The 144,179-nt window shown below is 36.7% G+C and overlaps 10 protein-coding genes and 1 pseudogene across 10 annotated transcripts; 9 read left to right on the top strand and 2 right to left on the bottom strand.

The window, feature by feature from the left end:
- Positions 1–533: 533 nt before the first annotated feature.
- LOC114533736 (vacuolar protein sorting-associated protein 28 homolog) lies at positions 534–10,364 on the bottom strand. The gene is given in 11 exon segments (XM_028555330.1): positions 534–648; positions 1,117–1,208; positions 1,434–1,487; positions 1,678–1,779; positions 3,209–3,330; positions 3,463–3,502; positions 3,504–3,528; positions 3,712–3,801; positions 4,101–4,138; positions 4,228–4,250; positions 10,352–10,364. Coding segments are annotated over 11 exon segments (714 nt in total).
- Positions 10,365–16,586: 6,222 nt separating this feature from the next.
- On the top strand, positions 16,587–35,157 carry LOC114533694 (fibulin-2-like). Its single transcript, XM_028555293.1, has 8 exons — positions 16,587–16,696; positions 16,852–17,072; positions 19,604–19,646; positions 20,339–20,461; positions 34,038–34,160; positions 34,397–34,519; positions 34,757–34,879; positions 35,030–35,157. The coding sequence occupies exons 1-8, from the start codon at positions 16,600–16,602 to the stop codon at positions 35,155–35,157; spliced, it is 981 nt and encodes a 326-aa protein (XP_028411094.1). The 5' UTR covers positions 16,587–16,599.
- A 214-nt stretch (positions 35,158–35,371) lies between these two features.
- Positions 35,372–50,551, top strand: LOC114533735 (annotated as a pseudogene).
- A 6,875-nt stretch (positions 50,552–57,426) lies between these two features.
- Positions 57,427–59,024, top strand: LOC114533765. Its single transcript, XM_028555358.1, has 2 exons — positions 57,427–58,213; positions 58,327–59,024. The coding sequence occupies exons 1-2, from the start codon at positions 57,550–57,552 to the stop codon at positions 58,743–58,745; spliced, it is 1,083 nt and encodes a 360-aa protein (XP_028411159.1). The 5' UTR covers positions 57,427–57,549; the 3' UTR covers positions 58,746–59,024.
- A 153-nt stretch (positions 59,025–59,177) lies between these two features.
- Positions 59,178–59,971, bottom strand: LOC114533734. The gene is made up of 2 exons (XM_028555329.1): positions 59,795–59,971; positions 59,178–59,682 (listed from the first exon to the last, which is right to left on the bottom strand). The coding sequence occupies exons 1-2, from the start codon at positions 59,806–59,808 to the stop codon at positions 59,178–59,180; spliced, it is 519 nt and encodes a 172-aa protein (XP_028411130.1). The 5' UTR covers positions 59,809–59,971.
- Positions 59,972–75,689: 15,718 nt separating this feature from the next.
- LOC114533766 (ficolin-2-like) lies at positions 75,690–76,668 on the top strand. The gene is made up of 2 exons (XM_028555359.1): positions 75,690–75,984; positions 76,391–76,668. Exons 1-2 carry the CDS (start codon positions 75,705–75,707, stop codon positions 76,663–76,665), a joined length of 555 nt encoding a protein of 184 aa, XP_028411160.1. The 5' UTR covers positions 75,690–75,704; the 3' UTR covers positions 76,666–76,668.
- Positions 76,669–86,101: 9,433 nt separating this feature from the next.
- On the top strand, positions 86,102–95,900 carry LOC114533732 (microfibril-associated glycoprotein 4-like). The gene is made up of 5 exons (XM_028555327.1): positions 86,102–86,198; positions 86,325–86,545; positions 87,130–87,172; positions 87,676–88,053; positions 95,473–95,900. The coding sequence occupies exons 1-5, from the start codon at positions 86,102–86,104 to the stop codon at positions 95,739–95,741; spliced, it is 1,008 nt and encodes a 335-aa protein (XP_028411128.1). The 3' UTR covers positions 95,742–95,900.
- Positions 95,901–97,868: 1,968 nt separating this feature from the next.
- On the top strand, positions 97,869–102,367 carry LOC114533731. The gene is made up of 6 exons (XM_028555326.1): positions 97,869–97,985; positions 98,121–98,212; positions 99,324–100,372; positions 100,428–100,788; positions 100,887–101,303; positions 101,410–102,367. Exons 1-6 carry the CDS (start codon positions 97,869–97,871, stop codon positions 102,365–102,367), a joined length of 2,994 nt encoding a protein of 997 aa, XP_028411127.1.
- Positions 102,368–102,557: 190 nt separating this feature from the next.
- On the top strand, positions 102,558–102,953 carry LOC114533730. The gene has a single exon (XM_028555325.1). The coding sequence runs from the start codon at positions 102,558–102,560 to the stop codon at positions 102,951–102,953; it is 396 nt and encodes a 131-aa protein (XP_028411126.1).
- Positions 102,954–110,801: 7,848 nt separating this feature from the next.
- On the top strand, positions 110,802–128,112 carry LOC114533729 (fibrillin-1-like). Its single transcript, XM_028555324.1, is given in 12 exon segments — positions 110,802–110,810; positions 115,014–115,056; positions 115,778–115,900; positions 116,484–116,606; positions 116,767–116,889; positions 125,771–125,888; positions 125,996–126,123; positions 126,363–126,435; positions 126,525–126,786; positions 126,853–126,866; positions 127,120–127,469; positions 127,838–128,112. Coding segments are annotated over 12 exon segments (1,641 nt in total).
- Positions 128,113–132,382: 4,270 nt separating this feature from the next.
- Positions 132,383–143,291, top strand: LOC114533728 (microfibril-associated glycoprotein 4-like). The gene is made up of 6 exons (XM_028555323.1): positions 132,383–132,463; positions 136,742–136,919; positions 137,067–137,287; positions 138,413–138,455; positions 138,923–139,300; positions 143,017–143,291. The coding sequence occupies exons 2-6, from the start codon at positions 136,823–136,825 to the stop codon at positions 143,289–143,291; spliced, it is 1,014 nt and encodes a 337-aa protein (XP_028411124.1). The 5' UTR covers positions 132,383–132,463; positions 136,742–136,822.
- The last annotated feature ends 888 nt before the right edge of the window (positions 143,292–144,179 follow it).

The following is a 144,179-nucleotide window of genomic DNA, read 5'->3' as shown; positions in this document are numbered from 1 at the left end:
AGTCATTCAAATTTTAACAATAGTAGGTGATTTCATTAATAGCTCTGGGTTTTGGACACCCTGTATAATATGTAGAATTAAGCACGTACAACGTTGTCGTTGAATATCCTGTATATGGCATCGCCATGAGGGTATAATTTAATTCACGTTCGTCATACTTTCGCTAAAATTCCAATAGATAATAGCCTCATCATTTCAAACTACTTTTCAATTTGATATGCACGCTTTGTCACAAAAGCTATGTTGGACGAGTATTGGATTTTCATATACCTAAGCTAATCGGAATAAAGGAATTACTTGGAAACGAGAAACATTGTGGATCTACTTAGCAGATCCTAAAAGCAGTTCTTTGATGTTTTAACATTTCACATTTTCCGAATGGGTTTAATATGGAACAAGGTTTGAAATTAAAAAAATGCGGAATATAAACTACTTCAGAAGTAACTGATTAAGGTATGTAGATCGAGGGTTTCTGGTATATTACCAACGAAGAACACTTCAAAAAACGTTTACCATATATAATGTGAAATAACTTAATGTAACGATTTGTTGAAAGCATTATAGGCCGTTTCTAAATCAAACAACATTTGTCTTGCTTGATCTTCTGATAGCTCGTCGCTAGGTTTCATTTGACCCATTGTGTCAAGCCTAAATATATTACAAAAGTATTTTTACTAACTATTACTGATATAGTATGTAGTCACTTCCTGGAAGTAGTGGAAATTTGTCAGTATTGTTACGGGTGTACAACAGCGAATGCATACTTAGTTGATGACATTAGTGAAAAAGTGGATTTGGAAAAATGCATGAACACCATGGGCATGGCCAGAATATAGTAAATGAGTGAGGTGACACAGTTTAGGGAACTGCCTCATTTCTCTATTTAAAGAACCCCTTTTTAGCAATACCCTTAGCCTCTCGAACGTGCCACACCAATTGTAAAATTTGAGATTATGTTGTATCTCGTAAAATCATGCGCAGCATAATTTAACATTTGAATTAAAAATACTTCTCCATAAACCCCAGCTCCAGCCCTTATCAGTAAACAACCCTTATAAAATCATTATAAAGTGGGCATGAAGCTATTATATTATTGTGTGACCATAATTAACCCACAAGGATTTCACTTTTACTTTGCCTTCAAAATGCTCAGCAAGCTTACTTAAACTGTTCATAGTATCCATCAAATCCCTTAAGTCTGGGTGGATCTGATGAGGTAAATATTGAATCACGCATGTGAAAAAAAAAATGCATGTTGACCATATATATATACAATACCATACTGAAAACCATAGTTTATGATTTGGTGGTTATAGGAAATATAATTTAAAGAATATAGTGACCAGACACAGTTGTGTACAGCTCCAATAGTGTAAAATATATTGTGTACAAATGTATCAATCCCAATATTGACAGGAATCTTATTTTATGGCCTCGTCTGTTGCTCTTATTTGCAAACGCAGTTTATCCATTATGGTTATAAAAAGCTATAAAAAGAAATAAATAGAAAGTGCCTTAATATATGTGTGCATGGTTAACATTTTAAATAGTATGTTGCAGCATTAATACTGATTATAAAACCAGTAGCAAAATTTTAACTTTCCATAGCAAGCAAACTACGGTAGGACTATATCTAAAGTGGTAGTTTCAGCTATAATATACTGATTGGATTAATACCATAACAATGTCAGCAATACACTTGCTTGTGTTTCCTTTGTCATTCTTTATTGTTATAGGCCGATCTTCTTTGATTCTTTCTAAGGCTGCCGGACAATCCAACTAAAATATATCAAAGATGATGTAGTGGATTTAGGAGGGGAGGAGGAATTAGTGTATTTCACTGCAATTAACAATTCTAGTCATTCTAGTCAACTATACAGGGTGTATCAAAAAAAATGTCCCAAATGTAAAATTTCCGTTTTTCAGGATATTTTGCAGAATTTGGCAATTTTTTGTGTTCCTAGAGATAGTTAAGACTTATCTGGTATACCTAGGCCAAGTTTGGTTTTTCATTAACAAAATTATTTTACCGGGGGGGTGGTTCCTTTCCAGCGATATTGAGAGGGCTTGCGCGCGAAAATGTGAAGCTGAAATTGAGATATTATTTAGCTGTCTAAAAGTAGGAAAGCTTTTTAATAAACTGTCAAAGTTTCAGGAAAAATAATGCAAACTGGGAGCAACGCGCGACCCCTAAAAGTGACAAATATTTCATTGCGCGCAGTGGATTAAATGCATCGTTGATTTTAGCGTGACCGATCTCATGCAAGGCTGGGCAAATGAATAAATTAAAGCGAGAAACTGAACAAGAAGACGAGGCGATTTAATAACAAGGTTTTTATTCTTGATGTTAATCCTCAACATTTCCACCATTTCTTTCTAAGCAAACTGCGGCTCGTCTGAGCATAGTAAACACTGAACGGCGAACCACATTTGTCTCTCCTGCCTCAAATGATGCATTTCGTTCGAAATTCTTTCCTGCAAATCGCCTATACGCTACCACCGGCAATGGTGAGACAAATCTAGGCGAATGGACAGACAAATGGTTCGCTGTTCAGTGTTTAGTATGCTCAGACAAGCCGCAGTTTACTTAGAATGAAATGGTGGACATGCTGAGGATTAACATCACGAATAAATCGCTTTGTTTTTGTGTTCAGTTTCTCGCTTTAATTTATTCATTTGCCCACCTTGTATGAGATCGGTCACGCTAAAATCAACGATGCATTTAATCCACTGCGCGCAATGAAATATTTGTCACCTTTAGGGGTCGCGCGTTGCTCCCAGTATGCATTATTTTTCCTGAAACTTTGACAGTTTATTAAAAAGCTTTCCTACTTTTAGACATCTAAATAATATCTCAATTTCAGCTTCACACTTTTGCGCGCAAGCCCTCGCAATATCAGTGGAAAGGAACCACCCCCCCGGTAACATAATTTTGTTAATGAAAAACCAAACTTGGCCTAGGTATACCAGATAAGTCTTAACTATCTCTAGGAACAGAAAAATTTGCCAAATTCTGCAAAATATCCCGAAAAACGGAATTTTTACATTTGGGACATTTTTTTTGATACACCCTGTATAAGCAATCACAGGGTAACTAACCTTTTATAGTGGTGTTTTAATTAAACAGATGTTGGCGCTAATTTAATTTGTGAATGGATCATTAACAATGATAAATGAGCAACAAATGACAGTACCAATGACACTTAACAAAATTATCTGCTCTAAAAACATCGCATGCGTGATTTAGTTTTGCGAAAACAATTAAATATGGGTTATTGGAATCAATATTATGAAAATTCCATATCTGATCATTTCCCAAATACATCATATCTATATTGTAGTAACCCAAGAATTGGTCAGGGAATATACCATTAATAACCCCACATATGTATATAGAATTAAAGACTATAGATGTGTTAATGTCATTTACTATTTTACTATAGATGTGTTAAGTATCATCACTTTGAACTTGTTTGAATGCTGCTTTGTATTAAACAAGCTAGCAATTTGGAACAAGCAGCAGTGTATCTTAAGAAAAAATTCAAATATGGATCTTGTGAGCACGTAACTGTATATTAAATAATAAAAAATACATTACACATATATTTATGCTATACAGAATTAATTGTTAAATATTATTGTCTGGCTGCATGTTAGCTATATCAATGCAGAAGCTTAAATTTAATATGGTATGCACATTATTGTACATACTCTTTTGGTGTGACTGCATCCTTGATATAAGCTTTCTCTAATGCCTGCAAAGTATTGATAACTGCAAAAAAATCAGCTAAATTGTCATACCTAAAAAAAGTAAATGGAACTTAATCATAACGTTTGGAAAATTAGAGACACTAGCTTGAACAGCTACGTACATATAGTCTCAGGGACGTAGCATATTAGGTTGAAAGGCAGCTATGATGTTGATATGTCATAACATAAAATTGGCAGACATGTAAATATGTTTTGACCATCCATAGCTAAGATTTCAGCATAGCTATATATATACTTCTTACAACAATTTTATATTTTTAGCCATTTTAATAACACTGTTACTAAATAAGGGAAAGCAATTTCTCGAATAAAATATAAGATATTTTTACTTTTCTCGTTCTCGTCCGCTTTTATAAAGCTTTACCTCCTGTAAATATAAAAATGTACCTTTATCAAAGTGCTAAATAGTTTTCAACAAAAAAGGAAAACATTTTTACGAGCATATTTTATTTTTACCTCATAAAGTTCAGGTCTGTTCGCTATAGAAAAACCCCAGAAGATATATTAATTATAAACTGAACATCCCCATTACAAAACTAGGGTTCCATTTCGAATACTTACCTCTTCGAGACTACATATGAAGATCGGTTAGCAGAAACACCTTGAAACATCATTTTTATGATACGTTTTGTTTCGAGTTTTGTTTACGTTTTATATCCTCTGTATTTCTGAGCTTCGGATTACGTAAAAAAGTATCCTCGGCCCACTGACTTATTACTGAATACTGTATAACAGGTCACTGCAGAGAGGTCTCTGGTTCTGGTTACATTAGTTCATTGGAAATTTGGAAAAGTACCCTTGCGATCACTGCGATGGTTGAGGGGATAAAACAGTTCACTGGGAAAAACAAAACTAGGTTCAGCTACAGATGAGGGGGTAAAACACGAATGAGGATAAAAGTGAAATGGGCGCACTTACTAGGGACCGACTAGGGAGATTCAGCGCGAGAACGACAGGACGTGAACGTCAAAGATGACGTGAAAATAACGAATAAATCGCGTGACCATATATATCTCGCCATTTCCCCGGCCTATTTGACATGCACATCCTGTGCTAAATGCTAATCTGCCTAGTAACCATGCCCACTGAGTCTGCGCAATGGCCTGCCCGCAGGCCGCAGACTCTGTAGAGATCACGGGAATTTTTGCAGTATCGATACCAAATTTTATTTATACGAGCGCCGCGAAGCGGCGCGCCCATATAATCATAATTATACGGGCGCGCTGCTTCGCGGCGCTGGTATAATCAAAATTATACTTCACACTCTCCGGTCGTCAACTGTTTTTTTTTTCTACAATGTCAATAACAATAACTTTAACATTAACAACCATTGTAACTTCTACTTTTGTGATAATACAGTGGTCCGATAAGTGACTGACAGAGTAGGCTTATAATAGAAACGATTAAATGTTGACGGACTAGTCCAGTCTGCCATATCTAATATCATATCGATGCTTAGACCAGCCTGTTTTGCAGTTGAGGTAGACGCACTTCGAACAGAATGTCCGCCAAAATTGTCTCCAATGCCCGATTGCCGGATAACCTCTTTTAACCATCGAGAAAGTGTAGCGGTCGTCACAGGTTTATGTGGTTTCTGGAAAGAGAGGAATAAGCGCTGTTGCATGTTGTCGGTCTTGGATTTTCGCCAATCTTTTGTTTTCTCTAAGTATGCGGAAAGGCACGCAACTGGACAACGCAAATTTTCGGCAAATTTAGGATAAACGGATTCTCCAAGTTTGCCAGTATGCGAACGCTTTCGCCAAACTGTGTGTTGGAACTTTACACCTTCTGGGAAATAACGCATGTATCTTATGTCTAAAGATGTCATAATGGAACCCCGTTCCGGACAGGTCAATGCCATCAGTATACAAAATTTTTGTGACAGTTGCTTTACAGATAACGTGGAATTCTCTCCCAAGTTACCCAGGTAATTTGTAAATGTCTTAACGTTCCAGGTATGCTGATACCGAGGTTGAGGGTGCCGGGATATCGAGACTCCCTTCATTAACCGAACAACCAACGGGTGTTGACCAATTGGCTTATTATCAACGGGAACATGTGCTGACGAAATAGCCGATCGAAGTACATTAATAGTTCTGTACTGCTTCCCTTCCGAAAACTGTTCTGCCAAAAACGTTAAGACCTCAGAGACTGGACAATGTACGGGATCACTTTCCCGTCCTTCACACCAGCTACGCCATTGAGACCAGGAACAGTTGTATGTCTTGGTGGATGAGGTCTTAACGTTGTTGCAGAGCAGATCAATAGCCGTTGATGAAATGCCCGCTGTTTCGAACTGTCTCCTGATACTCTCCACACGGCTAGTTTTAGAGCTGGGAACAGGAGATGAATTGTTTCCGGATTGGACATGTTTTTCAGAGGATTTGGGTCGGTCCCCAGATATATTGGATAGTCTATCACAAGATCTACCAACAAGGGCCACCAAGGTTGTGCCGACGATAGAGGGGCGATCAGTACTAACGTTGCTTTCTCTTTCCTGGTTTTGTGAAGGACCGCTGGAATTAAGTTGAATGGTGGGAATGCGTACGCTATCAAATCCGCCCATGCAATCCATCGTGAACGCGTCTGTATGATTCGCATACGGATCCGGCCGCCAACTGACGTATCGGCTGAGTTGATGGGTCATTCGAGATGCAAAGAGATCTACTTGACAGTCTTTGATTAGGTGTTTGATCATCCTCGGATCGATTTTCCAGTCGTTTATGTCCCTGATCGTTCGTGACTCCTCGTCTGCGACAACATTGTTCTTCCCCGGAACATGTTGAGCTAGTAAAAATAGATGTTTTGTCTCGCACCATTTCCATATCTCCAATGTTAGATTCAGCAATTGAAGGGAGTGAGTCCCCCCCTTGTTGTTTAAATAAGCGACCGCTGTCGAGTTGTCTATCTTTAGGCAAATTACCTTGTTGTACTGATCTTTCATGAACGATTTTAGGGCGAAGAAGGCGGCTCGAAGGTCCAGAATGTTTATGTGCTCCTGAGACTCGAGGTTGCTCCATAATCCGCCTGTCCGCATTTCTCCCCAGGCTGCTCCCCAGCCTAGCTTGGAGGCATCTGACGAGATTGTCAGATCGGCTGTTGGGGGCAGTATGGGACTTCCCCCTAACGATGGTAGATTGGCTATCCACCAATCTCGCTCCTGCCCGGTTCAGGGACTCTATTTGTAAAAGTTGGAGATGACGATAGTGTAGAGGTGCCGACCAAATCGCCGGACGAGTGAATTCTGGTAGTCCTATGGCCCGAGCTAATTGCCTGATGGTCGGTTGTGGGGGTCTTCAAAAGATCCCGACACTCTCGTATAATAATTTCCGATTTTTCTTTTGGTAAGATAAACTCCATCGTCAATGAATCTATGAGCATCCCCAGAAAGAGGATCCTCTGAGTAGGAATTAGAGTTGATTTTTGATGATTGATTAAAAAACCTGGCGACTCTAGGAGAGTTACTGTCATACGTGCGTGTTGATTTAGCGTTCCAATTGATGGCACTAGCATGAGTATATCGTCTAGAAAGATAATCATTCGAACACCTTGGCCTCGCAGCCAAGCTATCACCGGTTTCATGAGTTTTGTAAACACCCTTGGCGCTACATTTTGGCCGAAGGGCATTGTAACGAATTGGTAAGAGATTCCTTGCCAGAGGAAGAGGAGAAATCTCTGTGAGTCTGGGTGCATCGGAACGGTTAGATATGCATCCGTTAGATCGATAGTTATCATAAAGTCTCCCTTGTTCATTAGGGTTTTTAATGTCATAAGATTTTCCATTTTGAAATGCTCTGTCTGTATAAATTTGTTGAGAGGACTTAGGTCTAAAACTGGGCGTTGTCCGCCACCTTTCTTGGCAACTAAAAACATTGTGATAAAACGCTTGTTTGTTGAAATTGACACGCTTGATCGCGACTTTGTGTAATAAAGTGTTGATTTCCTCGTCCACTAATTTGGAGTTTTGCAACGACGGTCGAGGAAGAGTTTTTTTGAAAAGGGCGACTTAGAAAATGAATCTGATAACCCCGAACAATAGCTAAAATGGTGGGGTCTTGCGTTATATTTAACCAGTTTTTCTCGAAGTGAGGAAGACGACCTCTTAACGGGGGCCGTTGTTTTGCTTGCCTCGAAAGGGCGGTGGCTGAAATTCAAATCTGTTCTTCGTTTGATTTGAATAACGATTTGAAGTAAAAGGGGTTGGATGAAATTTTTCGTTTTTTGTCTGGTACTTTTTGAATTGAGGTTTGGTCCAAGAGGAAGACTGAGGACGCTGCTGATGGAGATTTTTTTGTAGGTTGCGAACAATTTCTGCGCTATCCGCTGCAATTTTTGTGATGTCACTTCCGAATAGTTGCTTTCCTGCGTTAGGAAAGGCGGCTTCTGCCAGCGAAATTTTGGCCGGGTTTATTGCATAAAGAATTTTAGATCTGCGCAACACCGAAAGAGAATTAGTTGCATTCCCGAGCAAACAGATAGCCCGTTCAACAAGACTTAGTATTTCGGCTTGTGATAAGCTTTGTTTACTTTCGAGCATATCGTGGAGTGCTGTTAATGGAGCCACCACGTTCAAAACATGCCGCTGAACTTTTATTAGTTCTTTATCACGGTTCTAAACCGACTTCTTATAATTTTGTGGGATTTGATCTGCGATGGCTTTATCAAGCTTCGGAGTGGTAAACGCATCTATATCGGGGAGAGATGTTTCTTCCAAAATAGTAAAAATTTGGGACGAGGACAGGCTACGTCTAAAATTCGTCTCTAAGAACTCTTTAAATGTTGCCGACGGCTCCCAACTAGGTGCTTGGGCAACAGGGTCAAATAGTAGATGCTTCGCATTATCCTGATTCCGTTGATCTTCATTATCGGGAAGGTCCTTCCAACCATCGGTATCGTCCATGCTGGCTTCAGCTGGGCCAGAGTTGTCATTAATATGATTTTGGGTGAGCGATTTGCTCGTTAAGTTGCCAACTTTGTGGCTAGCATTGGGGTCCAGGTTTGCTGGACTATCTATGTCTAGATCTTGTGGAATCACAATGGAAAGTTGATCCGAAACATCCGTTGGCGGTTCAAGGCATGTGTCATTCTGATCGACTGCCATATTTGTATGTTCATTGACCGGCTGTGCCTGTGTGGATTCGAGGCATGTCATACGTTGATTAAGATGTTCTTAGACGCCGACATCTTTCCTAGAAGATTTTCTAGTATCGGGGAGTTCTTTTCTCCGTGATTTGCTTGTGAGTTCGAACGATGCCACTTCGCCTTCGCAGATCTTTCTGATCGCTTTCCGATCTTGAACGTTTTTTGCTAGCACTCATCCTATTTCCTACTCCACTCTCCCACTCCATCCTGCGGCGTTTATTCGAGTAATTACGGTAAGACAAATTCTGCGAGTCACATCCCGTGTTATTGTATTTTTCAAGATTATCAAGACGAGAAAACAAGATTGCAACCGCAACGTTGTTACTGCCATACGAGTTAACTTGATGATAGTAACCTAACAACAGACAGAACAGACATCATTCACAGCACTATTTTATATTAGTATACATCCGACTATTGTCTAATACAAATCCTACATTCTGATTGGCTACTCATTGTCTATTCGTGATGGTGAACGTTTGGGAGAAATTCGCTCGCTCGACCGTATAAAATTGAATTTCATTGCATTTTTATTTCAAATACAACTATTCGCCATTGGGTTGCCTACTGTTATGCGATGACTACAGCTGACAATAGCCATCCCCATGCAATGAATTACGATATAGCTATGAAACCCAGGCTTGATCAAAAGATAAATTTGTTAAAAATTTACTATGTAGCTATCGTGTTGTGTGTATAATAGCTATACACTGACAGTACTTGTAATCAATCTTCGTACCCAGGTCTTTTCGTGTATACATTTTGTTAATTTGTATTAACAACTCAGGTAATATATTATCACAACTAATAGATAATGACTTACTTTTCGGGAGGAATAAACAATCACCAGCATTCACAGTGACAAATGACCAAGGTACGTCTTTAACTTTGGGATATTTGATTAAATCAACAGAATCAACTTGAAGCAATGAATATCCTCCAACCTCGTACTCAGGCTCCCACGCTTTGTATATCTTTTTCTCATATTTATATTCGATCATTTTCCATTCTTTAGTGCCATTATAAAGACAATTGATTGCGTTAAATGCGTCCTAAAACAGGGGAAAGACATTTTAAAACTAAATTTTCTGAAATTTCTTGGAATAAAGTTTATAACGAACCTCTAAAGAAGCCTTAAATTGTACTTTTACCATTGTTAACTCATCACTACAACCCCAATGATTGTGGCGGTATATTATTAAGTAGCACGCGCCACAATTATTGAGCAACACAATTGGTTAACTGCTACTAGTGAATGGCTAATTGAGAGAAAGAGGGAATTTAAAGGGACAAGCCGATGAAAAAATAACGATGGTTTTTCCCGTGTCTTAAAACGAACTTGAAAAAACATTCTTTCTTACTTTTCATTTTCGTTTAGCCATTTACAGTTTTAGTGCAGGTAATAAGTATTCACACATGATTATACTGTGTGACTTACCAGTCAATGACATGTTAAATGACTTTCAGACTAATCAACATGATGAACTGGCTTATCAGTCATAACTGTGGCTAGTCAATAACATGTTAAGTGGTTTTGAGACCCTAATTATATTTGACATGATGAACTAGCTTAATTATCATCACAGTGGCAAGACTAGATTGCATCTTCTCTGATTGTATCTTCTCTGTACTGTAAATCATGATTGATATAAACAAGGATTACCTTATGTAAGAGAATCTTGCTTCCTCCACCACTCATCCATAAATCAATCTCAACAATACGATCAGAAAATGTTCCACATGTTAAACATGGCTGCACAAGGATGTCAGACCACATTGGTGTTGGTAATTCTGACACAATATAACTGTTTACATCATGATAAGTATCCACAAAGTGGGCTGGATCGAAAGAAGAACAATAATTGACTATTGAATATAACTTTATTTTATGGTACATAATCATGATATTAATTTTCTTTAAGTCTAATATTGTAGCTCGATCAAATCAGAATATCAACATTTGCATCACATATTTTCAATCTTGTGTATAATTTATTTTTTGTGTAAGAAAAGGATATTCTGGGCTTAATTTTCACAATTATAAGTCTAAGTGGAATAAAGTTAGTCACAGTAAACCATGTTACATAATTCCCTACAGTAAGTATGTTGAATCACTTTTCTAAAAAAACTTTAGGAGTCAATTCAATAAAAAAATTAGCATGGTTTCAATGCCATCAATAGCTAAACGGAAGTGGTTGATGTTATATGTACAATATTTCTATGTGCATGTTTTCGGTCTGGACTATTTCTTATTTGTGAAAACTATTTCTTGTCTAATGTTAAAACTTCAATCTTGTATTAACAAGGCTTTGGTGTTTAATAGGAGGATAACCATATTATAAAGCACGAATTTTAATCTGCCTTGCAATACATTCCAAAGATTCCAAAGTTGAAACATACATGTACCTCAAGATTTAAGGCCATGAAGTTAGCTTATCAATTCAAATTTCATAACTGTGAGTATTTCTTTGTAAAACCTTGAAATTTCTTTCATATTTTAGTGCAGAATAACATGTTTGATCATCACCTACCTATGGTATCCCTTCCTAATCCCTTAGCACCAATTGGTACTCCTCCAGATTTTTCACCCTTATTTTCCAATCTAACTTCCAAATCTCCATAATTCTGTTTTAAATATTCATCAGTCCACGACGTGAATGCCTCAGAGTGTTTCGCAGCTCCTCTAAAAACCACAGGCTTGGAGATTTTAACATAGTCAGTCCAAAACTCGAGAGGTGAAGGTACATCAAAGCGTTCATCAATACTTTCTGGTGATCGATGTGATCCAAGCGGCTTTAAATGACCTTTTGGAAAAGTTTTATCAGCAATATTTATTTGTAAACAAAGTATCTTGAATGTTATAAGGTTGCTTAGTATCTTGTATAATATCATTATCGCTTTTTCTTTGCTTTCTTTGCTTTCATATCAAAGACGATACAGATTATAATATCCTTTTATTGTTTTTAAATTTATTTTTAAAATTGTTTGCATAGCCGCTAAATCACATCTACTAGAAGTAGAATATAGAAACTGAGCTGAGTTTGACCTGGATAGTTAGGCTGCGTTCAAACTGGGTGCCGGTAACTTTTTCTGAAAATGACGCTTCCAAATAAAACGGGCACCGATGCTGCATCAAGAACGAGCACTGCCTCAAATGGTGCTACTTAACAAGGACACTGTGTTCAGCACGTTTAATGAACCAGTTTTGCCCACTGCGTCTGAACGCAGTCATAGTTACTAACATGGGACTGTCAGTTTCTACATAGCTCCAATTAATAAGCAGAGTGACGTTCCTCGTTCTGAAATGAAATCGCCTTTATTATTTTTTAGCCACCTAATTCATCTGCAGTGGAATTTTAACACGAAGCATGCATGGGAAACGTTGTCACAAAATTGTTTGCACCCGTTGTTCCCGAAAAACGATTTTAAAAAATTACTATATAAATTATTATATGCATAATAATTACACCAGCCATGTCGATTATTTTTTGATCGATTTTCAATTGAAGATCGTTAATTCTTATTGAAGAGAAATTAATGTAGCGAACTGCCGAATTCGATAAAACTTCACTTGACAGTTTGCGCAAAATGTTTGAATAAAATTGCAAATCATATATAAAGAAGCCAAACACAATAGTTATAAAAGACGGCGTATAATCTTTACATGATCTTAATGATACCATGGTCTTAATCAGTTTGACCATAGGCAGCCCAGACATGTTTTCGTTCTCGTGGCGCTCGCGCGTGTACACGAGTCTACTTGGTCTATTATTATGAAAAGATTAGCAAGTTTTTTTACTAAAATATACTACAACGTTTGCTACGGCCTGAATATCTTGCAAATTACAAATAAGAATAATATAAAAATTACATCGGTTTAAACGCCAGTAATTTGACTACATTCTTCCGAAGTTTTAACTTCAAACGTTAATTTTAAGGATGATAAAAAAGCAAATGTGTTTTCGATATTTTGACAAAATTTTGTCAAGATTATGCTAGTGGCACCTACACTGTGGTGTCGTCATCATTTAGATTTGCAAACAGAAAACTGTTTGGCTCTTGCGTGCGAAATTTCCTGCTGAAAAAACGACAACCAATCAGTTTCTTGTTTGCAAATCTAAATGATGACGACACCACAGTGTAGGTGCCACTAGCATAATCTTGACAAAATTTTGTCAAAATATCGATACACATTTGCTTCTTTAGCATCCTTAAAATCAACGCTTGAAGTTAAAACGTCGGGAGAATGTAGTCAAATTACCGGCGTTTAAACTGATGTAATTTTTATATCATTTTTATTTGTAATTTGCAAGATATTCAGGCCGTAGCAAACGTTGTAGTATATTTCAGTAAAAAAAGCTTGCCAATCTTTTCATAATAATGGACCAAGTAGACTCGTGTACACGCGCGAGCGGCACGAGAACGAAAACATGTCTGGGCTGCCTATGGTTTAACCGTCGAAATGTCATTAAGGTTGTCGTAAATAAGTCAATCATGCAGTGACAATTCCTTTTTTTTCAATGGCGAGTATATTGTAATAAAGTTTGTCAGATATTCCCAATGATTGTGTAGCGAAACTGCTGTTATCCAAATCTCATTATTGAACGCAATCTTTCCGAACAAAATTTCCTGAGGCCACGTGCATGTTTTTCTAAGGCCACACGCCCCCCCTTTTTTTCTTGGTGATTATAACTGACAAACCGCTTCCTTTATAATTGCCTCCCTTACGACGGTTTTTGTTGTAAATTGCGTACATTTACTTCGTAATACGAATTCTTAATAAAAGACAACTTCAAATGGGCCGTTAACATTAGCATTTGTTTCCATACCGGAGGAATCGCAGGCTCGGAGAACGAGATTGCACAATTCATACAATGGAAGACAGGCCCTGGGTACGAAGGTTGAAAAATTGGCCGTAGATAAAGTGCCAAAAAAGAGGCGTTAATATTCAATAATTTATGCAACCTCCACTTAAATAATTTATTTGTTGTTGAGTGCTACTAACATGCATATTAGTATTTTACTACTGTTCGTGGCCATGCAGTTTCTACGCAAATTAAACCAACTGTTGAAATAAAGTCCTGAAATAATTTCCAATATATCTTATTCAGAGTTGTGGTAAGTCATTTTAAACATAAAATTTTGTTTCTATAATGACTTTTTTTCGTAAAATGCGGTCAAATGTTAAGTTGTTTTAGCAGTTTGTAGGTTATAGATGCCCTTTGATAACAGAAACTTAGTAATTCTGAGACTGAAATGAAATTGGTCGGCTGTTTGAAATTGTTGCCAGGGATTACCGTGCAATTAATACTCACACGAAATTCAGGCTATTTTATATCGACGAAGTATTCAATATTTTTCTTAGTTTTAGATTATTTCAAGCAGTTTAGAAATTTAATGTGTGAAATAAGAGCACTAAGTTGCCTAGCGCCATTAGAGAAAAATAAATAAACTGAATGAATTAAAGCAAACTACCTGCTTACGCAAATGAATGTCAGTCACGAGTTTGGCTCATTCGTGTTGCGCAATTAATCTCCATCTCGGCTAAACTGGCATTTGAAAAATTTCTGCTATTGCAGTATCGTTATAATATATGTTTAATTATTCTCCCCACGCGGCAAAAATCTCTGGCTCTCCTGCATGGTCTTATCCGCATTGCCTCAATTCCTGATCCTTGCAGGAGACGGTCACTCTGCATGTTGCTGACTTTGTAGGGGTTGACAGTAACTGTTGCCTCCTTCCCGAGTTTCCTGAACATAAATATGTGTTGTTTTAAAAATATGTGTTAATAAAATTAATATCGTTCTGTTTGATAAAAATAGACGAGCGAGGAGAATTATTTCGTGTAACCAAAATTATCCAATGAAATTGCGCATGATTCACTGTGTTTAGATGCTCAGAGAATAAATTTTATATAGAGCTTCAGGAAAGGTTTGCATGCATGCTTGACTGTCAATATCTACGATCATTGCATTACATGATGTTATGTTGCTGTCAAAAGCTAAAAATTCATAAATCCTATTGAATGCATGCCTGCCTTACAGTTTTCACGCAGTTGTAATGATTCAAATAACTAACTCAATAACTAACAATTTATATTGTTCGAAGACATGCATAGAAAAGAATAAAGATAGCGTCGAAAATCCACTTTTTGTGCTTTAGCTCGCAATGTATATTTGCATTGCTTTTTTGTCTAGTTATTATCGCAAAAATACAATATTAAGACACTTCAAACTCGTCTTCACACTATTATGCGGAAACTGTCGTACCACGTGCACAATCATGGAGTGACAGATTTTTAACCTGAAAAACTTTCATCACAACACATATACAATGGAAAACATGTCCTGAGAACGAAGTTTAAAGAATTGGCAGATGGAGCGTTTTTAATTTAATTTAATTTTCGGAGCTACGACTGTCCATAAACTGCCAAATAAGAGACGTTAATATTTAACATGCAGCTTGCTGTTGAGTGCTACTAACATGCAAATTAGTATTTTACTACTATTCGTCCATACAGTTTCTACGGAAACCAGCTGTTTCAAGTGTGTCTGCGTCTGTTCAATTAAGTTTAGATTGCAGTTGGGGTAAGAATATGTTCAATACATGAAGATTCTGGTCCTATTTTAACAATATCGCCGTTTAACAAGATGATGTGGTCGAGTATGGGCGCTTTGACTCGTCGTAGTTTGCACAGGATCGAAGATTTAATATAATTATATAAGCGCGAATTCCAAAGGCAAAGTGTAAGACAAAGCGAATGTATCATACCGTTTATTTACATTTTTGAACAATTAAACTTCTATACATTTTAAAGTACGATGTGTTTCTGAATTTCGCAACCCAACATTTAGGTTAGCAAGGGATCTAAATGCGAATATGAACTGTATTGTTTATGTTCAGAAGTTCTATATTGAAGACTGGCACGCCAGAACAGGCGTCTTGTTACTAGAAATACATGCATGCAGGGTTGCCCTCGCCAATCGCCATTTCAAACGACGCAAATTTTTTCCTGAGCTAGCCAGACCTCAATATAATAGCGGATGTTTCACATTGTTGTTTCTCATTACCTGCTGCATGCGTTGCATGCAGTTATAGTCATTTAGGAAATAGAAAACATTTTCCGTGTTTCTATACAGTTATATAGAAACATAATGCAGCAGGCAAACAGGTGATTTCTGTTCACCTTTACGACTGTCTTTGTTTTCGAAAAATTTGCACGAGTTATTTCATAATATTATACTAAAGGCTCGGTCCATGCAAGCGAAAAAAGAACTCGACCATGCAGTATCCCCCTGTACGGACCGAACAAGCTCAGTCAATAACATATATATACTATAATACTATAAGTATATATTATATATTCGATGAACTTTAGTAAACTTATAGATTCACATGCACGAGTAAGCAATTAGCTATCCACAGCTTATCCCACAAACGCATAACGTTAACCTTAACGCAAAACCGTCAACGATACCTCAAACTCCTCCCAGTCCAACAATTTTTCAATCTAAAAGCGTCCGCTTTCTATACTTACCAATGTAAGTTGATTACGTCGTTATAGCAACTTAATTGTATTTTCAAATTTTTATGAAACACATTTCTATTCCTCTTTTTCTTGGTCATAACTCGTATATGAAAAATATTCTCCAGAATTACCGAGTCAGAGAAGAGACGATTTAAACGATGTTTGTAGCGGCCAGCTTGAGCTTTCTGTTGCTTGCTATTGGAAACATTTCAGCAAACCAATGTTCCCCGACGAATTACGACACAATCATAAGAGGTGAGTATTGTCGAAAAAAAATGAGAGAAAAATATTGTCGTGAAACACCATTTAAATGTTTCATCTGGTGAAATCATGCAGCACGAATAAAACACACAATTTTAGTTGAAATTTGAACATTAATTTGACATTCAAGGATTTTGTTAAATTTTTAGGAGGTCCATCATTGCCTGCGGATGAAATAATATCAAGACACAATGTTACATCTTCAGTTGTTATGTTAGGATGTCACACTCACTGCAAAGACGAAGACAAATGTGTTGGATTCAACTACAGAACAACAAAAAATGTCGAAAATTGTCAACTTACCAACGTTACTAGAAAGAAAGAAGAAGCGAAAACGGGAGATTGGATATTGATGCAAGATGTTGAAGCGGTAAGGCTTCCAAGACTTTTTGCTAACATTTACATACACATTCATATATTTATTCGGGATTCGGACATTATTATTCAACTACAAAATCTGCTCTGATTGCTTTATCATCTGCATAGTGAATTGCTGTTAGGTTTGTTTCATCATCTGCAGAGTTTCGATGTGTTGCCCTTGTTGCATTTCTCTATATGCTCTCTTCTCTTCCTGTTTTGCCTCTTTTGCTCTTTCTCCATCTCTTTTGCTCTTTCTCCATCTCCTTTGTCGTAGCCATTCCAACATGTCACCTGATCTCCTTCTCTTCTGTAACTGTCCAACATTTTCACTTGTCCCTGCATTTTCGCAATTCCCTCCATTGCTCTTTCTCTCATCGCTCTTTCTCCCCTTTCTTGTTCAATCTGAATTTTTACTTCATTTTCACTCACTGTCCGGTTCAATTGTCTCGAGATGAGAACATTTTTTGTCGGCAGCGCAGCTATCTCTCCTCAATAATTGACACCGCCTTATCTAAGCTTCCGACGTTTCCTGCTTAGACACCCTTAGAGACCCTGCCTCTACCACCTGTAGCATTAATTCTACCGCCTTAGTTCTAACACATCATCCCTTCAATTTTGCTGTTAGGGATGTCAACTTAGGAATTTTGATATCTTGCAGAATGATCCCGAGAGATCTTCCATTTTCACCGATAATCCCTTAGTCTGTTTTTGGCAAAACAAAAATATCCGGGACACATTGGTTCACAGATCTTTACAGCAAAACTGTTCAGAACCTAATGGCACATTCCCTTATGGCATTATCGAATGTAAAACATGCTCAGTTACCGATTCTGGCACTGTTATTTCGGCTCTCAATTCACAGTTTTTCATCAGGCACCATTTCACATGCCTTTCTATGAACCTCATTTATTGCATCTCATCAGTGCATCTCATGCAACAAATGTGGTTTACTATATATCGGTGAAACTGGAAGATCTCTAAGAGTAAGGTTTGGTAAACACAGTAGGTCCGTCAACAACCACGATTACACCAAGCCTGTTGCCAGACACTTTACCTCTGGTAAACATTGTGTCACGGAAATGAGAATTAGAGCCCTCTGTCCCATTTCCGGTACTATAACGATAGCCGTAAACGACAAGAAATGCGACTCATCCAGTCTTTGCACTATCCATCACTCCAGCATAAACGAGACTCTCCTTCATTTAAGCTCATTCACCCAGAGTAATATGACTTCCATTGTTAATGAAGTAATATGACTTCCAATATGTTTTCGTTGCTGATCAGGCTTCCTTCATTGGGAGCTATTCTTAGCCCACAATCAGTCGTCTCTTTGGCAATGTAATGTATTCCAATTTGTTTTGATTTTTTGTTTTCTATTGTCCGGTTTTTATCACGTGTTTTGCCTCCATACAAAACATGTACTCTCTATATATTTTCATACGAGCTCTCCTGACAAAGGCTCTCAGGTCGAAACGTCGAAAAGTGTTTTCTCTATTTTAGGCAGTTGTTATACCACATTTGATGCTATATGTTTTGGCTACCTTTTCCTTGAGCATTCCGTTTTTTCTCCCATTTTGCTTTCTAAATGACTAACACTGAATCTACAAAGATCTATATAAAAAGCTTTGGCAATACTTGCTATATTATTACATATTTTTAAAATAAATTTACATAAATTGACCTTAGTGGAAGCGACGGTACCTTTATTCGAGAAAAAAACATAAAAAACCCTCGACGTCTTAGACACGACGTGAAATGTTGTGCGGTTTTAGCAGTATTTTTGTTCTGCGAACAAGGCTAGGATTGCTGGCATCAAGCATCCCTAGTACAAGCCGATGTACGAATTTCAGAAATCGGTATATTTGTAAACAAAGTATATTGACCGGTCAATTTCGTTCACCTAATTAAATCATTCAAATTCAAATTCTGTGGGTCTTTACGTCTTTGACGATCAGAGAATTTCAGAGTAGCAACGACGTCAAAGAGAACAGAAGTGCATGATTTACTAGTTTTCCTCACTTTACTGAGTATTTTATGTACAATTAATGCATGGTTAAAAAGGAGTAGTTAAACAATTTTGTTAACAATATTTGATGTCAGACCCTCGACGGTCGCCTATGGGAAAGATCCTGCCGATTTACATTCAGTTAATCACAGTAACTGCGCCAGATCGGGGACCCGCAACGTGCAACTTTCAATTGCGCGAGAGAAAAATTGTTCTTATTAAAATGTTAGAAAATATTTTCTCTATGTCTGCAATCTTTGGATCACTCTGCATGTATATAAGTGCCAAAATACAACCTTTTCCTCTCTTAAGAAATATACTGTATCTCATTGTTTCTTTTGCCTATACGTACAAAATTCGACATTGAAGAAATAAAGAAATTAAAAATTATAAAGAATAAAGAAAAAAAAAGAGTCGAAATTTTCATGATACTGTTGTATTAGTGTACATAATGTAGTGATATATTGATTAATGTATACAAATTAAAATCAACATCTAATTAACTTCAGTATTGTTGTTTTAATAATTTTGTATAGGCAAAGAATAGAGTTGAGAAAGAAAAGCTTACCAGGAAATCAGGTGATTTGCTTTAGAATTATCACAAATAACGTAACTATAGATTTCGGAACATTCAGAATATCATTCCGTACAAAACTACGAGAATTTTAATAATAACTAAATTAATTGATTAACTATTATGCAATGAGAAATATTTTAAATTATCCGTGAATATGCGCCACATTAATGCAATACATACCAATGAACCTCAGGATCTCTTTCGACAAATTTTGATTGGGGTGGGGACCTTAACCTTAACCCTTATCCAAAACGAAACATTCGCTAGCAAAGTAGAAATGTTGATCCAGCCCGAAGGTGCTGCTTGAAAAATTTGTGAGATCAGTAGTCTGTTTTTTAAAAAAATATGAAAAACAAAATGTTTTCATGCTTGAGAGATGATATTTGTGAAATTTACATTGCCTTAATTTCGAGTGGGATTCATAAAAACTCAAATTAAAGTCAGATATCGGTTAGACACCAGGAATCGAACCTACGCCTTGCGTCGCCGGTGCAATGATTCTGCATGAGCGACATGCAGAGATAACTCACAAGAACGAGCGTAGTTGGTGTGGATTTAGCAAGGTAATTCCCGGAAGTATAGGTGACAATAAATCACTGAATTAAGACTTTGTGCCACTTTACTTAATGAAGGCGTCCTAATTTTGAGTGGAAATAATACACACGTAGGTTCCTGACAACATCGTTTATTTCAGACGTTGACGAGTGTTCCCTGGGAACTCACAAATGTCACTCAAACGCCACCTGCAATAACACTATTGGCTCCTACGAATGTCACTGTCGCAGAGGATTTGCTGGAAATGGGAAAACATGTTCAGGCAAGATTAATTATTTTACATTACAAGTATTAACATGTCATACTTGTATAAGCTAAATATTTTATAGGCGTTATTATAGTTTTTTCTTTAGGCGCACAAGTTTCCAGAGGCACTTTTCAGTTAAAAAAACGGCAGCTAAAATTAAATCAAGCTAAAATGAATATATGCCTGGATCGTTTAATTGTTTTAGTTTGTTTTTCCTAAACGATTTGAAGTTTAGAATGTAGACATACAATGATTTGCGTTTTACACCACTGGGAATATTAAAACGTATTTTTCAGGTTTCCGCTGCGCTGACTTGTATGAAACGGGAAACAACCAAAGTGGAATTTATGAAATTAATCCTGATGGAAAGGGAAGTTTCAAAGTATTTTGTGATATGACAACATCAGGTGGAGGATGGACCGTATTTCAACGTCGTCTTGATGGAAGTGTTGACTTCTACCGAGGATGGCAAGATTACAAACAAGGTTTTGGTAACTTGAGCGGAGAATATTGGCTTGGTCTTGACAAGATACAAAGTATGACAAAAATTTCACAAAATGAACTTCGTATCGACATGGAAGATACATCTGGAAACACCAGTTACGCTCATTATGATTCATTTAATGTTAGCAGCGAAAATACAAAGTACAAGTTGAATGTTAGAGGTTATAATGGTAAGTATTTTACATTAAACTAAGTCATATTTGAATAAAATTAAAGGGGAGTCCAGCTCTCTTTACAATCAACTTTGCAGTGAACTATAAACCAGCATAATTATTATATTTTTCCATCTAGAAAAATTATCAATGAGTCAACGATATATATTTTCAGCGGATTCATGTATTAATGCGATTCAGCCAGGATGCAGCGAACAGACAAATTTAACGTTTTATTTGTAAACTATATCCGAGTTCGAAGTCGAGAAATATCGAACTTTTTTTATCATGCTTATTGCGCAATCAAAAACAGGCTACCGTGTCGCACCGTGGCTTAATTACGTGGCAAAAACTTGCCCTGTGATTGGTTTGCTACACTGCACCGTGCCCGAACGTTACTATATTTAGGAACAATTGCGCAATAATCTGCACGCTGATCGTCTCAACTAGTTGCTGTGATCGCTATAGCTTCCGAACATACTCGGCACAATTTCGGCAAGCTTTTGGCGAATTTTATAGTTCAGTGTTAACTGGATAATCATACTATGAAACAAGGAATAATAATTTGGAATTTGTTCCCACTTTTAGCAAGAATTGGTAATTATTAGACCACAATAACGAAAGATATTACTCAAATTATTTGCTTTAGACATATATTTGCTTAATTTTGGAGTGATTCAAAGAATTAATATGTACTTCTAAATAGTGTGTGAATATTAGATTGCATTTCTTCCAAAAAGATGAAACTGAAAAATTCTAGATGGGAAAATCTGAGCGTGGCCCGAGCCACGTTCGATACCGTCTAGATGCGCGCCTGGTAAACGCGGCAGAATGCGGTGGTAAAATGTAAAAGAATAGCTGCATGAAGAATAAAATAAAATTCAAACGTGTATATACAAGAGAAATAAGAGAATACTATGAAACTCGAGGTGATCTGCATGCAGTCCATATAATGGAGCACAAGGCTCCATATTATAATTCCCAACCTAATATTCTCAGTGTCTTAATATTCTTAGTTATATTGATACGCTTGATAATATTACAGCAACTCTTTACCATAGCATTTTCTGAAGGAGTGTTTCAGCCACGTCGTCGTCGGATAGATTTAATCAAATGAAAAATCTGTATTATCTTTTAACTTTGACTAACAATACAATTATATCCTGCGACTATGAGTAACCATCATGAAGCCTACGCATTTTCCAAACAGCATAACATTCTACTTGGATATCATAAAGATTACTGTTGAGTATCTGGGATAGAACAGTGAACATGCATAACATTTTCAAAATCACAACTTTAAATCACAAATTCACATGTGACCGTCAAATTTGAGCGACGACGTGAGTCACCTTACGTAGCATAATTATGTGTATTTAGATTTATTTGTAATTTCATTTGTAATTTAATTCACTTTAATTTATATATTTTTACATTAGGTACAGCAGGAGACTCGTTATCATTTCATAACGGTATGGCTTTCACCACCAAAGATTCTGACAATGATCATGATGGACACAACTGTGCAGTTCTATACAAAGGAGCCTGGTGGTATCGCAGTTGCCATGACTCCAATTTGAATGGTTTGTATCATTATGGCGCACACACATCGTACGCTGATGGAGTCAACTGGAAACATTGGAAAGGACAAAAATATTCTCTGAAATCAACATCGATGAAAATACGACCACGTGAATTTGGAAAGAGGAAATAAAGTTGTTTTATACATTCTCTATTTATTATTATTATTAGAAGTGTTACATATTGTAGCTGTGAAGCTGAATTACGTGCAAAATTAGATAAAAATATATAATATAACACACATAAAATAATTGAAATAGGAAAATATTTGCACCATGTAGTTAATTAGTTTAAAGAGAGCCTATTCATAATTTGCTCCATTAAAAACTCTAACCGATGACGGAATAAAAGTCTATTTGTTTTTGTTTTGTAGTCAGTGAAAGGGCGAATTTGTCTCAGACCATACTTTGTTTCCTGCTTGAGAGGCAAAAGATTCGTGAACTTGTGGTCGCGAGTGTTTACTAGCTATATGTCATTAAAAAGTTTTTTACATGCTTCTTCACGTTTTCAAGTTTTGCAAAACCGCTGATCTTCATAACTTAAATTAGGGTATATAACCAAAATCACACGTTTTTTCACTCGTTCAATAGCATTTGAGAGATAGCATTGTAATCCGTAGTAGTACATATGGCATGCAGTGGTGCAAACTCACCTGAGCGCAGTACAAACGTCGGTTGTACTTTCTTTCGTTTAGGCAGGTAGGTAGTTAGGTAGTTCGGTTGATAGGTAGGTAGGTAGGAGGAAGTAGGTAGGTAGGTAGGTAGGTAGGTAGTTCGGTTGGTAGGTAGGTAGGTAGGTAGGTATGTAGTTAGGTAGGTAGGTAGGTAGATAGGTAGTTAGGTAGGTAGGTAGGTTCGTAGGTAGTAGGTAGGTAGGTAGTTAGGTAGTTATGTAGTTAGGTAGGTAGGCAGGTAGTAGGTAGGTAGGTAGGTAGGTATTTAGGTAGGTATTTAGGTAGGTAGTTAGGTAGGCAAGTAGGTAGGTAGGTAGGTAGGTTGATAGTTAGGTAGGTAGGTAGGTATTTAGGTAGGTAGTTAGGTAGGCAGGTAGGTAGGTTGGTATGTAGGTAGGTAGGTGGGTAGGTAGGTAGGTAGGTAGGTAGGTAGGTAGGTAGGTAGGTAGGTAGGTAGGTAGGTAGTTAGGTAGTTAGGTAGGTAGGTAGGTAGGTAGGTAGATAGGTAGGTAGGTAGGTAGGTAGGTAGCTAGGTAGCTAGGTAGGTAGGTAAGTAGTTAGTTAGGTAGGTAGGTAGGTAGTTAGGTAGGTAGCTAGGTAGGCAGGTAAGTATTTAGGTAGGTAGGGAGTAGGTAGATAGGTAGTTAGGTAGTTAGGTAGGTATTTAGGTAGGTAGGTATATAGGTAGGTAGGTAGGTAGGTAGGTAGTTACGTATAGGTAGTTAAATAGTTAGATAATCCGTTTATTAAAATCATCTTGCAGCCATAGGGCTGAATTGCATGACTATGTATACAAAAATATCTTAACAGCTATTTACGAGATTATTAAACATTATAGGTTTTTCAATAACAATTAGTACACACCTTTAAAATATGAACTACTTATAAATTTATTAGACTAGATATTATAAATGTATCTCTAAATCAATTAGTACGGTATTTTGGAATGTTAAAAAGATTGTCGTTCCTAAGATTATATTTCGATGTCACCTTAAGAGGCAGTATAATTTAAGAAGTTTATGATCCATATCATTGAAATTAAGTTAAAAAGTTTATTGCATAGATCACCCCTTCGAACGTGTAAATTCTTTAGTCCCAGCATGACTAGGGCATCTTCATAGGATAGTTGACGATAAATGATACCTAGCGCTATCTGTTGTTTCCTTTCAATTTCTATTCATCTGACAAGTATTGTGGTAGACTGTAGTGGAGAACCTGACAGGAGGAAAGCTTTACCCTCTGTGATCTTCTTCTCAGAAAGTCTGTGATCCAATTCAAAGTTGATGGTTTAAGAACTATTTCTAAATGTTTGCATACAGATCATTATGGTCACTAAGATCAAACGCTTTTCGATATTCTGTAACCAATGATCGCACACATCCGCCCTCTTTGTCTACTGTTTCCGACCAAAGCAATAAAAGGCAATGTGGTACGTATTGGAGCCAGGTATAAAACCAAATTGGTTACAGTCTCGGCGATTCATTATTCTCGGTTGTAAATCGTGTTTAATAATGGCATTTTCAGCAATTTTACAGAGTGTTAAGGTAGGGGATATAGACCTAAGATCTTTATTAACAAAGATCACTAGCTTACCTTTCGGTATAGGGCAGTTATTTTCCTATTTCCAAGAAACAGGCACTTAATTTTCTTTAAAGGACGTATTTTTTTTATTATTGTTGATACATGCATTGCAAGATAACTGCAAACTTCCGCAGAATCCAATTGGGCAGACAATCGGGAACACTAGATTTTTCAGGTTTAACACGGTGGTTTAACACGGTTTAAATATGGGAAAATTTCCTCCTCCAACAAACAAATTGGGCTATCATTTTCGGTCATAATAGCGATGCAATCCGGCGGCAGGTGACAGTCATGCATAGGTTTTAAAAAACAGTCGTTTATCAAATTGCTAAGTGAATCGAGATCTTGTGTGTCCTGTTCCAAGTTTGCAAAGATGTTACTCGTCGACTTTTGTTGGTGACCACAGAGACGTTTCACTTCTTTCCACCAATATTTGGAATTATTACGTTTAATTTCTTTCACTTTAGCTTCATAATATAACTTTCGGAATTTTTTCCTGCATTGATTTACTTTATTCCGTAGCTATTTATACTACGTGTGATTGTTTTGTGTGAAAGCCTTCTGCCTTTTTTTTAATCAAACATTTTAGGTTGCTGTTTATTCAGGGTTGATCATTCTTGTTAACCTTTACATACTTCAGTTGCACTATAAAGGGTACAATCGGTAATTTATAACGTTGGTGAAGTTACTCAGGTTCACAAGACTGATTTGAATTAACCACTAAATCCCAAGGAACTTTACATAGAAATCTTCCAAGACGGTGAATGCTGCTGGGTCTCCTGTCACGCACATAAATTGTTTCCTTTGGTTGGTTACCATGGATTCTCTCATTGGAAAGGGCGATAATAGTAAGATGATCCGACAAACCCAGTGCAGGGGCACTTAACGGCTGATCACAAAAATACCAGAGAATACCACAGTACCACAGAATACTACAGAATAGCACAGTACCACAGAATGCCACAGTACCACAGAATACTACCGAATAGCACAGTACCACAGAATACCACAGTACCACAGAATACTACAGAATAGCACAGTAGCACAGAATGCCACAATACCACGGAATACTACAGAATAGCACAGTACCACAGAATGCCACAGAATGCCACAGTATCACAGAATACCACAGCAACACAGAATGCAACAGCACAACAGTACTTTTTTCTGAAAATGACGCTTCCAAATAAAACCGGGCACGATGTTCAAGAACGAGCACTGCCTCGTTTTAACGCAGTCTTAGTTACTAACATTATACTTTCAGTTTCAACACAGCTCCGATTAATAAGCAGAGTGACGTTCCTTGTTCTAAAATGAAATCGCCTTTATTATTTTTTATCCACGTAATTCATCTGCAGTGTAATTTTAACACGAAGCATGCATGGGAAACGTTGTCACAAAATTGCTTGCCGGCACCTTGTTCCCGAAAAACAATAAAAAAATTACTATATCAATTATTATACGCATCATAATTACACTAGCGATGTCGATTATTTTTATATCGATTTTCAATTGATCATCGTTAATTGTTATTGAAAAGAAATTAATGCATGTAGCGAACTCCCGAATTCTATAAAACTTCACAAGACACTTTGCGCAAAATGTTTGGATAGAGTTGCAAATGATTTAAAGAAGCCAAACACAATAGTTATAAAAGTTAGCGTACGGTGTAGCTATAATCTGTATATAATTTTAATAATATCTTGATTCTGAATCAGTTTGACAGTCGAAATGTCATTAGGGGTGTCGTAAATAGTTCAATCATGTATGCAGTGACAATTCCTTTTTGAAAGGGCGAGTATATTGTAATGACGTTGGTTATATATTCTTGATTGTGTAGCGAAACTGCTGTTATCATTTTTATTATCGTAAATCTCATTGAACGCAATCTTTGTGAACAAAATTTTCTGAGATCACGTGCATGTTTTTTTAAGGCCACATGCCCCCTCCACTCCCGGCCTTTTTTCTCATGGTATTTACAACTGACAAACCGCCTCCTATATAATTGATTCCCTCATAACCATTCTTGTTGTAGATTGCATACATTGACTTTGTAATAACAATTCTTAATAAAAGAAAACATTAAATGGGCGGTTATATGGGCCGTTAACATTAGCATTTGTTTCCTCACTGGAGGAATTGCGGGCTCGGGGAACGAGATTGCACAATACATACAATGGAAGACAGACCCTGGGTACGAAGGTTGAAAAATTGGCCGCAGATAAACTGCCAAAAAAGAGGCGTTAATATTTAATAATTTATGCAACCTCCACTTAATTTATTTGCTGTTGAGTGCTACTAACATGCAAATTAGTATTTTATTACTGTTCGTCCATGCAGTTTCTACTCAAAGCAGCTGTTTCAAATAAAGTCCTGAAATAATTTCCAAGATATCTTAATCAGAGTTGTGGTAAGTCATTTTAAACATAAAATATATTTTTAATGACTTTTTTTCGTGAAATGCAGTCGAATGTCGAGTTATTTTAGGAGTTTGTCGGTTATAGATGCCCTTTGATAACAGAAACTTAGTAATTCTGAGACTGAAATGAAATTAGTCGGCTGTTTAAGATTGTTACCAGCGATAACCGTGCATTAAAGACTCACACGAAATGCAGGCTATTTTATGTAGACGAAGTATTCAATATTTTTCTTAGTTTTAGATTATTTCAAGCAGTTTAATGTGTGATATAAGTTGGCTAGCGCCATTAGAAAAAAATAAACAAACTGTATCAATTAAAGCAAACTACCTGCTTACACAAATGAGTTTGCCTTATTCGTGTGGCACAATTAATCTCCATCTTAGCTAAACTGACATTTGAAAAATATCTTCCATTGATATCGGTTTGATAATTATATGTTTATAAGTATCCTCCCCACGAGGCCAAAATCTCTGGCTCCCCTGCAGGGTCTTATGTTCGCATTGCCTCAATTCCTGATTCTTGCAGGCGACGGTCACGCTATGGATGTTGGTGACTTTGTAGAGGTTGACAGTAACTGTTGTAAACATGCGTGTTAATGAAATTAATATCGGTCTGTTTGATAAAAATAAACGAGCGAGGAGAACTATTTCTTGTAACCAAAATTATCCAACGAAATTGCGCATGATTCACTGTGTTTAGATGCTCAGAGAATATAGAGCTTCAGGAAAGGTTTGCATGCATGCTTGTTGTCAATATCTACGAGAATTGCATTACCTAACGTTATGTTGCTGTCAAAGGCTAAAAATTCATAAATCCTTTTGAATGCATGCCGACCTGCCTACAGTTTTCACGCAGTTGTAATGATTCAAATAACTAACTCAATAACTAACAATTTATTTTGTTCGAAGACATAGAAAAGATTAAAGATAGCGTCGAGGATCCACTTTTTGTGTTTTTTTCTCGCAATGCATATTTCAATGGTTCTTTACACTGTCTAGTTATTATTGCAAAAATACAATATTAAGACACTTCAAACTCGTCTCCACACTATGCAGAAACTGTCGTACCACGTGCACAAAAAGTGAACCACATCGAGTGAATGATTTTTAACCTGAAAATTTTCATCACAACACATATACAATGGAAGACAGATCCTGAGAACTAAGTTTACAGAATTGGCAGATGGAGCGTTTTTAATTTAATTTAATTTTCGGAGCTACGACTGTGCCTAACCTGCCAAATAAATAAGAGACGTTAATATTTAACATGCAACTTGCACTTAAATAATTTATTGCTGTTGAGTGCTACTAACATGCAAATTAGTATTTTATTACTGTTCGTCCATGCAGTTTCTACGCAAACCAGCTGTTAAAATAAAGTCCTGAAATAATCTCCAATATACCTAGCACTATAAGAGAAAAACAAACAAACTATGAATTAAAGTCGCACATTTAATATCCATCTTTGCTAAACTGACATTTAAAAATTATCTGCTATTGCAATATCGTTATAATATATGTTTAAATATTCTCCACACCAGACAAAAGTCTCTCGCTCTCCTGCATGGTCTTATCCGCATAGCCTCAATTCCTGATTCTTGCAGTTAATATCGTTCTGTTTGATAAAAAAGTTATCCAAACGAAATTGCGGATGATTCACTGTGTTTAGATGCTCGGCCAATAGAGCTTCAGGAAAGGTTTGCATGCATGCTTGTCCGTCAATATCTGCGAAAATTGCCGACCTTACATAAAAACAAACAACTTCCGAAGAGTTGGACTTGTTTTAGCGCCGAGCCAAACACGCAGAAGCAAACACAGTCGTCAAGGTGAAATGAAATCACCATTTACCTGCTGCATGCGTTGCATGCGGTTATAATCATTAGACTTACTAGTTAATACTTCAGTATAGCTAAACCTTTAAAACAGCAAAAATAATTTAAATTCCCAATCACTAAACGTCGAATATTGTTTTTCGATTATTGAATTAATCATGCAGAAAATAACTCTTTTGAAGTTAAAACGATGATAAAAATCCTTAAAATAGTCAGTTAGGTCTTCGCAAAACGACATAGCAAGTTCATAAAAAGCCGAAATAAACAAAGTACACACCTACAATATCAAGGATTATATAGTACGAGTTGTTCACCGCTTAACTTTTGCGCACAGCTAGACAATAGGGACACACGAATACTGAAGAGAGAAAAGAAAGCTAAATCTATAGAGCGATACACCTGACAATGCTAATTTAAGCTGACAACACACATCAACATGGATTTCCAACTAGCTATTCGCTGTTCAAGTTACCATGCAGTCAAGCTATCGCACTATGTTACTCAGATCATGCAGATAAGTTATTATTAAGAAATAGGATAATATTTAAATATACTTTGTTAGGTTTAAATTGCTATAGTTCACTAAAGGTTTAAAAATGCTGTTCTCATATTTTGTTCGTTCTCACCGGCGACGTAACAGCATGTATATTGCTACATTAGAAGTCGAGTTCAAGACAGCAAAATAACCCTTTAATAATTAATAATAAAGTAATCATTTCGTTTTATTTAATTTTTTTTGCTACTGTTAACGAAAAACCGTCAACTCTTCCGAGTCCAACAATTTTTCAAACTAAAAGCATCCGCTTCCCTTCTTACCAATGTAAGTGGATTACGTCGCTATAGCAACTTAATTGTATTTTCACATTTTTAAAACACAGCCAACATCATAATTATCTCACGATCATTTTCTATTCCTCTTTTTCTTGGTCATAATTTCGAAAAATATCTTCCAGAATTACCGAGTCAGACAAGAGACGATTTAAACGATGTTTGTAGCGGCCAGCTTGAGCTTGCTGTTGCTTGCTATAATTGGAGACATTTCAGCAAACCAATGTTCCCCGACGAATTACGACATAATCATAAAAGGTGAGTATTGTCGAAAAAAGTAAGGGAAAAAATATTGTCATGAAACACCATTTAAATGTTTCATGTGGTGAAATCATGCAGCCCGAATAAAACACATAATTTTAGTTGAAATTTGGACATTAATTTGACATTAAAGGATTTTGTTAAAAATTTTAGGAGGTCCCTCATTGCCTGCGGATGAAATAATATCAAGACACAATGTTACATCTTCAGTTGTCATGTTAGGATGTCACACTCACTGCAAAGACGAAGACAAATGTGTTGGATTCAACTACAGAGCAACAAAAAATGTTGAAAATTGCCAACTGACAAACGTTACTAGAAAGAAAGAAGAAACGAAAACGGGAGATTGGATATTAATGCAAAATGTTGAAGCGGTAAGGCTTGCAAGACTTTTTGCTTGCATTTACATACACATTGATATATTTATTTAGGATTCGGACATTATTATTAAACTTCAAAATCTGCTCTGATTGCTTCATCTGCATAGTGAATTGCTGTTGCATTTGTTGCATTTCTGTTTGTTTCATCATCTGCAGAGCTTCCATGTGTTGGCCTTGTTGCATTTCTCTAGATGCTTTCTTCCCTTCCTGTTTTGCCTCTCTTTCTTCTTTCTCCACCTCTATCCTTCGTCGTAGCCATTCCAACATGTGACATGATCTCCTTCTCTTTTGTAATTGTCCAGCATTTTCACTTGTCCCTGCATTTTCGCAATTCCCTCCATTGCTCTTTCTCTCATATCTAAAGGCTGTCCCCTTTTCTGTTCAATCTTATTTTTCACTTCATTTTCACTCTTTCCGGTCCAAATGTCTTGAGATGAGATCATTCTTGGCAGGGCGCGGCTATTCCTCCTCACTTATTGACACTGCCTTATCTAAGGCTTCCGACATTTCCCGCTTAGACACCCTTAGAGACCCTGTCTCTACCACCCCTAGCAATAATTCTACCCTCTTAGTTCTAACACACCATCCCTTCAATTTTGCTGTTAGAGATGTCATATTTAGGAATTTTCATATCTTGCAGAATGATCCTGAGAGATCTTTCATTTTCACCGATACCCTCCTAGTCTGTTTTTGGCGGAACAAAAATATCCGGGACACATTGGTTCACAGCTCTCTACAGCAAAACTGTTCAGAGCCCAATTAATGGCACATTCCTTTGTGGCATTATCCAATGTAAAACATGCTAATTTACGATTCTGGCACTGTTATTTCGGCTCCCAATTCACAGTTTTTAATCAGGCACCATTTCAAATGCCTCTCCTCCAACCTCATATTTATTGCATCTCATGCAACAAATGTGGTTTACTATATATCTGGGAAACTGGAAGATCTCTAAGAATAAAGTTCGGTGAAAACAGTAGGTCCGTCAACAACCAAGATAACAACAAGCCTTTTGCCAAACACTTTACCTCTGGTAATAATTATGTCATAGTTGTTGTTAATCACAATGTTCTGCGGTTTTAGCAGTATTTTTGTTTGCGAACAAGGCTAGGATTGCTCGCATCAAGCATCCCTAGTACAAGTCGATGTACGAATTTCAGAAATCCGTGTAATTATTTGTAAGCAAGGTCTATTAGCCGGTCAATTTCGTTCACCTAATTAAATCATTCATTCATTTATACGGCCCGAAATTCTCTGGGTCTTTATGTCTTTGACGATCAGAGAATTTCAGAGTTTGCGACTCTGAACGTCAAAGATAGCAAAAGTGATTTACTAGTTTTTCTCACTTTACTGAGTATTTTATGTGCAATTAATGCATGGTTTATAAAAAGAAGTAGTTAATTGAACAATTTTGTGAACAATATTTGATGTCAGACCCTCGACACTCACCTAGCTATGGGAAAGATCCTGCCGATTTACATCCAGTTAATCACAGTAACTGGACCAGATCGGAGACCTTCTTTCATTGAATAAAATATGAAACTGTAGAATGAATTATCAACGCGCAACTTCAATCGTGATTGTGCGAGAAAAATTTTAGAAAATATTTTTTCTATACCTGCAATCTTTGGATCACACTGCATGTAAACGTGCCAAAATACTACCCTTTCCTCTATTAAGAAATATACGCGGTATCTCATGTCTCTTTTGTCAATCCGGACAAAAGTAAACATTGAAGAATAAAGAAATTTATAGAATGAAAATAATAGAAATACTAGAAAAAATGGCAGAAATACGACATGATTCTTATCTTTTTTTGGAAGATAAGTTACTCATATATAGTCAGTGTTATGGTAAATTTTTTTAATTATTAAATACCATGAAATATAACATCAGACGTCTCATAAAACTTCCGAAGTTTCCGTTTCGACTGGTTTTTGCACGGGAATATTTAGATTTTCTTTTTTTTGCCATTATGAAAACGGAATTTATAAATGAAATTATAATGTCGTTTATCACATAACACATTCAGATTTATAGTTAAATACATTTGAGATTATTAAAGTTGTGTTTACCACAAAAGAATTACTTTTTAAAACTGTGTCCGATGAAATATTATCAAGTGTAAAATCTTTCAACTTCATTATACAAGGTGAATTCGGTCGAAAATTTGGTCTTGTTATTTGTTAAACCGTGAAAAGTCCTGACTTCATTCGAGTTTCTAATTGAGTAAAAATACATATATTCCATATTTATGAAAATAAAAATTTGTACATTTTATCAAAATTTTGCTAAATGACAATTATTCATTGACGTTTGTAAATACAAATTTTTGTCTCGACCAGTCAAGAGCTTAGTAGTTCACACTGGCGCATGCGCATAACGTAGAAGACCGTTGATAGCGTGAGGTCCATTGCATAATGGCGGACGACTTTGATTTCGCATTTGCACATCGTGGGTGTAAATATCCGAGCAGAATTAGTACCCTCGCACGGTGCTCTGCACAGGCTCGGGGATAAATTTAGAGTCGTAATTTTCATGATGCTGTTGCATGTAGAGGTGTAATTATTGTAGTGATATATTGATTAATGAATAAAAATTAATATCAACATCTAATTAACTTCATTATTGTTGTAATTAATTTGTTATAGGCAAAGAATAGAGTTGAAAATAAAAAACTTACCAGGAAATCAGGTAATTTGCTTTAGAATTACCACAAATAACGTAATTATAAATGTTGGAACATTCGGAATATCATTCGGAACAAAACTACGGGAATTTAAACAATAACTAAATAAATTTATTAACTATTATGCAATGAGAAATGTTTTAAATCTTCTGTCAATATGCGCCACATTAATGCAATACGTACCAATGAACCTTAGGAACTTTTTGAACGAATAATTGGGTGGGGACTAGGGTTAGGACCTTTAGCAAAAACGAAACACTCGTTAGCAATGTAGAAGTGTTGATCGAGCCCGAAGGAGCTGCTTGAAAAATTTGTGAGATCAGTAGTCTGTTTTTAAAAAAATATGAATATTTTCATTCTTGAGAGAAGATATTAGTGAAATTTACGTTGCCTTAATTTCGAGTGGGATTCATAAAAACTCAAATTAAAGTCAGATATCGGTTAGACATGCAGCAGGAATCGAACCCACGCCTTGCGATGCGGGTGCAATGATTCTACAGAGATGGCAACTCACAAGAACGGGCGTAGTTGGTGTGGATTTGGCATAGTAATTCCTGCGAGTAGGTGAGAATAAATCACTAAATTAAGACTTTGTGCACTTTACTCAATGAAGGAGAATTCTCCTGGGTCCTAATCTTGAGCGGAAATGATAAACACATCTATAGGTTCCTGACAAGATCGTTTATTTCAGACGATGACGAGTGTTCCCTGGGAACTCACAAATGTCACTCAAATGCAACCTGCAATAACACTATTGGCTCCTACGAATGTCATTGTCGGAGAGGATTTTTAGGAAATGGGAAAACATGCTCAGGTAAGATTATCTTAATCGACTTTTTTATACAGCTAGGGGCTCGAAACAAGTAGACAAACTCATCGAAATAACACTTCTAGCTCAAGGGAACTGGTACGACCTTGTTCTCTTTTATGAAGTCAAGTGTACCAGCATTTTGACAAATAAATTTCTTATTAATGCAATGCATGAAGATATATTAAACAAAGTAAGTGCATGGTCTTCGCCTAGACTCCTGACAAGATCGTTTATTTCAGATGTTGACGAGTGTTCTCTGGGAACTCAAAAATGTCACTCAAACGCAACCTGCAATAACACTATTGGCTCCTACGAATGTCGCTGTCGCGGAGGATTTGCTGGAAATGGGAAAACATGTTCAGGTAAGATAATTTTAATCGACTTTTTTATATAGCAAGTAGACAAACTCATTGATAAAAGCACTTCTAGCTGTAAGGGATCTGGTACGACATTGTTCTCTCTTATGAAGTCGAGTGTACCAGAATTCTTTTGACGGATAATTTCTTAAATGCAATGCAATTCATGAAGATATATCAAACAATGTAAGTGGTCTTCAACTAAGCTTACGTTGATTTTTAATATTAATACGTTGATTTAAGACGTTGACGAGTGTTTCCTTGGAACTCACAAATGTCACTCAAATGCAACCTGCAATAACACTATTGGCTCCTACGAATGTCACTGTCGCAGAGGATTTGCTGGAAATGGGAAAACATGCATAGGCAAGATTAATTATTTCACATTATATTAATTTTACTAACATGTTATACTTGTATCAGCCATACATTTTATAGGCGTCAGATCCATTTTTAACGCAATAATTTCTATCATATTATAATTATAGTTTATGAACTCTTTATCGTTCATTTCAGACGATGACGAGTGTTTCCTTGGAACTCACAAATGTCACTCAAACGCTACCTGCAATAACACTATTGGCTCCTATGAATGTCACTGTTGCAGAGGATTTTTAGGAAATGGGAAAACATGTTCAGGTTAGATTATTCTAATCGATTTTTTTATATAGCAAGGGGCTCGAACAAAGTAGACAGACTCGTTGATATAAGCACTTCCAGCTCTAAGGGATCTGACACGACCTTGTTCTGTCTTATGAAGTCGAGTTTACCAGCATTCTTTTGACAAATAAATTTCTTATTGATGCAATGCAATGCATGAAGATAAATTATATCAAACAATGTAAGTGGTCTTTGACTATGCTCCTGACAAGATCATTTATTTCAGATGTTGACGAGTGTTCCCTGGGAACTCACAAATGTCACTCAAATGCAACCTGCAATAACACTATTGGCTCCTACGAATGTCATTGTCGCAGAGGATTTATAGGAAATGGGAAAACATGTTCAGGTAAGATTAATTTAATCGACTTTTTTATATAGCAAGAGGTTCGAACAAAGTAGACCGATTCATTGATATAAGCACTTCTAGCTGTAAGGAATCTGGTACGACATTGTTCTCTCTTATTAAGTCGAGTTTACCAGCATTCTTTTGTGAGATAATTTTTTAATAATGCAAATGAATGCAATGCATGAAGATAGATTAAACAATGTAAGTGGTTTTCCTGCAACCTGCAATAACACTATTGGCTCCTACGAATGTCACTGTCGCAGAGGATTTTTAGGAAATGGGAAACATGTTCAGGCAAGATTATTTTAATCCACTTTTTATATAGCAAGAAGTTCGAACCAAGTTTGACAAACTCATCGAAATAAGCACTTCTAGCTGCATGTAAGGAATCTGGTACGACATTGTTGTATGAAGTCGGGTGTACCAGCATTCTTTTGACACATAAATTTCTTATTGATGCAATGTAATGCATGAAGATATATTAAACAATGTAAGTGTATGGTCTTCGACTAGGCTCCTGACAAGATCGTTTATTTCAGATGTTGACGAGTGTTCCCTGGGAAGTCAGAATTGTCACTCAAATGCAACCTGCAATAACACTATTGGCTCATACGAATGTCATTGTCGCAGAGGATTTTTAGGAAATGGGAAAATATGTTCAGGCAAGAATATTTTAATCGACTTTTTAATTACTTTTAACGTACGATGTGCTTCTGAATTTCGCGATCGACCAACATTTAGGTTGGCAAGGCATCTAAATGAGTATGAACTGTATTGTTTATGTTCAGAAGACTGGCACGTGCGCGGCACGCCGGAGTTAACGTCAGAACAGGCGTTAAATTTTATTATTTAACATCAAGGCTAACTAAAGCATACTAAAATATACAGAAAACTAAGTTCCTTCGCTTTATTTACTTAGTTGTGCCACATGTATAAGGATTCAGACTTTTACGTGCGTGTACGTGCGTTTGAAAACCGCGTAAGTGGAAAACTGTAAGGCATATAGCATTGTGTTTAAAAAACGAAAGAGAATTTTCGCTGTTGAAATACTATTTGAAACATTCGCACAAGAAAAAATGCAAGAGCTTATTACCCGTTTATAATTGCTTTTATTGGACTACTAAATTGTGATAAAAAACCATATTTTTCAGGTTACGGCTGCGCTGGTTTGTATGAAAAGGGAAATAACCAAAGTGGAGTTTATGAAATTAATCCAGAGGGAAAGGGAAGTTTCAAAGTGTTTTGTGATATGACAACATCAGGTGGAGGATGGACTGTATTTCAACGTCGTCTTGATGGAAGTGTTGACTTCTACCGAGAATGGCAAGATTACAAACAAGGTTTTGGTAACTTGAGCGGAGAATATTGGCTTGGTCTTGACAAAATACACAGGATGACAAATATTTTAGAAAATGAACTTCGTATCGACATGGAAGATACATCTGGAAACACAAGTTACGCTCATTATGATTCATTTAATGTCAGCAGTGAAAATACAAAGTACAAGTTGGATGTTGGAGGTTATAATGGTAAGCATTTTAGCTACATTAAACTGAGTCGTATTACAATTAAATTATAGGAGATTGCAGCTCTCTTTACAGTCAACTTTGCAGTGAACTTTAAATCCAGTATATTAAATATTGCATCTAGGAAAATTATCAATGAGTCATCGATATATATATACATATGGCGCAAGAAAATGTTCCCCCTCTTAGACTTATCGTAATTAAAAAACTAATACAGATATCTTATTCAAATAAAGTTTGTTGAACGCTGTGATGTCTAACTTAAATTTTGATATATGTCTTGAACAATTCTGTAAAATACTAGACGAGATCGAGCCGTTTAAAATAAAGGTGCATTTTTTGACGAAACGAATAACATGACTAAATATCGCGACGCAACTAAGTTATTTTCAACTTCCACGATAGGCGTTCTTTAAAGCGTTTTTTATGTTGTCTTTGCATGTTTAAAGATTCTTAGATTAAAGTATTCGAAGAATAAGTGTATTTGATGTTAAAATAATACTGTTCATTGTTCGAACAAGGAGTTGCAATGCACAAGGGAACGAAAACAAAGGAGCTTGCCCGCTTTGTTATAAACATGCCTCGTTTAACGATACAGCAACGAGTTTTGATTTGTTTGGAATATGCGAGGACTAACAATGCAAGAGAAGTTTTACGTCGATGGCAAAATCATTGGAATAATATTCCATCTCCGAGCATAAAAACAGTGAGGATTTGCCAAACAAAGCTATCAATATTTGTTCTTACTGTTGCGTGCTGTTTTCATTCTATTTTAGAACATTTTTTGCTTCTTCCAGAAACGCTACCTTGAGTTTAAACGCCAATATCTTGGCTAATATTGTATAGAAATTTACAAGGCTTACATTAAAATTTAAGTTAAACACCACTCCACTCAATAGACGTTACTTGAAAATGATATCTTTTTTAGTTTTTAAATTAAATTAAGTCAAAGAGGAGGAACATTTTTTTGCGCCACCCGGTATATATATTTATATATATTAATATATATATACTGGGACTCAGGAATGATTTGCAAACACGCCGTCTTTTATAATGTGAACATCAAGATTTTCACTGGCGATATAGTTTGCGCTTTTGAGGAAGAAAATGCGGGAGCGGTGCGTTGTGTATGGCTGTAGCAACTGGGCGAGTTTTTCTGAAAATATTTTACGTTATTGGAAGATAGAAGTAAAATTACAATAGATTATATCATGTTTGACAAGAACTCGGTTCCTTAGTCCCAGGCCCCCGAGCACGAAATTTGGGCAAATCGTAATGTCTAGACATAAATATTTTCGAAACTATTTAACTATATCAAAAAGGGTTGGAGAACTTATATACTAATTTTTCAAGCTCTATTCAAATCCGTAAAGATCCCACAAGTGATATATATGCACTTTAAGTAAAGTATCCAAGAAGAAAGAGTGCTTGATATCAAAATTTAATAGAGCAATTAAAATAAAGCAATTAAATATTACAAAATTTCGTAATATTTCATTGATGATAAACTTGATTACCTATTTTAGGATAAAAAATACAATGGTTTTATATGTACAAGATGTTGAATTGTATATATTACAGATACGAATTCTACGTTATAAATCGGTCAATGTTAAGAAAAATATTTACAATGCTAAATAATACCGTATGATATAGATTGAATACAACTATCAGTATAATACAATTATGAAATAGATGAAAACCTAGCGCAATTATTTAGGGAAATTGCTCTAGGAAGGAGTGTTTATGTCCCTCGGTGCCTGACTTAACAGAATGATATAGCTTGTTTGTTCTCAAATTATACTGACGATTCATTTGTTATGGAATTAATGCGTGGCACGGATGGTTTATGTCTTTCTCTATTCTTCTGAATTCACGAGACGTCATTGCTTTCCTTCTTTCTTCCAAGGAAGGCAAAGTGTCACAAGGAAGCCCAATTATTTGCAGACTCCTTCTTTGAATACGTTCTAATTAGTTCCCTAAATAACCCGGAAGACCGCCCCATATCGGGACACCGTATTCCAGCAACGGTCTAATCTTTGTAAGATTACACGTTAAACCGTTGGTAGGCAAGTTAGCTCGCCTACATTCTCTCAGATATAATAAAGCCTTTTGCTTGCTATCTTTGTGACTTCCTCTACGTGGCGAATCCATTTTAAATCACTTTGATGCCATACTCCGAGTAATTTAAATGAAGTAACTGTAGCGAACTACATGACGTAGCACATAATGTTTATATTTATGTTCGTGGGCGCTAGGCCTACGTTTTGGATACGTTTTGGGGGTGTTCTTAAAGTTCGGACAAGTCTTGTGTAGTGTAAAAGAAATATACTTATAATTTACAGTTTTGTGTTATTCGCGTACCGTCACAATTGGGGACTCGCCCGGGAAATGAACTTGATTACAGGGACAACCAAGAAAATTCGTTATATATCGTTCAATAGAAGTTTTTAATCGGATGCCAGATACGAGGTCAACGACATCCAAAATGGCGAAGGAATGGGAAACACTTAGGGAAGAAATTATGAAACTAAAGGAGCAAATCGAACAGTCGAAGGAAAAGGAATTAATGGAAGAAGTAGCTCGGCTGAGAGAACACATTGAACACACGAAAGAACATGAACTACGCGCCGAAATCTAGAGTTTGAGAGAAAGAATTGAGATGTCAAAAGAGGGCGAATTGTTAGCAGAAGTTGCGTCGTTGAAAGAACAATTAGCAGGATTAAAAGAACAAGAAATAGCTGTAGAAATTGAAAAGTTAAAAACTCGTGCCGGACAGTCAGACGATGTTGAAATACAGAGGGAAATCAGTGAACTAAAGCAAATGTTAGAGTGCTCGAAAGCCGAACAACACGTGATCGTGACTCCGAAAGAGAATATGAAGATTCCGACTGCTCGCCTCACCCTCCCAACGCTCCCCCCTTTTTCTGGAGAGAGCAACGAGAATATTATTGAGTGGTTACAACGATTCGAAACTACTATGTCGATTTCGAAGATCGAGCCTGGGGATAAAATTGACATGCTAAAAGTCTACCTTACCGGGTATGCCCGCATTGTGTTGGAACGTTATATGGCAACTGATGAGATAAAGGAACTTACAAGTACGAATGAATATGTTGAAATTTTCATCAAGGTAAGAGATCGCTTAAAGAATGAATTTCAAAGATATGATCCAGTGAGATATTATATGCAGCAATTAAGATCGTTACGGCAAGAAGACGGAGAGAATGTAAAAGAATACTCTCGCCGCATGCAGTCGGTCATTGTCAATCTTGAGAGGTATGGTTACACGGTAAGTCAAATGGACGAACTCACAACTTTTGAACAAGGCCTCAAAGCTGATAATCAGCGTCATTTGCGCAGCTTAGTAAGGCAAATATCTACCTTGAAAGAAGCAGTTGCAGCGGCTGAAGCGTTTGAAGATGCAGAAAAACAATTCTTTGAAAAAACATCCCCACCCCAAAACACTACCCAAACCATGGGTGCTACTAATTCCATCAACCTCGTAAAAAACAAACGTTTTCAGTCTGATTTTCAGAGAATGAGTTAAAAACGCGATCTTCCTTTCCAGCGCATTTTTCCAGCTGGAAAAACCCAAAGCATGTTTCCCCCTTCAGCGGGCTCCGGGGGAAATACCTTCCGATGCCATTCATGCAATGGATCTGGTCATTTAGTTCGAGAATGTCCATCCCCATATACAAGCCCACAATCCACAACACAAAGTTTTACTCGTTACGAATGCAAAGGGTTTGGTCATTATGCTCGAAATTGCCCGTCCCGTCAAAAGCGCTTCAACTTGCCCTCAACTTTTCCCACCAATCATCAAGCAAACATTCGTCAAGCTCAGTCAGCTGCAATCCAGAATACTCGAATTTTTTTTACTCAGAGCCCACCAGCACCCTACGTTAATCAGATCCCTAGTAATCTATTACCTATACACCCCCTTGCCCCACCCAACCCACCCAAGGACTCCAACCACCTGTCATTTGCTATAAACGGGAAATTGGATTTAACTGCTATTAATGTTGCTATTGCTGGAGAGAAGACCAATATGATACTTGACTCTGGGTCATCTGTCTCCCTCATTGACTATGAATTTTACCTTTCCCTCAACAACCGTAACGTGATCCTAGAGGAAACACCCCACCCTACTATCACCCTTCGTACAGCAAACGGAGGAGCCATCGAAGTCACTAATGAAGTGCTTGTACCCATGATCTTAGCACCCAATTGTAACACAAATATTCGCTTTCAAGTTGCCAAGAAACTTTCCACGCGCCAACTAGTTGGTGTAGGAACCATGACTCGCATGGGAGCAGTTCTCAACTTTTCACGCCGAACTGTCTTTTTTGAAACTCTCAGTATAGAACTACCTTGGTGTAAACCCACTCCTCAATCTGTTGATTCCATCTACTGTTTGCGAATTACAAAAGAGCTTTCCATGCCCCCTAGATCAGCCGCTTTTATTGATGTTGAACATGACCTCCCACCCGGAGCATTTAATTCACACACCGAAGCATATGTAACAAAGTCAACTTCCAGTGACCTTCCCAAAGATTTCCACCTTACCCCAGGCATAGCAAAAATTGATGATTTTCACAACCATTCTGCTCTTGTCATAATTGTAAACACCTCCGACAAAACCCTTCAACTATCTCCTAATACTGCTGTCGCACAACTCGAAATCCTGAATGGTGAGAATGCAAGCGTTGTAGCTTTTCATGCTATAACGCAAACAAAACCCGATGAAGATCACACAACCTTGTGCTTAGATCAGTGTGAAGACTCATCGGACTCTATCTATTTCAACGATACACACGTAGTCGAAAATATGGCAGTTCCACATGAAAAAACACCTGCCTCTGCAAAGACTGTAAACCCCCCATCTAACCTGAAACAACTTTTGCTCGAGCTCGAAATTGATACCAATCCCAACCTTACCAACCTTCAAAAAGTTGAGCTAAAAAATCTTGTCAGTGAATATGCTGACATTTTCCAACCACCAACCCAAGGCCTTACGCAAACTGATTGCGTGCACCATCACATTGACACAGGAAATGCTCAGCCCAGCAATTCACCTCCGTACCGAGTCAGCCCAAAGGAGAGACAACTTATCAGTGAACAAATCGTTAGCATGTTGTGTGATAATATCATCCGTCCTTCACAGAGTCCATGGGCTTCGCCAGTTATCCTCGTTGCAAAAAAAGACGGAACTAAACGTTTCTGCGTGGACTACCGGCGCCTCAATAACGTAACCAAACGTGACGTTTACCCTCTCCCACGTATTGACGACGCCCTTGACGCTTTAGGTGGTGCAAGGTTCCTGTCTGTCTTCGACTTGCGATCTGGCTACTGGCAAATACCAATGGCCAAAGAAGACCGCGAAAAACCGCCTTTATCACACACGAGGGATTGTATGAATTTAATGTGATGCCCTTCGGCCTTTCAAACGCACCTGCAACGTTTCAGCGGTTCATCGATGCGGTTTTCGCGGGATTGAAGTGGCGAATCTGCCTGCCGTACCTTGACGACAACATCATCCACTCACCGTTCTGGCACCGCCATCTTACCGACCTACGCCTGGTGTTTGATCGACTACGAAAGGACAGACTAACTCTCCAGCCAAAGAAGTGTAAGCTTGCATGCCAGACGGTCGTTTTTGTGGGCCACGTTGTCACTGCTCAAGGGGATATTAAACCCGATCCAGCTAAGGTTAAAGCTGTTCTTGAATTCCCCATTCCTACTTCACTGAAAGCACTCCGTTCATTCCTCGGATTAACCTCGTACTATCGACGATTTATTCAGGGATATGCAAAAATCTCATATCCTCTCCGTCAGGCTTTACAGAAGGAACACAAGTTTGAATGGACGAAAACGATGAACCACAGCTTTGACAAGCTCAAACACCGGATAACTAGCGACCCTGTGGTAGTTTGTCCTAACTTCGACTTATCTTTCTTCCTGCAAACTGACGCATCGCTACAAGGACTTTGAGCAGTGTTAGCCCAGAAGAACAACAACGGCGTGGAACACGTTATTGCCTATCTCAGTCGCTCTCTTTCACCTGCAGAACAGAAATGGCACATTCGGGAACTAGAGGCGCTGGCTATTGTCTGGGCCTGCGAACAGTTACGCCCATATTTGTACGGCCGAAAGTTTACAATCCAAACGGACCACGATAGTCTACGGTGGTTCTTAAATGTGAAACATACCAGCGGTCGTTTGGCACGATGGGCTTTGAAATTGGGCGAGTATACGACTTCACAATCGAGCACCGCCGAGAAAAACTGAACGACAACGCCGACGCTTTGTCGCGCTCGCCAGCTGGTGCAACCAACACTCCCACATCTGCTACAGACGTTGTTCCGCCTAATACTGAACCACAAACCGAGCCCCTCCTTCAAGCAACTACCCAGCCATTATGCATGAATATACCAACGACTTTCCCTTCACCGCAGATTATAGGCGAAGCCCAGCTCACGGACTATAAGTTACAGCCACTTATTCGGTACCTAAGCGGCGAAGCACTCCCCACCTCAAATCCAGCACGCGCCGCCGTTCAGCGCATAGCCCGCCATTATACTATCGAAGATGGCTTACTTTATCACCACGACGACATAGGTAAAAGCCAACCAATTCGGCAACTTGTTATCCCTAGTTCCTTAAAAAAGAGGATTCTCTACGCATTTCATAATTCACCGCTAGCCGCCCATCTCGGACGTACTAAAACTTATGATCGTATTCGACAGCGTTTCTTTTGGGAAGGCATGTATGCTGACGTTAAGAAATGGATAAAAACATGCCTCGATTGCCGCAAAGCTAAAACGACTTTACAGCGTCACTCTGGCTACCTCCACCCTCAACTTTACGAGCAACCATTCGACACCGTAGGCATTGACCTTCTAGGTCCGTTCTCTTTAAGCAAACGCGGTAATCTTTATGTTCTAACGGTCATCGATGGCTTTACCCACTGGCCCGAATTCATTGCAATTCCAGACGCCACAGCAAAAACTATTGCCCGCGTTTTTTTTTAACAAATCATCTGTCGTCATGGCTGCCCGAAACGATTGTTGTCCGACAGAGGACCGCAATTCCTCTCCAACCTGATCAAGGAAGTATACATACATACATACATACATACACTTTATTTAAACACGGAAGGAAAACCATCAGTACATTTGATATTTAAATATTTACAGTCTAATTTATATATAAATAAAGAGAGTATCGTGGGAGTACTGTTCTACCTGGTTGCCGTGTGGGAGTCGGTTGAACTAGAATATAGAGATTCCAGTCTACTTTTAAAAGAGGTTAGAGATGGCGATAATCTAGAGGATTCAGGCAAGCTGTTCCAAAGAAATGCTCCGCTATAAGAGAAGGAGCGCTTTAAGTAATCAGTGTTAGGTTTAGGAATAAACAACTTGCCATAGGGATTCCTAAGACTGCCCCCTTCTAGAGACGAACATCTCTTGTAGGTATTGAGGTGTTTGACCATTAAGAATTTTGTACATGAGTATGGCCTTCTGTTTTTGACGGTTGAGTGATAAATTATTCCACTTTAGCTTATGAAGAAGGACATTGGATGATACATCATATGAAGAACATGTTATGACGCGTGCTGCTCTATTTTGTAGTCTCTGAACTCGATCACTTAAAGTAACTCCGAGTCCATCCCATACTGGGGCGCAGTAGGAAAAATAAGGTTCAATAAAACCTTGGTAGATCTTAATTGCGGTTTCCTGATTCATTAGCCCTCTAGTACGTTTGAGTGCACTAATTGCAGACGAAACTTTTTTAGTAATCACGTCAACATGGTTAGTCCATGTAAGATGTTCATCCACGGTCAAACCTAAAGTTTTGGCGGACTCAACTTGTTCGATTGGTTCATTATCCACAGTTACAACAAAAGTCATGATCATCAAAGGTTGCTAACCGTTGTCGAGAACCGATGACCATGAATTCTGTTTTAGCAATATTTAAACTTAACTTATTTGCTATTAACCACCGTTTTAGGTTTAAGAGATCAAAATTCATGAGGTTTTCGAGCTCAAAAAGATTATTACTCTTGAAACTTATATTGGTGTCATCAGCGAACATTCTAGGAAAACCCTCGTTCAAGCAATTCGGTAGGTCATTGATATACACCAAGAACAAGAGAGGCCCTATGATAGAGCCTTGGGGAACCCCCTTAGATATGGAAGAGCTAGACGAGTATTTGCCGTTGACGAAGCACTTTTGCTTTCGATCAGTTAAATAAGATCGAAACCACGCTAGCGCGAGATCGTCAACACCATAGACTCTAAGTTTTTCCAATAGAATTGCATGATCAATAGTATCGAAGGCTTTCTTTAGATCGATAAAAACTACGCCATTAAGAAGACCCCTGTCTATATTGACACACCACTCATTCGTTGTTTCTAGCAAGGAGGTTAGAGTGCTATGTGATGGTCTAAAACCAGATTGATAAGTATTAATTAAATTATTAGCTGATAAATAACTTTAGAATTGATCATGTACGAGTCTACCAAAGACCTTAGCAATTATAGAGATAATTGAAATCGGTCGAAATTATAGAGATAATTGAAATCGGTCAAACTCGCGTGGCGAGTCTGTCGTTCCAGCCAGACAGAGTACAGGGAGCTCCGTTCAAAAGCTATAATCAAATTTGATAATGAGTAATAATTCCTCAGCAAAAGTTAGCTGTTTGCATGGCGTAGCACTCAATAAGAAAGGCAAGTTAACCTGGACAAGATCGTACGAAGATTTGCAGATATTTGTAGAAGAAGTACTTAATTTAACCGACGGAGATTGGGGTTGTCCGGGAGGAACTACAAAGCAATTTAAATCCGAAGATATTGACTTGCGGTGGTATCCCGATTCACTAACAGTCACCGTAAATGGAAAAAAGAGAGATGAAGTCACGGATAAAATGAAATCAGCTGCCCTAGTTGCATCCGAAAGGCTACTAAATCTAAACAAATCGAACCAAGGTCGCCACGAGGACGAAGGTTATGTTGCTTCGACCCTGAATACTAATGAATCGGAAATTAGCAACGAGTCATACGACCCTAACCTCCCACTTGTTGACGAAGCATTTAAAGATGTTTTTAACTATTTGGAGAATAAAATCAATGATTTGAACACTACATTAAACAGGAAAGTTAATGATCTGAAACAAGAGGTGCTTGGAACAAAAGTTGATGACAAACACATGTTAATAAACGAGCTAAGACGAGAAAATCAAGAGTTAAAGGACGAGAACCAAACTCTTCGGAACAAGATTGAAAATTTAACACTTATAGCTTCGGATATGAACACAAAAATCAAGGACCTTGACAATGAAAGGCTTAGCCTAATTACATCAATAAGACTTCTTCAAGCAGCTCCCTATACCGATACTAATATTGAGCAACAACCGTCTCAAGCACAGAACAAAATAAAACTAAATTCGACGCGAAAACAAGGACAAGGCCGTAGAACCGAGACCGGGAGAGCAAACATTCAACTCAGTAATCGCTATGAGGCTCTTAATATTGACGACGATGAGCAACCAGGCATTAATTCAAATGGTAAATCGGATATAACTGATAGGAATCAGGCAGGCATCAACACTCAACCTCAAACACAAGCAACAAACACAAAGTCAATAAAAAGTCCAATCATTATCCTTGGAGACTCTATGGTAAAGATGCTGCAGCCAGCCAAACTCTCGCGTTCTGCTGGGAAAAAAATCCAAGTTAAAACCTTCCCAGGGGCCAAAATAGCGGACATGGAGCATTACGTACAACCAACGCTACGTACAAAGCCCAATACGATTATCTTACATGTTGGTACAAACGACATACAGAACAAGAAACCAGAGGAGCTAGCAGCCGAAGCGAAGGCGTTATGTCAAGGTATAGTAAAACGGAATCCTACTTGCGAAATAGCTATCTCAGAAATTGTAAAACGACAAGATCCGATGTTAAACACTAAGATTCATGAAACTAATAAATTGTTATCGAATCTTTGCGAAGAATCAAATTGGTACTTTATTGATCACAGCAATATAAACACTAGACATCTTAATGGATCAGGTTTACACCTAAATAGGCAAGGTACAGCCTTACTGGCAAAAAACTATATCAATTTTTTTAAAACTTGACTATTTCACAACAAAAGGAATTATACAGCAGATTATATTTCTTTAACTAATCGTAATACTATAGTTAATAATACGCGCCCTGAGCTTAATCACTACACCAAAAATGATTCCAAATGCAACTATCAACATAATTTAAGGAGGGAAGTGATCGAGAATAGTAAAACTGAAGTCCACAACTGCGAACCAAATTCGAATGCTAATAAGCTTAAACCATTTAAATTAAAAGGATTTACTATTGCCCTTCTGAATATCAGAAGTCTAGTGAAAAACCTAGACCAACTTCGTCTTTATCTTTTAAACCAACAATTTGATGTCATTTGTATTAACGAAACTCGGCTTGATGCTACGGTTCCGAATCATGAAGTCGGAAAATGGGTACGAAATTGTACGTAAAGACAGGAACCGAAATGGGGGGGGAGTTGCTATTTACTTAAGAACTCATATAAATTATAGCATAAGAAAAGAGCTGATGTCTAACGAACTTGAAACGATCACAATTGAGATCTCTAAACCTAAATCGAAACCCTTTTTGATAAATTGTTGGTATAGACCACCTGACTCTATGATAGAAATCTTTAATATATATGAAGACCTCGTTAAGAAAATGGACAATGAAAACAAAGAAGTAATATTAATTGGAGATTTCAACTGTGACTGGTCTCAAATTGTAAACAACAATGCCAGTTCCCAGACAAAGAAACTTGCCGAACTCACAAAAACTCTACAATTTGAACAATTAATTAACGAACCTACACGAGTAACTGAGACATCTAAAACACAAATTGACCTAGCTTTTACAAACAAACCAGAAATAATCATGAATACTGGTGTAGACCACATAGGGATTAGCGACCATAGTCTCATATTTATTCAAAGAAAAATCTCAATACAACGAAAAGCGCCAAAAATAATTAAAACAAGGCAATTTAAAAACTACAACGTTGACGAATTCAAACAAGAATTAGCAATTCATTTGCAAACAATCTCAGTAACGAATAACCCGGATGAAATGTGGGAATGGAAAGATATATATGTTACAGTAGCTGACAGGCATGCACCACCGATCACTAGGAAAGTAAGAAGTGAACATGCCCCATGGATTACCAGGGAGATTAAAAACTTGATGCATCGTAGGGACTTTTTGAAAAGAAAATCAGTGAAAACTGGATCAAAACAAATCCATGATGCTTTTAGAAAAGCACGAAATGAGCTTAACATTTTGATAAAGAGAACTAAAACCAACTATTTTACAAACACCCTAAACAACTGCGAAAACCAACCAAAACAGATGTGGAAAACAATCAATAAACTTACTAATAAAAATACAAAAACGACCATTATTTCTGAAGTTAAGCACGAAAACCAAAGTTTTACAGATGCTCCATCCATATCAAACACCTTCAATACTTATTTCAACGAAATTGGAACCAACTTAGCTAATAATCTGGAACAAGCTTCAAAATTGCCTGAGTCATACCTCTCCAACTGTAACTCGCAATTCCAGATAAAAAATGTTACTGTAATAGACGTTCACAAAATCCTATCATCTATCGATGTTTCTAAATCATCAGGATATGATAGAATATCTAACAAACTTTTAAAAGACTCAGCTGATATAATAGCACATTCACTCACACTAATATTCAACACGTCTATAAATACAGGCATATTTCCAAATGATTTTAAAACGGCAATAATCACACCAATACATAAATCGGGATGCAAGACCGATTGCAGTAACTACAGACCAATTTCAATTTTATCTAACGTTGCAAAAATATTCGAAAAACTTATCACTCAACAGCTGGAAACTTATCTAGAAAAGAATGATATACTAGTACAACAACAATCTGGTTTTAGAAAATCACACTGCACTCAGACCTCTCTCCTTAATATAACAAATCAATGGTTTGTCAACATGGATAAGGGAAGTTTGAACGGTGTTATCTTCCTTGACCTAAAAAAGGCATTTGACTGTGTTGACCATAGTATTTTGCTAAGGAAACTCTTCCACTATGGAATAAGAGAAAAATCATTTAAATGGTTCCAGTCTTTTTAACAATGTCTTCAATATATATAATTATATATATATATAATATATATATATATATAAATATATATAATTATAATATATATATATATAATAAATATATATATATATATATATATTATATATATAAATATATATATATATATATATATATATATATATATATATATATATATCTGAAACAAGGGAACGTTGGTATTATACGCCGAGGAATGTAAAATATCTCCATTTTGAGAATTTGCGAAAAAAATTCAAAAACCCCCCAAAATCTCAGGAACATTCAGTAACGTACAGTCCAGGCCTTGTTTGAAATAAACGACGGCAGAAACTGGCGGTAAAATGTAAAAGACTAGCTGCATGAAGGAATAAAATAATAAATTCAAAGTGTATGTACAAGAGAATAGTATGAAATCCGAGGTTATCTGCAGTTCTCAGTGTCTTAATATACTTTGTTACATTTGTTACGATTGATAATATTACAGCAACTCTTTACCATAGCATTTTCTGAAGGAGTGTTTCAGCCGCGTCGTCGTCGTGTTGCCGTCCTACATGCTTAAGATCCCTGCTATTTACCAGACAAATTTAATCAAAATCCGTATTATTTTTTAACTTCGATTCGGCAACATTATATCGCACGACTATCAGTAGCCATCATTTTCTCTTTTTCTGAACAACATAACATTCTACTTGGATTTCATAAAGATTACTGCTGAGTATCCGGGATAGAACAGTGAACATGAAATTTTCGAAATCATAACTTCAAATCACAAATTCACATGCAAGTCACTGTCAAATGAATATAAAAAAAAAATAAAAAAAAATGTGGGCGTCTGAGCGACGACGTGAGGCAACTGACGTAGCATAATTATGTGTATTTACATTTATTTGTAATTTGATTTGTAATTTGATTTAATTTAATTTATATATTTTTGCATTAAGGTACAGCAGGAGACTCGTTATCATATGAAAACGGTATGGCTTTCACCACCAAAGATTCTGACAATGATGTTAGTGGAATCAACTGTGCAGTTCTATACAAAGGAGCCTGGTGGTATCGTGATTGTCATAAATCCCATTTGAATGGTTTCTATCATTATAAAAACCCACTATCGGACGCTGATGGAGTCAGCTGGAATGGTTGGAAAGGTCCTTATTATTCTCTGAAATCAACATCGATGAAGATACGACCACGTGAATTTGGAAAGAAGAAATAAAGTTGTTTTTTACATTCTCAATTTATTATTACTATTAAAAGTGTTACATATTGCAGCTGTGAAGCTGAATTGCGTGCAAAATTAGATAAAAATATATAAACTACAATATATAAAAATAATTGAAATAGGAAAAGATTTACACCATGTAGCTAATTAGTTTAAAGAAAGCCTATTCATAATTTGCTGCATTAAAAACTCTAACCGACAACGAATTAAAATATTTGAAAGAAATTTTTTGCTTTGTAGTCAGGGAAAGGGCGAATTTGCCTCAGACCATACTTTGTTTCTTGCTTGAGAGGCAAAAGATACCTAAACTTGTGATTACGAGTGTGTATTATTTGATGAAAAAGTTTCTTATATGCTTCTTCACGTCTACATCTAAGTTTTGCAATACCGCTGTATTAGTTTTGCAATAGTTTAGCTGGTTTACCGCTGTATTAGTTTTGCAATAGTTTTACTAGTTTTGCAATAGTTTAGCTACCTACCTAGGTAGGTAGGTTGGTAGGTAGGTAGGTAGGTAGGTAGGTAGGTAGGTAGGTAGGTAGGTGGGTAGGTAGGTAGGTAGGTAGGCAGGTAGGTAGGTAAGTAGGTAGGTAGGTAGGTAGGTAGGTAGGTAGGTAGGTAGGTAGGTAGGTAGGTAGGTAGGTAGGTAGGTAGGTAGGTAGGTAGGCAGGTAGGTAGGTAAGTAGGTAGGTGGGTAGGTAGGTAGATGGGTATGTAGGTAGGTAGGTAGCTGGGTAGGTAGGTAGGTAGGTAGGTAGGTAGGTAGGTAAGTAGGTAGGTAAAGGCATTTTCATAGGATAGTTGAGGATAAATGATACCACAGTTAATGGAGTGAAATGGTTAGGCTAGCTGGCAAACTTCAAAGGTGGCGGCAAATGATGTCGGGGATCAAAAGAAGAAAAGTCACGTGGTGACTTAACGGCACGCGCCGGATGATTATATTATATTTACATATGGCTGTGATTTTAATTTTCGGTGAAAAAATCAAATTTCATATTGTTTTGCCTGGCCAAAGCAAATATTTCGACAAGGTGTTTAGTGCAAAGATTTCGTAAGGCAAAAAGTTTCTTTTAAAAGCGGAATGATCGAGAAGAAAGCTATAACAGAAGGATTTTACGATAGTTTACTTACTGAATCGAGAAGAGAGGAAAGTTCCGCAGTTCAACTCGACGAAAACACAGTATGTGGCTTTGTTAAAGCTATTAAGACACGTATCATTGACGAGGATTTTTATGGTACTGAAACAAATAAAGCGTTGTCTGCAGTATCGTCAACTACAGCCTTATTTAATGCTGTTCTGCCGATAATTTACGAAAGGTTTGCGAGAAAAAAAACCCAGAACAAGATGCTGGAGTTGTTTTACGGCCTTATCCCTCGATCGTGCGAGCTTCTGAAGTGCAATGATTACAGAATAGCTAACTTAATCATGATACAGCTGCCTGATTTTCTTATTGGCTTTTTCAACAGCACCAAATTAACACAAAATCAGACTCAAGGTGACTCAAGGTATCCTAGAAGCCGACGAGCTTTCTTTTAAGAGCGAGATAGGCAATGCAAAGGATATACTAAGTCCTTGTGGGAAAATATTATTATGGCATCTGGTATTGACGTTTCATCGCCAACTCAAAAGTTATGCTTAGAAAATGTCGTGAAACTTTATATAAGAGTAAGATTGTTTTCGTACGTGTCGTTCGTGACATTGTCACCATGCAAATACAAATTAAAAGAGAAACAAACTAAGACAAAGGCATTGCGAAAACAATGAAAAAAGTCGATGGGAAGCAGGGGCGCCGGAATATCGATAATAACGGGGGCAGATATTCATATATTCGTGTTCGCAGATCGTAAAAACAATTGATTTCAAGAGGAGTTAATAATGCAGAACACGAATATATGAATATCTGCCCCCGTTATTATCGATATTCCGGCGCCCCTGATGGGAAGTAAACATGTGTATAAATTGTTTCATTAAATAGTCTTGTGGATTGATGTTGTAATTGTAAAATGTGAATATTAAATTCTAAAATAGTGCAACAAAATCTAATACAAGGTGTTGGCTAATTATATCAGTTGTATAACACATCTAACAGTGTAAAATCTCTATATAATAGCACTTATGCAGGTTTTCCCTTACGTCATTGTCTTTACTGCAAACCTCACATTGGTGTAAAGAGACTATATTGCATCAAAGTGAGGTTGGGAAAATATGTGGTGGTTGTGTTGGTTGACCCCAAAATTATTTTAAAATTTCTATGTATATTGCTATTGTTGCAGCAAGGTGAAGCTGTCAAAATTCCCACTGCATGCAGAACTAAGATCATCAGGCTGATCATATAGGCTTTTTTATACAATTAATAACCAGATCAGTTACAAAGTTTTTAATTGAAAAACCTAATTATAGCATAGGCATCCCAGGAATACAATTTGTATTTTTATATTCAATTCAAAACTCTCGCAAGCGCACGCGAGTCGCATTGCTATGACGTAATGCATAAACAATTGTCAATTACTATATATATATACCTAAGGTAGGAAATTCTAGCTCACTATTTCAAACCAACACATCTTAAGACGTCCCAAAATATCAAAACCCCGTTTACAAAAGCCGTAAAAACTATACAAATATAAACACGGATAACTCTACTCAACTCTAGGTGATACTCCTTCAGATACTCATAAATATGAAAATATTTACGGTGTTTTGCCGTAATCTATCGTGTCTCTATGCGGGATGCGATCGACTTGAAATTCGTCATAGGTTTCAAATACAATGCCAGCTTCTCATTGGCTATTGAAATTTTCAAATATTTTCGCGGGCTTGATAGCTAATGAGAAGCTGGCATTGTATTTGAAACCTATGACGAATTTCAAGTCGATCGCATTCTGCATAGAGACACGATAAATTACGGCAAAACACCGTAAATATTTTCATATTTATGAGTATCTGAAGGAGTATTTGGGGGAAAAAAGTCACCTAGAGTTGAGTAGAGTTATCCGTATAGTTTTTACGGCTTTTGTAAACGAGGTTTTGATATTTTCGGACGTCTTAAGATGTGTTGGTTTGAAATAGTGAGCTAGACTTTCCTACCTTAGGTATATATATATAGTAATTGACAATTGTTTATGCATTACGTCATAGCAATGCGACTCGCGTGCGCTTGCGAGAGTTTTGAATTGAATATAAAAATACAAATTGTATTCCTGGGATGCCTATGATTATAGGGACCTTTAAAAAATCACGTTTAACCTGACATGGCCGGAATTTGCCCAAACTTTTTTGTCACATGCACAAAACCCACTAATAGGGAGGGATACTAGTCATCCTGAATGTTTACAAATTCTCTTTTCTTATTTTCCCAGCAATGTGTTCATTTCCTATACTAAAGCTTAATATGTCATTATTTGCCAGGAGTATTGAGTAAGAGGGAGCATTGGTATGTTTATGGTTAATTCATATACATAAACTTGATTGCTTCGACATGGGACAAAACAGAAATCTTAAGACCATTGTAGGTTTGCATGGACAAAAACATCTTCCCCATTTTAACTGCGGAGTACTCACCATGCCGTGTCAATGTGCTTGTCCTCCAATCTTCAAGGTATTTAAGGAAAACCTCTGTAAGCCATGCCGGTAAAACGCTCATCATCACAAGATGTGTATGGCTTTATATAGTCATTCCTCTTCCTCCTGCATGAAAATTGAGGAGTGCAAAGTTCTGAAAAGCGAGTTTGTTATACAGGAACTGCGAAACGGTGATCCGAAACGACACCAGCATGCATTGTCGCCCATCCTGGGTTTAGCAGTGTGTGTTTGGACAGATGGTCGCCACGTTTAACAGAACCAAAATTGCGCTCAAAAATCTAGCTGAAGATTATCTAGTCCAGTCGGGTTCTAGCCAATTTGGCTGATCTATGACTTTTTTAGACTCTTTATTTTATTGTAAATGAAAATATTGGCCCAAATGTATATTTCGAAATGATCAAGAAATTTATAAATTTGCATATTCTATCGAAATACCCGGCATACAGAAGTTTTATATGGTTGGTTTTTGGAAACCTTTGAGATAGAAGATTCCCCTTACCAGCTTGTGCATATGAACGTATAAAACGTAGAAAATATAAGAGTAGAAAGTCTAATGAGACGCAAGTCACGGCTGTCACGCAACAATGTAAACACAATGAGGACAATTCTTTCTGAGTTTTCTACCACAGGGTCGCGTTCAATTCAGCAATTTGTTACGCAAATTACTTAGAGTACAATACGAATGAATATGAATTGTTGGCGTACATTGCTAAGAGAAGCATCGATTAGCAGTTTTTCTCTCGTTTCCATATTTTCGATTGCGTAATGTATACTTAAGCTCGCTTGGTTGCTGTGGCTCGTCTTGCACACATGCACATATTTGCAAACAATGCCGTCTTTTTAGCTTCTGGCCTTTCGTCACCAGAAAAAGGTGTAAAATGTAGCGAGATTCCTTTTCCCGCATTGGATACATTAGAGCAACCACCTACAATACATATATTCGGCATATTTTTTAATGAGTGCCTTTTTTGCGCTGTCGCCCTCTGTGAATAATACACGCTATAATGTTTTTCTAATGATTGAAATAGACCGGTTCCTATTGTGACATCACAACATCGATTTCGCACCAATTCCATTTGCGCGGTTTTCAGTTTTCCTACATCGCAAAATACCATGTTTCAACGGGAATAACTTCTAAACTAAAATAGCTATTGCAATTCGGTTTTCGAATATCGTATATACTGCCAATAAGGAACTAAATATCTAAAATCTATTTTTTTGTTATTAGCACTTTCACATTTTCCTTGTTGATGCCTGCCTTCGGTTTGTACTGAGTAATTTCTATAGTCCCTAAGAGCACGTTCACTTGAGAGAATAAGGGTACCACTGTCTTGCAGCTCACGGTATGCACTTGCGGATTTAACATGTAGTGAAAGAGCAAATAGAATGATTTGGGGATGATATCTTCTTCCCATCTTGCTTGATTGAAAAAGTTTTATCTGTTGATGCCAGAAAAACTTCATGGATGTCTTTCTCGGTGGACTCACTTATGCCAAAACCATTCTTTTCAATTTTTTCTAGCTCCAAGTTCTGAAGTCTTCCTTCCAACTCTTTACACTCAAGCCTGGTAGCTTTCAGAGTAGCCCGTAAATTTTCAGGTCCACTGGCTGCAAGTGGTGCTTTGTATTTTGCAGGAAGGTTTGATGACGTTCATTTTCTTCTGTTAGCTTTACAAAAGCACGGGCACATGGTTTGCACTGATCTTCATCATTCAAGGCAATTAGATTACAATCCGCAGAACCTTAAAGTGAGAATCATCACTTGCCAGCTTTGGGATTGAATGACGAAGAACACTCAGACCTCAAAGAACACTGTGATGTAGGATCGGCAACAATAGCTTGCACATCCTCATCATCTTGGGGCAATCCATTGCATAATGAGGACTTTAGGATAATTTGTAGTTGTTCTGAAATACTGACGTATTGAACAGTTTCCACACATTCTTTATAGACACCATGGTGTTTGGAGAGAGGCCAATTGTATGTCAGTACCGCGATGCTAAAACTTTGGTCCACCCTAAAGGAGTATTTTGGTAGACAATGTATATCATCAAAATATTGAAATTTTACATTTCCTACACTCGTTATCACCACCCTCCTAGGGTGAAATTTCTCTTCCTTCGCTTGGTTGACAATGCTTTCGAAAGCTATGGCGGGTAATTCACTTAGGAAGCTTGTGCAAGTTAACGGGGCTTCTTCCATCCTTACTAGCGGTCTCCGTTCTTTCTTTCTCTTTTCGTGGCTTCTCGTGGGAATATTCTCAGTAGGAACCAAATACCACATACCAAATCTTTTCTTTTTGGAGTTAAATAGATTTTAAAAAGATTAGCATAATTTATAATATTACTGTGGGTATTTCAAAAAATTGTCTATCTATCAATTTATTTGCGGCGCATTTAAATTACCCTTTCTATCATCGAAAGGTTCGGTAAAGGATTTGTTCGTTTAAGGATTTTTATCAACATGACCATGTAATCTATCAGCTATGATAATTTATTGAGATTCATAACAAATTATGTAAGCGCGAATATAAATAAGCTACTGAATACTTACACATATTAATACACTCGGGTTTAAAGTGAAGCTCGCAGAGGTGAATGTTGTTGTTCTTTATTTGCTATTATAGGTTCACAAGGCATCTAAATGAGTATGAACACTGTTTATGTTCAGAAGCATCCAGCTTTATATTGAAGACTGACACGTGCAAAGCACGCCCGAGTTAACGCCAGAATAGGCGTCTTGTTTCGGTGTAAATCGGGTCTCATTAAAACACTTATAGAATGCATTTACAAAACGGAATTCGTTCCCACAACATCTGTTTTGATGCGTCAGCATTCTTACAATAACAGGATGTAATTCCTGTTGCATGTGGGAAACCACCCGTCATCACGCCACAAAGTTCAAAGAACACACCTCCACTGACAAAAACTCACACGTCTACAAACATTCACAAAACCCTATCTGCAATACACCCGCTCTTAATTCACTATCCTGGACATTCCTAACACCTCCTTCTCTCTCAAACTTAAAGAGACTCTGTACATACGCAAACCACAAACCAGACCTTAACAAACAGGTTCAGCATTTTCATGTCAGATAATGTCACAATACATAAAACACCCTAGTCACTAGGCCTTTTATAAGTTCCTTATACACGCGACGACGCGAAAACTTAGAGGCTTAGAAAAAAATATGTTTTGGATTTTGGCTTAAGAGGGATCTTTCTTGCCGACTTTCTGTATTGAGGTTAGTTGACGATCTACGACGTGGTTAGCTGATTTTGCTCGACGTTGCTACTGAAATATTTTGCCTGAAATAAGCTACGGGAAGTTAATCCCCGAGCCGGTGCGGAGCACCCACTGAGCTATATAATAGCGACCTTAAGATTAGACGACGGATAATAGACGACGGTTGTTACGGACTGGATCTAGCCTTACCGTCGTCGTCTGAGGGCGGGAAATTTAAGATTAAAAAATAAACAGACGACGGGGAATTCACAAAAATCGAAATGACAACTTTCAAAAAGACCAGAAAATTTTTAGTTGAAAGCTATTTTGATAACATTATCGACGACGAAGAGTTTGTGTTGTTGTATGATAGTAATTTTTCCAAAAATCCAGCGTTTCCTTACCAAGAATACGGCAGATTTTGTCTGGAAAAGTTGGAAAACACTGAATGCGAAGCTGAGCTGCGATTCAGAAAAAATGATATACCTGAGCTTGCTGAAGCTCTTGGTATACCTGAATATTTTAAATGTCCTCAAGGAACGAAGGCAGATGGTCTTGAAGGATTATGTGCTGTTCTGAAACGCTTTGCCTATCCTTGCAGATACTCGGACATGATACCACTGTTTGGCAGGGCAGTTCCTGAACTGAGCATGATCACAAATGTAGTTGTAGACTACATTTATGATCACCACGGCCACCGAGTTTCTCACTGGAATGAAATGCTTTTCAGCCCTGATAATCTAAAAGATTATGCTAGTTCTATTTTTTTAAAAGGAGCTGCACTCAATAACTGTGTTGGGTTTATTGATGGAACTGTCCGAGCAATTTGTCGGCCAGGGAAACTGCAAAGAGCTGTCTACAATGGTCACAAACGTGTCCATGCTATTAAATTTCAATCTGTTGCTCTGCCAAATGGAATGATTGGTCATTTGTATGGACCTATGGGTGAGTAGGTTTTGAGCAGTTTTTTTGTTTATTTTTAAAGATCAATTTAGCATGGTTTATTCTTGGGTTAACTATGTATATACATGATGGTGCATTATTTCTAATTTGTTCAGAGGGAAGAAGGCACGACTCTTTTATGCTTGCACAATCTGGTCTACTAAACCAACTTCAAACATTTTGCTTTACTGAAGAAGGCCAACCTCTATGTCTATATGGAGACCCAGCTTACCCATTAAGGGTACACCTGCAGGCTCCATTCAGAAATGCTGTTTTAACTCAGCCGATGAAAGAATTCAACAAATCTATGAGCAAAGTTCGCATAGCAGTTGAATGGCTTTTTGGAGACATCGTGAACTATTTTAAATTCATGGATTTTAAAAAGAATTTAAAAATTGGCCTGAGCTGTGTTGGGAAAATGTATATTGTTTGTGCAATACTACGCAATGCATTAACTTGCCTCTATGGAAATCAAACCTCAGAGTATTTTGGTCTAAGCCCTCCCACTCTACAAGAGTATTTTGGGAACTATTGACTAAAGACATTGTAGATAAAACATTTATTGCACACTCTGTAAAGTACAGTACAATATTAAAACCATATAACCTTAAACGTTTAGTTATCTCAAGACTTCATAGAATAACAAAACAATGTTCACTGTTTTTTTTAAATACTATGTAAAAACTAACAGTTTTTAGAAACTATATTTCAATATAGTCCAAGCTAAAATGGAATATGAACACTTTATATATATAATAGTTTGTCATAGCTTACTTTCTATGGCTCAGCTGTGTTAACAAAGTCAGAATAAGATCATTTTGTTGCTTTTGTTGTTGTTGTTGGATTTGTTGTTGATTCATCATCATTTGCATGAGTTCATCATGTTTCTTGCTATCAGCTTCCAGCCTCCGTTTCTGCAAATCTAACTCTTCTTTTTTCCACTCATTCATTACAGCAGATTTTTCCCTCAAATAATTAACTGCATCACTGCCTTTGATCGCCTTTTTACTGGTTTATTGGCTTTATTATCAACGAGTTTTCGTTTTTGAGTTTCACCCAACGTCTCCATGGCCATTAATCGAATCGATTCAGCATCTTCTCGATCTTTATTTTCTTTTTGCAATTTTTGCTCAGTAACATCCTGCTGATTTTGATCTGCTGCATCTTCAACTTCTACGATATCCTCAAGGGCCTTATCGATTTCACTAACGTCATCAATTTCGATGCCACTGGCCGATTCTTCGTCCTTCGTTTTCTTTCGAAATTCTCTTGCAAGTAAGTTGTATCTTTCTCTCACAGACCTTTGGTTGACTCGGAACGATACGTGCTGAACGCTGTTGAGATTTTGTGCAATCTCATTCCATTTAGTGCCCCTCTGTACTGTCCTTCGCCTTGTGCCTGTAAAGGGATCTACGACCAGGATTTCCCTGCACAACAGCTCGTCATGGTCTCGCGACCAAACCATTTGCCTCCTTAAAAGATACAAGGAAAAATCGAAATTTACACATTGATTCGACGAAAAACTCACACAGGAAAATCATATTTCTCCATCAAATCGAGAAAGACAAAAATTAATAAACTTACGGCTTTGGATCCATGAAAAGTAAGAGGCGTTTTCTAGTGAACGGCAAAACAGCAAAAATGGCGTCGTCGTCGTGATGTGGACGGAGCAATTTCTTTCAAAACATTTACTGCGCATGCTCAATAGTTCAATTCATTTCCGGTTACCGTCATCTCCACTAACCGTCGTCTAATCTTAAGGTCGCTAATAATTCCTGGAGGACCGGCTCGTCATTTTTCGGTAACTTCTCCGCCATCTTTTTGTCCGCAAAAACATGGCGGACTTCCCCCTTCTGCGCAACCGCAGAAGCTCTGCTGACGCCACATGGTTCCTTTTGGCCATGGTAGTTACCACTGACCGGGCTCAATTATGAGCCCGCTACAAGGGTGTTCTCCCCCCTGGATTTAGTAAACAACAGGTTCTCCCCCCTGGCCTTTATAAAAAAAATTTCCCGTGAAAACTTGTTTTGTTTTTTTGAAATATAAAGTCATGAAACATCATTAATTGCATTTTTTTAAAATATAAAGCGTTTTTTTAAGATGAATACAAGTCGTAGACGCTGTTATTGCCAACGCAAGAACAAATATATATTAAAACGTCAAAAAATTGTGGACAAAATTGAAGATTTTAATTCTGACACGAACTGACAGGTGTTTTTTTTAATATTTTCATTATTTCTACATTCCTATAACAAATGCTTGAACTTTTTGGCACTATTGTCGGACATTTCGGGGACAATTGGATATTTATGGACATCAATTAGACTTTTTTGAACCCTGCATGGACAGCAGAATTACTGAAAGTATGCAATTAATAATGTTTTCTTGAATAGTCTTGAATGTCTTCAGAACAATATATCTAGGTATAATCCAAAGAAACATTGCATAATACACTTTTCAGTAAGGTCATCAGCTTAATTGTACCTCAATGGGCTATAAAATTTTCAATATTATCTAATTGCACCCCTGGACCCCTGGTCTTATTAATGAATAATATTCATCCCTCCATAGACTTAATTACTCCTGATTAGCCCATTGAATTTAGCCCTCTTGAAGTTTGATACCATAAACAGAAAATTATAAAAGTGGCTGCAGATTGAAGATACACTGCTCACACAATGCATGTTTATATTATTTCTTTTATAAATTAACAATGGTTTAAAAATAACAGCCAAAAACAAAATCAGATAACATGGTAATTAAGGATAACAATGCAGATTCATAAAAATGTGTATAATATGCTTAATACATTTCAGTTCAATGTTCCAACAAATTGCATGACAATTAATTAATAAGCCATCTCTAGCTTGCTTTATTTCATTAATTAATAAGCCATCTCTAGCTTGCTTTATTTCATAGCATCTTCATCCTGAAAAATATAAATGGAGATCTGATCAAGATTTATTCACAAGGTGCAAGAAGTTAAAAAATCAATTAATTATAAGCCATGATAATTGATTTGAATTTGACAAGGCAAACAAGATAATATATTAACTAGGTTTTAACAGTCACCATCATCAGAGGTTGAAATTTACACTGTTTGCAGCAAAAATCTTATTACTTTGTATCAGCACCCACTCCACACTTTTGTCAGTCAGATCATGTAATTATTGCTTAAATCTAATAGACTCACTGGGGGGAAGGTTTACCTATTTACATTATTGTTTGCTATCATGAAAACAAAATAGACCAAACTCAAAGATTGACATTGCCGGGAATTTAATTCCTTCCCCACACAAGACAAGAATATGATAAAGTTTGAGTATATAACATTGCACATGTACAAAAAGGTCTAAAATAGTATATTTGCTGTTTGTACTAAAAGTTTTGATGGATTTATATGGCTCAGAACCTTTGGTAATCAGTTTATATTCGAGTCCAAAGGAAAAAACTGAAATTGTTATAAAAACGGCTTACCTGGATGCCATAAAATAACAGCCGAATGACAAAAATCATTCCCCCGATAAGTGAATTAGGCCATTCAAAACGTCAGACATATAGAGCACAAAGCTACGTCTCCTTTCCATTTGTTGAACAGGAAAAAAGAGGATTTATATGAAATACAAAAAATATACACGGAAAGCCGAAAATATTTTCATAAAAACCAGGAGGGAGATGGACACAGTTTTTCACCTTGTATCGCGGTATGTCAGTGGTAACTACCATGAGCAAAAGGAACCATGTGGCGTCGTGGCGTCAGCAAAGCTCAAAATCCGCCATGTTTTTGCGGACACTTTTTGGTGGCGAGCCGGTCCTCCAGGAATTATTATATAGCTCAGTGGGAGCACCGTGCGAGGGTACTAATTCCACACCCGGGACCCGGGAGAACATAGCGGAATCCAAAGTTGCCCAAATGTCATGGACGTTCAATGGCACTGAGCTATATAATAATTCCTGGAGGACCGGTTCTTGACCAGAAAGTGAAGCAAAAAACATGGCGGATTTCGGCGTTTGCTGACGCCACTTGGTTCCTTTTGCTCATGGTAGTTACCACTGACATACCGCGATACAAAGTGAGAAATTGAGTCCGTCTCCCTCCTGGATTTTATGAAAATATTTTCAGCTTTCCGTATATATTTTTTGTTTTTCATATAAAATGGATAAAAGTATTTCTCTTTTTCCCTGTTCAACAAATGGAAAGGACACGTAGCTTCGTGCTCTGCGTCTGACGTTGTGAATGGCTTTATTCACTTATCGGTAGAGTGAATTTTCTCATTTTGCTCTTATTTTATAACATTCAGGTAAGCCGTTTTTCAACTTTTTTTACTATAAACAATTTCGTTTTTGGCCTTTCGAGTTGGACTATAGTATAAACTGATTACCAAAGCCTCTGAGACAATAAATCCATCAAAACGTGTGGTACAAACAGTCAATGCAATGTTATATACCCAAATTTTATCATTTTTTCTTAACTTGTGTGGGGAAAAAATTATATTCCTGGCAGTGTCAATCTTTTGAGTTTGGTCTATGTTGTTTTCATGATAGCAAACATCAATGCTAATAGGTAAACCATTCCCCAGTGAGTCTACTATAGTCACTCTTCTATTGATCCCACCCAGCATCAATTAACATGACCTGATGGTGCTAATACAAAATAATAAGATGCTGTAAACAGTGTAAAATTCCAACCTCTGATAGTGAGCCCTGTTAAAGCCTAGTTAATATATTATCTTGTTTACCTTGTCAAATCCAAAGTGAAATGATCAATTATCACAGCTTTTAATTTATTTTTTAGCTTCTTGCACCTTGGGAATAAATCTTGATCATATCTCCATTTTTATTTTTCAGGATGAAGTTCATGCATTTTATGACTGTGCATTGTTATTCTTCATTTCCATGTTATCTGATTTTGTTGTTGGCTGGTGTTTTTATACCATTTGTGATATTTATTAATTAATGAAATAAATATAAACATGCATTGACTGAGCAGTGTCTTCAATCTGCAGCAACTTTTGTAATTTTCTGTTTATGGTATCAACCTCCAAAGGGGTTATATTCATTAGGCTAATCAGTGCAGCCTATGGAGGAATAAATGTTATTCTTTAATATGACCAGGGGTCCAGGGATGCAATTTGAGAATGCTGAAAACAGGTTTATTAAGGTACAAGTTGATGACTTGAATGAAAAGTATATTATGCAAATATGATTCTTGGTTGAAACTGTATTCCTGCACTTAGTATTCGTCAGCTGCCCAGCATTTTGCCTGAGCGATGGCCTCTGTTTCTTTGGATTGTGGCTAGATATAAAGTCTTGAAGACAGCATCACATACTGAATACTGATTACATACTTCCTGCGCAATTCATCAGTTCAGGGTTTAGAAAAGTCAAATTGTTGCCCATAAATTCCTAGTTGTCTTCAAAATATGCGAGGATAGTGCCAAAACATTCAAACATTTGTAAACTTTCATATTGAAATGTATAAATAACAAAAATATTATTACGAAAATAAAATAATAAACCTGTCAGTTCGTGTCAGTATTAAAATCTTTAGTTTGTCCACATTTTTCGATATTTTAATATATATTTGTTCCCGCACTAGAAAAAACAGCGTGTATGACTTGTATTCATCTTAAAATAAAACTTTATTGTATGTCAGTGCGAAAAATATCAAAAAAACAACCAAAAAACATTTCAAAACAAAAAAGATTCACTGCAAAAAAAATATAAAAGCCAGGGGGGAGAATTGTTATTTACAAAAACCAGGGGGGAGAATACTGCTGTAGCGGGCTCATAATTGAGCCTGGTCAGTGGTAACTACCATGGCCAAAAGGAACCAAGTGGCGTCAGCAGAGCTTCTGCGGTTGCGCAGAAGGGCGAAGTCCGCCATGTTTTTTGCTTCACTTTTTGAGAAAAAAACATTAGGAGCCGGTCCTCCAGGAATTATTATATAGCTCAGTGTTCAATGGTCATGGTACTTGTGCGCGAAATGCGAACGAGTGTAGACTGGTAATCAGCAACTTCCTGATTGGCTAAGACGAAACGTTTGTATTTCAGTGAAAAACGTCAGCAATTTAACTGTCATTTTGCAAACTATTTTTTAAAAAGATTTTCGAAAACAAAATATGAAATGTGGAATCAAATAACAGATAAAACACTGGAAAGAGTTTAAAATATTATCAGAACTGGAGGAATTAGCGGTGAAAAGGGACAACTCGATTATAATCCTTGAAATGGTAGGAGTCTATTTTGTTTATTTCGAGGTTTATTTCGTGTTTGCTGTACGAATACATTTTATGACCTTGGTACAGTATGTCGTTTTGCTCGGTTTTGCGAAGACGTGACCGACTATTTAAGGCTTTACATCATCCTTTTAACTTCCAAAAGAGACCTTAAAAGTGTAATTCGGAGTTTTAATATAACAAATATCACTTTAAATGTTTATATATAGTCGACTGCAATCACTGCATGAATTTAATAATCGAAAAACAACATTCGACGTTCACTGCTTGGTTATTTATATTATTTGGGCTGTTTTGATGTTTTGAAGGTTTAGCTATAGTGAAGTATTAACTCTCACTTAAACTGTGAAAGTCTATAACTTTATGCAACGGAAAGCAGCAGGAAAACGGGTGATTTCACTTCAGCTTTACGACTGTGTTTGTTTCCTAAATATTTGAAACATCAGCTATCGGCTTTACATTTAGGACATTTCATAATAATGAAGGTTAGGTCTGGCTAGCTCAGGAAATATTTTGCTTCGTTTGAAATAGCGAGGGGTTGCTGCATGCATGTATTTCTAGTTATGCTACCAGGACTTGTAACCAAATTATCCGACGATTTGCGCATGATTCACTATGTTTAGATGCTCAGAGAATAGAGCTTCAGGAAACGTTTGCATGCATGTTTGTCCTTAAAATCTACGAAAATGCATTACATAAAAACAAACAACTTTCGAAGAATGTAAAACCATATTGAAATTCAAAATATGCATTAATAAAACAAGTCTCTCAAAAGATTAGTGTAAATTTTTATATCCACTGTATCTGCATGAGTTTATGCCTCGGCGCGATGTTGTATGAAATTTTTGCTCATAAAACTTTTAACTGCAGTTTCTACGAAGAACAAACCCCCTAAACCTCGACTTCACGCCACTAAAACTAAAGTATGAGAGCCCAACATATAACATTTAAGAAAGCCATCAAAACAATTTAAAGTTTAAAAGTAAATATATTGGTAACGTTTCGCCTTTAACCTAAGACATCTTCAGACAAGTGATATAAAATTACATGAGATTTGAATATATATAATCTATTTAAATGTGTAAATTAATGACGGATATAGGAAGGTATAAGAATGATAATACATGACAAAACCGCACAGACGAAGGGACATAAACACAATACAAAAACTATGAAAACAAGTTACAGAAGATTAAGTGGGATTGAACTGCCCTGGATGTTAAGTGAGGGTTTGAGTTTAGAGATGAGGAGGCTTTCATGAATCATGCATGAGTTCATGTTTGTCAGAACATGAAGAAAGAATTTTAAAATCATCAAAGTCGGCAGAGTGCCCTGCAGTGGTTGTGTGGGAGAAGATGCTGGACAAAACTGGACTAGATGACGGTTTTCCAGTTATAGGGGAAATTCCCAAGTGTTCCGATACTCTGGTAAAAATCTCATGTAATTTTATATCACTTGTCTGAAGATGTCTTAGGTTAAACGCGAAACGTTAAAAATATATTTACTTTTAAACTTTAAATTGTTTTGATGGCTTTCTTAAATGTTATATGTTGGGATCTCATATTTATAATAAGAACAATAGAAGAATATTGGGAGGTTTAGACGTGATCTACGTTCTGTTTACAGCGGCAAAACGTCGTTTATTTCGTCTTATGTAGAACGTCTGCATTTCAGGACCCAGTGAGCGATACCTCGAATTTAGGCTCTATAGAATTGTCCGTAAACGTAAAAACAATGTTTTCAACGTCTTATATCTCTCATTAAATTAGTACAGTTGATAATATAAAACAGCGATTTACATAACAATAATCAAGAGTAGTATTCCAACCCCGTCGTCGTCGTGTTGCCCTCCTTGATCAGAGTGAACTCGAGTTGAACACCAAATCTGCAAACAAACTCGTTGACCAGAGATTCTGCGAATGGCATAAGCCTCAGGCCACTTCCTGAAATAACCCATAGCGACTAACAGGTATCGACCCCCTTATCAAAGAGAACGAATGGCTTGTCACATCAATTGAAATCCTTCCTATATGGTTACCGACTAGATATCTCCCCAGACGTGCTTTTTGTCGCCGACTTCGTCCTTTTTTTGATGCACAAAGAGCACAACGCGCACACCACATTTTCACATCCGATTGACAATACGGCCAATAGAATTTTTTTTTACCTACCGTAATTATTCGAATAAACGCCGCGGCGTTTATTAAATTTTTAGCAAATAAGATGCGGCGTTTATTCGAGGGCGGCGTTTATTCAAGGGAGGCGTTTATTGCAAACTCGTAACAACTCTGAATTTATTGTGTAATTTAAACGCCAATTCAACCAATACAATCAGTCCCCAAAAAAACTACGTATAAAAGTTATGTGTCTTTTCTATTTATATCATTATATATGAAAATTGAACCGTGGTTATAAATAAATACTTCGAATAAACGCCGCAATGACGAAAAGGTTGCGGCGTTTATTTGAGGGCGGCGTTTAATGATATTTTTGCTTGTATCTGCGGCGTTAATTCGAGGGCGGCGTTTATTCGAGGGAGGCGTTTATTCGAGTAATTACGGTATTCCAGTGTGTTCGCCACCCCGAAGTGTCACGCCACAGGATAATTATGCAGTTGCGTTAGAATCTCTTCGCGCAGACACTTAGTTACAATAGTACAATTAGTTGCAATCTTACTTCTTCACCGTCTGTGGGCTCCCATTTCCTACACAGAACGTCCAGCTTCACATTCAGTCTGTCCCACTGCGCCCAATCAATTTTGGTGACTTCGCTACGACTTGACTCCGCTGACTGTGAATCTGGTAATGATTTTTATGAGCTTGTTAACAATATAGATCACGATCTTCAAAATGTCCGTAAATGGATGTTACAAAATAAGCTCCAAATTTATCCAAGAAAACACAAAACATATGTTTATCGGATCATCTGTTAACATTACGAATGAAATTGTTCAGACCCCAATTTTAATCTATTTAACATCGCTTGTTTCCCAATTGAATCCAACGAACTCAAAGTTAACACTCTCTCCACTCTAGAAATATGTTTTCCACTAAACTTCAATTATGATTGTTAGCTTTGGAACTTTGTGTAGGAGAAACTACGCTTCCTAGGCGGCTATAGCAAGTGAGAGTGACGTTTAGGAATACGGACGTAAGCCTCGTAATAAAATTTATCTCCTTTTACAAGCCCCATTAAACTTAAAGAATCTCCTACAAAAATATATTTCAGATCAGAAAGTCTTAAAGTGCTGGGATTTCTAAAGAAATAAGAATAGTCAAAATCTTTTCTTTAAATCTATACACTTAAACACGGAAATGACAAATCAATGACAATGGACGACACTAATTGGTTCTGCAATTCTTATAGAATTTTCACAATTATGAAGAGCTTGTATTATTAGCAGTGGGAACAACGACCACGGCAGAGAATTGTAAAGAGAATTTTTCCATAAGCTTTTCTGTACTTCATATGTTTTATTCCATAAATGAAAGCATTCACAATTGAGTTTATTCCATAAAACTCGAAGTTAAGAACCACGAACCAAATCTGTCGGCATGAATCATTGCAATAATTGTATACCACGGACCCAATAACTGTGGGTAAAAAACAACAGATCGCCAACACTGTAATAACAATAAGGAATGTTTTCATTTCTGTAAACGCCTGAAATAGACGAATTATAACCCTTGTCCTGCTTGGCTGTTCATCGTCGTTGCTGCAGCCTGCGACCATTGATTCATCGAAGATTCGTTTGCGTTGTTTCCGAGACACACGTAAAATTTGGAAGTTAAGAAAGAATATTAAAGCCAGGTAAATATAGAGAAATGGAACTGCCGTAGAAAAATAAATGTCATCAGATATGTAACAAATGCTTCTGATTCTATGGTCGTACCTCCCAAGGTGAAGATGACAAATAGCGTAAAGACAACAAGCAACCAGCCAGATTCCTGAGATCGCTAAAAAAACTCGTCGCTGTGTCACAATCATAGGATATTTCAGGGGTTTTTGGATGAATAAATTAAAATCGAGAGTTATTAACAGAATTGTAGCAACTGAAGCAAACATCAACGACCAAATTATAGAACGACTTAACTTACAAAACAAGTCCTGATCACTTTCAATGTTTAATATAGTCTGAATAAACTCGATGATCCATAGTGGATAAAATGTTAAACACACGAGAAGATCCGCTAATGCCAAGTTTGCTATCAAGTAAGATGTCGCTGTCTTTTCTTTACACAACAAAACTGTGTATATTATAACTGTGACATTTCCCAATACTCCAATAATCATCGCAATAAATTTAAAAGCAACTGAAAAGATAAGAACACTGCTGGGAACTGGGGCGAAAGTTGTTCCATTAGTCATTTTGAGACGTTGTATACCAGTTGATAACGAACTATTCTGCAATTGCGATACGTTTGCGTCGGTTTTGAATACACACCTGTGTGCTGATAAATCAATAGGTTATAAAGACGAGGCAGTTTTATTAAACAGAGCAAAAAAGAGTAAAAGTCATTATCTTGAATGATTAATTTAACGACGTGCATATCGTGCATATATTATATAAATTCACTCTAAGATGGAATTATAGTTTGATCCGTCGGGCAAACCCAGTGAAAAACCTCAAAGAGGACAATTGTGATAGTTTGTGGTATAGTTCGTCCGTATATTCGGTGATTAAACATGATTCAAATTCATCAGCGAAAATTAAATGGTTTTGCGAAGACCGTCTGAATATAGACGTACGATTAGACGTGCTTTGCAATTTCCGCTTATATTTAAAATGCATTGCGTGTTAGTTACAACGCGATTAATTTTATGTTTTGACATCGTAATAAAGAAACATGCATAAAACATAATGTAGTCTTTTTCAGAGCCATTATTGCATGAGACGTTGTACATCTTCGCCTTTGGAAACAAGTGACGGCAAATAGAACGAGTTTTGCAAGACAGCTAGAAAATTAGCTTATGAATAAAAGTTCTAGTCATGATTACCGAAAAAACATGCGCTTTTTTCAACGCGAATGGTATTGAATCGTAATAAAACCAAATTTATGGAAATCCAGGCACTCCAAACTCAAACTTTTTACATGTAGGATCATGTTCGATTGGTTCTCATCCTTATATTGCAGTAATTACGTCTGGCAAACCCTCCGCCTAATTTTTTAGGCACATCACGGCTGCCTGAGCAGAAATGCTAGGGCCACTTCGACCGCGCGGGCAAATCGAATGGAGTGGAAAAAGCCTTTGTGTTGAGCATGCACATGGGACTGCAATACAGATTAGTTTTTTTATTTCCTATTTCCCCCCTTATCCATACCAATTTTACACGACATCATTAAGTGATGCAATTTTATTAACACAACGTCAGCAACGATCACAGCGAAGAATTGTAGAAAGAGTTTTCCGTATAAGCTTTTCTGTATTAATTTTAATAGGTCTCACTCCGTAAATGAAAGCATTCACAAGCGATCCTGGGGCCGGTTGTATGAAAGCAGGATAGCGCTATCCACCGGATAGTGATTTTTTCAATTGCTTTAACTAAAATCGCCCGTTGTCGGGTATAACTTTGATTAAAACTTACTTAAATCACTAATTTGAGGATCCTCTTTAACAATTGTTGGTTATAAAGCTGAAATTTTATTGCTATTCAAGCATTTTTAGAAGGGTAGAAAAAATCACTCTCCGGTGGATAGCGCTATCCGGCTTTTATACAACCGGCCCCTGAGTTTCCGTGTAATTATGAGAAACATGAAAGGATAACGCTTAAAGAAGTTTATCATCTTATTATCTATTGTTTGAATTGCACTCAACGCGACCAAAAATGCGAAGTATGCACAGTCCATAGCAATAACCATTAAACACTGTCAATTATTGATAATAATTATACAGGGTGAGTAAAAAAGAACTGAAATTCAAATTAGCCGCAAAGTTCCCTAAAATATCTCATGCATGGGTATACGAAGCATGTCATATTATTTAACCTAAAAGTTTGTTCCCTTTGGGAGTTAAAATGCATTCTAAGCTGCGTAAATAAAAAAGAACAGTTTTATCAAATCGTTTTTGTTAATTGTACACAGTGGGAATTGTCATATTCCAGCCATAAGTTCGCGCTAATTTGAATTTCAAACGTGTCAGTTTTTTTACTCACCCTGTATATTACACTAGCTGACAATATATACAATGCTGTCAAGGATTTCAACTCTTATAAACTTGCTTAAGGTATTGGTTTCTTAGATGAAATACATGAAAATTCTGGATAACAGTATGAAACAATACAGCAAACGAGAATATGAACAGGTTTCAAATTGGAAAATATGACAATTAATTTTGACCGGCAACGTACGGGACAACGCAAATATTCAATGGTACAAACGGCAGCATCGAAGCCCCATGCATGGCCATGCAGTGAAATGTAGACAGCCGACATAGTTGTATCATCGCACGATAGTCTCTATGAACTTATAGTATTATCGGAATATAGTTTAATTAACACTAAAGTACATTGGATAATTATTTACCTTATCGCACAGTACATTTCTCAATTCGTCGAGCACGAGTATATTACCAAAAACAACAGTGATTGCAAAATTTCTCGACAGCATGTTTTTATATTCTCATAAATATAGTTTTAGTTGCTTGAATTCTCTTACAAAGAACTGTCTTTGGCTGCTAAACAATGTCTCTGATCATCTGATCGCCTTCGGTCATGATAAGTCAACTGAAACCCGCCTCTACATGCAACATTACACGGTGTCACTGAGTAAAAAACATTGATGCCTTTCATATTCAAATTTGCCGGATAACTGCCGTTATTTGATAAAAGCTGCCTAAATTGAATCATTAAATAATATAAAACATAAATCTTGCTCCCTTTGGGAGTTATTTCTAATCGTGCAAGAGAAAACAAAACTGTAGAAATTTGCATGTAACTCAACGACTCCAGCATATTACGGTAGCAGCCAGACATGATCCAGAAAGTGTTTCCTGAAATGCACAGGCGAACGACTCTTTGTGCTGAAAGAAACGACAGTGCATGGCGTAGCCAGCCCGACAATTTAGGGGCTGTTTATAATATGAGCCCGGTTACTCGAGATTCAACGAAGCGTGAGATGATTTTGAGGTATTGAAATGAGCAGATCCTGGCAGTCGTTTAATCACCACAACAATAACATGTGCTTGTTTGGTGTCTTAAAGACTTATTTCAATACCTCAAAGTCCTTTAGGCCTAAAAATGACAAACAAATAAAAATACATTTTTTATTTGCAAAATTTAAGCATTTTTAAATTGTTTTCAAGTCAAAAAATGACAGACAAATTTAGTAAATTCAGACAAGTTATTTTGTATCTAGTTTTTTTTCAAGACACTGGTGTAATTTTTGTGTTTCAAGCGATGGTTTTAATGTATGCATTATATTTTTTGCAAGAGAGTTGCCAGCCTTAGGATAATTATATACATAAGATAGCATACACCCGCATTGACCGGGCTGCCTATGATAAAGGTCGTCAATATTCAATATGCAGCTTGCTCTTAAATAATTAATTTGCTGTTGTTAACATGTATATTAGCTACTGTTCATCCGGTTTTTACGGAAACAAGCTGTTTCAAATAAAGTCCTGAAATAATTTCCAATCTATGTTGATCACAGTTGTGGTAAGTCATTTTAAACATTAAAATATATTTCCATTGACGAAAGTTTCGTGAGTTGTAGGTTATAGATGCCCTAGTGATAACAAGAACTTCATTAAATTTCCCTAAGTTAACAAAGAACGTAATTAAACGTCAAAACGGGCTGGCATGCTATTCAGTAAATATATCAACACATATATGTATCAGCTTTCTCGACATGCAATTCAAGGGAAATGGCCCGCAATTTTTTGGGAAAAGTAAATTTTTCAGAGTGCATCATTGAAATGAAATTGGTCGGCCGTTTAAAGCCGGTTTTCCACTAGCGATATTTTTCGCGCGAAGCGACATTTTACTTTTGTCTCAGAGCTCTCAACTGCAACTATCTTGAACAAATTGCTCAAAAACAAACGAATAAAGTCACTTCGCACGAAAAATATCGCTAGTGGAAAACCGGCTTAAGATTGTTATCAGCGTTTGCCGCGAAGTTACGAAACCGAGCATATTTTAGATGACGCATTCAATACATTTCTTATAGCTTAAGATTATTCACCGTTTAGAAGTTAAGAGTGTAAAACCTAAATGTACTTTTATCTAATAAAGTCGTTCGCATGCGAGCAATATTTACTCCAGTTGCCTAGGCAACCGCCGTGAGAAAAATAAACAAACTCTGAATAAATTATTAAAGCACACTACCAGCACAGAGCATAAAGAGGTTTGACTGCCGTTAATTTTGCGTTCCCCTGGCTTAGCCAGTGCGATTAAGAGAGGCCTTCTCTCCCCGGGAAATCATGCATATGGCGGCGGCTTGAACACATGCATGTATGGAATATAAACAGCCGAGGCAGAACTATCTGGAGAAATCGTATTTTTGACAAAAATGTTGCTCAATTTTTTCTCAATACCAGATTTTGTTAGTTCTTATCCTTTAGAAGAGTATAGAAGAGTATAGAAGTGGGAGCGATCTGTTTATTTATATAGCGATTGCTATTTATAATGTTCGGGGGGATAGGGCCTCTCTTTAGCGCACTGGCTAACAACATGGCCGCTAGGAACGCATAATTAATGCAAGGTCAAACCTCTGTATGCTCTGTGCTACCAGCCTACGCAAATAAATGTCAGTCACGTATTTGGGGTCGGTGCGTACCTATATAGCTTTGCTATTGGTTGATCTAAAAGAACGAATCATAAACACTGTTCACTATTGTTACGTACAAAAAGCTAAGCACAAAACTCGTTCATATTAGGTTGATACGAGCAATACTTACGGCGAGTTTGCCTCAATCGTGTGGCACAATTAATCATTTATCTCTGCTAAACTGACGTTCGAATAATAACTGATAATGCTGCGTCGTTTAAATATGTTGGTGTATTCTCCCAACGAGGCAAAAATCTCAACTTTAGCGGATAAGTGTTGAATTTTAATCAATTTACAATGCAAGTTAAATACTGCTTCACGCAATTTAAGCGAATATATTTTCTATATTTATGTTTTATTCCTAGGCAAGAAAATTCAGAACTACAAATCCATGCATATCTACATTCAATAATCTAGGCTTATTTTTTTATTTTCATTACAGGAAAATTTCTTCATATTGCAACAACTGAAAGTTGAAGAACCATGCAATTAAAACATTTCTTATCCCTATATGTACCATGTATATCACTTGCAGTCTTAAATGCCATATCAAGTGAAACCAGTGTAAACATTTGCTACAATTCCACTCTTGAAGGTAAAGTAAAATATAATATATATCAACATATTGTCAGAATCCTGGAAAGTCACGTCATTTAAACAAACAGACCTCTCTATACAGTTAAAGCTTCTGAGTGATAGAAATTAACAATGAAAATTAATTCATGACATTCTTGTCAATATGGGACAGATCAATTCTTTGCACACATCATCCTCGTATCTGATGTGTGGACAAAATCAAATGAGGGGAATATCAGAAAATATATCACAATGTCACAACCCTCTGCACTGCACGAGAATATATGTCAGTAAAATCGAGAATTTCCAAAATTGAACTTTGTTGACAATCCCTCCGTTTAAGCTGAACTCAATTTATTAGCATGACACGCGGCTCTGATTATTGTCCTTTTTACAGAACATTTTTGAATATAAGATATGAAAGTGATTGCTGTGTTAAGTTTAGCGCCTAAACGATCGTTAACTGATATTTTTCAAATGACCCCCTTCTCTTAACTCCAAAATTCTAATTTGCAAGGCTTTCCCATCAAATTATTTTTGGCCAAACCTAAGACTGAATATCTTAAAAAAAGTCTTAAGAAGAGAGAAAGTGGCAAAACTGCGGTATGGCCTCTCAAATGAGGCAAGAAATAAGCAACCTTATTTTCCACATCTTTTTGACACCCGGCAAATTAGTGTCTAGTAACATTAATACCTATTCTTTAGCAGTTGAATAACCTACCTACTTACCATAGGTTGGTTACCAAAGGTAAGTTACTATAGGTAGGTTAACATACCTACCATACTAACCATACCTACTATACCTACCATACCTACCCTACCTACCATACCTACCATACCTACCATACCTACCATACCTACCATACTTACCATACCCACCATACCTACCATACCTACCATACCTGCCATACCTACCATACCTACTATACCTACCATACCTACCATACTTACCATACTTACCATACCTACCATAGTGTTTCAACTCCACTATCTTTAGGTGTGCGGCAATTTCGCTAAAATAATTACAAACCTGCTAAATAAAACGTGCGATGTTCAGCCGAATGTTAGAAAGCAATAAGCTATTTCTGATGTATTTAGAAAAGCAGAAATATTAGCTTTGCCGTATGTGTTTCACATTCGCCGTATAAAATTTATTGCTTGAACGACTGCATACACCAAATTATTTTACGCTTTAGAATTCCGACTGAATGTAACAGCTGTTAAGACTAAAGCTGTTTCTGAATGGATAGATTGCGTACTGGAGTGTGCAACTGAGATATGTTGTAGATCTATCAACTTCAAGAAGAAATTGACTTCAAAAAATGATTCAAATTGTGAAATGTTACACAACGTGGTTTACAATACATCTGAGAGATTACTGGAGAAGAACTCCTCTTATGATTATGTTTATCTTCTTAACCCACAAAAGGTATGATTCAGTGGTATAAAATTATATCTCTGTTGTAATCGTCACTTATTTGAGATTTTCACTGTAAAACATTTAAACATAAACCTGACTGCTCAAGCAAGGTTCAATTTTCTGGGTTGTTATGATCCTGCATTGCAAACAACAAGGAATTAACATTCTTCATTGCAGGGCTACAATGAAAGTTGTTTTAAAAACACGTCCGATGAAAATGAAAGAGGTATGTGTTGATGATAGAAAGACTTAAAACACTGCAAAACCTCGATTAAGTAACTGGAAAATAAAACATATCTCCCAACGAGCAGAGGTGGATATTAAGCCTTTGGTCACTTTGATGCCTACAAATGCGCTTCATTCCTTTAATTAAACTTATTCTGAACAATTTAGTCAAAGACTGCGCTGATATCTATCACAAAGGAATAAATCAGAGTGGAATTTACAAAATTGATCCAGACGGAAAGGAAAGTTTCAAAGCGTTTTGTGATATGACAACATCAGGTGGAGGATGGACTGTATTTCAACGTCGTCTTGATGGAAGTGTTGACTTCTACCGAAGATGGCAAGATTACAAAAAAGGTTTTGGTAACTTGAGCGGAGAATATTGGCTTGGTCTTGACAAAATACACAGGATGACAAATATTTCACAAAATGAACTTCGTATCGACATGGAAGATACATCTGGAAACACCAGTTACGCTCATTATGATTCATTTAAAGTCAGCGGCGAAAATGAGAAGTACAAGTTGAATGTTGGAGGTTATCATGGTAAGCATTTTACATTAAACTGAGTCATATTTCAATAAAATTATAAGATAGTCCAGCTCTCTATACAATCAACTTTGCAGTGAACTATTAATACACTATTAAATCCAGCATATTAAATATTGTATAAATTATAGGAATATTATCAATGAGTGATCCATAAATATACTTGAAACGAGGCAGTTTTTGTATTAACTCGAGAAATGTAAAATATCTCCATTTTGAGAATTTGCTAAACTTTTAACAAAACAAAATCTCAGGACATTCGATTACGTGCATTAATTATTGCATTCCTATTCGTTCTATTACCATTATTTGCAAAACCCCACTGTAAAACACTATATATAGGTGATGTGGGTATCCTGGTTAAGTATAATAATAATTAATTGATTTTTTTGCATTAATTAAGGTACAGCAGGAGACTCGTTGAAATTACACGATGGTATGGCTTTCACCACCAAAGATGCTGACAATGATAATGGCAACAGAAATTGTGCGGAGAAATTCAAAGGAGCCTGGTGGTATCGTGATTGTCATGATTCTAATTTGAATGGTTTGTATCATTATGGCAATTACAAATCGCACGCTGATGGAGTCAACTGGGAGCATTGGAAAGGCAATTATTATTCTCTGAAATCAACTTCGATGAAGATACGACCACGTGAATTTGGAAAGAAGAAATAAAGATGTTGAACAATAAAAAGACATAAGGTTTACTTTACATAACGTGTAGTGCACTAATACGTGTCTTGTTGGTTTTTCAAAATATTTAGAATAGAGATTTTTTTCCTACCATTAGCCTAATATGCAGTCAATAGAATTTACACAGTTTGGAGACTAAATAAAAGTACAATTCAAGTCATTAAATATGTTATTGTCCAGGTTTATGCAAAAAAATATTCCTTTCTCGTCACGTATCTATTGTATTTTAGCAAAGCTTACCAATGGCATTCGTCTTGCAAAGCTCATCAACCCGGATTTGAAAAATATGTTAATTATCGTTTAAACTGCCTATATCACTCGTGGAATCTTTATGCATTTGAAAAGAATGTAAAAAGTTAGTTAATATATTAAAAAAGGTTTTTGATTTAGTGCAATAATTTTGAAGATACTAGCCTTTAAACTACCTGAAATTCCTGAGTCCCAGGCTCCTGTAAAGAATGGGCAGTTTCAAATTGAATAGCCTTGTTTAAACCCAGGAGGTTGGGACTCAGGAACCGCAGGTAGTTTAGAGGCTTGTATCTTCGAAATTATTGCACTAAATCAAAAAAGTTTTTAATGTGTAACTAACTTTTTACGTTCTTTTCAATTGCATAAAGATCCCACGAGTGATATAGGCACTTTAATGATGAAGAAGAGAGCAAATGCATGATTAAATTTGCGTGCCTGATATTTCTACAACTGAGGAGCCTTGTCCCAGAGTTAGTCAGCGAAACCTGTTAAAATCTTTAAAATCTAAACCTAGATTAGTTTAACCAGTGTTAGCCGGCAATATAGCAAGTTGAAACACTTGGTGAGGTGGGTTAAATTTAGCCCATGGGTTAGCACGCTAATCCGTTTTGAACAACGCAATAAATTATAACCCCACGGGATAAAATTTATCTCTAGCTTAAGCCATTTTAGCCTGCCTTTGAACAACCAGCTCGGCTGTGATGGTCAAAAGAGGTTTAAAAGAGGTTTTGGTCATAAAACCATTCCCAGCACATAACTGAGAGTTGAAAGGTGTATAAATTAGCATCCTGTGCATTTTTGTTAAAATATTTGTGATTTATTATTTTACCATTGCTTCGGGAAGAAATGAGCAGAATCCGTGATATTTGTATTCTCCAGCTCACAGTCATATAAAAGTAGGAAATGACATTTAAACCTTTATTTATTTTACGCTGACACATAAATTGGAAAGGGATGGCTGATCGAGAAAGCAGAAAATATGCAAATCTATTACAAACAGAATTTAGAGAACCTAAAGGAAAATGAGCCAAAAAAGTGGTGGTCGGAGTGTAAGAGATGGTGTGGAGTGTCTAAATCACCAACGGATGATTGTGTCGAAACTGCTTCCCTCCACTTTCGGATATTTCCCTTCAAAGGCAACAAAACAAAACCTAGCAAATAAAATTAACTATGCCTTTATCGAACCCCAAGAAACTTATACACCCCTGTTCCAATATAAAAGACTTGATGCCATAAATGTCCACTAACCTGTAATCTCCCTTCATGCTGTAGAAAAACAACTTAGTACAGTAAATATCAAAAGCATGTGCGCCTGATAATATACCAAATTGGATTCTTAAGGAATTCGCACATATTTTAGCTGAACAAGTATGTATGTTTATCAACTCGTCACTTACTGAGAAAAGCCTTCCGAGGTATGGAAAAGTGAAAATGTTACAGCTATACCTAAAAACCAAACTTTGGAAGACATTAACAAAGACCTAAGAACTATATCATTGACACCCCACCGTTAGCAAAATTTCCGAGAAGTATGTGGTCAGCGAACATGTAAAGCCCGCTATTCTCAATCGGATTAGACAACACCTGTACCGTTGTATCCCTGATTCCTCTACCACTCACGCTCTTATAAATCTTGTTCACAGCTGGACTAAAGCCACCGTCGACAATTAAGCTAAAGTACGAGTTCTTTTCCTAGATTTCAGGAAAGCCTTTGACTTAAGAGACCATAATATCTTAATATCTAAACTATCAAATTATGGAATCAATCCCCATATCGTGAACTGGATCTGCGAATTTTTGAGCAATAGATAACAAAGGGTTAATGTAGCCAACGATTGTTTCTCGGAAGGGAAATTGGTAGCAGTAGATGTTCCTTAAGGGACCAAACTGGGTCCCTTGTTATTTATGGTTATGATCGCGGACTGCAAGATTAAGTCATCAAACGAAGTGTCAAATATGTAAACGACACTACTAGTTATGAGATTATTCAAAAGAGCTCACCAAGTTCAGCCAGTTGTTAGTAGATGAAGTAGAAGATTAGTCACAAAGTAACAAATTCGAACTGAATGTGAAAAAATGCAAAGAAATAACTATTTTCTTTTCAAAACCACTACCCCTTTTGAGGACTTGCATATAAAAACAAACCCCATTGAATTAGTCACTTCTCTCAAGCTCATAGGAGTAACATTACAACAAGACTTGAAATAGAATACCTATATCGAAAACACTATTAAGAAAGCGTCCGAGAGATTTACTTTTTATCACATTTGAAGCGTGCAAAAGTGTCTTCGAATGACCCAGCCGATCAGGTTTTATACACCTTATTCAGTTGAGGAAAGACAACAAATATGCAATACTCTCTTTGAGAAAGTGATAAGAAATGAATTATTAAATACATATGAGAGGTTTAGACGTGATCTACATTCTGTTTACAACGGCAAAACATCGTTTATTACGTCCTATGTAGAACGTCTGCATTTCAGGACTCAGTGAGCGCTACCTCGAATTTAGGCTCTATAGAATTGTCCGTAAACGTAAAAACAATGTTTTCAACGTCTTATATCTCATTAAATTGGTATACAAATATATATTAAATTTATTATAATATTATTATAATATATAATCGCAAATTGCATTATTAATTTTACTGCTAATAGTGCATGTTTCAGTTGAGAAAAGCTTGATTAATATCTGATACGGCGTTTTTTTGCATAATTTAGACACATCCAGAAATATGCTACCAATTTTGAACATTGATAATTTGATATCTCCGTAAATTTTAAAGTAAAATACAACTGTAATACATCAAAATCTAAGTTAGTTTTCCCTCTATCTAGTGAAAATTATTTCAGTTTAATAGCTTAGCTAGTTTAGAAGTTATTATGAATCAAGCCGGAGTACTTGTTTCTGGGACACCCGGTACGTCCAAACGACTAGTCTCGCACTGTTCATCACCCCAAATATTTGATTGGTCGCCAGCATACTTCCATGAACTAACTCCAGATTTCCTCGTAGACTTTGGACATGCTGCGTAGAACTCTTGCGTTCATCTTCTTCAGTAGACCCATAAAAGATATCAACCGGCACACGAAACTCATGCCTAACATCCTGCAGGGGTAAATCCAGTTGCCTTGTGCACAGCTGTCTTATACGCCATAAGAAGTAGAGGTACATACTTGTCCCAATCGCGTTGATGCTCTTCCACAAACATGAAAAAATACAATATTCACATGTACCAAATAATGCTCTTCTTCTTCCATTCTCTGTCCATATTTTTCGTGTCAAAAATAAAAGTGCAAGCTTGTTTTTGTTCAAAAATATGAGAGTTGGACCGTTACTACGGCAACGGTCTAATACTGGGGGATTCCAGACCGGCAAAGAACTAATCAGCGCACGCCATTTTAGTCACGAGACTACGTGACATATAATAAATATTTTATTACTGTTCGTCGAAGCAGTTTCTACGCAAACCTGCTGTTTCAAATAAAGCTAGTCCTGAAATAATTTCCAATATATCTTAATGAGAGTTGTGGTAAGTCATTTTAAACATTAAAATTCATTTCTAATGACTTTGTTTCATGAAATGCGGCCAAACTTTCGGTTATTTTAGGAGTTTGTAGGTTATAGATGCTCTTTGATGACAGAAACTTAATTAAATTTCCCTCAATTATCAAAGAACGTAGTTAAACTTAGAAAAGAGTAATTCTTAAATTGTTACCAGCGATTACCGTTCAATCACGACCCACACGAAATGCGGCGCTATTTTATACAGATGAAGTAGGCTATTCAATATTTTACTTAGCTTCAGATTATTTAAAGCAGTTTAGAAATTTATTGTGTAAAATAAGAGCCCTAAGTTGCCTAGAGCCATTAGAGAAAAATAAATAAACTCTGTGAATTAAAGCAAAGCTTACACAAATTAGTTTGCCTCATTCGTGTCACACAATTAATCTCCATCTTGGCTAAACTGGCATTTGAAAAATATCTTCTATTGCAGTATCGTTATAATAATTATATGGTTTGAATATTCTCCTCACAAGGCAAAAAGCTCTGGCTCTCCTGCATGGTCTTATCCGCATTGCCTCAATTCCTGCTTCTTTTGCAGGAGACGGTCACTCTGCATGTTGGTGACTTTGTAGGAGTTGACAGTAGGGGTTGCCTCCCTCCTTTTCTGAGCATAAATATGTGCTGTTTTAAACAAAATAATTGATGTGTTTAATAAAATTAATATCGTTCTGTTTGATAAAAAATAAACGAGCGAGGAGAACTATTTCTTGTAACCAAAATTATCCAATGAAATTGCGCATGATTCACTGTGTTTAGATGCTCAGAGATTAGAGCTTCAGGAAAAGTTTGCATGCATGCTTGCCTATCAATATCTACGATCATTGCATTACATAATGTTGTGTTGCTGTCACAGGCTAAAAATTCATAAATCCTATTAAATGCATGGCTTTCTACAGTTTTCACGCAGTTGTAATGATGAAAATAACTATCTCAAAAACTAACAATTTATTTTGTTCGCAGACATTATTAAAGATAACGTCGAAAATCCACTTTTGGTGTTTTTGCACGCAGTGCATAATTGAATGGCTCTTTACACTGTCTATTGACCATGAAACCTAATTATAATATCTCTTTCATTTTAATCAATCCTCACGTTCAGCAATGGTTTTAAAGTTTACATCCATTGGACTTGTTTAACGCTGATTTAAATTTTTCTTTCTCAACATTTAACACTTATTTACTGCGAAGGGAGGAAACATTATGTTTAGTGTACCCGAGACCTGTCGATATTTCACTTATATACCACTTGTCAAAGAAAAACCAAACTACAAGGTAAACAACGAAATATCTATTCATAAAATACATAATTTCAAATGGATAAAAATGGTTATTTCCCATGAGATAACACGTTATCTCACTCTGCAGGGGGTCGCGCTGGCGACATGAAATTTTCGTCGCTCTCGCGTGATTCGCTCTCGACCAATGAAACGCTACGAAAACAAAACTTTGACAAGTGGTATAATTATAATAATACCTGTTCTGCACAGCTGCCTCAGACACACTTGTAATATTCAATTATGCAGACATTCACGTTTACGTTATCGGACAATGATGTCAAGTGAAAAAGGCTATCGCGTAAATTAATTCTCAAGTCGAAGTTAAAATTAAAACGACAAGCACTGATTATTCTTGTAAAACTGTTCTGAAAGTAATATAGGTATATATTTATTTTATAGGAGGCAATCTTGAAGACTTGCAACGTAACTTTTTCGTTTTATTTACTTACTTTTGCGTTGTTTTAACTAACTCAAACCGAACCAGTTAGTATCGCAAAAATGCCAGATTAAGACACTTCAAACTCGTTTTAACACTATTACGCAGAAACTGCCGTACCACGTAAACAATCATCGAGTGACTGATTTTTAACCTGAAAAATTGTCATCACAACACATATACAATGTAAGACAGGTCCTGAGAACGAAGTTTGAAGCATTGGCAGATGGAGCGTTTTTAATTTAATTTAATTTTCGGAGCTACGACTGCCCATAATCTGCCAAATAAGAGACTTTAATATTTAATATGCAGCTTGCACTTAATTTATTGCTGATGAGTGTTACTAACATGCAAATTAGTATTTTATTACTGTTCGTCCATGCAGTTTCTACGGAAACCAGCTGTTTCAAATAAAGTCCTGAAATAATTTCCAGTCTATCTTAATCAGAGTTGTGGTAAGTCGTTTTATTATTAAAATTTATTTCCACTGAGATTGTTTCGTAAAAGGCAGCCAAAATTTTGAGCTTGTAGGTTATAGATGCATGCACGCCATCCAGAACGTAATTAAGTTTCCTTGAATCAACTAAAACGTAGTTAAACTAGCTAATAAACGTAGTTAAACATTATATATACGACCCAAACGAAATAGATGTTACTTTACTGGATGAAGCATTGAATATTTTGCTTAGTTTTAGACAAACCGTTTAGAAATTTAGTGTATGAAGTTGCCTGGCGCCAGGCATTAGAGAAAATAAGCAAATTAAAGCAATAATCAATTAAGCAAACTCTACCTGCTTACACAAATTAATGTCAGTCACGAGTTTGGCTCAATCATGTCGCACAATTAGTCTCCATCTTGGCTAAACCGACATTCGAAAAATGTCTGCTATTTCACTTTCGTTAATATATTGTTTAAGTTTATTCTCCCCAGGAAACTAAAATCTCAGTTTCTCATGCATGGACTCATCCACATGCATTTTCTCGATTCATGCTGCGTAGGGGTTGGCAGTCACGGTTGGCTCCCTCCCGAGTTTCGTGAACATAAATATGTGTTGTTTTAAACATATGTGTTAATAAAATTAATATCGTTCTGTTTGATAAAAATAAACGAGCGAGGAGAACTATTTCTTTTAACCAAAATTATCCCACGAAATTGCGGATGATTCACTGTGTTTAGATGCTGAGAGAATAGAGCTTCAAGAAAGGTTTGCGTTCATGTTTGTCTGCCAATATCCACGAAAATGTATTATATAAAAAAAATACCTCCGAAGACTATAAAGCCTTCTTGAAATTCAAGATATGCATTAATAAAACAAGCCTGTCAAAAGATGAGTGTAAATTTTTATGCGCACTGTGTCTGCATGATGTGTGTATGTAATTATATTAATTATGTCCGATATTTATGAGTTTATTCCTCGGCGCGACGTTGTATGAAATTTCTGCTCATAACACTTTTAACTGCAGTTTCTACGAAGAACAAACCCCCTAAACCTCGACTTAACGCCACTAAAACTAAAGTAAATTGTGAAACTCGAATGCAATCATGTATAATTATATGAAAAAAATGCAAATCAGTGGAACATAAAATTTCAAAATTTAAATTTTGGTGATGATCATGCATCAAATAAAACGAGTATTAATTTCATCAAATCCCACAATATGTGTGTAACGACGTACTTTTGTTAAATAATAACATTAACACACATCTTTAGCTTGATTTCTATCATTTTAAAATAGTATGATAAAATATCGTAATAAAAGAACATATTTTTACTACACTTTATCGGACTGCGTGGATATTTGTTTAAATCTCGACCAAAAGATTGCATCTGATCTGGAATATTTGTTTTTGCCCTATCGAAAAATGCTGTTTGGAGTTTATTTTGAAAATGACTTGTTTTAAACATCGGCCCTTATTGGACTTATCGGCGCTGATGTAAATTCTTCTTACCCAACATTACCTGTATTGCCACAGAGCGACGTAGTTATAATTATATGTTCAAGTATGCAGACTTAACGTTTACGTTATCGGATAAACAGTCCGGGGAAAAGTTGCCAGTTATATTAAAGCGGAAAGCAATATTTAACATGCAGCAGGCACTGTGACAATATATAAAAGTCGGAGTAGAAAATAGTGAGATAACTTATATGACTATTTCGTTATATTTAATTACTTTTTGCGCTAACTTGTTATTATCGCAAAAATGCGGCAAGATTAACCCCAGTATTCTAACAGCTAGCTCACACTCAACACTTCCGATTGCGATTCTAGTAAAATGCATTCAAGTGGAACTGAAGTGTGAGTGAGAGTTGAGTATGAGTGTGAATGTCCACTCAACGAGGCGGCATTCAACGTTGAAAATATTAGGCCATTTGTATTAAAAGAGCTCACTCAAGTTTGACTTGATGGATTTAAGCTTTCATGCATGTTGAATAGTTGGAATGTGAGTGTAGCCACAGTTAACAGAATATTCATGGTTTGGAGACTAAATAAAAGTACAATACAACTCATTAACTATGTCATTGTCCAGGTTTATGCAAAAAATGGTTCCTTGCTCGTCACGTGCCAAATTTACCAATGGCATTCGTCTTTCTAAGCGCTCAACCTTGACTTGAGAAATTTGTTAATTATAAAATTGCTATTGGTTTATCTGTGCAAAATACAATAGACATGTGATGAGAAAGGAACAATTTTTTGCATAAATGTACCTCAACATAGTTAGTGAGTTGTATTGTAGTTTTATGTGGTCTCCAAACCATGTATATTCTATTATCTGTGGTGTAGCATTGTGCTATGTGAGTGGGAGTGGACACTTATTAGTGGGAGTGGCGAGTTGCCCTCATTGAGGATGAGCATCCACTCACTATGAGAGTAAGTGATCTCTTTGAATACAGGCGTAAGTTATGCTTTTTCTAATTGGGAGATATATCGTCTACCTTAAGCCATCTTATCAGTAACGTCATACGAACGCATTGAGAAGCCTAACTAGAGTTTAGATAGTTCCCATACCTTCCTTCATTAATTACTATTCAAAGACACCACTCACACTCAAGTGAAGCTGAGATTTTTAGTGAAGTGTGAGTGACAGGAATACGTCCCTTGAGCTACACTCAATTATGCTCAGTTGTTCTCTGTGATTCAAATAATGATTCAAATATAGCAGGAATGAGATTACATCAAACAGTTGCGCTGTTTATTTGCGCCGGAATGATATAAAAGCAAAAGCTGCAGCTTTATCGTCTTGTTTCGATGATGAACGAACACCACTTAACTTACTCTCTCTTCTCCATAGCCAGTTGCTTATTGGTGCGGAACTTTTTTAACTGTTTTGAATCCTTGTTTGTCACACCTGAGTGGAAATTACGTAATTTGGTCGGACAAAGCTTCCCTCGTTTCATTTTTCTCTTGCATGGTTTTGTTTCACTTTCTAAAAGATCTATTAATGTTATAATTCCAATAATATGTAGTATGCAGCTTGCAAGTAAAGTAATTTGTTTGTTACTGAACGGGTGAACAAATGCATGCATACTAGTTTACATCCCTTGGACTTAAACATGCAGCATGTACAATACCATTAAAAGTCAGAGTTGAAAACAGTAAAATAATTTATATAACTATTTAGTTTTATTTAATACTTTATTTCTATATTTTAATTAACTCAAAACCTTCAAGAATACTTCAAACCCTTCGCTGTCTAACAGTACATATTTAAAATTAAAGGCGTCCGCTTCCTACTTATATGATTGTAATTCGATTGCGTCGCTATAGCAACTTAATTGAATTTTTAAATTCTTATGAAACACAGCCTCAAGATCCTTTTGTATTCGTCTCTTTCTCTGGTAAATATATCGTCCTATACAATTGAGTCGAAAAAAGACAGTTTGAACGATGTTTGTTGCGGCAATCTTGAGCTTGCTGTTGCTTGCTATTGGATACATTTCTGCAAACCAGTGTTCTCAGAAGAGGTACGATGCAATCATAAAAGGTGAGTCGTCTTTTGTCGCGAAATTTTGTTTAATACTTCATATATGATAAAAACATTCTGTTATCCAAACGTTAGACATTTTTCATTCGAAAATCAGTGTTGTTCGAATTTTGTTAAAATTCTTAGGTGGTCCATCTTTACCTGATGACGAGATAATATCAAGACACAATATCACGTCTTTGTTTGTCATGTTCGAGTGTCACAATCACTGCAATGACAAACTCGAATGTGTTGCATTCAACTACAGAACAACAAAAAATGTTGAAAATTGTCAACTGACAAACGTTACTAGAAAGAAAGAAGAAACGAAAACGGGAGATTGGATATTGATGCAAGATGTTGAAGCGGTAAGATTGACAAATTCTTGGCATAATTTGAGTTTCGTAATCATGCAATAAATAATTATGTAATTCCATGAAACATGACAAAGTCACTTATTTTTATCGCTTAACGATGCTGCAAAATACAATCAAATTTCAAATATTATAATTGATAGTTTCTTCATATCGTTGATTAACACAATATAAATTATAGAAACATACTAAAGGGCGTGTATAAGCCCAGGGGTATAGAAGGCAACAAGAGATTGGGGTGGTGGGCGACCGCTTCCTGGGTCACTTTTGGTTAAAAAAAGGAGGCTAGAGATATGTATAGGGATGGTTTGATTGGCAAAGCTGCATATATCTGCGATCTTGGGATCACTTTGTATACGTTATAAAAATACAACCTCTTTCTCTCTTACGGTACCTCATGTTTCTTTTGTCTATACCGCCAAAAATGGACGTTGAAGATTTATAGAAATTAGAAATATTTAGACGTAATTTGAACAGTACTTAGGTGAAAGTGTAATTTTAATTATTAATGAAATAATATATTGATTGAAATCGAAATCAATATTTTTCTAATTTTACTATTGTTTAATTTTGTACAGATAAAGAATGAGCTTGAAAAAGCAAAGGCTAAGAGGAAATCAGGTAATATGCTTTAGAATTATCACAAAAATAACATAGATATAAATTACTGGTGATTTCATATACTAAACTTACAATAAATTTAATATTCAAATTTTTAAACTACTATGGAATGAGAAGGTTTTAACTCGTCTGCCACTATGCGCCACATTAATGCAATACGTACGAATGAACCTCAGGGTCTCTTCTATTAATTCTTTTCCGGGGATTTAGCTACAGATTAATTAATTTTTGTCATAACGCAAAAAAAAATTCTATAAGAGCATAAGACAATTAGTACAATTGCTAGTTTGACTCCACTAGGGGGGGGGGGGTGGCCGGGGGATGGTTAACAGAAGGCTGGCTGGGCTAGGGAATGGTTCGCTTCATGTGGTGCCCTCCACCCCAATCGAAATTAGTTCCCATGGGGAAAACTGCAAGGGTTTATTAACCCGTTTGCAATAAATTATAATTCCTTTTATTGGACCACTAACTTGTAATATAAATTAAACCATGATATTTTTCAGGTCTCCACTGCGCTGATTTGTATGGAAAGGGAAATAAAAAAAGTGGAATTTATGAAATTAATCCGGATGGAAAGGGAAGTTTCAAAGTATTTTGTGATATGATAACATCAGGTGGAGGATGGACTGCATTTCAACGTCGTTTTGATGGAAGTGTTGATTTCTACCGAGGATGGCAAGATTACAAACAAGGTTTTGGTAACTTGAGCGGAGAATATTGGCTTGGTCTTGACAAAATACACAGGATGACAAATATTTTAGAAAATGAACTTCGTATCGACATGGAAGATACATCTGGAAACACCAGATACGCTCATTATGATTCATTTAAACTCAGCAGCGAAAATGAGAAGTACAAGTTGAATGTTGGAGGTTATCATGGTAAGCATTTTACATTAAGCTGAGTCTTATTTCAATGAAATTATAGGAGAGTCCAGCTCTCTTTACAATTAACTTTGCAGTGTTTATATATATCACTTATTAACCGAATTTGAGGTCGGTACTAGGAAAATATCAGACCGAGGTGTTGACAGTACGGACCGAGCGATAGCGACGTCCGTACATAAGAGTCCGAGGTCTGATATTGTCGAGAATTGACATGGACTTTGCACTAATAGTAATTGTTAAATAATATACCAACGCACTAGAACGCACTTGATTGGTTGACACTTAAACTAATAGTTCAAATTACACTTGCATGCATCTTCAATTAATAACATCTGTATATAACTAATTCTTCTCTACTCAGAGACACACACACAATTACATAAATGAGAAAATAACCAAAATCGCGTTGTTGCATTGATCGTCCAATTTGTATCCCGCTAATTCGAACCTCCGCTTAAGTTCTCTGCAATCATCGTAGACACAACGCAGCAAACGAAGAACATTCAGTAATTCAGGTATTAAGACGATCGAGACATTGGTGCCTTGACCAGGATGGACGAATTGCAACGCGCCAAGGTAACAAGACGGGCTCAACGCTCACAAGCTACTAAATTATGGAACAAAGCGCTATCGCTCATGGAGGAGGATATGAACGAAGTGAAGACTCAAAAACTACAGGCTGTATTGGAAACGTACGACGCAAAAATCGAACAGTATACTGTAAAATTGATGAAGAGAAAAACCTAGAGGCAGAAATCGCAGAAGCTGACGACTATTTAAATGAGCTAATGGAAAAAAGGTACCGCATACAATTTCATATTAAGTCTAGTCAAAGTAAAGTCCAAAATAACGCATCTCCTAGCCACAACCACGAATCCCCCGTTCAAAGTACACCGCAATTAGGAAATTCGAACAGTCATAGATTACCGAAGTTAACGCTACCGATATATTTACGGGAAACCCGCTAAAATGGCAAACATTCTGGGACACATATAAAACCGCGATACACAACAATATTAGTTTGGGTGATATCCAGAAATTCACATATCTCAAAGCTCAATTGTCCGGCGAAGCTGCCAGTTCAATCGAAGGCCTCCCTCTATCGGAGTCGAATTACGCGCAGTCTATCCAAATTTTAGAAGAGAGATTTGGCCAACCGCACAAGATAGTTAACGCACACATGCAAGCGTTACTAGATCTTCCCACCCCATCTGATTCTGTGACCCATCTGCGTAAATTTTACGATAGCATGGAAAACCATATTCGCGGTCTCGAAGCATTAGACAAGAAACCGGATACATACGGTGACCTATTGACACCTATTATTTTGGCTAAATTACCAACAACAATAAAACACAACTTAATTCGCGAAAATGGGACAACCAAATGGGACATCGAACAATTGCGCAGAGCTATTTTAAAGGAAATCCAAATATTAGAGGCTGGGGAAGAGACAGAAATTTTCGAGCATACCAAACGACCTGTCAACACTCCTCCGTCTACGTCATCGTTACTTACGAATACCTTTCCAATTAAAGAACGGGATTTCAAAAACCCCAAAGCCGGCAATCATGCAAAGCCACGATTATGCGTTTTTTGCTCTGGTCATCACCGTCCTCACGAGTGCAATGTGATTCGAGATCCCGCAACACGTAAGAAAATTGTCCACCAGTCAAATTTGTGTTTTAACTGTTTAAACAATCACCGAGTATCCAAATGTAACTCAAAAAACTGCTGTAGGGGGTGTCATCAAAAACACCACACAAGTCTTTGTCAAGAAATAGATAATAAACATCCAAAACGTCAAGAGCAAAACGGAGATACGGAACAATCAAAACCGGAAGAGCGACAACCGCAAAATCAAAACACGCCAAATGTGAACACGCAAGTTCAAAACACAAATGCCACCCTTGCTAACATCGAAATTCCTGACCAAGCCAATAAAACCAAACCCGTAACTGGGTTCCACACCACTTTGTCCAACAATAATTACTACGGGAAACAAACACTTCTAAAAACAGTTATAAACTCAGTAGAATCGTCTTCAAGCTCAGCGACAGCCCACATTCTCTTCGACGAAGGGGCCCAGCGCTCATTTATTACGCAAGAATTAGCCGACAAACTAGACCTCGAGCTCGCACCTGAACACAGTGAAACACTTAATCTTTCCGTTTTCGGTGGGTCCACCACTTCCGTAAAACAAGTTGATGTCGCTACGATATACCTCCGCTCAGACAATGGTGACAAAATTCCCGTTCAAGTAATAATTATTCCGACGATCGCCGCACCTCAGAAAGTCTTCTCACTACGGATATACGAAATCTCCCTTATCTCAGTGGTTTAAAGCTAGCCCACCCAATAAATTCCGACGAGCAGTTTCAGATTTCCCTACTTATTGGTGCAGATCACTACTGGGACATCGTGGAAAATAAAATTATCAGAGGACCGGGTCCAACCGCAGCAAAATCTAAAATTGGCTATTTGCTTTCTGGTCCAATTGCGAACACGACACCAACATCATCGTATCTTAATGCAAGTATCTTGAAAGTGATTGTATCAACCGAGCCCGACAACAAAGCGTTAGAACGATTCTGGAACTTAGAATCAATCGGTATTCTTCCCAACGAAACTCAAACGAATGATAGTAACTTTGTTAAAGAGTACCAGGATTCCTCCATACGCCTCGAAAATGATCAGTATTGTGCTAAATTACCCTGGAAAGAAAACCCACGAATGAAGCAGTAGCACGAGGTAGAACACGTTCGACAGTGCGAAGACTATCCCAGGATCCCCAGATGTTAAACACCTACGACGAAATAATCAACGAACAATTACAGCGAGGCTTCATTGAAAAGGTTGTTGACCCTCAAATCGTTAACGGTCCTTGCCATTACATCCCTCACCACGCTGTACTAAAGGATTCCTCCACTACTCCGCTCCGTATTGTGTACGACTGTAGCTGCCGCACCAACGTTGATCAACCAAGCCTAAATTCCTGCCTTTCTACTGGCCCAGATATTCTCAACGACCTAACTGCCATCCTCGTCCGTTTCCGCTGTTATCAGTACGGTATAACCGCAGACATAGAGAAAGCGTTTTTGAATATCTCCCTGGATAAGAAAGATAGAGATGCAACCCGATTCTTCTGGCTATCCGACCCAACCAACCCCGAAAGTAAATTTGATGTCTACCGTTTCAAATCTATCCTATTTGGAGCATCATGTTCCCCATTTATCCTTAATGCCACTATCAAGAAACATCTTGGCCGTTTCAACGATCCAACCGCCAGGTCCATGGAGTCAGACATATACGTTGACAACTTAGCTTCCGGAACAGATCATGAAGATGAAGCCCTGTGTTACTTCAAACAAGCTAGATCTATTATGTCTCCAGCCAAATTTAATCTACGATCGTGGAATTCCAACAGTTCTAAACTCTCCGCGCTAGCAACCACCGAACATCTTCAAGATGCCGACCCCGAAACCAAAGTTCTCGGTTTGCGGTGGAATGCCAAAGATGATGTATTAAAACTCCAAGAAAAGGGGCTAACTACTACGACAACTATAGAAAAAGTAACAAAGAGAGACGTACTACGACAATCGTCCAAAATATATGACCCACTTGGCATTTTTTCGCCTGTCTCAATCCGTGCCAAAATCTTTATCCAAGAACTCTGGGAACATGGCTACGACTGGGATGAACCATTACCAGACGAAATGCAAAATAAATGGATTGGACTTTCCAAAGACCTAGAAAGCGCAACCCGCATTCAGATTCAACGCAAATACTTCCCCTTGTTGCCCGTATGGCCTTCAAACGTAACCTTGCACATCTTTGTTGACGCCAGTTTCAAAGCGTATGGTACAGTTGCATATCTCGCCTCTGGTCCTCACAGCACAATGGTCATGTCTAAGACTCGAGTGGCCCCCTTAAAAAAACTAACTCTACCACAACTAGAATTAATGGCAGCTGCAATGGGAGCAAGATTAGCTTCATATCTACGCAATAACCTTAACGTATCACGAATTGTCTATTGGTCAGACAGTCAAATAGTCCTCCACTGGCTTTCCTCCACGAAAGAACTCAAACGATTTGTCCAGAACCGCATCGATGAAATTCACCAAACCACAAACGACGCCAGTTGGCATTACTGCCCAAGTACGGACAACCCAGCCGATTCTCTTGACACGCGCATTCGAACCGAAACTCTTCTCGCTTCACACGCGTGGCATCATGGTCCTTCTTGGCTATTAAAACAGGATAGCTGGCCACAATGGGATCCAAAGACAGTCATCTCACAATCTTCTGTCCACGACGATCCAGAAACTACCCATGTTACCCCACCACACAGCGATAAACCACAACCATCTCCACCTTCACCTTCAAACAGCACTATCGGACAAGTCATCGCCCATACCCAATTCAGTGATCTTCAACGACTTATAAGAACTACAGCATGGGTGATTAGATTTACGAATGTCCTTCGAAAACGCTCCACGTACAGAAGTCAGACCCTCAACGCAGATGAAATCAATCATGCCAAAAATGTTTGGATACGCGAAATTCAAAGCAAAGCATACAGCAGTGAACTCGCCAATCTACAACAGACCAACGTCCCTCGCGTACCCCTAGTCCGTCAACTTCGCCTATTTATCCTTGAGGACAACATCATTCGCTGCGGAGGCAGAATCCATAATGCGCCTGTAGAACATTCTGCCAAATTCCCAATCCTTTTCCCTGCAAATGACCATCTCACCACCTTAGTTGTCAATGATGCACACAAGACAGCGTTACACTCTGGATTAAACCACACTTTGACTCATGTCCGCCAACGTTACTGGATTCCAAAGGCCCGCCAGTTCATCAAAAAGTTACTTCGCCGCTGTGTAACCTGTCGAAAGGTTAATGGACAACCGTATAGAGCTCCTACTCCACCTCCCCTTCCAGCCTTTAGATTGGTCGATTCACACCCATTTACTGTCACAGGAGTAGATTTCACCTGGCGCCATTTACGTCAAAACCCCACAAGGTCAAGAGAAAGTATTACATATGCCTATTTACCTGTGCAAACACACGCGCTGTCCATCTCGAAGTGGTAACCGACCTTACCGTTCAAACCTTTATGACAGCGTTCCGACGATTTGCAAGCCGCAAATCTTTACCCCAAATCATAGTGTCAGACAATGCATCGACATACCAATCCGCTGCTGACGAATTAACACAACTTTTCAATTCGCCAGAATTAGAGACCCGACTAAGTTTACGTGGCATTGTTTGGAAATTTATACCAAAACGAGCACCGTGGTACGGCGGATTCTGGGAAAGATTGATTGGATGACAAAAACTCTCTCTGAAGAAGGTCCTTGGTAGAGCAAACATCACCCTCGAGGAACTACAAACGATATCAACCGAGATTGAAGCAGTCCTCAACGACCGCCCTTTAACATACACCTCTTCCGAACTCAGCGACGAGGATCCACTCACCCCATCCCACCTACTATACGGCCGACGAATCACCACCCTACCCCACTTGCTTTACGACGATGATCCCAACGACCCGTCCTACCACCCTGAACCAACCCGTATCGAAATTCAAGCAAAAAGGAGGAGTGATTTGCTACAACACTTTTGGAAACGCTGGCGTGAAGAATACTTAACCTCTTTACGCGAATTCCACAAAGTCTCTGGAAAAAACGAAATAGAAATAAAAGTCGGTGATGTAGTTCAAGTCCACGATGACACCAAACGCGTGAACTGGAAGCTTGCCATTGTGGAAAGTCTCATTGTAGGAAAAGACGGTTTGGTCCGTGCAGCCAACATCAAAACAAGCACTGGTTATACAAATCGTCCTATCACCAAACTATACCCACTAGAAGTGACCTCAACCACCGATACCACCATGTCAAAGGTTCCTGAAACCCAACCTCAAAATACCCTGGACCCCGATACCCAGGACCCCGCAACCGAAAATCAAGGAGTGAACAGACACATCAGAGCAAAAGCACAACTCGCAAGAGAGAAAATGAAAAAATGGGCATCTGTACTTTCGCGCGCCCCGGAGGATGTCGAGAATTGACATGGCCTTTGCACTAATAGTAATTGTTAAATAATATAGCAACGCACTAGAACGCACTTGATTGGTTGACACTTAAACTAATAGTTCAAATTACACTTGCATGCATCTTCAATTAATAACATCTGTATATAACTAATTCTTCTCTACTCAGAGACACACACACAATTACATAAATGAGAAAATAACCAAAATCGCGTTGTTGCATTGATCGTCCAATTTGTATCCCGCTAATTCGAACCTCCGCTTAAGTTCTCTGCAATCGTCGTAGACACAACGCAGCAAACGAAGAACATTCAGTAATTCAGGTATTAAGACGATCGAGACAGATATTTTTCCAGTACGGACCGAACGTATTCGGTTTATAAGGGATTTTTTATATGGCATACAGTATTTAGTTTATTTATTTTATTTATACAACGCTCTACAGCATTCTCGCCGGCTCTTTCGCCAGCCAGTCGCCAAGCAAGCACTGAAGTGGCTCCAAAAACTTTGCTTTTTACTCGTTAAATAAAAATGATACAGTAATATAAACAAAAATCAAAGATGAATAAATATAATTAATATTCACATGTACCAAATAATGCTCTTCTTCGTCCATTCTCTGTCCATATTTTTCGTGTCAAAAATAAAAGTGCGAGCTTGTTTTGGTTCAAAAATATGAGAGTTGGACAGTTATTACGGCAACGGTCTAATACTGGAGGATTCCAGACCGGCAAAGAACCAATCAGCGCACGTCATTTACGAGACCACGTGCCATATATATATATAATATTATATATGAAAGACTGAAGGAATGAAATATTATTTAAACGAGTACATACAAGAGAATACTGTGAAATTCGAGGTACATCTGCTGTCCAAACGACAAAATTTGTATTATTTTTAAATTTGATTAACAATATTATATCCTACCACTATCAGTAACCATCATCAAGCCTTAATTCGCTTTTTCCAAACATCATAACATTCTACTTGGATTTCATCAAGATTGCTGTTGAGTATCCGTACAGCATCCTTTAGAATGACGAGATGAAAAGTGAACAGGACATTTGCGAAATCACAACTTCAAATCAGAAATTCACATTGAGTGTATTGCATTTGACGTGTAAATAGCAAAGCGCTTTAAAATACCATGCAGTTTACCCCGATATCCGTTTCGTGTTCCTCCCCGAATATTCGATTATTCGTTCCGTTCTGTCGATCAGTTTTACATCCGTATCGGCATTTTAACGTAATCGGTTCTGGCGTAGCGTAATTATGTGTGTGTATATATATATTTGTAATTTGATTTGTAATTTAATTTCATTTAATCTAAATTGATATACTTTTACATTAAGGTACAGCAGGAGACTCGTTGAAAGTTCATAACGGTATGGCTTTCACCACCAAAGACAATGATGATGCGGGATACAACTGTGCGGTGACATACAAAGGAGCCTGGTGGTATAGTAGTTGCCATCAATCCAATTTGAATGGTTTGTATCATTATGGCGCACACACATCGTTCGCTGATGGAATCAACTGGTACCATTGGAAAGGATATCATTATTCTCTGAAATCAACATCGATGAAGATGCGACCACGTGAATTTGGAAAGAAGAAATAAAGTTATTTTATACACCGTCTGTTTATTATTATTATTAAAAATGTTACACATTGCAGCTGTGAAGCTGAATTGCGTGCAAAATATATAAAAATATATAAATTATAAGCTGATAAAAATATATAAACTACAATATTAAAAAGAATTGAAGCAGTAAAATATTCACACTCCGTAGCTAATTAGTTTAAGGCAAGGTGATTTACAATTTTCTGCATTAAAAACTCTAACCAAAGACGGAATTAAAGTATGTGAAAAATCTCTTCGTTTTTGCTTCGTAGTCGGTGAAAGGGCGAATTTGGCTCAGATAGTAATTTTATTTCTGCGTAGGAGGAAAAAGATTCGTCAACTTGTGATCAAGAGTGTTTACTATATTTCATTAGAAAGTTTCTTACATGCTTCTTCACGTCCACAACAAAGTTTTGCAATACCGCTGATCTTCATAAACTAAATTAGGGTAAATAACCGAAACCACACGTTTTTTCACTCGTTCAATAGCATTTGAAAGATAGCATTGTAATCCGCAGTGGTACACATGGCAACCCGGAAAAGAGACTCATTACAACATTTTGCAGCAACTTAACCTGAGCAAACATTGTAAACCAACGTCAACGCAAAAGATTATTATTCCGGCACTACAACACACGCATGATGGGTATATAGCCCAGATTTACCACCAAAAGGCAAACCGATAAAAGGTAATTTATCCTCTTTATACCTGCGAAAGAATTGTAGTATGGATAGTTAAAGATTTTATTATCAGACTGATTTTATTATCCATTATTGTAGTTTTTGTGGGTAGCCGCTGCGCATGCGCGGCATTTTCATGTGTACGTCAGTATATACAGTTCGTAAATGTGCAAGTTGTACTGAGAGTTGCCAACCTTATGTACTAAACATATACATAATACATCACACTGTACCGCACAAAGTGGAGCCTGCGATAATATGTCAGCAGTTGAATGGAGGAAGTTAATACTTCATGTCGTTTTGCATAGAATGTATTCAATATTTAACTAAACGCAAACCAAATAGCGGGCTACTTGTGCTTATATCATTTCGTGCTTGCTGTTTCAAGGATGTAGTTTTTACATATGCATATGAGCTTGATAAGTCGTTTTTAAAGGCTTTTAAACCCTCGCTTTAACTAAAAAAAGGGATTTGCAGAACGTAAACTTGTGTTCATTTCAATGTAAAATTTGAAAGTAAACTAAAATTTGAGAAGCCTCTGCCATATAAAATATCTAATGCGCGTATTTATAGATTAATTATACAAAGCAATTAGTAAAATATTATGGCAGATATGAATTGAAAATAAATATTTTTGTGAACAAGCAGTTGGTGATCAAAGAGAAATGTTATTTACAACAAACTAGACAAATAAACAATATCAGGAGACTTGTTTTATAGCCATGCCGATGTAAAATTAAATATTTCGAGTTGAGTCTTGAATTTGAGCAAAATCTGAACGAGAACGTGAGTAGTTATTTGGTTATTTACTACATAATCTTGAAGACACGAGCCTGGAGAACCTCTGAAGTCAAGCGAATAAAGTCATTGGAGTTTAATCTTATATAAATACCTGGTTAATTGTGGATTTTGGACGAATATTGTTGCTGCATTAAACATTGCTATAGTATAAATATGAGCGCTGATCTATCCAGGAAGAAGAGGTTAAGAGGTGCTCATCAAGCTTCTGCTACACGACTTCAAAGGACTGTGAGTGAAGCACTTTTGACACAAATAATATGGAAGAAATTGTGCCTAAACTGAATCAACCTAAAACTAGCATGAAAGAAAAACTTGAAACATTAAAGGTCCTTGATTAGGAAATTCTTGAACTAGTTGATGAAGAGAATATTGAAGAAGAAATTGAACAATTTGATATTTCTAGAGAAGGACTGCAATTGGCTTTAGAAAATGTAGAAAGAGCACTCAATAATACCTCTAGCATGTTTAGTTCATCTGCACTATCTGATGTGACAGAAAATGTAACAAGTAACACCCCACCAATGGCCAGTGAAGCCCCAGCATCACCTCAAGGTGGTGCCAGTAATACAAGCATGTTACTATCACAGAATCAAATTTCAAGTCAGCCTGGTACATGCATCAAGTGAAAATGAAATCTCTAATATGGGTCAGTCTTCTACATCAATTGTGAATCCATCCCAACCAGTAGAACCTCCTACCATACCACCTGCATCACCCAGGGGGCATACAGCAGCCCAACCAATCAATCATGTAGCACAAGTAAAGTTGCCAAAGTTAATCCTAAAAAGGTTTTCTGGTAATCCCAGCCAATGGAAGTAATTCTAGGATACCTTTCAAGCCTCTATCCACAATAATCCCTCCTTAGTACCAATTGATAAGTTCAATTATTTTAAGCCTTTCATGGACGGAGCTGCGGCTGAGTCTATTGCAGGGTTATCTCTAAGTAATGCAAATTATGAAGAAGCAATTGTTATTTTGAAAGCAAGGTTTGGGAATAAACAGCAAATTATAAATCGGCATATGGATATTCTGTTAAATCTCCCATCAGTTACATCTGAAAATAACCTTAAGGGTTTGCGCCAACTTCATGACACAGTGCAATCGCATATCAGAAGCTTGAAATCGATGGGAGTAGAACATGAATTGTATGAGAACCTTCTTTCTTCAATGTTAATGTCGAAGCTACCAACAAATTTGCAGCTGGTTGTTAGCAGAGTGGTTAAAGAAAACGAATGGAATTTGGACAAACTACTAAAAACCTTCCAGCAAGAACTAGAAGACAGAGAGAGAATTAAAGCACCCTCAACCATATCCTAAGGAAGACGGGGAGATGTTTTGTGTGCCTACGAAAGCATCATATCAGCCCAAATTGTTAGTCAACAACGCGTTGCTACTTGTGCAAGGGGCGACTCATATCAACATATGTAAGGGTAAGAAGTCACCTCAACCTCCTAAAGAACCTCCCGAGGAACACGAGCAAAGCATTCAAAACAAGAAAAGGGAAAACCCAAGTTTTGACAACCGATCCAGATTCAACTTTCTGTCACACAACGTCATCAAACTGTGATCTTTTTCAAACTGCTAGGGCGAATATATATAATCCTGAGGGTCCCAAGATCAATGCTAGACTAATTTTGGATGGTGGGAGTCAGTGTTCATATATCAACTGACAGGATCTCTCAGTCTACAGTCAAGGGGTGAAAGTTCAATAAATATAAAACCATTGGGCTCCAACGCGACTAATGCTCAAGTTATTGATGTGGTTAACCTTGGTATAGAAACTGCCTATGGAGCGAACATTGAAGTATCAGCGTTCACTCTGCCGTTAATTTGTCAGCCATTAAGGAACCAGTTCGTGTTGAATGCTAGCAAGACCTACCCGCATCTGGCCAACCTCTACCTAGCTGATTAGTCGTCAGGTCACCACGATGCGAAAGTGGATATCTTGATCGGTTCCGATAATTACTGGAAGATTGTGACAGGAAAAACCCGACAGGGAATTAGCGGTCAAACTGCCATTCAGACAAAGCTCGGTTGGGTTCTTTCTAGGCCTGTTGGAAATGAATCATGGAAATCAAGTTAATCAACCCACACCAGCAATCTTGCTACAATCCATACCCTCAAATGTGCCTCTGAAGAAGTTGAATGTAAGAATGATGTCCTTGCGCAAGAGCTGAAGAGATTTTGGGACTTAGAAACTGTTGGTATTCAATCACAGTGTGTGTACGAAGAATTTCTAGAAAGTATTCTGTATGTGGAGAATCATTATGAGGTAAAGTTGCCATGGAAACACGATCATGCTGAACTGCCTGATAACTATGATCTTAGCAAGAAACGTCTATTAGGGTTGCTGAAGCGATTGCGTAATGAGCCTGAAGTCCTTAAGGAGTATTACAATGTGATAAGAGATCAGCTTAACAAGGAAATTGTGGAGTCCGCACCAAAACCAAACGAAGAAATCAAGAGTATGCACTATTTACCTCATCATGCCGTCATCCGTCAAGACAAAACAACAACAAAATTGAGAGTAGTGTATGACGCCTTGGCGAAGTCAAGAGGACCTTCACTTAACGACTGCCTGTATAGTGGTCCCTCGCTGACTCAGAACATCGTTGACATAATGATGCGTTTTCGTGCATACAAGGTGGCCTTAACTGGAGATATTGAGAAGGCTTTCCTCATGATCCATGTAGCAGAGTCTGATCGGGATGCATTGAGGTTCCTGTGGGTCGATGATGTACACAGCCCAAACCCTAAGATTATCTTATTTCGATTTACCAGAGTAGTGTTTGGTGTGTCATCAAGTCCCTTTCTATTAAATGCCACAGTAAAACACCACATTGAGCAATACCGAGAAGACGATCCGAGTTTTGTGGAAACGTTCCTGAATTCAATTTATGTGGATGACCTTATTTCCGGTGGTGAAAGTGTGGACAGCACATTCAAACTCTATGAAGATTCAAGAAACCCATTGGCAAAGGCCAACTTCAATTTGCGAAAGATAACCACGAATTCTAAGGAACTCCAAGAGCGGATATGTCAAGCCAACCAACTGTTGACAAAGAATGATGCATCGAGTGAAAGTATCATGACTAGAGCTGAGCCCAAGCACTTGGTTCAGGAGGAGCAGTCATCTTATGCCGGAAGTACATTGGGTCCTCGCCTTCCAATCAGTGATGATAAACAGAAAATTATTAAAAGGAACCTTATGGGATTCTTACGAGGACAATTTTATTATTGATCTCAAGGACGTTGCAGAGTTGGCGAACGACGTTCAACCTACGAAGAGAAATGTGATCAGTGTTTCTTCCAAGATTTACGATCCTATTGGATTTATATCCCCATTAGCAATAAATTTCAAGCTGTTGTTTCAAGAACTCTGTATGGCCAAGGGCGACTGGGATCATCCACTTCAAGGAACCCTAAAATGCAACTGGCAGAAATTAGTTGAAAACCTGAGAGAAGTCCAACCTGTTGTCATTCCAAGATATTATGTGTCTGATGTGCAGGGGCAGGTCGTATCCTACGAACTTCATGGGTTCTGCGATGCATCTATCAAAGCGTACGCTGCCGTAGAATCATCACACCAAAAACATCTAATGTCCGGTTTGTGATATCGAAGGCAAAAGTGGCACCCTTAACTAAACAAACGATTCCAAGGTTGGAGTTACTCTCAGCGCTCGTGCTTGCCAGATTAACGAATGTTACTCAGAGGGCCCTGGAGTTTGTGATTGAAATTTCGAAGGTTCAGTGCTGGACGGATTCTAAAGTCGAATTGTATTGGATTACGCAGCAGGAAGAGGAATGGACACAATACGTACAGAGTCGAGTTGAAGATATCAGAGGGCTGTTTCCTGCAAAGCACTGGAGTCACTGTCCAGGTGTAGAAAATCCCGCAGACATTCCATCACGTGGTATCCTGCCTACACAGCTAGCATCGTCTACATTGTGGTGGTCTGGCCCAAAGTGGTTGTCTACCATAGACAACCCTGGAAAGGAGAACTGTGATAGCGATGTTGTACCTGAAGAGTGTCGAGCAGAGATGAAGGTCAAGGACCAGAGAGCATTGAGTCGAAGGTATAAGCAATGTTACTAGCTGTAGAGATTACAGCACCCTGGGTCGTTTGCTACGAGTTACAGCTGTCGTCTTGAAGTTCATCAAGCTGCTTAAATCGAAAGTTAGACAGAAAGATCTTTCAACAAACTCAGAAGTCACGCGAGTCGACATCGAATTGGCTCAAGTTCTATGGATCAAGGAACTACAGGTCAAACTGAAAATGAACGAGAAATTCAAGGAGTGGAATCGAGATCTCGGCCTGTTTACGGATGAAAGCGGAGTCGTCCGATGTAAGGGAATATTATCTAACTATAACTTGCCATATTCAGCAAAGTATCAAATCCCGGTAGATACAGCTCACTACCTTACCACGTTAATCATACGGGATTGTCATGCTCGAGTAATGCATAGGGGAGTAAAGGCGACGTTAACAGAACTTCGTTCGAAATTCTGGTTAGTGCGTGGAAGGAGCTTTGTACGAAAACTCCTTTTTAATTGTGTTACTTGCAATAAGCAAGATGGTAAAGCATACCTGACACTTAACCCTCCACCATTGCCCGAGTTTAGAGTAAAGGAAGCACCACCATTTACGTACGTCGGTTTAGACTACGTCGGTCCCTTATATGTGAAATCTATGAACCATTTAGACGAGAAGGCATGGATTTGTCTGATTACCTGCTGTGTCTCTAGAGCGGTACATCTTGAAGTTGTTCCTAACATGACATCGCAAGACTTCCTCAAGAGTTTTAGAAGATTTACGTCACGACGCTCAACCCTTTTGCTTGTCATTTCGGACAACGCAAAAACCTTCAAGGCTGCCTCCAAAGAGTTAATGTCACTCATGCGTGATCCTCAAGTTAAGAAATATTTCTTGCAACAACGAATGCATTGGTTATTTAATCTGGAAAAGGCCTTGTGGTGGGGAGGTTTCTTCGAGCGGCTTGTGTGGTCATTGAAGCAATGTTTGAAGAGAACCATCGGACGGGCAAGATTATCTTTAAAACGAATTAGTTACGGCTGTCACGGAGGCAGAATCGATCCTGAACAGTCGACCGTTATCATATGTATCCTCGGAAGATGCTGACGAACCCTTAACCCCAGCCCACCTTCTGATCGGAAGACGAATCCTAAGTTGGCATCAAGAAAATCCGGAGGATGAAGATTTTCAAGTCGACGTATCAACGGTTGATCTCAACAAAAGAGTACGTTATCTCAATGACGTTATTGAACACTTCTGGCGAAATGGAGAAACTTATATTTGGTAGAACTGAGAAATGCGCATGCGGGTAAGAGTCCTTAGTCCGAAGGTAGTAGAGAGGTCTCCTGTGAAGGTTGGAGACATAGTGCTAGTTCATGACGAGAACCATCCGCGGAGTTTCTGGAGAATCGGTAGAATAAAGGAGCTTGTCAACAGCGCAGAAGGTGATAGAAAATCGAGAGGTGCTGCAGTACGAGTCATGAGCAAGAAAGGCAGTGTGACTACATTAAGGCGCCCATTACAACTGCTGTATCCTATGGAAATAAACTGCAAACTTGCAAGGGACGTAATACAATCGGGGCAAGAGGACCGTGCTCAGGAGCCAACGGAGACTGCAAGACCAAGAAGAAAGGCAGCTATGGCAGGTGAACTGTTAACAAGACAGTGGATTGAGGACTTGAACAAGAGTTAGCGTAGTTATAGTGTAATGCATGCATAGTATTATATAAGTAAGAACATGGCATGTTTGGAACTTCTCGAAGTAGGTGTTGGCCATATTAGATACATGCCCAACAGGGGGAGTGTGAGATATACTTATGTTGTTTTGCGTTATTATTAATTAGGGTTAGCTGTGGCGTAAGTTAATTTATGCCACGTGGGAAAAACGTTGTCTGTTCGTTGTAGTCGAGATGTAAAAATTATAGAAAGATGTTCAGATTCTGGTTTCAATAAAATATAACTATTACAAAGAGAGGAGAGATACAATCAATCGAAATTTATAGAACAACACATGGAAAAGGTCCAGAATGTTTTCGGATTGTAACATCCGCAGCCAGCCACATTTTTACTACACTGGGACATTTTCTGGGTCTGGTGATAGATCCACCTGAAAATTCATTGATTGTGCTCTTCCCTGAACTTTAACTCGAGTCCTTGAAGCATGATTGTCTTGCTCAATCCACAGGTTTTAATTAGAGTATAAATCTGAATACTGTAATTTTATAACAGGGTGCGAAGGTCAGCCAGATGTATTTTATGAATAAAATCTTTATCTGAGTATTATCGCTCATCCAAATTTAATAATTATCCAGCAATCACTGTAAACATGCAAAATTATACACAGTATCTCCAACTTGACAAACTTACCATATGGTCACTGTTGCTCTCTTGAAATTTCAATTGATCACACAGGTATCAAAAGGTAACAAGATTCTCTTCAATGGATGTGCTTGGAGAAAAAATACCCAAAATTTTGCGGGGGTAGAAATTTCAGTCTTTAACGCCTGAGGTTGCAACATAAACGCCGGTCTTATCGGCTAGTCTTGAATGTTTCATTAACAATACACGCACAAAAAATGTCGAATTGCTCCAGGATATATCTTCCAGTGGTAGTTTTTCAAAAGATTTTATTGCTAGTCTTTTAAAAGACAATTGTTGGATGGTTTTATAAAGCTCCACTCCTGATCTGCTCCTGATGCATCCGCCATTTTAATTTAGTTCATATGATACTTCATGTTGTGCAAATGAAATGGATTAAAACCAAAACACAAAATGTAGATAAAGCTCCCACATGCGTAGAAGCGACTGTAATCTAGCTTGTAATAAGTAATAAGTTTGCAAATAAGTCGATAATTTATGTTCATTAATATGCCATGAAATAACACTTGGAAAATTAATTAGCACAAATGTATTTTTCTTTAAAGAATGATAGCTCCGATTGGCATCGTTGAAGAAGGATGGTATTTTGTGGTGCACACATTTATTTCGATCAGCCGGATAAAAGAAAAAAGTACATTGATGTATTTTATTGAAAGTCACTATATAGCAATGATTATGCCCTAGAGTCGCCCTTCGTGAACAGGCAGATTTTTTTTTAAATTGCTAAAAAAAAACCCGGGTATGTTGTGGTACGTACACACCACTGGTATTTTGTAATGTTTTTAGTATTCACCTTAAATTTAACCAATAAGTTTTTAAATTCAACAGTATTAGAACACAACATAACTCGCCAAATTCTGGTCATACTTATTGCATTTTGTGTGCTGGTATTCTGTGGTACATTAGAGAATATTTCAAAAACACGTTCCATTAAAAAAATAATGAACTTTATTAATTCTACTTTCAGAACCAACTGGTAAGAAGACAGAATGTAAAACAGATACCAATAAATATTAATAAGCATGTCATACGTGTCTATAGAAGATATAGAACATTTAAATTTGTGTGGTATTCTGTGGCACATATACCTGTAATATGTAAATATGTAATATAACGTGTATAGGTCTGGAATATCTTCATTCTTGTTTGACAATGACTTTGAAGAAGGTTTAAATTACTTGCTAAGTTCTTTTTCTCTTATAGTTTATACCTTGAAGTCACAAGATGTTATTCTTCGGAGTATGTTTTCTTGTATCTCTATATTCTATTGCATAAAATTGAGGATGAATTGCAATAATAATGTAAATAACTCCAGTGTATACATCAGATCTCATAAACCAATACGAAGTATAGAAGTGGAACAACCAAAAGGTAATATGAAAGTGTTTTTCAAGTATGCGTTCATTGGAAACAGTCCAGTGGTGCCTTTAGGGTGTAAATAACTTTATTCAGAAGAAAGTGAAATTTTTTAATAAGAAACATCGCTTCTCTGCAGAGATTCATTACTAGCTACGCGTCCACAAAATACCACAAATACAAATAATTATAAATAGCACAAATACAAACACAAGAAAAATTTTTTAATTCTGTGCGGACTATTTCTTCAAATATCATGTATATTGATGAGCTCATTAGTTTCCAGCAGTCAGCACCATGAAGTGGTCAGCATCATAAAGTGGTCAGCACCATGAAGTGGTCAAAAAAAGTCAGTCAGCACCAGGCAGTGGTCAGCATCATGCAGACAGCACCATGCAGTGGTCAGCATCATGCAGATAGCACCATGCAGTGGTCAGCACCAGGCAGTGGTCAGTATCATGCAGACAGCACCATGCAGTGGTCAGCATCATGCAGACAGCACCATGCAGTGGTCAGCACCAGGCAGTGGTCAGCATCATGCAGACAGCACCATGCAGTGGTCAGCATCATGCAGACAGCACCATGCAGTGGTCAGCACCAGACAGTGGTCAGCATCATGCAGACAGCACCAGGCAGTGGTCAGTATCATGCAGACAGCACCATGCAGTGGTCAGCATCATGTAGACAGCACCGTGCAGTGGTCAGCACCAGGCAGTGGTCAGTATCATGCAGACAGCACCATGGAGTGGTCAGCATCATGCAGACAGCACCATGCAGTGGTCAGCACCAGGCAGTGGTCAGCATCATGCAGACAGCACCATGCAGTGGTCAGCATCATGCAGACAGCACCATGCAGTGGTCAGCACCAGGCAGTGGTCAGCATCATGCAGACAGCACCAGGCAGTGGTCAGCATCATGCAGACAGCACCATGCGGTGATCAGCACCATGAAGTGGTCAGCATCATGCAGACAGCACCATGCAGTTGTCAGCACCATGCAGTGGTCAGTATCATGCACACAGCACCATGCAGTTGTCAGCACCTTGCAGTTGTCAGCACCTTGCAGTGGTCAGCACCATGAAGTGGTCAGCATCATGAAGTGGTCAGCACCAGGCAGTCAGTATCATGCAGTCAGCACCAGGCAGTCAGCACCAGGCAGTGGTCAACAACAGGCATTGGTCAGCAACAGGTAGTCAGCACCAGTCAGTGCTCAACACTATAATTGTCTGACCACCATTGTGGCCCCGGACGCCTGCACCGACGATTTTTCCCGCACTAATCGGGCATAAGCGCGAAAGATATAGTTGAAAATATCGGCGATATTAAATAATATTTTATGTCGCATAAAAATAGTTTCAAAGGGGTGCTTGAAAATGTTCTAAGAGAATGAAGGCATATTTGAAAATGCAACTTTGTTTTGTTCTCAATAACTGTGTTATATAAGTCTTCTTTAAATCAGTGAATCAAATGTACGCAGTTTTTAAGATGAATCAAATGTACGCAGTGGCTTAAGATCGATATCTGCTCATAGAATCCAATTTTGTCGGACAAATTCACTTCCGAATGCAATTCTATTCTACATTGATATTAAATTAATCGCACGCAATCAAATGTGCAATTCAATAGCTCAGGGGAGAGAGCGAGGCAAAGTCCTGGCCTGGCTGATCAGTCGTGTCAAAGGCCGATCCCTGCATGACAACAAAGAATCTTGAATCCATCGCGGGGTGAACATATCATATATTCGTCTTCCCCGATGAACGGATTCCTTTTGTATATATTATAGCTACGTTATTAACGTCAGCACGATTATTACTACGACAACAGTCTGTCGACAACAAATGAAAGCACATTCTTGGCTTACCTCCAGTGGCTGTGGGACTTATTATTATAGTTTATCCTTAAGCGCGTACCCCATGTCCCATGTTTCACTAAGACCCCTGCCTTCCCGAAGGTCGTGGCTTCAATTCGCAGCCAGGTCAAGTAAAGTTTTCTCTTACTTGCTTGGTATGCTTTGAACGTGACTAAGAGTAGTATTTATACACCCAACAAATCTCGTTCTTCTATAGGGTTAGGGTTATGGTATCAAGAACAACCATGATTCATGATGCGATGTGTTCATGTAGAAGTAAAACTTAAAAAGATTGAAAACGCCAACACTTCCATGGTCAGTCAACAAGACCTCAGACCACGTCATGCTAAATTTCTGTTTGAACGACGCGGCTTAACGCTCAGTAGCCGTCTTGTTGTATATATGACTGATAAAATGCAAATTTGTCAAAAAAGTGATAGCTCAGTTTTGTTTTTAGATTTGAATTTTGGTGATGATCATGACAGCAAACGAGTATTATTTTCATCAATATATATATATATATATATATATATATATATATATATATAATATATAATATATATATATATATAATAAAACATATTACATTGAGAAAAAAACTTTTTTGCTATAAAGGAACAGTGATATTTATGAGCAGCTGCCAGTGTAAGAAATTTAAATATTTGTTGACGCTGATATGTATTTTAGTTTTAAACAGGTGGAATGAAGTAAATTTTTTTAACTTATTGCTGTGTTTTACGGAAACATTCAAAATAAAGTGTTGAAGACAACCAAAACTTTGACAAAACTGTCGAAGGCTAAAACGCACCCCATTGATTAGCTGACTTATACAGTCTAAATTTTCACGCAGTTGTACTGATGATGAAAATAACTCACTGGAAATGTAAACACAAGCGGGCAAAGAACCAAACAACTAATATTTTATTTACTGTATTTTGTGCGAGGAGATAGAAAAGATTAAAGATAACGTCCAAAACCCATTTTTTGTGGATTTGCTCGCAATGCATCATTTGAATGGGATCCTATAGGGTCTAAATTTTCGACCATACCAAATATGGTGGACTGCATAATTTGTTAAAAGAATATAAGAATTTAAAATAAAATGATAAAATAGCATAATAAAACGGCATTTTTTGCATGCTGCATTATCCGGGGATAAAACATTCAGTTCAAAAAAGATTGCTCCAGGAATATTTATTTTTACCGAATCTATAAATGCTGTTTGGAGTCTTTTAAAGTTTATCCTTCGGATTTGTTTTAGCGCTGATTTAAATTTCTCTTTCCCAACATTATCTGCATGTAATGAACACCTGACTTTAACGTTTACGTTATCGGGCAATGATGTCCAGAGAAAAAGTTATTCGCGTCAGTTATAAAAGTCGGAGTTGAAAACAGTAAAATAACTTATATAATCATCTCTTTCCCAAGATTTAGATAGCTCGAACTAAACCCTCTTCTTATTATGCAAGATTAAGGAATTTATCCAAACTCGTCTCCACACAATGCGGAATACTTAAAATGTCGCACCACGTGCGCAATCATCGAGTGTCAGATTTTAAGCATGAAAAGATGTCATCACAATGCATACAATGGGAGACAGGCCCTGGGTATACGAGGTTTGAAGAAGAACTGGCAGATGGAGAGTAATTAAATAATAAATAATAATTTAATGCACGGCGCTATACGACTGTTCCAATATATCTTTATCGGAGTTGTGGTAAGTCATTTTAAATATAAAAATTTATTTCCAATGAATTGTTTCGCAAAAGGCAACCAAAATCTTGTGTTAATTTGAGAGTTTGTAGGTTACAGATGCTCTTAGGTATAACAGGAACTTCATTAAATTTCCCTCACTTTACAAAGAACGTACTTAAAAAAAGCTCGCAGTATAATTATAATATATATATAGCAAATGCAATTCAAGATACTTGGTCTGCATGTATAATTTAAAAAAAAAAAAAAAAAAAAAAAAAAAAAAAAAATATATAATAATATATATATATATTATATTATATATATATATATATATATACACCCATTTGCAAAAACGTTGGCCGCAGATAGATAGATAGATAGATACTCGAAATCTAATTAGAATTGCATATGTTGTGTAATATGATTGAAATCCCATGCAAATCTACTCATATGCATTTCTAATTAGACTTCGAGTATCTATCTATCTATCTATCTGCGGCCAACGTTTTTGCAAATGGGTGTATAATATATATAATATATATATATATATAAATATATATATATATATATATATATATAAACAAAAAGACATCGGGAAATCCAACATATATATGCATGAATAACAAGTCTGTCAAAAATTGCACGAGTAAGTAATTTACTAAAAACTGTGCCCATGCACATTTTGCATCCGTGCATTCATTGTTAAAAAGGAACAGTAATAATTTATGAGCAGCTGCATGTCGAGTAGTGTAAATAAAGGTTTAAATATTTGTTGAAACAAGTGAAATGAATGAAATTACTTTTTATTGGTGTATATTATTGTAAAGAAACATTCAAAATAAAGTGTTGAAGATAACCCAATCTTTGACATAACTGTCAAAAGCTAAAATGCATCTCATTGAATGGCTGACATACAGTTTTCATGCAGTTGTAATGACGAAAATAACTCAGTCGAAACGTAAAAACAAGCCATGCAAAGAACCAAACTATTAATATTTTGTTCCAAAAGATAGAAAAGATTAAGATAGCGTTCAAAAGCCACTTCTTGTGGATTCGCTTGCAATGCATATGAGATTATACCGTTTAAATGTTTGACTATGAGACTAATCGATTAGTCCGCAATTGTTGCCATAACAACGTAAATTTTGTTGACTGCAGTATTGTTAAAGAAATAAAAGCGTTTAAAATAATAATAGCATCAGGAATATTCATTTTTACCCAATCGAAAAATGCTGTTTGGAGTTGATTTTGAAAATCACTTGTTTTGAAGTTTACATCCCTTGGACGTCTTTAGGGCTGATTTAAATTTCCCTTTCCCAACACACAGCACACTACATTAGAAGTCAAAGTTAAAAAAAATAAAATAACTTATGTAATTATTTAGTTTTATTTAATTACTTTTTTACGCTATTCCAATTAATTCCACTCTAACAGCTTTTCAAATTAAAACCGTCCGTTTCCCTACTTAAGAGTGTAAATGTAAGTCTATATAGCAACTTAATTGTATTTTCATATTTTAATGAAACACAGCCAACATCATATCTCAAGATCATTTTCTTTTTGTCTTCTTTCTGGTCATAACTCCGAAAAATATCATCCAGAATTGCCGAGTCAGGCAAGAGACGATTAAAATGATGTTTGTAGCGGCCAGCTTAAGCTTGCTGTTGCTTGCTATTGGAAACATTTCAGCAAACCAATGTTCCCCGACGAATTACGACACAATCATAAGAGGTTAGTAATCTTTGCGCGTTGGTTCAGTAAAAATATTGCCGTGAAACATCTTTTAAATACTCCATAATGGTGAAAACAGGTGCTATTAAAACACATAAATTTAGTTGAAATTTAGACGTTAATTTGCGATTGACTTTTAAATTTTAGGAGGTCCATCATTGCCTGCGGATGAAATAATATCAAGACACAATGTTACATCTTCAGTTGTCATGTTGGGATGTCACACTCACTGCAATGACGAAGACAAATGTGTTGGATTCAGCTACAGAACAACAAAGAATGTTGAAAATTGCCAACTGACCAACGTTACTAGAAAGAAAGAAGAAACGAAAACGGGAGATTGGATATTGATGCAAAATATTGAAGCGGTAAGATTGATAAATTAAAGGATATTATAGTTTGGGATCCATGTATCAGCTAGTGAATTATTAAGTAAATCAATAAACAATACAAAGTCAGTAGTGATATTTAACTGTTTTGATACTGCAAAATACATTATTTCAAACATTGATACCTTTACACGATGATAAACATGGGCAAGGTATAAAGGATGGAAATGATAAATTGTCAGTATTTAGTTTCAGTATTAAATTTTAACAAAGGTGTTGTTCAAAATTTGTTTACGACTTTGTTGGAAGAGCGTCAAAAACCTGTTCCAAAGAAATTTGAAGTCTTCGAAACTTGTAACTTTCTGCACAAATTAACTAAAATTAATTAAACTATGGTTTTCGCAGATTTTTTTTTGTTCTGCGAAGAAGATCAAATTGTTCGCATAAAGCATCCGTAGTACAAGTCGATGTACGAATTTCAGAAATCCGTATATCTCTAGGCAAGGTATATTGGCCGGTCAATTTTGGTTCGCTTAATTAAATCATTTCTCCGCCGCCCTAAATTCCGAGGCCTTTATGTCTATGACGATAAGAGATTTTCAGAGCAGCAATATAGCAGAAGTGACTCACTAGTCTTACTCGCTTTACTGAGTATTTTATGTACAACTAAAGCATGGTTAATGAGTATTTAAACACTTTTGTCGACCATATTTGATGCCAGATCCTCGACACCCACCTGTGGCAAAGATCCTGCCGATTTACACCCAGTTAACCTAAACACTATAACTCAACCAGATCGAGGACCCGCTTTCAATGAACAAAATATGAAATCTGTAGAAGTTATCGCAAAATTTGTCAACGCAAAATTTTCAATTCTGATTTCACGAGAAAAAACTTGTTATTATTAAACTGTAAGAAAATATTTTCTCTACATCTGCAATCTAAGTGCCAAATTACAACCATTTTCTCTTTTAATTTATTCCGTCCGATCTTTCCTAAAAACTCCGCGAGTTCGCAGGCAAAAAATACAAAAATTAGACCAAAATATAGCTTGAGAAAAGTGCTATAACCTATTCGCTTTTGTTGTAATCCGTAAATTAATAAATATTTCTGTTAATATGACACACCGCAGTGCAGCTGTCAAAGTCATCTCAAAATGCAAGGTGATGACAAACGGAAATATAACTGGTTAAACATTTGAGGTAAACGATTAAATTTTTAATAGCAAACATGTTTCAGCTTACACTAAGCCATCTTCAAATATAACCCGCCTTTGGAATTTCGTTATTTTCTTCGTTATTTTTTAACGATGCCTACCCCCTAGGGGGAGTGTCACTTTATGTCGTGTGTCGTGGGCAAAAGTCGTGCGTCGTGGGTAAAAAGGCATCTCTTATGTATCATCAAATAAATTATATTAGACACAGCTAACCCATACCTAATATAACTTGATACATAAAAGATGCGTGCGGAGGAGGCTAGTCATGGGTGATGGGTCATAAAATAGCTTTTTTTCTCCAAATCAAACGTTTTTAAACGTTTAAATTGCCGAGCACCCTAACCACTTTTTGTATCAAACTGCATGTCACGCACAGATTTAAAATTGTTGAGGCTAAAACAGAATTTATACTGAATTAACCCGTTTCACACCAGTCGCAATGAAATCACAATAGTCAATACCTCTTGTTTGGGGGTTAGGTAAAAACAAGCGAACTGACCCTGACATATAAGCACTGGCATCATTCTACAATTTTGTGAATTCTGGATCGGAAGAAAAGTTTGGGGTCTCTTATAGGCTCGAGACATGTCAAAATGACTGTGTAGGGTAATTATAAAGAATGTCATAACATGATCAAACTTAGTTGCCTTGAAAAAAACTGAAATATTCACAAAAATTGCGTGGCGTTGGCGTATCGCGACCGGCGTGCGTCACTGCCGTCCTTGATGGCATGGTTTTCTTTTTGTTTGAGAGTTGCATGGTGCATATATAAGGAATAGAATATTTAATTTTTCAAAGCTCAAGCAAAGCTTTAAGAAAATTTTTTGTTCGAAATTTGTTTCCGATTTTGTTTGAAGACCTTAAAAAACATGTTTCGAAGTCCGAACTCGAAAGTTGAACTTTTAATTATTTAACTAACATTAAATAAATTGTGGTTTTTGCAGCTTTTTTTGTTTTGCGAACAAGATTAGATTGTCTGCATCAAGCATCCCTAGTACAAGTCGATGTACGAATTTTGGAAACTCGTACTAGAAATACATGCCTGCAGCAACCCGTCGCTATTTCAAACCAAGTACACAATTTTCTGAGCTAACCTGACCTAAACTTATATCATGAAATGACACAAAACTCAAATCAGTCTATATTATATTTTACCGAGTATATTATAGCTAATGTTTCCACCATATTCTATACAAAAATAATCATAAAGCTAGTGTAAACATTTCCCATTCAATTTTGTTGCATTATACCATGGCAGCAATTAAGTAATAGTTTAAAATCGAAGTTTCAAACGATTAAAACAGTAAAAAATCTTCAAAGACATAGAAAAAACCCGGCTCAAATGTTATTTTATTGTGTAATGCAGTCGGCGGCTAAAAGCTAAGTTTTACTTTAATATATAGTGTGTATTTTTTATATCAAAACTCAAATTACACTTTCAAAAACACTTTTTGAAGTTAAAGCAGAGGTGTAATAGCCTTTCACAGACACAGGTTTATGCGTTTGTATAAAAAGCCGAAAATTATACAAAGCTGAAAATTAAACTAAAAGAAAAGAAAATAAAGGGCATACAAAGCTGAAAATTATTCAAATACAGCTCATCTTTAATTACCGCGAAGCACCGCTTTGTCTTCACTGTGTTTATGTTCTTCTTTGCTATCTGTCATGCTTCTAATACCTTGTTTCTTCTCGTTTTATTTTGCACAAAGTTTATGAAATGCTTTTACAAAAAGGTTTAAGAAATGACAGTTAAATTGCTGACGTTCTCATTGAAATACAAACTTTCTGTCTTAGCCAATCAGAACGTTTGTTGAATACCTGTCATCACTCGCGCATGCGCATAACTTACAAAACCACACAACATAGAATATGGACAACGTTGGATTCGCTATGTTCTCTGAGGTTCCGGGTGTAATTCCTAATCTCCGAGCGGAATTAGTACCCTCGCATCGCGGATAATTATTTGTCAGCAAGGTTCACTTTGGTTTAGGTAATATATAAAATTTATTCGAACATTACAATAAATACATAATAAATCGATACCATATACTTTTTATAAAGCATGCACAATACAAGAGGAAAAAAATAAAATTACGCATAATTATAAACTTAAATATAAACTACAGAAAACTACTTTATCTAATATTAGAGTTCCATTCCGACAACGAGATATTTGTAGTAGAAGGAATGTTTAAAGTTTACGTGCCACCTATGGCAAAGATTTACATCCAGTTAATCTAAACACTAACTGGACCAGATCGACAACCCGTTTTCAATGATAAAATATGAAATCTGTAGAATAAGTTTTCAACGCACAACTTTCAATTCTGATTACACGGGAAAATAAATACCACTTATTAACCGAATTTGAGGTCCTTACTAGAAAAATATAAGACAGAGGACTTGACAGTACGGAGCGAGCGATAGCGAGGTCCGTACATAAAAGACCGAGGTCTGATATTTTTCCAGTACGGACCGAACGTACTCGGTTAATAAGGGATTCATTATATGGCATACAGTATTTAGTTTTTTTATTTAGCTATACAATGCGTTGCAGCATTCTTGCCGGCCAGTCGCCAAGCAAGCACTGAAGTGGCTTCCAAAACTTTTGTTTTTTACTCGTTAAATAAGAATGATACAGTAATATAAACAAAAATCAAGGATAAATAAATATAATATTCGCATGTACCAAATAATGCTCTTCTTCGTCCATTCTCCGTCGATATTTTTCAAAAATAAAGTGCAAGCTTGTTTTTGTTCAAAAATATGAGAGTTAGACCGTTACTACGGCAACGGTCTATAATACTGGGGGATTCCAGACCGGCAAAGAACCAATCAGCGCACGTCATTTTGGTCACAAGACTGCGTGCCATATAATAATTGTTCTTACTATTAAACTGTAAGAAAATACCTTCGTTATATCTGCAATCTTTGGATCACTCTGCATGTATACGTATCAAAATGCAACCTTTCTCTCTTAAGAAATATACGATATCTCATTGTTTCTTTTGTCTATACCAACAGAAATGAACATTGAAGAAATAAAGAAATAAAGAAATTATAAATTATAAAGAAGTTATAGATATATTGTCGTAATTTCTCTTTTGTATTAGTGTAATTAATGTAGTGATATAAAGATATATAAAGATAAAAATCAATATTTAATTAACTTCGGTAATGCTCCAATTATTTTTTATAGGCAAAGAATAGAGTTGAAGAAGAAAAGCTTACCAGGAAATCAGGTAATTTGCTTTAGAATTATAACAAAATAATAACATAATTATAAATTTCGAAACATTCAGAATATCAATCGGAACAAACCAACGAGAATTTTAATATTAACTAAATCAATTTTTAACTTTTAACTTTTAATTTAATTTTTAATTACGCAATGAGAAATGTTTTAAATTATATGTCAAAATGCGTCTCATTAATGCAATATGTGCCAATGAACCTCGGGACCTGTTTTGGCGAATTTTGATTTGGATGGGGACACTAACTCTAACCCTTACCAAAAACGAATCATTCACTAGAGAAGTAAAAATCTTTATCGATCACAAATGAGCTGCTTGAAAAATTTGTGAGATCAGTAGTCTAATTTCAAAATAATATGAAAAATAAAATGTTTTCATGAAAGATGAATTTATTGAAAATTACATTGAGTTATTTTCGAGTGGGATTCGTGAAAAACTCAAGTTAATGTCAAGATGAGTAGAGAAGAAGTGTGTCAAATATCGGCCCTCTGTCGGGAATCGAATTAACCTATAGGCGTTTGCGACCCCGGTGAGCTGCATGAGCTACAGAGATAACTCACAAGAATGAGCGTAGTTGGGGCGAATAGTGAGAATCAATAATTGAATTTGACTTTGTGCCACTTTACTCAATGAAAGAGAATTTTTCTCCGTCTTAATTTTGAGTTGAAATGATACATTCAAAGGCTCCTGACAACATCGTTCATTTCAGATGTTGACGAGTGTTCCCTGGGAACTCACAAATGTCACTCAAACGCAACCTGCAATAACACTATTGGCTCCTACGAATGTCACTGTCGCAGTGGATTTTCTGGAAATGGGAAAACATGTTCAGGCAAGATTAATTATTATTTTACTTTATATATCAAAGCCCCGTGCAGCGGGCAAGTTTTCCTTCACAAGTTTTCTTGACCAGTTCATTTGTTTGTGTGTATGACGAACAAGTTTTCGCTGACAATTTCTCCTTGGCAAGTTTTATTTCCTCGTGTGTAGGCGAAAAAAATATATATGAGTATAAGTATAAATAAAATGAGTATACGACCGAATCTCAAAACAAACAGAAATGATAAAACTTTAAAAACCCACTGGATTGGCTCGAAGATTGTTGCGCTGTGCCCTATACTGCTCAATTCCTTGTCAAATTTTCCTTGACGGCCGTACACAGGAGCATTTTTCCTTGTTGAAAAGCTGGCATGACTATAGTTTTTGAATAAGGCTCCTTGTCAAGGAAAACTTCTCAATTTTTTTTGCGCGTAAACACAAGAGCAAATAAAACTTGGCAAGAAAAACTGTAAGGGCCTTAACATGTAATAGTTATATCAGCCATATATTTTACAGGCGTCAGGTTCATTTTTAACGGAAGAATTTCTTTTATGTTATAATTATAATTTATATGAACTCTTTATCGTTGATTTCAGATTTTGATGAGTGTTCCCTGGGAAGTCACAAATGTCACTCAAACGCCACCTGCAATAACACTATTGGCTCCTACGAATGTCACTGTCGCAGAGGATTTTTAGGAAATGGAAAAACATGTTCAGGCAAGATTAATTATTTCACATTATATGAATTAACATATTGTTATACTTGTATCAGCCGTATATTTTATGTGCGTCGCTCTCAGACTCATTTGTAACGAAGAATTTTTCTCATGTTATAATTAAGGTTCATGGACTTAATTTTCACCATCTTTTATTCTAGATGCTGACGAGTGTTCCCTGGGAACTCACAAATGCCACTTAAACGCAACCTGCAATAACACTATTGGCTCCTACGAATGTCACTGTCGCAGAGGATTTGCTGGAAATGGGAAAACATGTTCAGGCAAGAATATTTTATTCGACTTTTATGTATGCAAATCAAATTTAGGATGGCACCGGGATCGCAAAGGCCTGCGTTGGTTTGATTTCTGCCAGAGGATCGAGTTCTGTTTTCTCTCAAAATTAAAAGTATTAAATCCTTTTTTTAAATAATCCTTCCTCGAGTAAGTTCAAAATCAACATAATTATATCTTCCGGGTCGTAGGAAAAATCTCATTTTTTTCTTTTGGGGGGCACACGTTTCCAGAGGAACTTTTCAGTTATTAAAAAGGGCAGCTAGAATGCGCATATGCATGGGTGGCTTGGTTGTTTTAGTTCATTTTTTCCTGAACGATATAACGATTTGAAATTTAGAATGCAGATACATTTTTTTGTCTTTTACACCATGCAGTGGTGAAGGTTCTTGTTTATTTGTAAAGCAGACAAACTTAAAGTTCACGATTCACGAACCATATATATCAGAACATGAAAAAATACAGAAACTGCGAAATGTAACCTTAAGAATACGCAATGAAGATACAAACTCTTCAATGTTTCAATTTTACTTAGATAACTTGGCGAAGTAAAACTTGGCCACTTGACGTGACTTGTATTGATTTTCTTATGCTCTTAAAGAAATTTCTTTTTTGCCGGTGTGACAAAAATTAATCTGATGACTAAAACCCAGAAAATATTTAATTCCCACGGGAAAACTGCAAGGCGTTATTAACCTGTTTGCAATAAATTATAATTGCTTTTATCGGACCACTATAAGTTGTGATATAAAACCATGATATTTTCAGGTCTCCACTGCGCTGATTTGTATGAAAAGGGAAGTAAACAAAGTGGAATTTATGAAATTAATCCTGACGGAAAGGGAAGTTTCAAAGTGTTTTGTGATATGACAACATCAGGTGGAGGATGGACTGTATTTCAACGTCGTCTTGATGGAAGTGTTGACTTCTACCGAGGATGGCAAGATTACAAACAAGGTTTTGGTAACTTGAGCGGAGAATATTGGCTTGGTCTTGACAAAATACACAGGATGACAAATATTTCACAAAATGAACTTCGTATCGACATGGAAGATACATCTGGGAACACCAGATACGCTCATTATGATTCATTTAATATCAGCAGCGAAAATGAGAAGTACAAGTTGAATGTTGGAGGTTATAATGGTAAGCACGTTGCATTAAACTGAGTCAAATTTGAATGAAATTATAGGAGAGTACAGCTCTCATTACAATCAACTTTGCAGTGTATTATAAATCCAACATATTAAATATTGCATCCAGGAAAATTACCAATGAGTCATATAAATATAATTGAAACGAGGGAGTGTTGGTATTACGCTTGGTATTATGTAAAAGAATGAAATGAAATATAAAGAAAGAATGAAATATTATTTGAACGGGATGTCAAGAGAATACTATGAAATTCGAAGTGAGCTGCAGTGCGTATAGTGGAACTTAGGCTTCATAGAATTGTTCCCAAATTTATACCCTATATTCATAGTGTTTTAACATACTTTGCTACATTGATACGATTGATAATAATACAACTAATACAACTAATACAATACGTCTTACATGCTTCCCTACTATTCACGGGATAGATTTAATCAAACGACTAAATCTGAATTATTTTTTAACTTTGATTAACAATATTATACATGTATGTTATGCTATTTACGGGATGAAACAGTAAAAATGAAATTTGCGAAATCGAAACTTCAAATCACAAATTCATATTGAGGTCATAGGATTTGACGTGTAAAATGCAAGGCGCTGTTAAATACCCTGGTGATAAAATGACTCTATATTTATGTTTATATTTTGTTTAAAAAAAATTCCATTGGTCTTTTATGCAGCATTTTATCCCGATAACCGTTCTGCATTCCTCTCCGAATATTCGTTTCGTTCTGTCGATCAGTTTCGCATCCGTAATTTAATTTATATATACTTTTACATTAAGGTACAGCAGGAGATTCGTTAAAAAATCATAACGGTATGGCTTTCACTACCAAAGATTCTCAGAATGATATTGCAGGAAAAAACTGTGCTGTGGATTTCAAAGGAGCCTGGTGGTATCGTAGTTGCCATGATTCGAATTTGAATGGTTTGTATCATTATGGCAATCACACATCGTACGCTGATGGAGTGAACTGGTACGGTTGGAAAGGTCATCATTATTCTCTGAAATCAACATCGATGAAGATACGACCACGTCAATTTGGAAAGAAGAAATAAGGTCGTTTTATACATTCTCTATTTATTGTTATTATTAGAAGTGTGACACATATGGCAGCTGTGAAGCTGAATTGCGTGCAAAGTAGATAAAAATATATAAACTGCAATATATTAAAAGAATTGAAGTAGAAAAATATGAATAGCTAATTAGTATAAGGCAAGGCTATTTACAATTGTCTGCATTAGAAACTCTAACCGACGACGAAATAAAAGTATTTGGAAATCTATTTGTTTTTGCTTTGTAGTCATAAATGGGCGAATTTGCCTCAGATCATACTTTGTTTCCAGCTTGGGAGGCAAAAGATACGCGAACTTGTGATTACGAATGTTTATTATTTCATTAAAAAGTTTCTTACATGCTTCTATATGGGTTGAAGGATAAGCAATCTTCATAACTTAAAGAGACATAGCAGTAAAAATTATTTCTGTTTTGTTGAAAAGAAAATTTGCACTTCTTATACAGCTTTTTTATAAAATTTGTTTATCTTCCTGTCTTCGCAAGATATTGGCGATCAAAAACATCGGATATCGAGATATTTCCGCCATTTTGTTTTATAATGAGATCTAATTATGTGACGTCAAAAGTAGGGTTAACGCTTAAAATATATCAATTACATGTTTACGTTTAGAACACTTACAATTGAAACGTTATAATTTGAGATACGTGCGATTGTAATACCATGATACTATCACTTCTCCGAATCGTTAATTTGAAGTTACAAAACGACTTTTCACCCAGCTTATGACGTAACGCATATCAGAGCAAGCATATGCATATCCAAAATGCCGGATGTCATCAGCATGGATAACAGTGCCCAAAAAGGATATCAAAGCCAGGCTCAGCAAAGTCAGGTGTGCATTTAGTAGACTCAAAAACATCTGGAAGTCTAAGAATTACAGCCTTAGAACCAAAGTGCGTATTTACAACAGCAACGTTAAATCTGTACTGCTTTATAGCTCAGAATGCTGGAGAATTGTCAAGAGCGACATAAATATAAAGTCAATGTCTTTCACAACAGCTGTCTACGACGAATCTGTAACATCTTTGGTCCAAAAAAATTTCTAACCACGACTTGTACCAGAAGACCGAGTGTAATAGTATGGAGCAGGAAATTAGGAAGCGTCGCCTCAGATGGCTGGGGCATGTCTTCAGAATGTCACCAGACAGGATCCCGAAAATTGCACTACAATGGACGCCAGCAGGGAAAAGGAAGAGGGGTAGACCGAAGACCACATGGAGAAAGACGATTGAAAGGGAATTGAAGGAGATGGGCCTATCTTGGGGAGAGGCCCAGGCTGCAGCTAAGAACAGGGACCAATGGAAAGAGTACATAAGTGCGGCCCTATGCCCCACTGGTGGCCACAAGGACTGAAGAGAAAATGGCGGATGGAAGAAAATTTCATTCAAAAATATCTTCAGAAGTAATAAAGTTCCGTAAATAAATTTTACACATAATTATGACGTTCTTTTAAAATAGACAATGATCATTTTTATTCCCGTATCCCTTTAAATTAGGGTATAACCGACACCGCACATTTTTGCACACGTTCAATAGCATTTGAAAAATAGTATTTTTAAACCGTAGTGGTACACTTGGCAGTTCTAGAACTTGCCTGATACAGACGCAGTAACAGCTTAAAATGTCCGCTGGTGGATTTTTTGCCTGTTCACCTTCTGATAATCTTAAGAATTTCGCGACTTAAATTAGCCCCGACTTATTTTAGACGAGCTCTTAGGGGCTGTTCACATGAGCCCGGTTACGGAGATTTAACAAAGCGTAAAATGGACTTTGAGGTATTGAAATGAGTAAATAACACGATTCTGGTAGTCGTGAAGTCATCCTAACAATAGCATTTGATTGTTTTGTTTGAAAAAGACTATTTTCAATTCCTGAAAGTCCATGCATTTTACACTTCGTTAAATCTCGGTAACCGGGCTCATGTGAACAGCCCTAAAGCCTGGCATAATTTAGGCCGGCTTATTTTAGCCACGACCTAATGGAGCGTTCATACGACTGTTCGCGAGTTATTTAAACCGCGGCTTATTTTGCATGGCTTGTATAAATGGCCCTAGGAGGGCCTAATGATCCCATTTGGCAGATTTAGCGCGAGGACGTGAAACTCAAAGAAAACGTCAAATAAATGGCGTGATGCGCATTAAATGAATAATATGAAATCGATGATAAAATTCTGAGCAGTTTTTTCAACAAGCAGCACAACTGTTGTGCTATTTGCTAATGGAACTTGTTTCCCATTCCTAATAGACATGCCACGTTATTTATTCGCCATTAACTTTCCGGCTTACCCTTTTTGACGTTCACGTGCTCGTCCCTACCTATATGTATACCTAAATCTGCACTGACAAAGTTCAAGAGTGAAAACCAAAGTGATAATGTTTTTTTAAAAGAATCTCGTGAACAAGACAATCAAACTGAAGCACTTTGAAACAGCTAAGAATGTCAGCCTGAGAGGCCCTGAACAAAATGTTTCATTTTGTCCCTACATTCTGTATTTGGGTTTAGTTGACGATCTACGACGCGGTTTGCTGACTTTGGTCGACGTCGCTAGTCAAATACATATTTTGCTTGAAATAATAAGCTACGGAAAGTTAATTATGCTGCCAGGACTTTGAAATATTCATACAAACGTTCCAATGTCGTTTGCTGTCAATGCTATCGACTATCGACTAAATTCGAGTCCGTATACCTACATATTTCTGATTACAATAAGCTTCCATCCAATAATTTCAATTTTTCTTGCATCCTTTGTAACGGTTCTTGTTGTAAATTTCAAACATTTACTTTGTATTAACAATTCTTAATAATTTACAACAATAAATGGGCGTTTATGGCCCGTTAATGCCAGGCTGCCAAATAAGAGACGTTAATATTTAATACGCAGCTTGCGCTTAAATTATTTATTTGGTGTTGAGTGCTACTAACATGCAAATTAGTATTTTATTACTGTTCGTCCATGCAGTTTCTACGCAAACCAACTGCTCAAATAAAGTCGGGAAATAATTTCCAGTATACCTTTTTCACAGTTGTGGTAAGTCATTTTAATATTAAAATATATATTGCACATGATTTTGCTCCAAAATATATTTGGAGTTGGAAGGCAGGTAATAATATAGGCAAAATGTGCACCGTGTTTACCATACTTACCCTTGACGAGCATATTCAAACCTAGCTAATAATGTAAATTTGTCTCTTTCCCTGACCAGCTTACTCAATACGAGTGCCTATGCCTTCGGACCCTAGGGTTGCGATTTCTCCTTTTAAACCTTTAAAAGCTTAAAAAATTTTGCGGCTGATACGGAATTTTTTTGAAACAAGTGAATTGAGTGAAATCATTTTTTAATTGCCGTCAAAATAAAGTGTTGAAGATAACCCAACTTTGACAAAACTGCATGACAAAGGCTAAAAGGCATCCCATTGAATGATTAGCCATTTTGCATGCAAGCGCTGACCACGTGTTCTATATTTTGTTCGTTATATGAACATACATAATGGCACAGGCGATTGCAAAAATATGCTTTGTAATAATACATGAGAAATCCGAAAATATAGCACAGAATAACATAGTTTGATAAAATTTAATGGGCAATGGATCACTAACGATGTACCATTTGTCTCAGCTGTTTTTATATAGAAAACGTATCTATCGTATTCATAGCAACAAGTCGAATTTCCATTTTTTCTGTTATATGAATGGTTGTACGAAAACGCACAGGAATCTCATGTTCCAAAATCATCAGATCCGAAAATACAAAATTAATATCCAAAACCCACTTTTTTTGGACTTGCGTGCAATGCGTATTTGAGTAGGAGCTTACACCGTCAAAATGTTTGACCATATGAGACTATTAATTGCCATAACAACGGAGATATTGTGGGCTACATAATTTGTTAAAAAACATTTATAATAGAATAATAAAATAGCATAATAAAACGCCATCTTTTTGCTACATTATCGGAGATATTACATTTAGTTTCAACATAAGATTCAATCAGGAATCTCAATTTTACCACATCGAAAAATGATGTTAATTGCATGGAGTTGATTTTGAAAATGACATGTTTTAATCCCTTGGACTTGTTTTAGCACTGACCCAAGCACGCAGCACGTATATTGCTACATTAGAAATCAAAGTTGAAAACAGTAAAATAAACACTAAAATAAGTAAAAATTTAGCTTTATTTCAGTAATTTTTTGTCACTCTTAACTCAAACTCTTCCCAGTCCAACAGTTTTTCAAACTAAAAGCGTTCGCTTGCCTACTAGCTTACGATTGTAAGTGGATTACGTGGCTATAGCAACTTAATTGAATTTCATACTTTCAAGAAACACAGCCAACATCATATCTCGTGATCATTTTCTATTTGTCTTTTCTCGGTCATAACTGCGAAAAATATCTTCCAGAATTACAGAGTCAGACAAGAGACGATTTAAACGATGTTTGTAGCGGCCAGCTTAAGCTTGCTGTTGCTTGCTATTGGAAACATTTCAGCAAACCAATGTTCCCCGACGAATTACGACACAATCATAAAAGGTGAGTATTGTCGAAAAAAGTAAGAGAAAAAAATATTGTCCTGAAACACCATTTAAATGTTTCTATGATGAAATCAGTCCCGAATAAAACGCATAATTTTAGTTGAAATTTAGACATTAATTCGACTTTCAAGAATTTTGTTGAAATTTTTAGGAGGTCATCGTCAGTTGTCATGTTACGATGTCACACTCACTACAAAGACGAAGACAAATGTGTTGGATTCAACTACAGAACAGCAAAAAATGTTGAAAATTGCCAACTGACCAACGTTACTAGAAAGAAAGAAGAAACGAAAACGGGAGATTGGATATTGCTGCAAGATGAAGCGGTAAGATTGATAAATGGCAAAGTCAGCGATATTTAACGGTTTTTATACTGCAAACAACAACAATTTCAAACATGCTTGTTTATAACGATGCTAAACATGGCACAATGAAAACGATAGAGATACGATATCGTCATAGGACCTCCGTTGTAATGACACAAAGCAATCAGGGTTGTTTTCGCCAGTTTCAGTAATTAAGAAAGGGTGTTGTTCGAAATTTGTTTACGATTTTGTTTGAAGAACTTAAAAAACATGTTCCGAAGTCTGAACTCAAAATTTGAACTTTTAATCATATAACTAACATTAAATAAACTGTGGTTTTGGCACATTTTTTGTTCTGCGAACAAGATTAGATTGTCTGCAGCAAGCATCCCTAGTACAATTCTATGTACGAGTTTCAAAAACCGGTAAAATTATTTGCAAGCAAGGTTCACTTTGCATGGTTTACGTAATTAAATCATTCCTCTACTGCCCCAAGTTTTCTGAGCTTAATTTATGTCCAACAATGTTAAAGATTGCAGAAACGATTTACTAGTTTTCTACATTTTACAGAGTATTTTACGTACCACCTATAGCCAAGATTTACATCCAGTTAATATAAACACTAACTGGACCACATCGATGACCCGCTTACAATCAACAAAATATGAAATACGTAGAATTAGTTTACAACACACAACTTTCAGTTCTGATTACACCGGAAAAAAATTGTTCTTATTAAACTGTAAGAAAATATTTTCTCCATATTTGCGATCTTTGGACCACTGGGCATGCATTTGTACCAAAATACAACTTTTTCTTTTCTTAAGTAATATACGGTATTTCATGTTTCTTTTGTCTATGCCGACAGAAATAAACATTCAGGAAATAAAGAAATTATATATTATAAATAATAAAGAATAAAGAAGTTTGGAAAATTTGTCGTAATTTCCAAATACTGTTGTATTAGTGTAATTAATTTAGTGATATATTAATTAATGTACAAAGATAAAAATCAATAATCATGTAACCAGTAATCATGTAACTAATTTTTATAGGCAAAGAATAGAGTTGAAAAAGAAAAGGTTACCAGGAAATCAGGTAATTTGCTTTAGAATTATCACAAAAATATAATTTTTGGAATATCATTCGGAACAAACCAACGAGGGTTTTAACATTAACTAAATTAATTGATTAACTATTATGCAATGAGAAATTTTTTAAAATATCTGTCAATATGCACCACATTAATGCAATACGTCACCAATGAACTTCGCGACCACTTTTGGCGAATTTTGATTTGGATGAGGACCCTAACCTTAACCCTTATCAAAAAACGAATCATTCGTTAGCGAAGTAGAAATGTTGATCGAGCCCGAAGGAGATGCGTGAGATCAGTATAGTCTAATTCCAAATTAATATGATGAATAAAATCTTTTCATGCTTGAGGGATGATCTAAGTGAAAATTTCATTGCCTTAATTTCTAGTCGAATTCATGAAAAACTCAAATTAAAGCCAGGACGAGTTGAGGAACGGGCCTCCGGCAAGAATCGAATTACCCTATACGCCTTTGCGACCCCGGCGCAATGCCCCTGCATGAGCTATAGAGTTAACTCGCAAGAACGAGCGTAGTTGGTGTGAATTTAGCATCGTGATTCCTGCGAGTAGGTGAAAATAAATCACTGAATTAAAACTTTGTGCCACTATCACTTTATTCAATGAAGGAAAATTTTTTCGGTCCTAATTTTGAAAGAAATGATACACACATATAGGCTCCTAACAACATCGTTTATTTCAGACGTTGACGAGTGTTCCCTGGGAACTCACAAATGTCACTCAAACGCAACCTGCAATAACACTATTGGCTCCTACGAATGTCACTGTCGCGGAGGATTTGCTGGAAATGGGAAAACATGTTCAGCCAAGATTAATTATTTCACATTACATGTATTAACATGTTAGACTTGTATAAGCCATATATTTTATAGGCGTTATTATAGTTTATGAACTCTTTATCGTTTATTTCAGACGTTGACGAGTGTTTCCTGGGAACTCACAATTGTCATTCAAACGCAACCTGCAATAACACTATTGGCTCCTACGAATGTCACTGTCGCAGAGGATTTGCTGGAAATGGGAAAACGTGTTCAGGCAAGATTATTTTAATCGATTTTTTTATACAGCAAGGGGTTCGAACCAAGAAGACAAGATTCGTCGATATGAGCATTTCTAGCTGTAAGGAATCTGGTACGACATTGTCTCTCTTATGCAGTCGAGCGTACCAGCATTCTTTTGACAAATAAATTTCTTAAATGCAATGCATGAAGATAATTATATCAAACAGTTTAAGTGGTCTTCAACTAGGCTTCTGACAAGATCGTTTATTTCAGACGTTGACGAGTGTTCCCTGGAAACTCACAAATGTCACTCAAACGCAACCTGCAATAACACTATTGGCTCCTAGGCTCCTATTTTACATTAATTATATATTAAAATCAGCCATTATATTTTACAGTTGTCTTCGTCAGATTCATTTTTAACGCAAGAATTTTCTCATGTTATAATTATGGTTCATGAAGATAATTTTCACTATCGTTCATTTCAGATGCTGACGAGTGTTCCCTGGGAAATCACAAATGTCACTCAGGCGCCACCTGCAATAACACTATTGGCTCCTACGAATGTCACTTTCGCAGAGGATTTTTAGGAAATGGGAAAACATGTTCAGGCAAGAATATTTTAATCGAATTTATAAATGCAAAATTTACGATGGCACCGGGATTTACCAAAGGATCGATAGTTGATTCATTTTTCGTAACTGTTCCCTGACTGAATTTGTGTTTTCATCTCAAAATCAAAAGTGTTAAACCCTTTTCTAAGTTGTCCTTCATCGAGTAAGGTGCCACAAAATCAATATATTTATATCTTCTGGGGAGGTAGGAAGCATCTCAATTTTTTCGTTGGGTGGCACAAGTTCCCAGGCTTTTTTGCCGGTGTGACAAAAAATAATCTGATAGCTGAAACTCAGAAAAGAATTAAATCCCACCGGAAAAACTGCAAGGGGTTATTAACCTGTTTGCAATAAATTATGATTGGTTTTATTGGACCACCAATTAACTTGTAATATAAAACCATGATGCTTTTCAGCTCTCCGCTGCGCTGCGGCATTTATGAAATTGACCCTGACGGAAAGGGAAGTTTCAAAGTGTTTTGTGATATGACAACATCAGGTGGAGGATGGACTGTATTTCAACGTCGTCTTGATGGAAGTGTTGACTTCTACCGAGGATGGCAAGATTACAAACAAGGTTTTGGTAACTTGAGCGGAGAATATTGGCTTGGTCTTGACAAAATACACATGATGACAAACATTTCACAAAATGAACTTCGTATCGACCTGGAAGATACGTCTGGAAACACCAGATACGCTCATTATGATTCATTTAATGTCAGCAGCGAAAGTGAGAAATACAAGTTGAATGTTGGAGGTTATAATGGTGAGCATTTTACATTAAATTGAGCAAAATTGAAAGAAATTATAGGAGAGTCCAGCTCTCTTTACAATCAACTTTGCAGTGTACTATAAATCCAGCATATTAAATATTGCACCCAGTAAAATTATCAATGAGTTATATATAAAGGTGAAACGAGGGAACGTTCGTATTACGCCGAGAAATGTATCCCGGGATGGAACAGTCAACATGACATTTGCAAAATCACAAATTCAAATTACAAATTCACATGTCACCGTGAAGTGTGAGCGACGATCTGACTACCTGACGTAGCATAATTATGTGTATCTACATTTATTTGTAATTTTATTTGCCATTTATTTTAATTTATATATGGCCACTTTTACCTTAAGGTACAGCAAGAGACATGTTTTCATATCATAGCGGTATGCCTTTCAGCACCAAGGATTCTGACAATGATCATGATGGACACAACTGTGCAGTTCAATACAAAGGAGCCTGGTGGTATCGTAGTTGTCATCGATCCAATTTGAATGGTTTTTACTATTATGGGCATCATTTATCGCACGCTGATGGAGTCAACTGGAGAGATTGGAAAGGATATCATTATTCTCTGAAGTCAACTTCAATGAAGATACGACCACGTGAATTTGGAAAGAAGAAATAAAGTTGTTTTATACATTGTCTATATTTATTATTACGATTATTATTATTATTAGAAGTGTTACACATTGCAACTGTGAAGATGAATTGCGTGCAAAATAGATAGAAATATATAAGCTACAATATATAAAAAGTATTGAAGTAGAAAAATATTAACACTAGCTACGTAGTTAATTAGTTTAAAGCAAGGCTATTTACAATTCAATTTCTGCATAAAAAACTCTAACCGACGACGGAATAAAAGTATCTGAAAAATCTATTTGTTTTTGCTTTGTATCAGTGAAAGGGCGAATTTGCCTCAGATAATACTTTATTTCCTGCTTGGGAGGCAAAGATTTGTCAACTTGTTGTCAGGAATGTTTACTATATTTCATTAAAAAGTTTCTTACATGCTTCTTCACGTCTGCATGCAACTAAGTTTTCCAACACCGCTGAAGGATAAACTATCTTCGTAACTTAATTAGGGTATATAACCGACATCTCACGTTTTTGCACTCGTTCAATAACATTTGAAAGATAGTATTGTAATCCGTAGTGGTACACTTGTCAGCTGTGTTCTAGAACTTGCCTGATGCAGGTGCAGCAACAGTTTAAAATGTCCACTGGTAGAATTTTTGCCCGTTCACCTTCTTGATAATCTTAAGAATGTGTTTGTTACTCCGCCTGCGTATGCGCAGCGGAGTCTTAAAATGCCATGGTCTTTTTTCCTTTTCGTCGTAGTTTTGGGCGACAGAAGTTGGCATTTCTACAGGTAACCCAAAACATTTTCACCGAGAAGCCCTGGGTTACACGGATGAATTATGTACATCAGTTGGCATTAAGGGAGGTTTGGGGGTGATTTTGTGCAATGTTTATTTTTCTTTGTGTCCTTGTGCCTCGTGTTTCGACGTTCTTCCCTTGTGAAAAATTGAAAAATATGAATGTCGAATTGAAAGAGCTTTCAGAACCATGTTCAACAACTACAAAGGTAAGTTGTTAAGATTTAGATTGTATTCATATGCTGTGGCGGTGATCGCATATTAGTAAACCCAAGATTTTCTGTTTTATAGTTGATTTAGTGATTCACGTTGACGTAGTGTTTTAATACAAATTAGGTATATACAAAGTACTGTTTGCTCTCAGAAATTATACATACTACAAGTTTAGCGACCCTGCATGCTTAAGAATTCGATATGTACTATTTAAAACACGAGTAGGAGTGTTTTATGCGGTATAAAACGCGAGGCGCAGCCGAGCGTTTTATAGCGCATAAAACACGACCTACGAGTGTTTTGAATAGCTTAAAATACGACATTATTATTTAATAGACGTTGGGACCAATCGGATTGAACATGAACTTTATGTAAAGCCACATGTGTCTTTATATAAAGCCACATGTGTCTTTATATAAAGCCACATGTGTCTTTATATAAAACAGTGTCCTGATAGTGCTTTATCGAGTATAAACGCCTATTCACGTGTTTAAAAAGGTTCATTGGATTGGTCAAAACGTCTATTGAATATTAATGAGTTTTTTAATTTTATTTACTAGAGTCTATTAATTTAAATGTATAAATGATTACAAAGCCTGGTCGAATTGTAATCAAGACCCAACATTTTGACAATCCAGTCTTTGGCAGGTGACGTCATCTCTTGGGTATCTAAGAAGCTTTGATTCCAGCTTTAGATCACCCCTGATGAAGACAGTAGACTGGACTGTCGAAACGTTAGGTCCTGATTACAATTTGACCAGGCCTTGTGATCATTTATATAAACCAGGGTAGCGAGCGATAACAGGGTTAAAATGGGGTATTAAAACTGTTCCTATTACAGGATTGATTTGCCAAACTTATAAAACTTTATTTTTGTTCTAATTTACAGGTTTTGGTGCTCATTTGCAGGAAGTTGCAAAAAAATTAATGTTCCTGAGCGTGAATTCCATGAATGCACATTTGAATACCAAGTCACATTAGAATACCAAGTCACATTTGAATACCAAGTCACATTTGAATACCAAGTCACATTTGAATGCTTAACTTAGCTTTGAATGCCAACGATGAAGTTACAATGAATAAAGTTATATTAATTAATGAAGTTACATCAGTAAACAAAGTTAAGCAACTGAATGAAGTTACATCATTTAATAAAGTTACATGAATGAATAAAGTTGCATTAATGAATAATTTCATATTAATGAATACAAAATGTATAACAAAAAATCCCAAACGTATGACAGACAACAGTATGACAGACAACAGTACAAAAGGCACCTCATTTTGTCACCTGTAGTGTTTCCTCACCTGCAGGCGGAGTAACGCCTTGAACAGGCGTCTTGTTTCACTTTATATCGCTTCTAATAGTCAGACCTAGTATCTCAGCATGGGTGACAACTTCAAGGTGCTTACCGCCGACCAAACGATGCTCTCGCATGGTGAATCATGGTCAGATCTTTTAAGACAGAACCCTAATTCTTTGCATTTAGTATTGAGTTGTAAATTGTTTGTTGTGGACCAGTGTTGCATGATGTTGACGGAGTTTTGAATTATATTTATCTTATATACTCATACGTACAACTTCGGAAACTGTGGTCTCGTCGATGTATTTCCAAACAGTCGTTTTCTGGAGTTCTCAGATCGTTAATCATTAAAATTTAAAATGAAGAGCCACGGGCCTAGTTTTGTGCCTTGTGATCCACCAGAGCTAGGGCACTCCATCCCACTCTGAGTAAAAATCATTCAACAACTTAACACGTTGAAACCTATTTGATGGAAAATCTAAGATCCACTTCTTCACAAATGACGGAATGGATAGCTTGTCAAAATATGATGGTTCATCAGATTTAAAGTTCTCCCGGCGGTAATCGAATAATACCAATCGAACAACATTTCTAGTTCCGTCAGTGGCCTGCGACCATTTATGCACCATCCAGATAAGTGCGTGGGTTGCTGTTGAACGTGGAATACCGCCAAATTTTTGACAAGTCGCGGTTTGCACAGGATTGAAGATTTAATACAAAGTGTAAGACATTTGAAGGTATCATGCGGCAACAATTGAACTTCTGTACTTTTTGAAGTACGATGTGCTTCTGAATTTTGCGATTGAACAACATTTAGATTTTAGGTTCGCAAGGCACGTAAATGAGCATGAACATTGTTTATGTTGAGAAGCTTCAAGCTTTATATTCAAGACTGACACGTGCAAAGCACGCCGGAGTTAACGCCAGAACAGGCGTCTTGTTTCAGTGTAAATCGGGTCTCATTAAAACACTTAAAGATCGCATTTACAAAATTAATAACAACGAATATGGCCTCAACACCGATCTTAAAGAACTTACTAACACACTTTAACGCAATTCGTTCCCACAACATCTGGTTGAACGCGTCAGCATTCTTACAATAACAGGATGTAATTCCTTTTGCATGGGGGAAACCACCCGTCATCACGCCACAAAGTTCAAAGAACCCACCTCCACTGACAAAAACGTCTACAAACACTCACAAACCCTAACTGCAATACACCCGCTCTTAATTCACTATCCTAGACACTGCTAACATTTTCTTCTCTCTCAAACTTAAGGAGGCTCTGTACATACGCAAACCACAATTCAGACCTTAACAAACAGGTTCAGCATTTTAATGTCAGATAATGTCATCACAATACATAAAACAGCCTAGTCGCTAGCCTCTTATTATAAGTTCCTTATACACCCGCCGAGGCGAAAACTGAGAGGCCTAGAACAAAATATGTTTTGTATTTTGTCTACGACGCGATTAGCTGATTTTGCTTGACGTCACTAGTGAAATATTTTGCTGGAAGTAAGCTACGGGAAGTTAATTATGCTGCCAGGACTTTGAGATATTCATACAAACGTTGCAATGCCATTCACCGTCAACGCTATCGATCATCGAGCAAACTCGAGTCCGTCCATACATGTTTATAATTATAATAAGCTTCAATACGCCTATTTCAATTATTTTTGTTTCATTAAGTTACAACGGTTCTTCTTGCAAATTGCAAACATTTACTTCGTGATAACAATTCTTAATAAAAGACAACATTAAATGGGCGGTTACGGGGCGTTAGCCTTAGCATTTGTTTCCTCGCCAGAGGAATCGCGAGCTCGGGGAACGAGATTGCAGAATACATGCAATGGAAGACAGGCCTGGGTACGAAGGTTGAAAAATTGGCCGTAGATAAACTGCCAAATAAGAGACGTTAATATTTAATATGCAACTTGCACTTAATTTATTGCTGTTGAGTGCTACTAACATGCAAATCAGTATTTTATTACTGTTCGTCTATGCAGTTTCTACGCAAACCAACTGTTTCAAATAAAGTCCTGAAATAATTTCCAATATATCTTAATCAGAGTTGTGGTAAGTCATTTTAACATTAAATTATATTTCTAATGACTTTGTTTCATGAAATGCGGTCAAATGTTGTGTTAATTTAGGAGTTTGTAGGTTAAAGATGCCCTTTGATAACAGAAACTTAATATAATCCCTCAATTAACAAAGAACGGAGTTAAACTTAGAAAAGAGCAATTCTGAGACTGAAATTGAATTCGTCGGCTGTTTAAGATTGTTGCCTGCGATTGCCGGCCGTGCAATTAAGACTCACACGAAATGCAGGCTATTTTATAAATACGAAGTATTCAATATTTTTCTTAGCTTTAGATTATTTCAAGCAGTTTAGAAATTTAATGTGTGAGATAAGAGCACTAAGTTGCCTAGAGCCTTTAAAGAAAAAATAAACGAACTGTATCAATTCAAGATAACTACCTGCTTACACAAATGAGTTTGCCTCAATCGTATCGCAAAATTAATCAACTTGGCTAAACTGACATTTGAAAAATATCTTCTGTGATATCGAGTATTGTCCTCACAAGGCAAAAATCTCTGGCTCTCCTGCATGGTCATATCCGCATTGCCTCAATTCCTCGTTCTTGCAGGAGACGGTCACTCTGCATGTTGGTGAGTTTGCATTTAGCGGTTGACAGTAAAGGTTGCCTCCCTCCTTTACTAAACATAAATATGTGTTGTTTTAAACAGATATGTTATAGAAATAATATCGTTCTGTTTGATAAGAATAAGCGAGCGAGGAGAACTATTTCTTGTAAACAAAATTATCCAGCGAAATTGCGCACGATTCACTTTGTTTTAAATTGATGGTGTGGCAATGGGCTCTCCTTTAGCTCCGGTTCTGGCCAATCTTTTCATGGGCCACCACAAAAGAAATTGGATTAGGAATTACACCGGAAATAATAATATGATATTTTAATATAAAATAAAATAATACAATATAATATAATATAATATATATTTTTTTTCGTCGTCGCAAGTGTGTTTTGGCGTGAAATATGCTAGTTTTTGAAAAGTGTATATAACCGTATTTATCTACGTCACAGTTTTGTCTCCCAAAAGTTGTGGTGCACAGCTCGAAATCTTTGCCTAATTTTCCGTTGAGCGATTGGATTTCGCTCGCATGATAAGGCACTTTCTCCATGAGGAAGAATAAACCGTTTTTTTGATGCTGTTCGATTAAGTTTAGATTTAATTGGGGTAAGAATATATTTGATACATATAAATTTTGGTCCTATTTTAAATTGTTATCGCTGCATGATATTTCGCTGTTTAACAAGATGTTGTCGTGTATGGGCGCGTTGACACGTCACAGTTTGCACAGGATTGAAGATTTAATATAACTATATAAGCGCGAATTCCAAAATGTAAGATAAAGTGAATGTATCATGCCGTTTATTTACATTTTTGAACAATTGAACTTCTATACTTTTTAAAGTACGATGTGCTTCTGAATGTCGCGATTGAACAACATTTAGATTTTAGGTTCGCAAGGTACGTAAATGAGCATGAACACTGTTTATGTTCAGAAGCATTAAGCTTTATATTGAAGACTGACACGTGCAAAGCACGCCCGATTTAACGCCAGAACAAGCGTCTTGTTTCGGTGTAAATCGGGTCTCATTAAAACACTTATAGATCGCATTTACAAAACGCAATTCGTTCCCACAACATCTGTTTGAAGGCGTCAGCATTCTTACAATAACAGGATGTGATTCCTGTTGCATGGGGGAAGCCACCCGTCATCACGCCACAAAGTTCAAAGAACACACCTCCACTGACAAAAACTCACACGTCTACAAACACTCACAAACCCTAACTGCAATACACCCGCTCTTAATTCACTATCCTATAGACACTGCTAACATTTTCTTCTCTCTCAAACTCAAGGAGGCTCTGCACATACGCAAAGACAAACCAGACCTTAACAAACAGGTGCAGCATTTTAATGTCAATGTTATAAGTTCCTTATACACGCGGCCAGGAGAAAACTGAGAGGCCTAGAACAAAATATGTTTTGTATTATTCCCCACTTTGTGTATTGAGGTTAGTTGACGATCTACGACGGGGTTAGCTGATTTTGCTCGACGTCGCTACTGAAATATTTTGCTTGAAATAAGCTACGGAAAGTTAATTATGCTACCAGGATTTTAAATTTATCATACAAACGTGGCAATGCCATTCGCCGTCAATGCTATCGATCATTGAGTAAACTCGAGTCCGTCCATACATGTTTATGATTATAATAAGCTTCAATACGCCAATTTCAATTATTCTTGTTTCATTAAGTTATAACGGTTCTTGTTGTAAATTGCAAACATTTACTTCGTAATAACAATTCTTAATAAAAGACAGCATCAAATTGGTGGTTACGGGGCGTTAGCCTTAGCATACGTTTCACAATACATTCGATGGAAGACAGGCCCTGGGTACGATGGTTGAGAAATTGGCCGTAGATGAACTGCCAAATAAAAGACGTTAATTTTTAATATGCCAGCAGGAGACGGGAAAATTTGTTTGTGACTTTGTAGGAGTTGACAGTAACGGTTGCCTACGTCCTTTCCTGATCATAAATATGTGTTGTTTAAAGATATGTGTGTTGATAAAATTAATATCGTTCTAATTGATAAAAATAAACGAGCAAAGAGAACTATTTTTTGTAACCAAAATTATCCGAAGATTTGCGCATGATTTATTTTGTTTAGATGCTCAGAAATTAGAGCTTCAGGACTATGAAAGTTTGCATGCATGTTTGTCCGTCAATATCTACGAAAATGCATTATATAAAAACAAACAACTTCCGAAGAATGTAAAGCCATATTGAAATTCAAAACATGCATTAATAAAACAACTCTGTCAAAAGATGAGTGTAAATTTTTATGTGCACTGTGTCTGCATGATGTGTGTATGAGTTTATGCCTCGGCGCGATGTTGTATGAAATTTCTGCTCATAAAACTTTTAACTGCAGTTCCTTGGAAGAACCAACACAAACCTTCTAAACCTCGTCTTCACGCCATGCACTAAAACTAAAGTAAATTGTGATACATGAATAGGATCATGTATAATTATACAAATAAAATGAAAATTAGTCAAAAATGAAATTTTTAAATTTAAATTTTGGTGTTGATCATAAAATAAAACGAGTAATATTTTTATCAATATGTGTGTTACGACGTACTTAAATAATAATAACATTATTAAATAATAACATTAAAACACGTCTTTAGCTTGGCTTCTGTCATTTTAAAAAGAAAATGATAAAATACCGTAATAAAAGAACATCTTTTTGCTACACTATCAGGTTGCATGAATACCTGTTTAACACCTCAACCAAAAGATTGCATCTGATTAGGAATATTTATTTTTACCGAGTCAAAAATGCTGTTTGGAGTTTATTTTGAAAATGTACTTGTTTTAGACATCCCTTACTGGACTTGTATTAGTGCTGATGTAAATTTCTCTTACCCAATATTACCTGTATTATTGCCACAGACGTAGTTATAATATATTCAAATATGCACACTTAACGTTTACGTTATCGGATAAACTTGGTGAGGTAAAAACTCGCCAGTTAAATTAAAGCGGAAAGAACTATTTAACATGCAGCTGCACAGTAACATTATATAAAAGTCGGACTTGAAAAAAGTTATGTATAACTTATATAACTATTTCGTTTTATTTATCTACTTTTTGCGCTAACTAGTTATTATCGCAAAAATGCAAGATTGAAGAAGGACAACCACCACTTAACTTACTTTCTCTTCTCCATCGCCATTTGCTTTTTGGTGGCCTTTTTTAACTGTTTTGAATCCTTGTTTGTCACACTAAACGGAAATTAATTTGGTCGAAAAAAGCTTCCCTCGTTTCATTTTTCTCTTGCATTTTTCTTTTTTGTTTCACTTTCTTAAAGATCTATTAATTATATAATTCTATTAATTAGATTATATTAATGTATAATATGCAGCTTGTAATTAAAATGATTTGTTTTTCACCAAACGGGTGAACAAATGCAGGCATAAGAGTTTACATCCCTTGGACTTAAACATGCGGCATGTACAATAAAAGTCAGAGTTGAAAACAGTAAAATAATTTATATAACTATTTAGTTTTATTTAATTAATTTTTTACTTTATTCTAATTAACTCAAAACCGTCAAGGATACTTCAAACCCTTAGCTGACTAACAGTATAGTGAAAATTAAAGACCGCCGCTTCCCTACTTATGATAATATGATTGTAATTCGATTACGTTGCTATAGCAACTTAATTGAATTTTTTTTCTATGAAACACAGCCTCAAGATCCTTTTGTATTCGTCTCTTTCTCTGATAAATATCGTCCTATATTATCGAGTCGAAAAACGACAATTTAAACGATGCTTGTTGCGGTGACTTTAAGCTTGCTGTTGCTTGATATTGGAAACATTTCTGCAAACCAATGTTCTCAGAAGAGATACGACGCAATCATAAAAGGTGAATCGTCTTTCCATGTTTTTTAGTAAAACATATTGTCGTGAAATATCGTTTAATACTTCATATGATGAAAACGATCTATGATTCAAACGTTAGACATTTTTCATTCGAAAATCAGTGTTGTTCGAATTTTGTTAAAATACTTAGGCGGTCCATCTTTACCTGATGACGAAATAATATCAAGACACAATATTACGTCTTTGTTTGTCATGTTCGAGTGTCACAATCATTGCAATAACAAACTCGAATGTGTTGGATTCAACTACAGAACAACAAAAAATGTCGAAAATTGTCAACTGACAAACGTTACTAGAAAGAAAGAAGAAACGAAAACGGGAGATTGGATGTTGATGCAAGATGTTGAAGCGGTAAGATTGATAAAATCTAGGCATAATTACGTAATTCCATAAAACATGACAAAGTCACTGATTGTAATCGCTTAACGATGCTGCAAAATACAATCAAATTCCAAAGATTAATTTATAGTTTCTTTATAACGTTAATTAACAGAATTTAAATTATAGAAATATGCTAAAAGGCGTATATAAGCCCAAGGGTGTAGAAGGCATCGAGAGATTAAGGGGGGGGGGGGGGGCGACCGCTCCCTGGGGCACTTTCAGTTAAAAAAAAGGAGGCTAAAATATGTATAGTGTATACGGATGGTTTGATTGCCAAATCTGCAATAGCGCGATAACTAGTATGAGTTATATTTATGCTATACAAAAATATTTCGGCATGAGTGAGTGGGCATACGAAGCAGGGACCAAAAAGGGTTGTGTCTCGGATTTTAAAATAATATTTGAAGCTATAATTAGCTTGTCCAAAAACGCATTCTTGATCACAAAAAGAGAAAAATGATCCCTTGAAAAAATTTTGGGCGCACACGTGCCTCCAGTTCCTACGCCCCTGAAATTGCCATTGGACCTCCGTGCCAATGACACGAAGCAACGTGGAAGCGTGTATAAATAAATTGTTAAAATGAGATGATTTCTTGAATTGTTTTTACATTTGTTTTTCGTTTCTCTGAGATAAAAATCGGCCTCTATAATTAATTATACAAAATTTATGCGTATCTCGCTTAAAGGATGGCATGTGAAATAGAACAAATGACTATGGATGACGATGTAAAATACAATAAACTTAGTTTACTTCATTTGATTTTATTCACTACAAATTTGTTTGTATTTAGAATATATATCTTTGCGCTTAGTTTAGTCGGGTATAGAAGTTCTAACAATGGGCTATTTTAATAAATGTAGATTCTTATAAGAACCTGTACATTTAGCAATTTTATCCTAAGAAATATGCGGTATCTCATGTTTTTTTTTTGGCTCTAGGACGACAAACACGGACGGTGAAGATTTATAGAAATTAGTGATATTTAGACGTAATTTGAACAGCACAGGGGCCAAATCGGTGTAATTAAAATTACTAACGGAGATAATATATTTATCAAAATCAATATTTTTCCCAATGTTAGTATTCTTTTACAGACTAAGAAAGAGGCTGAAAAAGCAAAGGTTACGAGGAAATCAGGTAATTTGCTCCAGAATTATCACAAAAATAACATAATTATAAATTCCTAGTGATTTCATATTACAAACAAAATTACAAAAAAAAATCAATATTCAAATTTTTAAACTATTACGGAATGAGGGTTTAAATCATCTGTCAATATGCCCCACATTAATACAGCAATATGTACGAATGATTCTCTTTTAATGATTTCAAAGAGGGTGGGCAGTGCCAGTGCAATACCCTTTCCACTGAGCTAGAGAGAGCCAGCGTAGTTGGTGTGGATTTAGCATCGCAAATTTTCTTATGCTATTAAAGAAACCTATTTTTTGCAGCTGTGAGTGACAAAAATTAATCTGATAGCTGAATCCCGAAAAAGAATTAATTTCCAGAAGAAAGACTGCATGGGTTATTAACCCGTTTGCAATAAATTATAATTGCTTTTATTGGACGACTAACTTGTAATATAAAACCATGATATTTTCCAGGTCTCCACTGCGCTGATTTGTATGGAAAGGGAAATGAACAAAGTGGAATTTACGAAATTAATCCTGATGGAAAGGGAAGTTTCAAAGTGTTTTGTGATATGACAACATCAGGTGGAGGATGGACTGTATTTCAACGTCGTCTTGATGGAAGTGTTGACTTCTACCGAGGGTGGCAAGATTACAAACAAGGTTTTGGTAACTTGAGCGCAGAATATTGGCTTGGTCTTGACAAAATACAAAGGATGACAAATATTTCACAAAATGAACTTCGTATCGACATGGAAGATACATCTGGGAACACCAGATACGCTCATTATGATTCATTTAAAGTCAGCAGTGAAAGTGAGAAGTACAAGTTGAATGTTGGAGGTTATAATGGTAAGCATTTTACATTAAACTGAGTCATATTTTAATAAAATTATAGGATAGTCCAGCTCTCCATACAATCAACTTTGCAGTGAACTATTAAATCCAGCATATTAAATATTGTATAAATTATAGGAATATTATCAATGAGTGATCCATAAATATAATTGAAACGAGGCAGTTTTTGTATTAACTCGAGAAATGTAAAATATCTCCATTTTGAGAATTTGCTAAACTTTTAACTGGCTTGATTTTCAGTGATTTACCTTATATCTTTCCATCTATTCAGAAAAAACTTTCTCATTGATCAGCATTAACAATATTTATATGTCACACTCGATGAGTATGAGTGTAAGTGAGCTTTTTGAATACAGGCGATAGTATATGAATATTAATAATATTAAAATTTGCCTCCAGTCACAATCTGACATGGCTTGCAAATCTTCTGCAGAATACAAGCACAAACAATTCAACTCCGTAAGTCGATAGAGAATAACCTTTAAGATAGTTGTGTGAAGTTTTATCACGATCTGGTGCGAAATGACGGAGCTTTAGCCATTCGAACTTGCTTCAGTTATGCATACTAATATTGAATATAATCTATACGCATTACTACGCTACAATTTTGAGTTGCTATTAAATTCTTTAAAATAAAAAAATCAAAATTATAACTCCGTCAATCGATGGGGAATATCGCTAAGGATAGTTATGCGAAGTTTAATTGCGATCTGATGCGAATTGACGGAGCTTTAGGCTTTTTTAAAGAGCGTCACCCCCTAACAACAACAACAACAACAACAACAACAACAACAACAACAACAACAACAACAACAACAACAACAACAACAACAACAACAACAACAACAACAACAACAACAACAACAACACACAACAACAACAAAACACAACAACAACAACAACAACAACAACAAACACAAGATTAGCCGTGTGTGGGGACCAGTTCCTGGTCCAATAAGGGCCTGTTTACATGGAGCCGAGTTACCCGGGTAACCGAGTTACTCGCCTTGCAGGGACAAAACGGTACTGTGTTTATATGGAACCGGGTAACTCGGTATTTGTTACGGTACATTGTAATTACACGACGTACTTACTATGTAGGGTGCGAAATTTCAAAAAGTTTTTTACAATGGTGGTAAATGAAACGTAAACGCGCATGCGTGTTTGGCGAATATTCTGCTCGCCTAGCCGAGTTTCCCGTTGCAAAGTGTTTATATGGTATAACCGAGTAACTCGCCTTGCCGAGAACCCGGCACCGTTTGCCGAGAACTGGGCACGCCGAGTTACTCGGATGCGCCATATAAACAGTCAACCGAGATATGCATACAATATATAGAACAAGCGAGAACTCGGTGCTGCCGAGTAACTCGGTTAGCCGGGTAACTCGGCTCCATGTAAACAGGCCCTAAAAGTACAATACAAGTCATTAATTCTGTTATTGTCCAGGTTTATGCAAAAAATGGTTCCTTTCTCGTCACGTATCTATTGTATTTTAGCGAAACTTACCAATGGCATTCGTCTTGCAAAGCTCATCAACCCGGATTTGAAAAATATGTTAATTATCGTTTAATGATGAAAAAGAGAGCAGATGCATGATTAAATTTGCGTGCCTGATATTTCTACAACTGAGGAGCCTTTTCCCAGAGTTAGTCAACGAAGCCTGTTAAAATCTTTAAAATCTAAACCTAGATTAGTTTAACCAGTGTTAGCCGGCAGATTAGCAAGTTGACACACCTGGTGAGGTGGGTTAAATTTAGCCCATGGGTTAGCACGCTAATCCGTTTTGAACAACAAAATAAATTATAACCCACGGGATAAAATGTATCTCTAGCTTAAGCCATTTTAGCCTCCTTTGAACAACCAGCCCGGCTGTGATGGTCAAAAGAGGTTTAAAAGAGGTTTTGGTCATAAAACCATTCCCAGCATATAACTGCATGAGACTGGAAAGTGTAATGATTATGTATTTCAACGTCGTCTTGATGGAAGTGTTGACTTCTACCGAGGATGGCAAGATTACAAACACGGTTTTGGTAACTTGAGCGTAATATTTCACAAAATGAACTTCGTATCGACCTGGAAGATACGTCTGCAACGCCACTTACGCTCATTATGATTCATTTGATGTCAGCAGCGAAAATAAGAAGTACAAGTTGAATGTTAGAGGTTATAATGGTAAGCATTTTACATTAAACTGAGTCAAAATTGAATGAAATTATTGGAGAGTCAAGCTCGATCTCTTTACAATCAACTTTGTAGTGTACAATAAATTCAGCATATTAAAGATTGCATCAATTTAAATTATCAATGAGTCATATAATTATATAGTTGAAACGAGGGGACGTTGCTATCACGCCGAGAAATGGAAATTCTCAGGACATTCGACAACGTGCAATCGAGGCCTCCTTTGAAATAAACGCCGGCAAAATCCGGCGGTAAAATGCAAAAGACTGAAAGAATGAAATATTATTTAAATGAGAACATACAACTGAATACTGTGAGATTCGAGGTGATCTGCAATCCATATACTGGAACTTAAGGCTCCATAGAATTGTTCCAAAATATAAACCCAATATTTTCAGTGTCTTAATATACTTGGTTACATTGATACGAATGATAATATTACAACAACTCTTCACCAAAGCATTTCTGAAGGAGTGTTTCAGCCGCGTCGTCGTCGTGTTGCCATCTTACATGCTTAAGATCGCTGCTATTTAACGGATAGATTTATTAATCAAATTACAAAATCTGTATTATTTTTAATGCAAATAACGATATTCAGTATATCCTACGACTGTCAGTAACCTTCATCAAGCCTTCGCTTTTTCTAAACAACATAACATTCTACCTGGATTTCATCAAAATTACTGTTGAGTATCCGTACAGCATTCTTTACAATAACGGGATGAAACAATGAACATGACATTTCCGAAATCAGAACTTCAAATCACGTGTAAATAGCAAAGCGCTGTTTAAATACCATGGTAATAAAATGAATATAAATATATATATATATATATATATATATATATATATATATATATAAGAGCAAAAGTACAAATATATATCAACATTTGCAGAAGTAACTGCATAACGACACGTAAGGACGAAACTCCGTAATGTCAATAACAACTTACGTAACAGTCGTTCCCAACTTGGCCTTGTAGCTCAGACGGTAGAGCATCGTTCTAGAAATGCGAAGGTCGCGGGTTCGATTCCCACCGCGGTCAAATAGAATTTTCTGCTTGCCCGGTTGGTTATACTTGTGTAGAAAGAACAAAGTTCATTTTGTGAAATATTACGCTCAAGTTACCAAAACCGTTCTTTCTACACAAGTATAACCAACTACACAAGTATTGCAAAAACGTTGGCCGCAGATAGATATATAGATAGATACCCGAAATCTAATTAGAATTGCATATGTTGTGTAGTATGATTGAAATCCCATGCAAATGTAATCATATGCAATTCTAATTAAACTTCTAGTATCTATCTATCTATCTATCTGCGGCGAACGTTTTTGCAAATGGGTGTATATATATATATATATATAATATATATATAATATATATATATATATATATATATATAATATTATATATATATATATATATTATAATATATATATAATATATTATATATATACGTATATATATATATATATATATATATATATATAATTTGAGATTTAATTTATATACTTTTACATTAAGGTACAGCAGGAGACTCGTTATCATATCACAACGGTATGGCTTTCACCACCAAAGATTCTGACAATGATAATTTCGGTGTTAACTGTGCAGTGACATTCAAAGGAGCCTGGTGGTATGGTCATTGTCATTACTCCAATTTGAATGGTTTGTATCATAATGGCGCACACACATCGAACGCTGATGGAGTCAACTGGTACCATTGGAAAGGATATCATTATTCTCTGAAATCAACATCGATGAAGATACGACCACGTGAATTTGGAAAGAAGAAATAAAGTTGTTTTATACATTGTCTATATATTATTACTATTAAATTGTTACACATTGCAGCTGTGAAGCTGAATTTCGTCCAGAATATATAAATACAGCTACAATATTAAAAAAGAATTGAAGTAAGAGAATATTTACACTACGTAGCTATTAACTAATTAGTTTTTAGGCAAGGCTAAGACTATCAGACGCGAGGTCTTGACAGTACGGACCGAGCGATAGCGAGGTCCGTACATAAAAGACCGAGGTCCGATATTATTTTACCATACGGACCGAACGTATTCGGTTATAATAAGGGATTTATAATATGGCAAACAGTATTTAGTTTATTTATTTATACAATGCGCTACAGCATTCTTTCCGGCTCTTCGCCAGCCAGTCGCCAAGCAAGCACTGAAGTGGCTTCCAAAACTTTGTTTTTTACTCGTTAAATAAGAATGATACAGTAATATAAACAAAAATCAAAGATTAATAAATATAATATTCACATGTACCAAATAATGCTCTTCCTCGTCCATTCTCCGTCGATGTTTTTCGTGCCAAAAATAAAAGTGCAAGCTTGTTTTTACCGTTAGTACGGCAACGGTCTAATACTGAGGGATTCCAGACCGGCAAAGAAATCAGCGCACGTCATCTTAGTCACGAGACCGCGTGCCATATAATAATGTTTGTTATGGACTTTGAACGATGTCGACGGAGTTTTGAATCATACTTATGTTACCCATACGAACAACTTCGGAAATTATGGTGTCATCGATGTATTTCCAACAGTGGTTTTCGAGAGTTCTGAGATCGTTAATCATTAAAATGAGGAGCCACGGGCCTAGTTTTGTGTCTTGTTGTACACCAGACGGCACCCCATCCAACTCTGAGTAACAATCGTTCAACAACTT

Source organism: Dendronephthya gigantea, unplaced genomic scaffold (assembly GCF_004324835.1).
Source record: "Dendronephthya gigantea isolate DGI-Jeju-01 unplaced genomic scaffold, DenGig_1.0 000094F, whole genome shotgun sequence".
Classification (NCBI taxonomy): Eukaryota; Metazoa; Cnidaria; class Anthozoa; order Malacalcyonacea; family Nephtheidae; genus Dendronephthya; species Dendronephthya gigantea.
Note: the sequence above shows the minus strand (reverse complement) of the source record. Positions and strands in the feature narration are given on the sequence as shown.

What these genes read in the sequence shown, in the direction of transcription:
- LOC114533694 (XM_028555293.1), top strand. Translation starts at nt 16,600, where the DNA reads ATGTTTGTAGCGGCCAGCTTGAGCTTTCTGTTGCTTGCTATTGGAAAC. An exon ending in TTACGACACAATCATAAGAG is followed by an intron (nt 16,697 to 16,851) that starts GTGAGTATTGTC and finishes TTAAATTTTTAG; the next exon opens with GAGGTCCATCATTGCCTGCG. An exon ending in TGATGCAAGATGTTGAAGCG is followed by an intron (nt 17,073 to 19,603) that starts GTAAGGCTTCCA and finishes AATTTTGTATAG; the next exon opens with GCAAAGAATAGAGTTGAGAA.
- LOC114533765 (XM_028555358.1), top strand. Translation starts at nt 57,550, where the DNA reads ATGACAACTTTCAAAAAGACCAGAAAATTTTTAGTTGAAAGCTATTTT. An exon ending in TCATTTGTATGGACCTATGG is followed by an intron (nt 58,214 to 58,326) that starts GTGAGTAGGTTT and finishes TAATTTGTTCAG; the next exon opens with AGGGAAGAAGGCACGACTCT.
- LOC114533766 (XM_028555359.1), top strand. Translation starts at nt 75,705, where the DNA reads ATGACAACATCAGGTGGAGGATGGACTGTATTTCAACGTCGTCTTGAT. An exon ending in GAATGTTGGAGGTTATCATG is followed by an intron (nt 75,985 to 76,390) that starts GTAAGCATTTTA and finishes GCATTAATTAAG; the next exon opens with GTACAGCAGGAGACTCGTTG.
- LOC114533732 (XM_028555327.1), top strand. Translation starts at nt 86,102, where the DNA reads ATGTTTGTTGCGGCAATCTTGAGCTTGCTGTTGCTTGCTATTGGATAC. An exon ending in GTACGATGCAATCATAAAAG is followed by an intron (nt 86,199 to 86,324) that starts GTGAGTCGTCTT and finishes TAAAATTCTTAG; the next exon opens with GTGGTCCATCTTTACCTGAT. An exon ending in TGATGCAAGATGTTGAAGCG is followed by an intron (nt 86,546 to 87,129) that starts GTAAGATTGACA and finishes AATTTTGTACAG; the next exon opens with ATAAAGAATGAGCTTGAAAA.
- LOC114533731 (XM_028555326.1), top strand. Translation starts at nt 97,869, where the DNA reads ATGGGTCAGTCTTCTACATCAATTGTGAATCCATCCCAACCAGTAGAA. An exon ending in CAATCAATCATGTAGCACAA is followed by an intron (nt 97,986 to 98,120) that starts GTAAAGTTGCCA and finishes AATTATTTTAAG; the next exon opens with CCTTTCATGGACGGAGCTGC. An exon ending in TGCGATGCATCTATCAAAGC is followed by an intron (nt 100,789 to 100,886) that starts GTACGCTGCCGT and finishes AACGATTCCAAG; the next exon opens with GTTGGAGTTACTCTCAGCGC.
- LOC114533730 (XM_028555325.1), top strand. Translation starts at nt 102,558, where the DNA reads ATGCGCATGCGGGTAAGAGTCCTTAGTCCGAAGGTAGTAGAGAGGTCT.
- LOC114533728 (XM_028555323.1), top strand. Translation starts at nt 136,823, where the DNA reads ATGCTTGTTGCGGTGACTTTAAGCTTGCTGTTGCTTGATATTGGAAAC. An exon ending in ATACGACGCAATCATAAAAG is followed by an intron (nt 136,920 to 137,066) that starts GTGAATCGTCTT and finishes TAAAATACTTAG; the next exon opens with GCGGTCCATCTTTACCTGAT. An exon ending in TGATGCAAGATGTTGAAGCG is followed by an intron (nt 137,288 to 138,412) that starts GTAAGATTGATA and finishes ATTCTTTTACAG; the next exon opens with ACTAAGAAAGAGGCTGAAAA.